Source organism: Tachypleus tridentatus, chromosome 1, assembly GCF_004210375.1.
Source record: "Tachypleus tridentatus isolate NWPU-2018 chromosome 1, ASM421037v1, whole genome shotgun sequence".
In the NCBI taxonomy this organism is placed as follows: Eukaryota; Metazoa; Arthropoda; class Merostomata; order Xiphosura; family Limulidae; genus Tachypleus; species Tachypleus tridentatus.
The window spans coordinates 43,412,044-43,556,222 of NC_134825.1; the positions used below are offsets into that span (position 1 = coordinate 43,412,044).

General features: G+C 32.4%; 1 protein-coding gene across 4 annotated transcripts; it reads left to right on the plus strand.

The window, feature by feature from the left end:
- Positions 1-359: 359 nt before the first annotated feature.
- On the plus strand, positions 360-106,781 carry LOC143247150 (phospholipid-transporting ATPase IF-like). 4 transcript variants are annotated; one of them, XM_076494791.1, is made up of 30 exons: positions 360-666; positions 9,965-10,078; positions 13,013-13,102; positions 20,866-21,054; positions 26,970-27,098; positions 28,477-28,628; positions 30,837-30,901; positions 31,256-31,337; positions 34,295-34,433; positions 34,749-34,830; positions 35,353-35,468; positions 42,278-42,439; positions 46,727-46,887; positions 49,744-49,886; positions 50,419-50,522; positions 54,529-54,570; positions 55,072-55,185; positions 57,710-57,832; positions 64,206-64,354; positions 64,625-64,778; positions 73,363-73,465; positions 73,906-74,051; positions 76,986-77,045; positions 80,847-80,974; positions 87,112-87,250; positions 92,155-92,220; positions 92,696-92,799; positions 94,899-95,067; positions 95,472-95,591; positions 97,532-106,781. In XM_076494791.1, exons 1-30 carry the CDS (start codon positions 616-618, stop codon positions 97,733-97,735), a joined length of 3,600 nt encoding a protein of 1,199 aa, XP_076350906.1. In that variant the 5' UTR covers positions 360-615; the 3' UTR covers positions 97,736-106,781. The 4 variants fall into 4 exon arrangements, with proteins under 4 accessions (XP_076350906.1, XP_076350897.1, XP_076350915.1 ...); XM_076494782.1 differs by having other exon boundaries at positions 360-661; XM_076494800.1 differs by lacking the exon at positions 54,529-54,570 and having other exon boundaries at positions 360-661.
- The last annotated feature ends 37,398 nt before the right edge of the window (positions 106,782-144,179 follow it).

The window sequence follows — 144,179 nt, forward strand, 5'->3', positions numbered from 1 at the left end:
TTCCAAGCAAAATGTAAACATTAGGTTTGATATGTGTATTTCTGTAGCAATAATTGTGGTCGCAAGGAAGATAAAACGCGCAAAATTCTGATTTTTTATACTTACTTACTGGATAATACATCGCATATAACATGTGCAACTTTTCATACACATTGGAGCCTTCAATCATCTTTTTCATTCAAAAGTTCCTATCATTGTTAGCGCTGAAAAGAAAACGTCTTAAATCAGTTAAGTTAATATACACGTATATGGTTTCTATTACACCATGTAGATATACGTATAAAAATAATTGTAATATTTTATATCTCGTTAAATCTCGCTTTGAACGAAATATTTCGTACATTACACGATGGTTTCTAGGCTACCAACTGTAACATTAAATAAATATAGGCCTATTTTTATTTGTATTAATGTAATAAGTGCAGCGTGAACTATAACTAGTATCAATATTGTTTAACTTGTAGTAATTAATTATAACTGTTGTATTCTATATTTTTAATTAGCCTCATTAGATTCTTGGAAAATGTGGTCCGAAGTTTGAGTAGAGGGAAATATATGCTTATAAATTTTTCTTAAGCAGTTAACGTCTTCGTATTGTCCTGACAATAACATGGGATGTTTAAATGCCGGTTTTTTCAGAACTTTCGATCGTTTTGCCAGGGTGAGGTACTAGAAACATAACTTTTAATTTAAGGATTAAATTGACATATACGGTATTTGAAAATCAGTGTTCGAACGTGGGATACATATACAAATGATAAAACTAAGGAAGAATTATAATTTTATTACAAACTTACGTTGAATATAAAAAATATGAGCAATTAGAATTTTGGTGCCTAACGTTCGATGCAGAAACTTAAAAAATAAACTTAAGCTTATTTGTTTTTGTATCGACATTATAATTTATTTGAAGTATTCATTTGAGAGCTATATAGTTATGGAATGCTTTGCAAAATAATTTCTAAAAGATTATATTTTGTGTCAATAATGCTGTAGATCATTCAGTTGTCAGACTTCATTTTTGTATTTTAAGGATAGTAAAGTTAATTTTTCTTTCTATCCTTGTAAGTCACTAACTTATTGCAAGTAGTCATTTGGGGAATCATCTTTGGATGATTTGAATTTTACATTCATCTTTCTTTAAACAGAGATTTCACATAAAACTTGCATCTTCTTGCTCTATTGTCTTCATACTTCAGAAAAATGATCTGAATAATGTTCTAAGCTTCAATAACTTCACTTCTCACTTTTTTTTGTTTTAAGAGAAAAATAAAGTCTTAGCTTACCCCATAAGTTTACCATTCTCTAAGAATCATTCTGTTAGCCCTTTCTAAACCCTTTCCAATAAGTTAATATTCTTTTTTAGTTAAAGACACTCTTGAGTAATAATCAGTATGTCTATTGATACATCTTAAAATTGTATACACTTTAATAATGGCAACAGATTATTACTTTAATTGCTTGAGTAACTTATTTACTGTTATATCAAGATCCTTTTCTCAAGTCAAGTTATTGAGGAGTTTCCTTTCTATATTAATTGTTTAATTCAAAATGTGATAATTCAGATATATTACCTTCCAACAAGGTACTTTACATTTGCTCACATACATAGCTATTCTTGTTCAGTTCCCTGAAGTTGAGTTTTTGATTTAGAACAGAACTAATTGACATGATATATTCATGTATGTAGTGTACCAGCTTAAATTCAGTTCATCTTTGACTGCAATCCTTCATTCTGCTCCCTGTATGGATTCCAATAGTTGAAGTTTGGATTTAGAGTTGAACCTGTCAAGATACGTCCTCACATGTGATCAGGACGTCCCTGGTCTCTCACTCACCTTGCCTTAGGTGCACTACCCAGTTTTGTAGGTTATGGTGGATGCACTTGTTTGTTGCTCTGCTTCTTTTTCTTGCACTTTCCATTAATGTCTTTATGCCAAGGATGTTAACTGCATTTAGGGGGGTTCCAGTCTATTTGATTTGAGTGGTATATATGTGTATTTAATTTTGCTTATGTGTGTCCTGTTCACAGATCGGTGGTTGAATTTCTCCCTCTGGTCAAATGAAGTTGAGGTGAGGACAATACTATTCTTTTTTCTACCTTTCTATAGATATCAGTTCCTGGCAGTTGAGTTTTGGATTATATTTGACTTACTGATGATATGATCTTGATCCCACTCTTACATGGTATTGGTTTCTGGTGACTGAGTTTTCAATGCAGTTGACTTGCTGTGAATGATTCATTGTTCTTAGTCACTCTACATCTTGGGGCACTTCCCACATTTTACCCGTATTCTTTTCGTTGGAGAGATTGAAATTCAAATATACTGTGATTAGATTCACTGTCAAACTTTTTCTTTCCCACTAGGATATGCTCCTTACAATTTTCTGTCTGGATCTGTCACACCTTTTCCACATATGGGTGAAAAGTGTATCTTGTACAGAAGTGGTGCATCTCACACATATAATTCTCTTATTAGAGGGTTCCATCATTAGTGTCTTTCATATGTTTTTGAAGGATGCTTTTACTTTCTCCCTCTCTACCCATTCATTTGAGATTCTAGCTATTTATGTCAGCAGAAATAATATACCTTGTTAGAATTTATAATTTTCCAACACTGAAAATGTATTTCTTACCAACTTACTTCCACATACACTTTACAGAGGGAGCTCAGAGGGAGCCACTAAGTTTCAAAGGGGTGTAGCATTATTATTGATGGAGGTTTGTTGTATGATAACTCGCATATGAAAATTAGTTAAACCATATGAACTGAGGGGTGTATGGGAGTAAAATGCTTGAGACATAGGAACAATGTTTTTACAAATGGAAGACAGCACTGAATGAAAACAGTTATGTATGTGAGTAGAAATAAGTACCTGTTAGAAATACAGTTTCTGTGTAAGAAAATTATAACTTGCACTTACTATAATTAAAGGTAATTTACCAACTTGCCTAGCCTGGCATGGCCAGGTGGGTAAGGCACTTGACTTGTAATCCGAGGGTCACAGGTTCGGATTCCCATCACACCAAACATGCTCCCCCTTTCAGCTGTGGGGGCATTATAATGTGATGGTTAATCCCACTAGTCATTGGTAAAAGGGTAGCCCAAGAGTTGGTGGTGGGTGGTGATGACTAGCTGCTTTCCCTCTAGTCTTACACTGCTAAATTAGGAATGGCTAGCATAGATAGCCCTCTTGTAGCTTTGCGCAAAATTCAAAACAAAACAAGCCAACTTGCCAATTGATTATTTACCAATTTCATTCTGCAGTCTCAACATCCCAAATTTATTATCATCAGCACACTTTACTAGTTGACTAAGTATTCTCTTATTAATGTCATTAATGTAAATAAGAAACGGCAAAGATCCAAGCACTGTCTCCCGAGGCACATTACTAATAACAAATGTTCATCATACCTGAAACCTGGTAATTACTTTTTTTTTCACCATTCAACTAGTCTTTCTACTATTCCCAGCTATTCTATGTGTCGTCTTCTTAAAAATATAACAGTAAAAGCATCAAGTTAACAAGGAACAGGGATGGGGTGCATATAATAAAAGTCAAGAATTCCAAATTCATTACATACAGATGACAAGGATTTCTTACACAGTGCTTTTGCCTTTTCTGTTGAAAAGCAAGGCCTTAATCTGGGCATCTTATAGGGTAAAATCATCAGGTTTCACTCTGACTGTTCCTTGGTGATGTCTGTATTTCTCATCAAGAAGGTATATGTGGTCTAGGACTTCTGTTCTTGTGGCTAGTCTTATTTTATCATCCTTCTAATTTGCCTTGTTCCACAGGTGATGCTTATGGTAGTAGGTCCATTGTTTTCATCTGAACAGATTCTCCTGAAGAATAGATATTGCATCGCATGGTTCTGTTGGCTTAACTCCCATTTTCCAACTCTAATTGATTGGTTGGCATCTCACTGATTCACCTAACTACTGGCAATTTAGCCTTTAGAACCTCACCTTTGGGACTTTGACAACAGCTGATTTCAATTCGGACAGGACAGATAACCACTCTAAAACCTTCTCACCATTTCATATGTTATCTTGGGTAAGAAAAATGATTTGTTCCAACCCATTGACATATCCTGTTGATAACACCAGATTTGCTGCTACACCATGGTTTCTGCTTGTGCACTCTCTTCTAGTGTATACAACTCTTCCACTTCATTTTAGGCTCTCGCTGTGGAGGCAGGCATGATATGATACAGTACACCTGGTTATCCAGAATATCAAGATTCTGGAATAGAGGTTATGTTGTCTTTCATACATCATTGGGGTTTAATTTTTAAGGTTGGTATGTAACTGATTCAATTTCTGCTTAGTCGAAAAGACACTTTTATCAATGGCAATGTGGTCGTGAGAGGAGGTTGAACCTTTTCAATCATTGGTGTCAACTATATCTTGTTGACTGACTTGGCTCTGTAACAGAGGTTTTTGCATTTTTCATAATTGCATTTCCTTTGGAAGATTTATTGGCTACTGTTTGATTATTGCAACTACATATTTTGTGAATCTCCAGTATTTTACAAATTCATCCTGTTATTTTAGGTAATTGGTCCCAAATGACCTTTCCAGCTTGTGTATTCTCTCTCTACAACTGCTTTTGACCTGACTTTTATATGCCGTATATCCCCTTTGCATGCTGGTTTACTTTTTGGTTCTGTAGCAGCTTATTTACAGACATGGCCTATCAGAGTGATTTGCACTGTTTGTCCAGAGATAATTTTCTCCTTCTCTCTACATTCTTGACTCAGTTCTTTTTGCCCAGCACTCTGTCAGATGGAAAAGGGGTTTAGTCTCTTTTTCTCCAGTTCATCTAATTACTCTCTCTTTCATCCCATCACATTTTATCGTCTGCACTTATACTTTAAGGGACACTAGACAAATCTTTTTGTTCTGGGTTCTCTTTGAAGGTTAGGTATCTTCTTTGAGTCACACCTAAGCATATTTCTCTTGTATGCTCTTAGCAGGCCAATTGAATTGCCTGCTGGAGGTCATTGTATATACTGGTATGTAGACTTCCTCTAATACATTTATTTCATATTATTTGTTTGATCTGGCAGTTTCTTGATCTGAAATAATTTTTTTTGCCTATTCCTCTGTATATCTCTTAACCATTTTTTGTAAAGTATTCAGAGGGTTGAACATTTTTATTTCCAGCTTTCAGGGTCCTTTACCTTGTTTTCATACAGTCCTACTCTGTGGTGAATGTTGCCAAGACAGGCGTGCTTGTATAAAACTAACTACACACTAGCAACCATTATTTCACTATAATCTACCAATTTCTGGCAGGCTCTGTAGAAATGAAGTGTTCCAAACAGTCACCTAGGAGTACACTAGAAGATATTCTTGTACTGCTCTGGACCACCAATTATGGACTATCACAGGTAAAGCTATAGATAATCCTGCCCATTCCTGATTGAATAAATTGAGGCCTATTTGCTTTTAAAAATTTGGGGAACTTAGGTCACCTAATGTACTGTTTTCAGAGTACAGTTTCTCAAGACTTTCCACTGGGTATTACCCCCCCATATTCTACTAGTGGATCTAGGGAGTTCTTACCACACATGGTTTCCAGTCACTGGGATAGTGGACAGAGGCTTTTCTTTCCAAGTGAATTCCTCCTCTAAATTTTTTAGATGTTGATAGGAGCAGCACCTACCTAGGCAGAAGAAGCCTACTTATAATACTGATTCACATTTGACAATTGGCTATCTGGTTGGGATGTGCCTGGCCCTTCTTTTTTGATTGATATTGGATCAGCGTACAGTTATGACAGAAAGTGTTAGTACCCCTGCATCGTGAGTAGTTTTTTCCTCATAACTTAAAAAGTATCAAGATTAGGATAATGAAAGTATAGTATATTAAAAATATTATACGAAACACATATATAAACTTTTCTCTAAATTGAACAACAAATAAACTGTTTATAAACAAATAACCAAACATAGGAGGGGCAGAAAGTGTTCATGTGTCTACTTTAATGTTCAGTTGTGTAGCCTTTTAGGTGAATTACTTGGTGCAATCTCTCCTCATAGCCCTTTATGATCGTTTGACAGTACTCGACTGGTATTTTCTTCCATTCTTCTTTACAGAAGGCCTCCAACTTTTGCAAGTTTTTCGGATGACGCTGATAAACCCTGGTCCTCAACTCATGCCAAACGTTTTCAATTGAGTTGAGATCGGGTGACTGTGATGGCCACTCCAGAAGGCTTATATGGTTCTTTGCAACCAGGATTACACATATTTCAATGTGTGCTTAGGGTCATTGCTGTGCTGGAACATCCAACAACGCCCAAGCAGCAAGTTCCGAGCATCATTCTTGATATAAGTGCTTAATATATCAACGTACTTTTTTTTCATGATTCTGTTGACGAGGTGAAGCCTGCCTACACCAGAAGAGCTGAAGGAACCCAGTAGCATGATCGAGCCACCTCTGTGTTTAACTGTATGGACGGTGTTCTTTGGAAGATTTCATTCCCTCTTCTTACAGAAAATATTGTGAACATCATTGTGGCCAAAAAGCTTGACTTTAGTCTTGTCTGACCAAAGAATACTCTTCCAATAGGCAAAGGGTTTATCTACATGCTTTCTTGCATTCCTCAATCGTGCTTCTAAATGAACAGGCTTTAAATATGGAGTTCTACGAGGACAGCATGCTTTGAACCCAGAAGAGTGTAACATGTTTGTAACTGTAGAGGTGGTTACTTCAACCCCAGTTTCTGTATGTCATTACGTGTTAAACAAGGGTTCCTACTAAATTCTCTGAGAATCTTCCTCTTGGTTCTCTTTGGAATTTTGGTGGGGCGTCCAGAACGAGGGAGGTTAGCAGTTGATCCTGTAAGCTTCAACTTGGGAATTATGCTTTGAACAGTAGATTTTGGCACATTGAGTTGTGTAGCAATACTGGAAAGAGACACACGAGACTTGTGTTTTACAATAATTCAGTTTTTTAAATCACTGGACAGTGGTTTCCTGTTCGCCATGATGACCAAGCAGATAATAATGGAAATGGCGCTAAATTGCCAGAAGTGCATTTTTTGCTGGCTAAATTCCAATAATTATGAACCCAGGGTCTAGTTCTGGAATGGTATAATATAGTTTATTTGCCAAACTAAACAAAATTTGTTCGGGAATATGAGTTTTTTCACACATTCTGAAATGTACGAACACTTTCTGCTCCTCCTATTTTTGGTTATTTGTTTATAAACAGTTTATTTGTCGTTTAATTTACATAAAATTTTATGTTAGTATAATATTTATAATATATTATACGTCTATTAGCCTAATCATGATATTTTTTAAGTTATGAGCAAAAAACTACTCAGGATGCAGGGGTAGGAACACTTTCTGTCATATTTATATGCAAAAACGGCTCGTTTGGGCTGAGAAAACACTTTTACATAGAAGAGCGAACAATGTTTCGACCTTCTTCGGTCATCAAGGTCGAAACGTTGTTCGCTCTTCTATGTAAAAATGTTTTCTCAGCCCAAACGAGCCGTTTTTGCATATAAATTTCTCAACAAGTGGGTTTCTCGTCATCACTTTCTGTCATAACTGTAGCTGTTACATGTCCTCCCCGTCATTCTGGAAACAAGTGGAATGCTTCTTGGCAAATTTTTTTTTTTTTTTGAGTAAGCATGTACATTCATTATTTTAGATTTGATGAGTTCTGTTATTTTGATTGAGTATTATGGCACACAGGATCCTGGAGTGTTGCTTTTGAACTTCTTCAGGTGGAGATGTTGCTTCAGTGTTGCTTACTTACTTGTTGTTCTGGTGATTCAGAATGCATCATTTTATGGCTAGAGGTTGTAATTCAATCAATTATCATAGCCACAATGTGGGATTTAAGGACCAAGATGTTTTTACTCCAGTCCTTTTTTATGAAACCTTGGCTGTTCAGCTGGGGCTGGCCTATAGTGATGATCACTCACGAATTAAAATATTTCATAGTTGATAAAGGAACTAAGTTCAAGGTGAAGAGCATACCTGTTCTAGATGTAGTGCAGTTCCTCCACTTAAGTACCAATTTATTATAGTACACCCATTGTCTGTGGAGATGTTTTCTGGATGAGTAATGCCCTCTTTGTCTCTTCCACCTTTTCATTGTGGGATTTTAGCTACAAGTGGCAGTGGAAATATGTTTTGGAAGTTTACATTTTCCTGAATTGAAAATGTGCTTCCCAGTAAGCATAACTATACTTACATCTGCTGACATTCTTCTGCTATTCCTTCCCCCCTAAGAGCCAGTGTTAGGCACTAGGATGGTGTCAGTTTGAAAAATGTAATAAAATTATCTGAATGAGGGGCTTATATATAGAATCAGATTAGAGGGTGCACAGGTGGAAAATATCACAAGATATTGTCAAGAGCAATTGAGTATGGTATAAAAGACAGGAGTAAGAGAGCAAAATCAGACCAATGCTCAGATGGGCAAAAATGAAATCCTAGCATTTGAGTAATAGCTATAACTTTCATATGAAGTAAGTATTATTGGAAATACATTTTAAATTTAGGAAAAGTTGAACAGTTATCAGCTAGTGATGCTTTGTTTTGTTGCTGAAGGAAGTCTTGGGAATCAAACAGGGAAGTTGGAAAGCTGAAACATTTATATTGGAAACATTCTCCTTGTCTTCATAAGTCATACAAGTATTAGTTACTACCACTAAGTGCTGGAAAAGCACCTGAGAATCAATAGATAAGGTGGTCCCATTGACTTTCACTGTCTTTTTTTGCCCCAAATGTCATAATATGGCCTTATATATTTTCCTAGGTTAATTGTGTGCTGACACTCTAGAGTTCTGACTGAAAAGACTTTGGGACCACTGTGAACATCAAGATTCACTTCAGTTCCACAAAAGATACAGCATCTTTCAAAATCAAAGCATTGATTTTAAGAACACAAATTCTAGCTAATTCTCACTGCAAATTTTTTTTTTTCTTGCTTTTTTGGGGGGAGTGATATTTACTGTATGTTGCACGAGTTTGTAATGTGCAATGACACTCTCCATGTACTACGTGATCCTCTGACACAAAGATTTTATCACAACACTTTTTACTTGATATATTGATGATGTTTTTTCTTCTTCTTGGCATGATTGCCTTCCTACTCAAGAAAAGTGTATTTCCATAACTACATTTTGCTTGCCCTTTAAAATTATCAACCAGTTACCTCTCATAAATCATAAGCCTTTTTCGGTTTTTCATTTTCCTTTTAACCAAATCCCTAGCTCTATAGTGTTGTGAATATTTCATTTTATCTATCAGTTTAGGTATTTTTTGTGATTTCCTCCTTTATGTTTTTATTAAACCATTTGGGTTTAATTTTCTTTATCTTTTTTCTTTTTAAAGGAAATACCTACATCTTGAATTCAAAGGAATTTTTGTAAATTTTCCAAATCTTTCCAATATCATCTTTTCACTTATATTCTCATGAATGAAATAGCTTTAGTAACTATTTATTTGGTTGGAAAGACTTCCTTGAAAAGAGGTGTGATTCAAAACACAAAAACATCTTAGTTAAATTACTTCTATTAAAACTATTGAGTAAAATTAAATGTAACTTTGAATTAGAGTAATTTTTTGGGTATTATGTAAAGAATAGGAAGTTAAATGTGAGAACAATTAAAGTTTTCATAAAGACATTTGACAGAAAACACATAATTTTTATAGTTATGTCCTGGTTGTTTGGTAACCAATGTTGTTGATTATGAGAGGTGACCTTAATGGGAACAACTACATTTTGCAACCTTGCTTTCTCTTATGTTTTTTAGAGAGAAGCTGAAATGAAGTATTATTTACCATGTTATTACAATATGAAATCAAGAAAGAAAATGTAAAACAAATCACATAATATGTAATTTTTAAACCCTCTTTGTATTGTTTGATTGAATAATTGTTTTCTTTATAATTTTGTCATATATCTAAAGGTGCTTCCTTTATTATTGCAGAAATCTCCAAGTCAAACATTTTTATCACAGTCCAGAATAATTTCTATTGGACACAAATACCCACCAGATAAATTTGAGGAGAGATTTCCTGACAATACTGTAGTTTCCTCAAAGGTGATATTCAATGGCTGTTTAAAAAACTAATCTGGGTATATAAAAATTATATACTGATAGTCCTTTGTTTTTTTATTTGTCAATACTTCAATATTTTTACTTTTAAATCCTTTTTAATTTATTGCTCGAAAAACTATGTTATATTTGAACAGATTATATTGAATTGTTGATATGCTGTAAAAGTAAGTGAATCTCTGAAAGGAAAACTGTACATGTTGTAGAACTTCAAAACACTATGACATGCACTATTGGTAAGTGAAGCAAAACTGTTGTGTAATATAGCAGGATTTTACTGAATATACTTGGCATTGGCAAATATTTTATTGAGAGGTGGAAAAGAATAAAATTATGTTATTTATGTGCAGGAGTGAAGGACACATTTGGAGGAAGCAAATGAAATAGTAAAGGGTGCTAACAGTGATGTAATGTTTATTGTGTACATTGAAACTAATGATGTAGAGAAGAGTGGTTCAGAGGAACTAAATGATGAGTACAGGAGATTAATAAATGTATTTAAAGAAAAGGTCAGAATTTAGTTCCGTTAGGGATAATGACACAATTTAACTCTACTTATGAGATTCTAAGATTGTTATTATAAAAGCTGAATGCTATGTTTAGGTTAATATTAAGTATGAAAAAAATTTGCTGTTTGAAAGGATTTGATAGTAAAAGAAAGGTTTTTTCAAATGGATGGTTTATACTTAAATAGGTCAGATGTTGCCTTTTTTGCAAAGGCTAATGATTCAATTATAAGAACAACTTTAACTTTGGCTAGACAGTAATAAGAGTCAAGACAAACTTGATAAAAATTACATGGAAAAGTATAATGTAGGAATGAAGTGCAGAAATAATTGTAAGTGTAAGCCAAATTGTCACTATTGTAATGCTTAAAATATTAGAAATAAGAAAGATGACTTTAGAGCACTTGTTATTGAAGGATTTTAATATTATGTGAAAAATTGAGATGTGGTTATTTTAAACAATTTTGATTATAGAATGTTTTCTAAATACAGGGTTGTTAAGTAGGGATTGAGTATTAAAAAGAAGTGAGGATTGGCTTAATATGTAAAATGTGAGTTACAACCTATTGAAATACATGATATAGAAGAGAATAGCAAGGAGGTTTAGCCTGTTTGGGTTTTTTTTAGTGGATAGAGGGGTGGAAGGCTTGTAGTTGGAATTTGTTACAGACCATTAGATATGATTGATGAAATTAATAAGAAACTTTGCAGTGGGAGTTAGCCCACAACTGTAAATGAGGTTATAATTATGGGAGATTTTAATTTCAGGCATATAGAGTAGTAGATTTTAGAGCTGAACTGAGAGGGAATAAAGTTTTTTGGATACTGTTAAGAATATTTTGTTTCTTCAATTAATCAATGAACCTTTTAGGAATGATGGTATTTTAGATTTATTGTTGAGATTGGAAAACAGTTAGGTGCAAGTGATCATTGCTTAGCTAAGATTGATGTTTTACTGTTCATGGAATTAAGGAATAGTAAGATTCTGGTGACAGATTTCAAGGAAACAAAATTTGGGTGGATGCAATAAGAATTGATTATTGTGATTTGGGCAACTAAATTGAACAGAAATTAGGTGTAGGAAATTGTGTTAGACACTTGTTTAATATAGATGATGTTTCTTATAGGAAAAAAAGTGACTGCAAAATCAGATTAGTTTATTAAGACTATAAGGGATAAACTTAAAAGCAGTATAAATTTTAAAGTGTTTATGGAAACTTAGAGGACTGTAAAACATCAATAATGTTTGTTAAAACAAGACAAGAGGCAATCAGAAAGAAAAATTGAAATCAAGTTTAACTTAAAGCTGACCATAAATATTTATTTTAATATGTTAAGGGTAAACAGAATGTTGTGATGGAGAAGAGCCTTTGAAGGATGATAAAAGATAGTTTATTTCTGAAGAATATAGGGTGGCCATATTACTAAATTATGCTTTTTCTTCAGTTTTTACTAATAAATATTTGAGCACTGTTCCTCATCTTGAACAGTTTCTGGAGATAAACATGATTGATGAACAAGATAACCAAATTAATTCTAAACTTATTAACCTAACATAAATTTTTAGAACAACCAGTAACCTCTTGGTCCATCTAGGCCATCCACTTCACTAAACTTCAAAAACAAATTAAAGTCAGCCTTATCATTGAAATATTCATCAAGCTTTTCCTCAAAATCCCTAAAGTTTACTGCATTCATCGCATCTAAAAGCAATCCATTGTGAAGGCCAGCCACTTTGTTAGAGAAATAATGTTTTTTTTTTATTTTGTTTGAAGTTGATACCTACTTTACTAAAATTTAAATTTTTGTCCCCTTGTCCTGCTATTATTGCTATTAAATATGAAAATATATGGTGGATTAACACTCATTTCATTTATCCCAGGTATCATCCAAGTAGCCCTCCTCTCAACTCTTTCCAACAGCCCTTTATGGCCTAGTATGGCTATAGTTAGCGAGTCCAACTTGCAATATGAGGGTCACAGATTCAAATCCTCATTATTGGACATTCTTGCCCTTTCAGTCATGGGATGTTAGGTGCTATAATACAACAGTTAGTCCCACTATTTGCTGGTAAAAGAGTACCCAAGACCAAAAGAGTCAGTGGGTGGTTTTGAGTAGTTGTCTTCCCTCTAGCTTACCAATGCTAAATTAGGGAGTGTTAGTGCAGTTAACTTTTGTGTAAAATTCATGACAATCCAAACCAATGTGTAAGGATTCCAAGACTGAACATAATATTCCAAATGTTGCTTAACCACTTTATACAGTGAAATCAAAATCTATTTTCTTTATGTTTTAGGAATCCTGGTATTAATGTTTCTGTTATTTTTAATGTAAGATAAAGGATTCATTACAGAATTCTTTCAAAATTGACTTGCTCCTTTATTCATGTTTGTGTATTTTTATTTCTTTTAAGTATACCATCTGGAACTTTATCCCAAAGAATTTGTATGAACAGTTTCAAAGAATTGCGAACTTTTACTTCCTGTGTGTTGCAATTATTCAGGTTAGTCATTTAAAACCCTTTATTGTAAATTTATAGCATCTGCATCATGTGTGAAGTAGATGAAACTTTTATATATGCTTGCAGTATAATTGCACATGTAAGTAATTGCATTTGATGTCTTGAACAACCTACTTAAATAACTATGATGTTTAATGTGCTAAAAAAGTATAACTATTGATTTGATTGTCCCAGAGCAGATAGTCTTCAATTTATATAAGCTTTAAAACATCTGTTGAAATGAAACTGTTTATTCAGAGATGATACCTCACCTCTACACACAAAACAGCTATACTTTTAGTATATCTGCCACTAGCCATGACCTAATTTCAACCTAAATTCATATGTTTCATGTGAATTGTGCTGATCCATGATGATGTCATTATGCAATAATAGCTCTCCACCAAGATATGGGTGACAGAACCTCTATGTATAGTAACTAGTAACTCCCCCTAAACACTTGCATTCACAATAACTTCATTTTTCTTTTCTATATTACATTATATGTTTATTTTCTCTTTATGGTATCCAAGAAGCCTGGAGACTGGCATCTATTAACTGACCTGTCATTTCTCAACTGATTTCTGCTTGTCTCAGGGTTTTGAATGAAAAATTTCTTTTCCCTTAAGGTTATCCTGTGGCTGACCAAGATCAAATTATCAGATGCCTTTTTTACACATCTTGACTGTCCTGTTCTTAAGATATTTTCTGTTTCATCCATTGTAATTGACTGTTCCAGTTGTGTGTTCTTCCTTTCAGAGTATTGTCATTCCCCTATGTATTCAGTCAATTCCCAAGATTCCATTTCTGTGTGAATGATTGGCTTCTATTGGCCCATTCTCAGAAGATATCCTCCTCACACATTTCCCTTCTTCTTCTTCAGGACACTGCTTGGTTGGGATGGCTTATCAAATTTTCAAAGTCTTTTCTCGTGTCCATGTAATATTTGGTTCTCCTGGGTATTTTTTCAATTTTTGTTTCATTCAGATTTAGTTGGTGGGCTATGGAATGTCTTGTTCTCATTTTCATTTTATGTAAGAGCTTATTTTGCTTTTTTGGAACTCTGACTTCCCTGTAACCACTTATTCTTTTGGGAGGTACACACATGTATCTCCTGCAGTTGGTCTTATGAGACTGGTAGAATCTTGCTCAGGACCCATTGTTTTTGATTATCATCCTCTCCTTTTCTCAAGAACTTGCCATTGTGGTTAGAGTGTTCCAATATTAAATTTGTCATTCCTTTACCACTGTCCCAGCTAACACTCAATTTTCATCTCTTCACTGTTCCTTTCTTCTTGAATTGTGGCAAACCTCTTACTGTTTGTTTGGATTGTTGCTATTTCCTAATTGTTCTGGTTGCCCATTTGGTCATGATTCACTTTGACAATCCCATAGATAGTCATTTCTCACATGAACCATCAAGAGAGGACTTGTCCCAGGTCTCTTTACTTTTGGACTTATCATTTGTTATGTGCTGGGAACGATGAACTTTGTGGGAGACCACCTTTCTTGTCCTGACTGCATTCAGCACGTGGAGTGGTCTCTCAACTCTACGAGTTTTCTTTTGGCCAGCCCAACCTTGTTTTTTTGGTTTTTCAGTTAAAGTCCAGACCACCTTCCCAGTGTCCCCTTCTATATTGCTTCAACCTCACAGATTCTTATCTGCTACATTTCCTCATCTTCTCTGTTCTTTTTATTCTATTCCAATCCTTTCTTCTTCCCCATCTACTTCGTTAATTTACTATACCTGACTGGGATCTCAATGTAGTATTGCATACACTCATACATTTCCTGTTCTCGATGTTGACTTTTTGTTTTTGTACAACTTTTCTCTCAACCCTATTTCTACAGATCTCTCTATAGTCACAGATCAGAGGTCTTGTGATAGTGTTTGTAGACTAATATGCAAAATTTTATTGAACTAATATTTTATGAATATTTGTGTGAATGAGTTTGGTATAAAATTGTAGTTTATAATATCTTGAAAAAAAAATTGTAAATATCTATTTTTGTGTGTTAATAGGTATGTTGAATGCAGCATTTGTTCAAATTAAGTGTTCATGATGTCCAAATACAAAGTCTATAGTTTTTTATGAATTAGATATTCAGATTACTAATATTGACAAGCTATAATATAAAATAAGAACCTATTATCTTTTCTATTTGCTGAGCTACTGCTTATTTACTGAATCAAATACAGTGGCCCTGCCCACCTCTTCCAATTTTTGGAAAGACTTGTGTATGTACACTTACTTCTGTCTAAGATATGTGAGTAACAAATCAAAAACTCGGAATGTTTTCTTAGTGGTTTTCTCAGCCTCATTGAAATACTTGGGCAAGAAACTCATTCTTTTGATGATAGATTTCAAAGGGTAATTTAACATTTTAGTGAGCTGAAACTTTCATTTCTATGTTTTGACTCAGCTGCAGCTTAGTTGCAAAGGATGATAAATCATAGTAGAATTCTGTGGTATTGATATAGTAATTTCTGGTTTTTAGTTATTTTAAAATGTATATACAGAACCTAAAAATTTTTTTGTATCTCCCATATGTGAATTTTGATAAGGCTTAGCAACCTACAGCAAGCACTTAATCTATTTTTGAGATATGAAGGTTAGTTGTTTTCTATAATTATTTATTTACTCTTCTATGTTTTAAGAAAAATAACTGAAATTTAAGAACTTATTTGTAAATAGTAATAATATATATATACATATATGTATATACACATATGTAACATATCATAACTGAAGTGTAACTGAATTTTACAAAATTCTGGTGCAGTAAAATACACCCAAAGCAAGTCACTTTGTAAAGGCCAGTTTGATATTCTTGGATACAGTAACATAAGTGCATGTGTGGCACATCACTGGAATTTCAATAATGTTAGCTAGGCATGGCTGAAAGGTCAATATGATATACATAATAAATATATGTATAAATGTATAAGGTTATGAAGTTTAAGTTATTTAGACAAAAATCTTTTTTTTTTATAGTTTGTAGTCATTCTAGAATGAAAAAGTATAATTTATACAGTAAAACCTGTCTAACCCAGAAACTGCATACAGTGGAAATCTATACAAGGTGGAAATACCAAAATTTTGCAGCATTATCTTAAGATTTCTCTTATAAAAGGCCCTCTATATAGCAGAACCTGCATAACGTGGATAGAAAACTATTTTTCACCTACATCATCGATCAACAATTAGGATTAGAACCTGAGTAAGGCAGAAAAAATTTGATTAAATATTAATTTGTTTAAATATTAATAAATTCTCGGACATTTTGTTACAGAAAGTATTGGTTAAATATATTCTGTTCTTTTTCTGCTGTCATTATTCTGGAGAAAAAAATTAATTTATTCTTCATTTAAATACCTGACATTTTTGGATTAAAACCTTGTAATTTGTACCAATAACCTGCAAAATATTGTAAAGGTATGCATACATTATCAAAAATCATAGTATAATTACTGTTAGAGATATTTTTGTGGTTACAGGCTGGGTGGGATGTCACAGAGCCCATAATGGTAGGGTTAAGATTTATTTCCTTTATTTGGATATCTATGCTTCTTGCACTCCCTTTTTTACTCCTTTACTTTGACTTATTATTTCTTCTTAAAGCTTCAGCCTCTTGGGAAAATTATTATATTTTCTCTCCTCTCCCCATTCCTCTTATCTCTCACCTCTTTGATCATTCATACCCAGATCAGCTTCTGGGTGAGTCTATCAACTTCTCTGGCTGGCATATTCTTCACTGTCAGTTCACATCTCATCACACTAGATTCATAATGTATCTCACTTTCTTGTTCTCATTTTTATGGCCCTTATATGAGATCCTTTAATTGGGTATGTAGACAATGAATGCTTGGATGGCTCATTAATTTCGTCATCTGGCTGTTTTTTCTCTTGCAGGAGTTTGACTTTTTTTTTTTCCAAGTCAACATTTTTCAAGTTACCTCTCATATTTTAGCTGGGTAAGTATGATTTCTTTCATTCTTTCCCTTTTCATCTAACAGGATCCTGGCCAATGTTATCTTCCAAGGCATGCTTATTTTATAAGTCTGCATTGGGCAAGGGATAACAGAAAGTGCTCAAACCATCCACCTTATCTCTATCAGTGTTCACTGTTGAGATAGGGTGTTTTGCAAGACCATTAGAGATATTTTTGTGATATACAGTACAATTACTCAATTGCCCAATCGAGAATGTAGCATTCCTTGGACTATAGTGGAAAAAAACAGACACCAGGGAAGTAACTGCTCACTTTTTGGGTTCAAGTTTGTTGGTGTTTGAATATAGTGTTTCATAGTCATCAATTGCATTGTCTTCTTGCAAGAGGAATAAATTGTATTTTGTCACTTCTTTATAGCTTCCCAATACAAATTCTCTCACCTACTCTTCAGGTTGAGCACAAGAGGCCCTTATCAGTCCTAGCTGCTGGACTGGTGGGCTTTGGAGAATTCTGCTATGATTGGGTTTAGCACAATATAGTGGGAGGTATGGAAATGGTGACACTGTCTGTTTGATACAGGTCCTCCATCTAACAGCTTATATTCCTTCATCTTACAGCCTGAGTACACACTGTATAGTCTGATCATGCCATTACCACACTACACATATTGGCTTGCCAACTATTTGTGTGCAGGTGCTTGATTGGTCATGTTTGAATTCTGTCCCTCTCTTTGACATTCCACCTTAACCTCCAAGGTGAAGGTTATACCCTGGTTAAGATGAGATGATATCTTTCACTTGTGTGCCCCTCATTAGTTTTCATACTCCATAGGCTTACCTTTTGGTTACCTTCTGAAGAGAGCTTGCTTAGGATGAAATTTTAAATCAGTTCTTCCACCAATTCAACGTGAGATTCCAGCTGTTCTGTGTGAGAAGGTGAGGTGTCACCCCATATGTTAACATTTTCCTCATCTGAATATGTATTTTGCATAGATACTTACCTGTCAGATGTTTTTATTACATCTTCCAATTTGTGCTACACATTTTTTTCTTGTTTTTTCTAAGAATGAAGCAGTCACAGTGTCTCAAACTCATGCCACAAGTGAAATTTAGGTTTGAAACATAATTATCTATGACCCATAAGTGTTTCACACAGTCAGAAACTAAAAGTTAGCTGTGACTCACTGGTGGGGCATGTGACAGTGAATATGTTAATATTATAAACAAACTTAAAGGTTTTGTTGAAAGATTGGTAAAGCTGTAACTTTTTATCAGTTGATGATGTATCTTTGTCACTTAATGTAACAAGTATTCATTTTTAAAAGATTCCTCCATATCTATAATTGGATGATAGTCATTTATTAACTTCTACTTTGGTCATTTGATTCCTGGTGGAACTGCTGTAAGTTCATGGACTTGCACTGCTAGAATCTTGGGTTCCAATCCCCATGGTGGACAAAACAAACGGTCCAGGGTAACTTTGGTATAAAAGAAAAACAAACACATATCAGGGCCAATATATATGAAATATATTGAAGGTTATCAGTATCTGCTCTTTTTTGATCTCTCATTGGATTTGCTGCTGGGATCCTTTGGAGAGAGATATCTTGCTTGAAAAGGTTTGACTTTTTTTTTCAGCCATTAGAAATCTCTATGAATTTTCTTTTTTTCAGAGATTCTATTTTTGCAGGCATTTCAGTTTCAGTGGAGTCTAAAATTAATGTGGCTTGTCTTTTCTCTTTTGGCATTTTTCCCTGCATTTTCCATTTGTTTGTAGTACCACAGGTGATTGGTGACCTATCATTGACCTTTCTTATTTCAATTGTTTTTTCTAGCTTCCTCGGTTCATGGTGGTGTCATTTCTTTCTCTTTGATGGCACTTTGCACTTGTCTGTCGATGACAAGGTTCAATATTTCCAATGCTTATTTTCATATTCTAGTTTTGGAATCTTCTTTTTATTATCTCCAATTTATACACAAGTGGCAGGTTTTCCAGTTATGTACTCATTTCAGATCTTTTTGTTTACAGACATTGGATCTTCTACTTTGGGCTCACAGTCATCAGATTGTTCTCCTTGCTTGCTTGTCATGTTTTGAGTGTAATGGATTTTGTGGCCTATCAGTTATCTCTTCCCAACAGAGTGTTTTCCACAGAATGGATGCTTCATCTAAGAGTTTGCTTAGAATATTCTCTTATCTGAGGATGCCTCAGAACTATGCTTGCCACACACCATTTTGCATAGCTTCCATCTTTCTGGTAACCTGTACTTCACCCCCGTGGCTTTGGGCATAGATACTATCAACTAGGTTTGGATGGGTCTTCATCTTTATTCTATTCCTTTAATTCATCTGTTATCGAAGTTTCTTGCACTGGTTTGCTTCTTCTGGTGGCATCATATTGACTGGGTCAACCTTTCTTTCCAGTTTTGTAGTATCTTCAGGAGTGCCACCCTTTTTCACTTTCTCTGTGGCCATGTCTTTTATGTAAGCTGCAGTCAGACATTTTTCATCCAGCAATCACCATTCTACAACTTCAAGCCTAGCTTTTGTGTGGTCCACTGCATGACTTCAAGGAATTAGATTTCATGTTGTTTAGGCAAAGAACATACCTGTTCCAGAAGTAGTGTGGACCCCACTAGTGTGCTATTTCTATATCCCCTTTTGCATGGCTGTGTTTTACTCATATACTTTCTGTGTTGATCTTGTCCTCACTAGCCTCTCCATTTTATTAATTTAGAATTCTATCTATAATGTGATATATGATAAATGAGTGTCTGTAGTTAATATTTTCCTATAACAAAAATGTACTTCCAGTAACACTTGTCTCCTCTCAGACCCTCCTTCTCTCCTTCCCATGAAATGGCTGGTTTTAGGTCTGCTAATTGGACTGTCTTGAAAATTGAGTAGAATGTAATAATGGGGAGCTAATGTATGGATTTGGGATAAGGGGCATTGATTCAGATGGAGGGGATCAGAAGATATTACTTGTTTTGGGCAATATAGAGGGGTATAAAAGTTGGAGCAAGTGAAATAAGATTTATACCAATGCTTAGTTGTGCAGAAAGGATAAACTTTTGTTAAGATAAAGCTATAGTGTTAGAAGGTAAGTATTATTGGAAATACATTTTTTGTACAGGAAAATGTTAACTTTCAGTTGTTAGGTATAGGTAAGTATTTTTATTTTAATTCATTTTTCATATCAAAATACATTTTGTAACATTACAACAATGCCCAACATTTTTACTTAAGCAGTGTATGAGGTCATGTGAGGGTACATCTTTGGCACGTTACTTATGTTACAGAAAAGTTTAAACTGTTGTTGTTGTTTTATGTTTATTTTAACCATACTTAACCTGATAGTTATTTTTATTTGCAAATAACTTTCTGATAGCACTTCTTCAAAACACTGTGCTACCTAAAATATCTTTCTTCCTTATTTTCTAAACTAACCAGGTATTTACAAATTCTAGTTGAGAGTATTATCCAAATACAAGAGTAAAACTAAACATGTTTCCTCACTGAAATCATTGGCAAGCCTACATAAAAATACATTAAATGTATTTCCACATTTTTGTCTGGATTCATGCCTTGAATATTTAATTTTAATATATTTTATGTAAAATTTCACTGTTTAGTTTGTAGTTTTATGTGTATAAGGTTGAAAAGAATGTATTGATTGGAATTGTCTTTTGACACTTTGCCTGTAAGCCAGTAAACTTTTCTAACCTAGTTCTAGTCAGCATGCCTGTAGTTGCTATTTCTTAATTCATAATTCCTTTGGTGACATTTATTTTCTTTTTGTTATACATACAGCTAAGTATAAACAGTCCTGTCAGCCCACTGACCAGTTTAACTCCACTAACATTTGTGGTAACTATAACTGCTATCAAACAAGGCTATGAAGATTGGCAGAGGCACAAAACTGATCGCTCAGTGAATCACACACATGTTTCTGTTATTAGAAGTGGAAAAGAAGTCAGAATTAGGTCTCAAGATATCAGGGTGGGTAAAACAATGTAATATACATTTTATGAAATATTTTTAATATATTTATTTTCCATGTTATTGATTAGTTATTAGTATTATTTTTTTCTCTTGTGCTTTTCTTAAGAGCTATAGTGATAGAGAAATGCATTCATTGAACTCTTCAAAGTTAAGTTAAAATCATTATTTGCAAGTATTTTCAGAGAAGTCATTACTAAAATGATGAAAATACATCACATCTTAAACCCTGTATGTAAGTTTGTCTACCTAGTTTATCACTCAATGTTAATAAAAATAAATACCAAAATAAGTTTTATACCGTACTTGTATAATAAAGTTACAATTAAATTTAGCATTTAGTGTGAATTTTAAATGTTATACTGTAAAAAAAGCATTGAGTGGTAATGTAGTTGCTTTTAGTAGACTTTCCTAACCAGAGTTCATATGATAATTTGCAACTGTTTGAGTACCTTTTTTGAGCAACATTTGTTTATTTCTGAAGAATGCACATTTTTTCTGCAAGATGTAGTTATTTAAGCACATGCATTATACTAGCATATTTTTAGTGAACATAGGTTGTTGTTTTCATGTGTAATTAACTACTTTCAGTCAGTTTAATAATTTTTTTTCTTCATTAATTTATAAATTACTTAATAGTGCTGACCTTTATGTCTTTCCTATTTTCTTCTTCATTAATTAAATACTAAAACTTTTTTCTTATTGAATTGCTTTCATGACATTAACAGTCATATTGCTTCAAATTCTGAATGTCAAATTACTCAGAATTTTCCACTGTCTCACCTTACACTTGTGTCAGAAGAACTTTAAACAGCCCTGCTTTCCTGCCATAAACTAAATTTTATTGTTGACACTTGTGCTGTTACCTTTGTACACTATGGCTTCTGAAGAGATTTAACTACTGTTTCTAATTTTTTTACTAATACTAGAAATTTTAACAACTTATCTGGATGCTTTACTCATAGTTTTTTGTTTTTCTTTAGTATAAAGAGAGATCCCATGGCTATATTATTGGTTCTTATTGATCATCAACTCATTCAGGTCATTATTTCAGTTTTGTCAGCTGGTCTTCCTGGTTGGTTTCATGTTCATGTGGTTGCTTAATTCTGGAACATCTACTCATTTTTCATGATGATGATGTCAAAAAGAGGAAGAAACAATTATTTTATTGCTTATTTTAGATAATATTCTGATTTCTATAAGTTTAATTCTTTACATACTTTGTTTGTTGTGAAAACCTTACACTTTTACCCAGTTTGCTACTTTCTATCTAAATTTCAACTTCAAGAGAAGGTAACAATTGTACTTCATCTGTTGTGTTAGCTACCATGTCTGACCTTGATTTTCATTTTGAAGAACAATTCTCATATGTAATCAGGGTATTCATTGTTGTTTCACATGTACTGAATCTTTCATGAAAGCTGAATACCATAAATAGATCATGCTTCTCTGATTTTTCTATAGCTACATTGAGAAATTAGTTTGTGCAGATGATCCATATTTTTTCATGATTTTTTTTCTGGACTCATTAAAAGTAATTTTGTGTTACATTTTACCAGATTCACTGCTTGTCAATCTATTTGGAATTTCTGTTTCAATACCTTGAGTAGATATCTTGCACACCAGCAAGTGAGTAAATCTGTATATGTTCTTGAAATTGTATTTGTATCATATTGCTTTCTTAGATTCAGGATCCCATTTGTCTCCACTTGTAACCATTCAAGCCAGATAAAATTCCTAATGGGTGTGCTATTCTCTGTTACCTGCTTAATCAACTCTTGGGATCACACCCAAACCACAGTTCTAGGGTTGTTTGTGAGGTTGAGAAGTTATTTGATTATAAAACAACAACAACAACAAATCATAGTCTATTCTTAAATTATGTGATTTCATCATGGATCAATTTAGTCAGATCTCTTGATTTTACATTTACCTTTGTGTCCATACCAGGCAAAAAAACTCCATTCTCTATGCTGGAGATTATGAGAGTGTGAAAGTGCACAGATTATGTCATCTTGTGGCTGATGTTGCCTTGGTAGGTATCTTTCCTACCTTCAAGTGCACACTCTTGCATAGCATTTGAAACACCATAAGCAAGATGCCCATTGTCCATATGAAGTTTCATAGTTATAGTTAGGATGGGGATTGCCTTACATTTTTATTTTTTGTCTTAACCTTAATTAATGTTTCCATTTCGTTGTCATATTGTTGTTGAGTCCATTCTTGGATCCAATTCTATTCTTTCAATTTCCCCTAGGTGCTTGATGCTTACTGATTAAGTGAGCTCATGATTTGTCCATTCTTTTCAGAGTTGGACAAAGGCTGCACATTTTTTAGTTATTACTAACCAACTCTGTAAGGATCTTCTTCTACAAGTACAGGAGAATATCTTGCACATTGACCTCACTTATCTGTTGCACTACTACCTGTTACACACCTGAGAATGTGTTTTGTTACTACCTAACCCCATTTATTTGTATGTCTTATTAACCCTCTTGCCACAGGTATCCTTTACTGCAAAGACCGTGACACAATGTTTTAGTGTTTTACATTGAAACTTTTATTAAACTACTTTTTATTTATGTTATATTAAGTAGTATAGCATAAAACCTTTGCTAATATTTCATATTTTAATAGTATACAAATTTTAAACTCTTAATTCTACAAGGTAATATTTTAAAAAATCTTAAATTTTCCCTAGCATGACACACAACACATTTTCTTTAGGCATCTTCTCTATTTTATCATACACCCATCCAAAAAGCATGCAGTTAAGCATAAATTTCTCACTATAAAATCATTATCACTCAGACAAATTAGAATTTTTGTAGTTGTTAATTTTGTTTGGTTATAGAGCTATCAAATTGAAATTAAGACCCCTCCTACCATACCCATCTGTCAAATCCTCTCTTTCAGGATTTTTTAATAGTTCTCTTTTATGTTTAATTATATATTACCTATAACCAATAATAAGTAAAGATTTTCACTTATCAGATAAAGTATTCAGTAATGTTGTGTTCTGAACAGATAATCATCAATTTTCACTCACTGTAAAAGCTTTATTCACATGGAAAAGTTAATGACTAGCTTGGATGAATTTTTAACAACTCTTATTGCATTGTTAGAATGCAAGAACATTTTTGAGAGTTAGGGAAAATTATTTACCTTTTGCATGCTGTTATCTGTGTTATTTGGTTCATTATTTAATTAAGCAAAAAGTATTTAGTGCATTACTCTCAATAATATTAAAAAGTAGGGTTAAGTGTCATTGACAACTGGCAGCAAAAAAATAAAATTGGGTAAGTAGTTTATTTCTTGTCTTCTATGTTTATTTTTTATTTATTATTATAAAAATAACTAAAATGTAAAAATGGGGATATTTTTTGGTTAGTTAAGATTAGATTAGGTAAAATAACTAATAGTAATATAATAAAAATGTTTTATGAGGCATACCCCTGAGCTGCTTCTTATACCTCGTGGGTAATGTAATTTGATAGCTTAATGTGAGCTGCACATTCTCTCAGTGATTTACAGTTTATAATGGCATGGACAGTAGTTAGACATGATCCAAAGGACAATAGAAAAATAAAATTTAATTATAAAGGGACATTTATTGTTACAAGCTTAATGCTACTTAGGATAAACAGATGTTGTTTCATGTTACAATTTGAAGTAATTCTAGAAAGAAAAAGGATTAATTTAGATTTTTTATGGTTATGAGATTGGACAAATTGATCAATCCTTTATAGATATAAGGTAGAGAAAATAACAGATAAAATTTAAAGTTATACTTTAAAAAAATTTGAAATATATTTAGGAGGTTTTAATGAGATTTTTGAGATGGGAAGAGTATTTGTTAATCTTAACATAAAAATTACTTTGCACATGGGTTATTTAAAACAAATAATCAATATATTCATGGACAAATCTTTAGTGTAGTTCATTAAAAATACTTCACTAAAAATATGAATTTTGTATGTGAAAGACTGCTAAATTTTGTTACAATATACACACCATATTGAAAATTAGAAGTATTAAAAACCTGTAAAGATGTTAAATGAGTACAAAGAGGTCATATGGTTGGTCAGATTGACTAAACCAACATTGAGAGAATTAATAGGTGAGGAAGTACTCTACTGACAGTATTTCCTGTATGAGTATCCTCATGTCGGTCCAATCAGTTGGTCTTTCTTCTGGTTATGAATTCTACACAAACTTTGTTTGGTTGCATTGTTGTCTAGATTTCTGTCTTCTTGCTTAAGAGCCTTACTTTTGTGGAAATAGTGTTCCTTGCGACACTCTTGGGTTTCCTTTTTCTTTTCAGAGTAGATGGTCTAGCTTTTAGTAATTTGGAGATAAGTCTACTTGATTTGAATTTTATGTGTTTAGAATTAAGTTATTTCAAACATGCACTTACCTCTGAAACATATTCCCACCCACTTACTCACAATTGGGAAGAATATATTGTGTCATCACAACTGCAAAAAGAAACCTGGCTTAAGACATTGCATCAAGAGCATTTAATCAGGAAAAAGCTTTTAGTATTTCAGAAATAAGTACATGTTTGAAATTTGTTGTAATTCTGAAAAAGTGAAATTTAGTACCAAGTTTTTAAAAGCAGAGTTTTTATAGATTCCTCACTAGATAAATAAAATTTATTCACAATTTAAAAATACCAGGTCTAAACTTTAATAAGCAACATAACTGAGCTGCAAACTTTTAACTCATCAAAATAATCTAGACACAAGAAGCTAGAGAGAAGGACCAGAAAGAAGAAAACCTAACTTCATGAATCATTATAAAATCTGATAGAAAACTTACAAAATTTCTCATTAATCGTAGCTAATAATAATTATGAAAACTGTTTAATAATATAACATTTCTCAACTTTTGGATTGATCATAACTCACACATTTAAAAGCTATAATTGAGTTTGAAATATTATTCAATCTAAAATTCCATGTTCTTCAGCACATGGCTTATGAAGTTTTTACTTGTTTTCTTTCTTTTACTTGTGGGATTAAAGTTCTGTGCAGGGTGACAACTGGTTCTTGATAAAATATCTGAATAGCTTATATACATTTAACAAACAACTTGTATACATTACTATAGGAACTATGACAGCACTATTAGAGTCAGTCATTTTGGCTCACTGGAGAGTAGTGTTAGTTAAGGATGATGCAATGTGAGTTGGAATCATGTAGAAATAAGCTTAAGGGACAGATGAACTAAATGACAGAAAAATAGATGTGTAAATTATGAACCTAATAATAATTAACAAAAAATGGGAAAATAATACCTCACCTTCCTTCTCTTTATCCAGTTTTCCTTATGTATCACCCAAACTAACACTAGACACAACATTTATAATGTTGTCATGATATCTTTAATAATTATGTTCAATTTACCCAAAGAACTGGCCCTAATTTAACTTACAAAGGTTATTTACTATCCTTTTTGTTGTAGCTCTAATTCAGTTTACCAAAACAATATTGAATTAAAATGTTAATTACACACTTCTTTTCTTGGCAGGAGGCAAATAAGACATCTCTAGCCTATGTTACAGTTTGGTCATAGTATTCTTTGATTTATGTTTGCTTGAATCTTGAAATCAACTGTTGTATCATTTGTGGTTCTCCCACCAGCATGCTGCAGCTCATGAGGAAAACATTTTTCCACATTTAATACATAATATTTACCAATTGTGCAGTCTTTTAGCTCATATCCTAGAGGTGACATAAAACGTATAATGTTATATGATTTAAACAAAAGTGATTTACAGTAGAAAATACGGAATACAGTATTAACAAAACCATGTTACTTACTTGAAATGTTTTCTTTTATGGTTAATTCTATCATTTTTATTTATAAATAGCAGTTTGTGTTTCACTGTGAATGCTGTTTCTTTCAATCAGGTAGGAGATATTGTCAAGGTAAAATCTGATGAGGAGTTCCCATGTGATCTTGTGATGCTGTCTTCAAGTGATGCAGGTGGAGTCTGTTATATCACAACAGCTAATCTTGATGGAGAGACGAATCTTAAGGTAAGTCAAAATGTGGATTGATTTATTTAACATATATTTCAAGGCTTCCTCACACCAGTTTGAGGAATATCTACATGCTCTTGCACTTTGTACCTCTTTTTTCCAATCTTCCTTCCTTGTATTTCTCACATTATACTCATTCAGGCCCAGATCATCATTTGTGATGGTTAGGATTTTCATTATTGTTTGACATATTTGTCTCATTTTTAGTGTTTTTACCATTGTTTGTTTTATGTTGGAATTCATCTTCATTCAAAGACCTCATGTATACTACCTTTACTGGATGGATCTGCCAATGCTTCATTTGGTGTAGAATGTTGTTGTTGATAGGTTTTCCCACATTTCAACACACTGAATACATTACATGTCTCATCTTCTGGCATCTCACTTTTGCCAATAATTTGGCAAGATCCTTCATGCTGGTATTTGGATAATTCCCCAAATGTCTTTTCACATTGTCATTTGGAAAAGTATGTTTCTTTTCTGGTACCCATTTGAGGAATTTCTTTAAACAGTTAAGAACTAATGTTAAAATTTGGTCTGTTAACTATGTTTTGATGCCAAGTTTCTTCATATACAATGATAATAAAGCAGTTTAATTAAATTTTGAACATACTTTTTTAAAATATTGTCACATGCATATATTTTCACTTACCTCTTCCAAAAGAATTAATGTTTGCACTGGTCCATCATTTTGGCATGAGATTCTAGCTGTTCTCTGTGAGAGGTGAGATATCATGTCAGAAGATAACATTTTTCTTACCTGAAAATATATATACAATAGATACTTCTGTCTGAACACCTATCAGCCACATAACTTTTAGGTAGGAATTAGCTCAAGGCTTGTGGTATCCAAATGTCATGTGAGGGATCATGTGAAGGTGAGTATCTATTGGAAATACATCTTCAGTTAAGTAAAATGTTAATGTTAATTGTAGCCCTAACAGCATTATAATAACATCAGATGACATAATATTGAATTATCTTCATAGTTCTATAAGTTTATGAGTGTATATTTTGTTGCTGCTTTATTATACACAGAAATGACTTAGAACATCATTGTTTAAAGGTGTAACATGATTTGATACTGTATAGAGATATGTAAGTCAAGGTAATGGCATCGTGATACTCTTTTTTAATGAGACAGGTTTTGTAAAGGAAAGTTATTAGTAATGAAATATTTTCTTCCAATAGGTAACACTTAAAGGATAATAATTTGGCAGTCTAGCAGGTGTTAAATATTGCACATTTTTTTGTATAAAGATTATTCAACAGGTCTTTGTGTGTTAGAAATATCTTATTAATATTTAACAAGGAAGAAGTGAATTTTTTTGTTCAGTAAGTCTCTGTGTGTGAAAGTAATTATTTGTTTTTGCAGATTCATAATTGCCTTCCACAAACTCAAGAATATCAGACACCAGAATCTTTCAACAACTTACATGCTACTATTGAATGTGATAAACCAACAGCAAACCTTTACAAGTTTAGAGGAAACATGACATATTATCAAAGAACTCAAAGTAGTATTTGGTAAGTTGCTGTTCACAGTATTGATAAGTCTTTCAAGTGTGTTTCATCTTATATAATTGTAAAATATATGCTGTACGTATCTATAATTTCTAGTGAACTTTTATTTCTTTTAACTTTTAATGTGGTTTATGCTGATACAAAAATGCATTTTAGACACTAGGGGTTAATTGTTTTAACCATTTCACAGTAAGCTTGGTATAATATACACCAGTTTGTATATGCATTTCCACATTTTAAGTATTTATACTATAACATTTGTTGCAGTACATGTATTTTCACAGAATTTGGTAGACTTTTAGTAAAGATTACAAGTTTTTTGTTTAAAAAAGTCAGATTTTTTAATGAAGTATTTTTACTAAAGATTTGTTTGTGAAAATATTGAGTCTGGTCTGTTTTATCACTAGTCTGAGTGCAAAGTAATTTCATATTGTGATTAAAAAATTATTCTTTATCACAAAAATCTCAACTTTTATTTATGTAGTCTCTAAAACCTAAATACATTTCAAATGTTTCTTTATATTTTGTCTGTTATTTTCCCTACTCTAACTATGTGGGATCTGCCAATTTGACTAACCTCATAACCATCATGAATAAATTAGCAAATAAATGTAAATTATGTTCTTTCCATACTAAAATGACTACAAATTATAACACGAAAATACAAATGTTTAATCTAAGTAGCTTAATTCTCATAAAATTATATATTTATATATATTTATTATTTTTTATTATATTAGCCTTCCACTTGTGCCTGGCTGACACTATGTAACTTCTATTGATGTGGTACATGTGCAGTCATGATACTATATCTAGTAATATAAAACTGACCTTTAATCTTTGTGTTAATGGATTAGTATTTTGTAATAATTAGTCACATTTCTATTATTATACATAATATATGTTATTACTGTTTAGAAATAAGTTATTAAACTTATTTTTACTTAATGTATAGAACAATAATTAAAGAAGTAAAGCAAACAGTTACCTCTTCTAGGTACAGCCTTTTGAACTCAGTTGTTGCTGGATGTAGGTTTCTAAGACGTTTAAAATTTGTCACATGAAAGATATTAAACAAAATATTTTCTTTGTTTTATATATATACAGTTGAATAACCAAGAAATCATAAATTACTATGCTGATACCATAGAATATCACTATAAATTATCAAGCTTAGCAACTAAGATATATTTAGGTTTAAAAAATATGAAACTTGGAGTAGATAAAGACACAACTTACCTCTTTGAAATCTTGGTTTCAAAGGATGTGGTAGCCTTTTAACAGATGAAAATACCTGAGAAAACTATAAGGGGAAAATTCTAAGCTGTCGATTTGTTATATATTGAAGTGTATGTAAGGGACCACTTCCAAAAATAAAAAGAAATACACAGGGTCACTGTGTTTGATTCAGTACAAAAGTTATATCTCAGCAAAAAAGATATAAGAAGATATGAGGTTTTATTTTGTATTCTAGCTTATCAATATTTGTAACTTGAGTACCTAATTCATACAAAACTATAGACTTAGTATTTTCACATCACAAACATTTATTTCTAACCAGTGCTACATTCAACATACCACATGACTCCTAAAAATCGATATTTAAGTGTGTTCTTTTAATATTTACTTTCAGATAAGGAAACTAACTCATATATAATACTAAAATTTGAATTATAATCTACAAATTGATACCAAACTTACTGACATAAATTTATTAAATAGTAGTTCAATAAAATTTTGAATGCAAGTCAACAAATGAGATGACATGGTCTTTGACCCTTGATCCATCATGAAAGGGTTAAAGCATAGACTGTTTTGGATACTTTTTCTTTAACACTGGTAGATTAAATAGTAGTGAACATATTTTGAGTCCATTTACAACTGATTTCCAGTGTTGAAGTGTTTTATAACCACCTAATTTAATTTATTATGAAAATTTCATAAAGAAGTAAAATATATTATTACTATATGCATCAGCCAGGTCTACTTGTCCACTTATTTTTTCACATAATGTTAGGATTCTATTCTAATAAAATTTATGGCATATTTTGGGATTTGTTAAACTAATCTAGTGATTCAGAATTTAGTTAAATTAAATGCTTTTTTTTCATTTCAATAGGGTTAGAGAGGTGGTTTTGGTTTAATGTAAGATTTTAAAGAGTTTGTACCATATAATGAATTTTTATTCATTCCACATGTATGATTTTTCAGGCCTTTGGGATCATTGAATTTGTTACTGAAAGGAGCCAGGCTTAAGAATACAGCTTTTATTTATGGTAAATGGTAGATATAAGTTTTGTTTATACTTATCTGCATTTCTTGTATCATGGTTTTTTGTATTTTCTGTTTCTAGAAATTCTGTGAAAAAATTACTTATTTTGTTTAATTATTTATTATACATTGTGTGAAAAAGTGACTGAAAGAAAATTTGATGAAATCACAAAATATATACAAAATAAAACAATTTTTTTATTTTCATACTCTATGTTGAAATATATCCAGTTTTTATTACCTTTTGACACAATTTGTTTAGAATAAGAAAGCTATGATGTTTTACACACTCTGATTATTGTACAATACTTTTAATAGACTGTTATTAATACATTATTTATATTATTATTATATTTCAGGTTGTTGTGTATATACTGGTCCTGAAACAAAATTGTCCTTAAACCTTAAACTGACATACAACAAGTTTTCCACAGTTGAAAGGTGTGTAGCATGTATTTGTAAAATTGTGTTTTAGATACTTTAAGCTCATTAAATAAAAAAATAATAATTTTTGATATTAGTATGTTAAAGATCACTGGCTTTCACACCATTATTTCTTTCACTGCCAAGAGGTCAATACAAACTCATTATTAATTTGTTTTCTACAAGCAAATTAACAAAATGTAAAACATAAAAAAACATTTGTATTTAAAGCACTTCAACTCATTAATAAGACATTTTTTTTCCATTTTTAGTTATGTCATAGTGGTTTACAGATGGTTTTGAGGTTTTTTATTATTTAAGTACAAACTTTTAGCTCATAGCTTTTTCATCTCCTAACTAATTTAAGATCTAATTACAGTTTTGGACTCAGTATGTCAAATTCTTTCAATTGACATATTTGACCACATTTAAGGTTTCGTTGATTAATTTATCCTAATCCTGCCTAAAAGAATTTCAATTCGAGAATAGGCTGATAGAGATCTTGATAAGTAATAAAGTTAAATCATGTATACGTGTGTCCCATGCTTAATATTGCTGGCACACAGACATATAGCGAATAAAAAGAAAAAGAAGGTCCCATAAATTAATTTTCTTTAATCCTGCCTAAACAAAATGTGTAATTCTGCAGCTTGTTTGTTTTTTTTAATGTCATGCAAAGCTACACAAGGACTATCTGTGCTAGCCATCCCTAATTTAGCAGTGTAAGACTAGGGAAGGCAGTTAGTCATCACCACCCACCGCCAACTTTTGGGCTACTCTTTTACCAACAAATAGTGGGATTGATCTTCACTTTATAATGCCCCCACAACTGAAAGGGTAGCATGTTTGATGCAATGAGGATTCGAACCCAGGGCCCTTGGATTACGAGTCGAACACCTTAACCCACTTGGTCATGCTGGAGCTTTTTCTGCAGCTATTGAGGATTCTATTTTGTTTTAACTCATTTTTATTCTCTCCCCCAAAATAAAATAATAGAAGTCATGTTTTAGGTATACTAAATAAAAACAAACTTAGTTATCTAAGTTTATGTGTTTGTAACTGTTGTTTATAATTTTCATTTTTAATTAGCTTTGAATGGGGACTGAACCTGCTCCACAACTGTAGAAACTTACAGAACTTTTTTTTTATTAAATCTTGTTTCATACTTGGTAAATTAAGTAAAGAAAAAAGTATACCAAAATGAATAAGAAAATATAGAAAATGTTTATCCATTTACCATTTTTTACTGTTTTAACAATTTATTAGTACTCTAGAAGTATCAAGGTAGGTTTTCTTTAAACTAATTTTTGATAGGTAGGAAATAAAAGTTTTAGTTTTCAACTATACAAGAATTTCTAAAACTTTGACTTACTGGTAAAATAGTGCATCATATCACTTATAGTATATATATTTTTAAATATTTATGCTTAAAACACAGTTGATATAACCGTGAGATATATAAAAAGACCCTGATATGTTAATGAAAATCAAATTTGGTTTAATCCTCTTGCCACGGGCAGGTCAAATTTCACAAATTGCCAATAGTTTTCTCTGACATAGTACTATATTATTTATAACCTATAGAAAGCTAAAGTAAATGACATATTATATATACTATATTATATTATATTTTCTTCTATAATTAAAAATTAGGTAAGATAAAGAAAAACAAAACCTTTCATTAGGTACACAGGTGAGCATTACATAATTTGATAGGGTAACATGAGCTATTTCTTTGCTGAGGTATTTACAACTTTTGTGGTGGGGTTATTAGTTAGAAATAGTTAAAAGGGCAACAAAACAATACAATTTAAGTAGTTCATGATAACGAGAAACCCACTTTAAGTAAAAATGTATCTTAGGATGGCTGGTAAGGATATTAATACTTTAACTAATAAAGCATAGAACAATGTTTCAAACTTCTTAGACCATCTTCATGTTAACAAAGAGTCAGTTTGCAACTGACTGTTACCAGGCACATGTCATAGGTCAGTAGCAAACTCTCTCTTTGTTAACCTAAGATGATCTAAGAAGGTCGAAACATTGTTCTCTGCTTTATTATGTTAATACCCATACCAGCCATCTTGAGATACAAGATTTAAGTAGAAACAGATTTACACTGTTATGAGCATTAAGCTATTTAGTATAAACAGACATACTTTCCTGTTACAATTTGGAGTCATTCTGGAAAGAAAGAAAAGAGTAATTCAAATTGATTTCATATTCTTTTATGGTGGTTACAAAAATCAGTCAAACTGAATGACCCTCTGTAGAGTTAGTGTGGAGAGAATAACATGAAATGTAATAAGTTACTGAGAAAGTGTAAAATTTATTTAGAAGGTTTTAGAGATCACATAAATGAAATTTGATAACTTTTAATTGAAGAAAGTGTTTTAAATATTAGCATGAGAATAACTTTACACTTGGTGCAGTCAACACTTTGACACTATTTATTCACAGAGAAATTTTAAATAAAAATACTTCAATAAAAATTCTAATTTTTTTGTCTACAAATGACATATAATGCTTGCAAGATTTTCTGATGGTATAGTATGGAAAATGTAAAGATCACTTATGGGTCACAAACTTGGACAAATTGATTGAGCCAGTGGTAAGAGAGTGAATGTATTAATGTATTTGACAAGCTTAAAACTAATCTAATAAAGCATGATATGTAATAAGAAGCATCATCTGGTTGTTAAGCCATCATATAGTGCAGTAACTGATGATGAATCGCAGAACAATTATTTATTCTGCAAATTAAATAATTAGATCAGATGACATGTAATCAAAGATGTATCCAGAAAAGTTAGTTTTGTAATTGAATCATATATTATGTTTAAATTATTTATAAATTTGAACTTTTTAGAAGTCTCATGAATGCATGTTAATTAAGTAAAGAAATTCTATAAAAGTGGTATCTTCACTTAAAAATCTTTCTTAAAAATGCATTATTTTCTGTTTTATTCTTTCAGGTCCATGAATAGGTTTTTGATAATTTTCTTGGTGTTGTTAGCATTAGAAGCGTCTTTTGCAACAGGAATAAAGTATTTATATCAAAATGATCCTGTGATGGGGACTGCATGGTACCTTCCTTTGAGAGAAGGCTTAAGTGTAAGTTTATCAAGTTGGTTTTTAGCATTTTTTTAAAATGCCACTAAAGTGAGAATTCAAGATTATACTCTTAACTTGTAATAGTGGATTATTTGTGGTATTATTTAAATAAAGAAGTTCATATTAAAAGGATGTTTATACTTGTAAGAGTAGAATTTCAGTTTATTTTCTTATCTATACATTGTGATATAATATCTATAGCTATCACATTCATGTATTAAAGCTATTGTTCTTCAAATGTTTTCTTAATCAAATTAAATAAATATATGATGTTTTTATGTGATGAATATACTTACACAGTTTATGTCATTTCAGGCTAAACAAGTGTTTTCTGATCTTCTTGTTTTTGTTGTTCTTTTCAACTATGTAATTCCAATCTCATTATATGTAACAATTGGTAGGTATAACTTAATTTTTCATTTTTACACAGTTTTATATTTGAGTACATTTTATATACTTCTTAACTAGATTACTATGTCAGAAATTAGTTTTTTATTTTAGATGTTTATTTCAAATAATACAAAAAATTCATAAAAAAAGAAATTTATTTATAAATCATAAAGTAAATATAGTAAATTTCTTGATTATGTTTTGCTTTCAATTACTAATGGCAACTACTGGTTATTTTATATCTGTTGGAATAAATACTAAGTTGTGTATTACATTGTTTACTGTGGCATTAGAAGTTGTAAAAGTTATTTATAAAATGATATTGCTATATACTATAAAAATATATAGTAGTTTAAAACTTTTAAGAGATGTGAAGAGTAAACAAGTGTAAGAATAATTAGAGAATATAAAGAATTTCATAAAAAACATTTTAGTGTGGGCATAAGTGATTGACTTAAATTCCTGACCAATTGCAGTAATTAGAATATATATATATGCATATACACATACATAAACATTTATTTTTCAGAGATGGTTAAGTTTATGGGTTCTATGTTTCTGACATGGGATGCTGAATTGTATGACAAAAATTCAAATGAATTTGCAATGTGTAATAGCTCTGATTTGAATGAAGAGTTAGGCCAGGTGAGAGCTTATGATGGTTAGAATAATTAATATTGAATCATGTAAGAAGGTAGAGTATCCATATCTATGCTTGTATTGAACATGTTAATAAAATTACAAGCAGTAAATATTTTATCAACTGAAAACTAATGGTTTTTGGTGATTATTCATTGAACGTTATCATTATTTCATATTATACTAAAAATATACAAAGAAAAGCATATGTTTTCTTGTTCATTTTAACTTTACAAAAGATTAAAATTGTGATATATACAATTTTTGAGAAACAACTTTTTTACTTTGGTGTGGATGTTTTAACTGTGTTACTTATTTTTTTAGTTTTTAAAGTTAGAACTAAGTTTTTAGTTTTGTTTGATACTTGTTAAAAAATCAGAAGTTTGCCCAAAGTACTAACGTATTTGTTCCTGTAGATTGCTAGGTGATAGTTTGCTTCTCATCTTAATTAATAAGACAGTGTTGAGGAAAAGCTTAAAGATATTTCTTTATTAACTAGTGATTATTAACTAAATTTTCAAAATGTGGTAATTTTATTCTCTATATTTGATTTTCACATGAATTTTCTGTTTTCAGAACTTGTATATGATTGATATGTTAGGTTTATTCATAACCCCTGGTTATCAGTTATAAAAATTAATAACTAATGATTAGTAGTGGTGTACTTTTGATGAATATTACTGCACATTTTCTTTATTAGCATTTTTATAAAACTGGTATGCTAGTATATGACGTGCCCCATGTTCTACATTTTGATAAGATATTATCAGCAAATGCATTTAACATATGATGATAATGCTAGTATATCCCTTGTTCTACTTTTAGCTATGGCATAGCAACTCATATAATGGTTCTGAATTTTTTTTATATTTATATATATATAGTTTTGGACTCAGGATGTGCTATTCAAGATTTTCTCTTGTCTAATTTTGTATTGTTTTGTATTACATCTGACATTTGTTTCATACTATTATCATCGACTGTGAAACATGAAATATGTAACAGCTGTATATATGTGTACAAACTAATATATTGTTTATTTTCTTATAAATAAAATTTATTTAATTAAATTTCTTATTATTTATATTGAATATATGCTAAGTACCAGATTGGTCTGATGTTAGACATATACATCAATTCCAATACTACCTTCAAATTGTAATAAAAAAAAAAAGTGTTACTTTTGTATCAGAAGAGTATTTGTAAATGCATTTCTTATATCGTTTATAGCTTTTGAAGCATATTTAAAAAAAAAAAAATCATTTTGTTAAAATAGATAATGTGCATTTGAACTTTGTGGTTTGGAAAAAACAAACTTAAACATTAGTTTTTATGTTCAATCTTTCTGAAAGACAATTTTACATCAATGAATTTAATAGTTTTATAAACTTCTTTATTCAAGCAATATGTCTGTAAAGTGACTTTACTGTTTATAACTAACTTACTAAATTTTAAAAGTTACTTTTGTTTAGTAAGAAAGTTAAAGTCTTTTATACAACAACCTGGATCTCACAATTTCAATTCTTTATTGATCTGTTAAAGCTTCTAAGTCTGTTTAGAGCATCTGAATATCTTTGGACTAGCTGTTAATGTTTTGGTTTGTGGTAGTATGCATTTTTCATATATACATGTATATTTGTAATGAAAACTATGGTAATGAGGAAACCTTGAAACTAGTTAAAAGATGTTGTATTACATGAAGATTCAACATAAATTCAAACATTCACAAATACCTTGAAACTCATTTTTTTTAATAATCAGTTATCATTTAAGTAGATGAAGATAAGTGATAAATATTTTCTGAGGCACCATAAATGTCATCATTAAAAGCCAGGATGTTGCACTAACAATTACTAAAACTGCTTTTATCTCTGAAAGTTAAAACCAGTCACTCAGAGTATATATTTTTTAAGCTATCTCACATTTTCTTTGATATTTCTACTGTAAAACAAAAGAGAGAAAATGATTAATGTGACTTATCTGGCTTGATAATTTTTAGCAAAGTTCTGCAATTTCCATTTTGTAGTCAGTGCACTATTACATGTTTAGATATTTATATTTTAGTTATAAATTGCTTATGTGTGTAACCAATTTACTATGATAACCCAGGAATTTGAACTTATATGTAATACATTTTCTCTGACACATGCTGCTGGCATGAAATATTGAACTCTGACCTTATTTTTGTTACTATTGTCTCCTGGTTTTTTTATTTCATTTTGTAGATGTTACAGTAACATATGTTAGTTAGTCCTTGCATATGAAGTTAACTAATTGCATGACATTTTAACTTTGTGTTATTCCAAGGATAATCTATCACACATAGTTACCAGGTCTCTGTAATAACTAGAGATTCATGGAACTAGTACACAGAAGGAGAGGTGTAGAAGAAGTTTGTAGTAGATATGATGCAGGAACAAATACTCACCTCCATGAATGGAAAGCTATTTCTTGTTGAGTTACACACTCTGCCTGAGAGATTTGTAGTCCACTAGCCTTGTGAAAACTCCAACCTAATTTCATATGTATCCACGTGAACTTTCACTGCCACATGATAATGTATCATGCAGTAAGTCCTCCCTCTAACAGAAGTGTGACACACCTCCAAGCACAAATTCTCCCTTTAAATTTTTTATGTGAAAATCTGTATTCTTTTCTCTGACACAGTTGATTCAGACATGCTTTAAGTTTGCTGAGACTTGTGATTTTTTTTCTTTATTTCCAAATACTGATCTGATTGATATTAACATACACAGTATAATCCCACAGAACAGTGTGAACTCTATCTCTGCTAACATGGGTACTAAGATTTTTTACACAGAAAAATACATTGCCATTTCTGTTGAAGTTATCTGTGTAAGACATAACTACCATATGTCATCATATGATGGAGTTCTTATGCAACCTGATCCTCTATTGTTATCCATTTCACTCATTTATTTTGCCATTTTATTTTTAGGTCTAACATTGAAGAGGATGAGTTTGAGTACTTTTTTCATCAAAATTGTTAAGAATACTTCTCTACCTAATGAATATCTCCTGACATTTTCTGTTCACCTTGTATAAACCTATTCTTGGTTTCCTTTATTTTCTCAAACCAGTTAATTTGACATACAGTATTTCTTCCTGGTTCAGCTTTGCTCTCACTGTTTTATACCTTGTCCTCCCTATCTTCCAGTTAGCACATAGATGTGACTGTTTAGATGTATTATATTTCTCCTTAGTATGTTTGCTCCCACACGACCCACTGGTGGATCATGATTGTCTTCAAGTAAGACCAACACAACCTACAGGTGAGTTGTGCTCTATTTTCTTTTTCAAGGGCCACTTATTGGCTGGGACACAACAGCTACATATACACTCTTTCTAAAAAAGTAGTTGTAAAATGACTAATGGGACCCTGAAAATTATCAGCAAAATAGGCTTAGGAACTAATGTGTTAAGATGTAGCCTCCAATGGCTTGGCATTATATCTTCAAATTTACAGTGCTAAAAACCAAGGTTTGATACTCATAGTTGTCACAGCACAGACAGCTCATTGTTTAGCATTTTGCTTCACTACGAACAAATAAACTTAAGATATAATTCATAGCATTTAATGTATAGACATAATTTATTACTCCATATCATGTCTACAAACAATATAATGTTTAGATCTAGTTCAGTATTCTTTAACACCTACAACGTAAATTACCATGTTTAGTTATAATTCATCACTCCTTCACATGCATATAGAAGTTGTGGTTTGGTTATATTGAATTATTCCTTATCAAGTAAACATGGTTGTGAATGTTTAATTACACTTTAACATGCAACATCTGGATAACAATATTCTATTTAGGTTGGTTACTCCTTAACATGTTCACAGAGGAGGTAATGTTTAATATTAGTTCATTACTTCTTCACATATACAAGTGGATGATCATATTGAAATTCATTTTATTATTCTTTATCATATACACATAGTTGTTGATGTTTAGTTGAGTTTCTTATTTTTTTAACATTTCCACATAGAAGATAATGTTTAGATGTAGTTTATTCTTCTTAACACATAACCTGTTGAAGATAATGTTTTGGCATCATTAACTACTTTTTTACATGTATGCATAGAAAATTATGTTGAACATAGCTAACTGCTTCTTATCATGTACTACTTAGAAAAAATGTTTGGTCATGGTTCTTCACTTTTATCAAGATACACAACTGTTGATGTTTACTCTTTAATATGTATTTATAAATTATAATGCTTAGATCTAGTTCATTACTACTTAATGTTTATTTACTCCTTATATTCACATATAGGGTAATGTTTCATCATAATTCATTAATGTGCACACACAGCAGTTAATGCTTCAGTCTAGTTCTTTCCTCTTTAACTTGTACACTTAAGATGACATTATTTCAATATCATTTATCCTTCCTTAACATGTAACACATTGATGATAATGCATGCATTTAATTAATTACTCTGTAACATGCACATATAAAAATTAATCTTTCATCATAGTTTTTAACTCCTTAGTATGTTCATGTGGAAGATAATGTCCAGTTCTGTTTATTTAGCTCCTTAATATGTACACATGGAAGATAATGTTTAGATCTCATTCACTGATCTTTGATGTGTAACACATTGATGATAATGTTTTATCATACTTGATATAGAATATAATGATTAGATCTAGTTCATTACTACTTGACTAACAATTGGAAGATAAGGTTTAATTGTGGTTTCTTACTCCTTAACATGTACATGTAGAAGAGAATGTTCAGATATAATTTGGGTCTATTCCATTCATTTATTATGCCTATACTTGTCTCCACCTCCTCTCTCATGTCCTTGCTCTATGTCAGGACACCCCTTGCTTGGTTCTTTTGTTGGCCTCTTCTTGGCCATCCTTACCATAGTTTGTATTACTCAATCTCCTCTTATCTCAGTCTTGATTTCCCTTTCCCAATATTCCATCCCTTTTGATCCACCCCCATGTATCACTCTACACATGCCTACTTTGAGATGGGTTGTTTCACAAGACTGTAGTATTTCTAAGTGTAACTATACTGCATTTCTTGTTCAGTTCAGATTGCACCCATCCCATGGACTATCATAGAAAAAGCCATCACCAGAGTTGTGTATCTACCCACTTTTCTGGCCCTAGCTTGCTAGCTTTTTAAAAAAATAATGTTTCATGGTCATCCGTTCCATAATCTCCAGTGAAAACCTTTCCAGACAGAGAGAATGATGAGGATCCAGGTACATCCTCCAGTCCTTCCATATATGAACTTTCTCCCATTGCTCAGTTGAGTATAGGAAACCCTTGCCACTTATTAGCTCTTAGCTGCTGAGATGGTAGGCCATAAAGAATTATCACTAATTGAGATATAATCACTGGGACAAGAACAATATGTCCATCTGTAGTGGGAAGGGGGACTGGGGTGTTTTTGTAGTGTAGTGTGGTTTACCCCATATAGGTATGCATTAGATAGATCACAGTCTCTGAGAAGATTGTGGGTACATGTAATTGTGTATTTCTCATTTATATATATATATACCTTTCAATCACAATTCTTGTTTCTGCAACTGGCATGAGTCCCCTGAGTCTCTTGGTTTAGTAGATTAACTAGTCACTATACAACTGCAATGTATCATTCACATGTCCTGTTCCCAAAGCGGGCAAGGTGCCTGTAGTGACTGGTGGTTGAGAAGATGAGCATGGATACATATCACAAAGATCTTTCTTCCACAGCTGGTTTTCACCCAACTTCACAATATGTATTTTGTCTTTCCATTGGCTTGTCTTTAAGTATCAGACACAACAGTTATGGCTTTTAAATCTCTTCTGATATACAGACAAAAAGTGAATTCTAGATGAGATGAAATGTGGTCTTCCATAGGTATACTCTGTCATTGAGTGTTACACCCCTTGGGCTTCCTTTGGATGCTTTCTGAAGGGGCTCATGTAGCTAATATTTGCATTGGTCTCTCCACCATCTTAATGTAAGATTCTAACTATCTGTATATGGAGGTAAATATTCCTTTCAGATGGTAACATTTTGTTTACTTGAAAATGTACTTCCAGTAGATACCTCCACACACATTCCAACCCATCTTCCTCACTATGATGATGCAACTCTCTGTACTGCTTCATCAAAAATTCTCACATGTAAATGTAGAAGGAGGATTTGCTCAAGCAGGTGTGTCACATTTCTATTGGTGGAGAGTTTTTCTGTATGATACATTATTATGTAGCATTGTAAGCTCACATGAAAACATGTAAAATTAGGTGAGAGTTCTTACACAAGCAGATCTCTCAGGCAGAATGAGTGAACTCAATAGTGAATATCTGTCTGTGTATTGAAAATACATTTTGGTGAAGAAAATTTTAATATTCTTAACATAATTTGGAAAATCTAGCAACTTAATAAATTGAAACATTTTATATAATTAACTAATTTAATTAAGGATGGTTGGCCAGAAATTTAGAAATTATGGTCTCTGTATTTTTTATAAACTTAAGTGACAAAATTAATTATAAATTTATTGTACATGTCTAATAAACTTTCTGTAATTTGAATTATGATGGAGTAAACATTTGGTATAGATTGAAGAATGGCTTAGATGTTTATAGTGATGAGATAGTGGTGTATATTTGTAATATTTGAGATGCTTGTATGTTAATATAAAATTTTATTCATAAAAGTATGTTAATTTTGGCACCTATCTAAATGTACAGGAAATTATACATCATATCCTTTTTTTATTATTATTATTATTACATAAATATCATATAGATTATTTTGTGTACTTTGTGTATTAACAGGTACAATACTTATTCACTGATAAAACTGGAACTCTGACAGAGAATGATATGATTTTCAAACATTGTTCAATTGATGGTATCAAGTACACAGAACATGATGGCATGCTTTGTAAAGTATCAAATTTCCTGCAAGGGAATCCAGAACCTGTTTTTCAATATGTGGTGAGGACTAAGTAGAAATCAACAACTGATATTTTTGATATTTACTCTTAATACAATTTGTAACCTATGCTATTTTTTGAAGCCATGAGCTGCTTATTTGTGTGGGGATATTAAAAATAACTAAAAAAATCACAAATTCTAATAATGAAAGAGCATTTTAATGATATGGAAACTGTCTAAATTTAAATGATCGTACAATGAAAAGAAATCCAGTATTAAAGTTTATCATTATTGTGGCAGAACAATAAGATTAAATTTCTAATATCATAATTGAGTTGCTTATACTTGTGTTATGTGATAGATGTTTTGTTGAGGTGTAACACACTGCTTATGTAATTTTCAATGGAATGATATATATTTTCTGTTTGTGAATATACAAACAGTTGAATTATGTGTTTTCCATTTTAATTAAGCCTTAGTTTTGTAACTTCATTGTTTCTGGAAAAGAAATCAGCATACATACAGTTTTTTCATGTTTTTTTTTTTCTGTATTTACAGCTGTGTGACCTATTTCAATCACATATAACTAAGCAATCTGAGGAAGTATTTGATCATTTTCTTAGATCACGACAGTCAAATCAAATTTTGGCCCAGCATGGCCAGGTGGGTTAAGGCACTTGACTCGTAATTTGAGAGTTTTGGGTTCAAATCCCCATCACACCAAACACACTCACCCTTTCTACCATGGGAGTGTTATAATGTGATGGTTAATCCCACTATTCATTGGTAAAATAGTAGCCCAAGAGTTGGTAGTTGGTGGTGATGACTAGCTGCCTTCCCTCTAGTCTTACACTGTAAAATTAGGGATGGCTAGTGCAGATAGCCCTCATGTAAATTTAGTGAAACCAAAACAAACAAGCAAATTAAATTTTATAAAATGATTCCACACAACGTTTTTTTTTTTTTTGACTGCTTCATCTTTATCCTATAGTTGTTATTGAAAAATAGTTGCAAAGATATTTCATGAAACGTAGTTTGAAAAACTAATGCAATTAATTTTACCTTTGCAACTGTATTTCTTTTTCTCAAAAAATGAGCCATGCTTTGGAAAAGAAGCAATTAAACCTTAATCATTTCTTTTGAAGACCCTGATTACCACCAATCTATGCATTGTTAACCATGGCATAGCAGCTCTTAGGTTTTTCAAGTATACCTCCATTATCTCTTGACAGATTTAAGATATAATTTTAGTTTTGGACTCTGGAGGTCAAACCCTTCCAGTTGATGTATTTGACTGCACCCATGGTTTCATGGATTACGTTACTCCAATCCTGTTTAAAACAATTTCAGTTTGATGGTAGACTAGTACAGATCCTGATGAGTAATGAAATTGAATTAGGTATACAGACACCCCATACTTGGTACTGCTTGTGCACAAAAATATAGCCAATAAAAAATTTTTAAAAAATCTTAGATTAATTTACTCTAATCTTGCCTAAAAACTTTCAAGTGCCATGGCTGGTGAGGATTTCCTCTTGTTAAGTTAGGTAAAATAGTCTAAAGCTATCACTAATTTTGATCTATGAAACTAATCATGAGAGACTTATGCTGTCATATATCAATTATTCAAACAATTTGTATTATATACACTGCTGGCCACAATCTTAAGGCCAATGAGCATAAAGAGAAAATATGCATTTTGCATTGTTAGACTTAACCACTTATTTAAGTAGAGCTTTGAAAGATTAAAATAAGAAAAGGGAAAATAAAAATAAAATACTTTTTCAGCATTTAGTAGGGAAAATGTGATCACTATGAAATTAGCCTAAATACTAGCAGGTCAAAAGTTTAAGACCATACCAAAAAGAAGTCCTAAACAGGGTAGGAAATGCCCAACAAGAGGTCTCAATAGTGATCACAACCATCTTTGCAAATAACTGCAAAGATTTGCTTTGGCATGGTTGATATAAGCATTTGCAGAAGACTGGCTAGAATGTTCTTCCACGTGGTGAAGAAGGCTTCACAAAGATCATGCACTGTTTGGAATTGACGTCCATTTCTATAGACCTCCATTGCCATCCACCCCCAAACATTTTCAATGGGGTACAGTTCAGGCGAACACGCTGGATGGTCCAAGAGGATCATGTTATTTGCCATGAAAAAGTCCTTTGTCCTGTGGGCATTGTGGATTGCAGCATTGTTCTGCTGAAAGATCTAGTCATTTCTACACAAGTGAGGGCCTTCAGTCAATAAGGATGCTCTCTCCAACATGCCAATGTAGCCAGCTGTTGTTTGATGCCCTGTATAACCTGAAGCTCCATTGTTCCATGGAAGGAGAAAGCACCCCAGATCATGATGGAACCTCCTCCACTGAGTCGTTTAAAAAATGTCTCTGGTGGGATATCCTTACATGTCAGTAATGTTGGAAGCTGTCTGGACCATTCAGGTTAAAGTTTTTCTCATCAGAGAACAAAACCTTCTTCCACTTTTCTACGTCCCATGTTTGGTGCTTCTGAGGAAAATATAATCGAGCTGTTTTGTGGTGTGGAAGGAGCCATGGCCTTTGAAGATGTTTACGGATTTTAAAGATTTTCTCTCGTAGATGTTGTCTTATTGTTCTTGAGCTGCATCTGCATCCAGTCAGGGCCTTAATCTGGTTTGACGATCAGCTGGTGTCTTGTCAGACACCTGACAAGTCCTCCTGCTAAACGCCGACGTAATTTTCTTGGGCCGACCACTTGAAATTCTCGTTCTGTATTCCTCACAGTCTTTTAAGAAATTTGCAACAGCAGTTTTACTACGCCCAATCTCACCAGCGATGGCACGTTGAGAGAGACCTTACTTTTGCAGCTCGACAATTCTGCCACATTCAAACTCTGTCACCTTTTTAGCCTTTGCCATGATTTTATTTAGTGTAACACAGGAGATGTCAGTGGAAGATGTTGACAATGCTAATGCTTGTACACAAATGACCAAATTTTTTTATGTGTTTACTGATTAATGCTTCATTTCAATATGGTCTTAAACTTTTGACCAGCTAGTATTTAGGCTAATTTCATAGTGTTCACATTTTCCCTATTAAAAGCTAAGAAAGTTTTTTATTTTTATTTTCCCTTTTCTTATTTTCATCTTTCAAAGCTCTACTCAAATAATTGGTTGAGTTTAACAATGCAAAATGCATATTTTTTCTTTATGTTTATTGGCCTTAAGATTTTGGCCAGCAGTGTATTAACTTCAATTCATTAACATTAAATATAAATAAATTTACTGTTTAACTTTCTTACCCTTTACTTATCTACTTAATATAAAATCACTTTACAACATTTTAAGGTTTAAAATATAACTTTTGAAACCCAAAATTACTACTACAGAATTTTTTCAAGGACATAAAATGGTTTGGCAACTAATCTTTTATGGACTGTTAAAAGTCTCAGAACAGAGACTTAAACATAGAAAGAAGGTTGTACCAAGTTGAATGTGAAATAGAAAAAAATATACTTGATGTATTTTCAAAAACAGTTTAGACCTTTATAAACTTCAAAACATAGTTATAATATCAGACTACTTTGTTACTTCCAACATTTGATCTTGTCTGTTCAGCCACTTAGTTTAAAATGGTCAATGAACATGTAAGGAGAAGTAAAAATCATGATATACTGTTTACTTGATATATACTTGAAATAAACTTTCATTTTTATTTATAATTAGCAAACATTTTTCTCTTCATATATATATAGTATTTATAATACAGTAGTTAAAAGTTGCTTGTGACCTTTTATTCAGACTTTATCATTTGAGGTTGGTACATGGCAGAGTACATAGACTCCTACAAAAGAACAAAGTTTTCTTCTAATATCACAGGAAGAGTACAAAGTATAATGCTAAATTAGGATTAAAGGTGCAGGGACACATAGCTATAAAAATGTGTGTGATTGTGTTTGTAAAATGTCTGGAATTTTTATGTTAAACATACTGTTGTTTTAATAGTTTCATGATGTTAGAAAAACATGTAGGTTTGTGAAATCTTAATAGAAATAAATAAAAACCCTATAACCTGAGTGTTTTTGAAAGGTTGTTTTAGTAGTTTCATTCTGAGTTTATTTACTGATTATAATTTATAATAAAATGTGTTGTTTTTACTTCTGTTAACTTTTCTTGTTTTTTTTTGACCTCATGGGCTATAAAACTTAATACTTAAATAGTAAAAAGAAAGAATATTCATAAGTTTAATTTTCTTATTAATGAAATTATTTTTATATTTGCCATCTACAATATACAAGGGCCATGAATTGTATTGATTCCTCTATAACACAGTTTTAACAAATGCTGTTTATTTCTTTTATTTAGGGTGCAGTTGAAAATTTCCTTCTAGTTTTAGCTCTTTGCAACACAGTCCAAACCTTTAAGAATGGTACACTCTCCGATGTTGAGAACTGCCATGATCATTATGACTTGGAATATTATGCATTGTCACCAGATGAAAAGGCTTTGGTGGAGGCTTGTCGAAGGCAGGAATTTTACTAATATTTAGAATTGTTTCAACTTTTTGCATCACATTTTGTTATCATCATGATTTGACTCAAAAAAGTTATGCCCAATAATTTGCAAATAAAGATCTGTTTCATCACTGTATAGTGTCCTGATAGCAAAATAGTTATAGAAAATAAGTTTTAAGTCATCTTTCCTCACATAAAAACAAAACAAAAAAACCTTCAGAGATGAAACCTATTATCTGAAAAATATTATTTATTTCATATTTTGTATAAAATATATTTTGAAATGGTATTACCTCCTCTTGCTCAAAGGTATTTCAACCTTAATTTGCCTTGGAAGCATTGCACCAGTCTATTATACTCCTTCATTTTTGCACAATTGTAGCAAAATGTGTGCTGATCATGTAAATACCCTCCATAAAAGATACTGTGCCTTCTACACTGATGCAGGTAGCTTTCTTTACCATTGCTCTACAACAGGCAAGGCTTCTTGAGGGGTAAGTCGTTGGACATCACACTATTAATCTGTTGTGGTTTATGTGGTCTGAGGCTCATTATTTTCAAATTTTGGACCTCGTTTCTCAGCACTAATCTTATCTTATCACCACTCTAACTTGCCATGTTCCATAGGTGATGCCTATGGTTAGATCCATAGCCTCACAACAGATTCTTCTGGCCAAATATATGTTGCATCACAAGATTCAGTTGGATTGCCTCTCATTTTTCACCTTTAATTGATGGGTTGTCCTCTCATTGGATCACCCAGCTACTGGCTCTTTGGTATCCCATACTTCATCTTTGTTCACCTATTGCACTGTTTCCCGAGCACTGTTCCTCAAGACTTTTTACTGTGCATTAACCCCCACTACCACCACCTCCACCAGATTCTACTAGTGGAACTAGGGAGTCCTTACCACACATGGTTTCCAGCCACTAAAATGGTGTATATATGCTTTTTCTCCAGAGTGTTTCAGTGAATTCCTGTACTCTTAGAGAAGAGGACGAAGCTGGGGTCTCTCCTCCCCAGTTCCTTGGAAGTTTGTTTCCAGATGTTGGTAGGAGTAGCACTAGCCTATATGGGAGCCTAATTGTATAACTGGTTGGTTCAAATTTAATTCTCAGTTATCTGGTTGGGTGTGCATGGCTCTTCTTTTTGATCAATATCGGTTCAGTATGTTATTTATGGAAGGAGGGCCACTATTTCCTCATAATTCCAAATGCAAAGTGGTCCCATCCTAGGTCCTTGGTTCAGCACAGTTGTTCCACATCCCCTCCATGATTCCAAGAGCAAGCTGAATGATCCTTGCCAACTCAAATGAATGTTCATAACATCACACTGAATGAGCTATATTCCTTTGGTTGAGTAAAGCATACATGGCCCTGTCAATCCGAGCCTTTGGTGTTGCCTTTTGGACTTCTTCAGGTGGAGGAGGCTTGTTTACGTAGGTAAGCAACACCTTTTCATGATTCCAGTAACTTGAAATGCATCATTGTATGGCTACAGGTTTGGATTCAGTCAAAATTATATTTATATATATATTATTGTGGTCCAATTGATCTAGCCACCAAGATCTTAACTGCAATCCCAAGTAGTGGAACCTTGGCTTTCTGATTAGAGCTGACCTATAGTGATGACTACTCATGTACAATTTCACCATTGATACAGGAACTAAGTTCAGAGTGAAGATCATACCTGTTTTGGATGAATTGTGATTCTCTCACTTCTGTTGTAGTTGAGACTCTTTTTGTGTGGCTAATGTCCTCACCAGCCCCTCCACTTTCTTAATGTGGAATTCTAGCTGTAAGTGGCAACAGAGATAAGTATTTACCTCCTTTGACACTATCCCATCCTTCCTTCCCACTAAAAGTCAATGTTTGAAACTGGAATGGTACCAATCTCAAAAAAGTGATAAATTATTTTTTAATGAGTTGCTGATATACAGTACCAAGTTAGAGAGCACATTGATGTAGATGGAGAGTATCTCAAGACAAGAGAAGTTGAGTAGGATATAAAAGACTGGAGCAAACAAAAAATAATTGACAAATGCTCAGATGGCCAAAGAAGCTCTAGTGGTCAAGTAATAGTGTCAGTGGAGGTAAGTATTATTGGAAATAAGTTTTCATTGTAGGAAGATGTTAATGTATATGTATTTTTGTAAATTTTACATATTTATAGCTATTATAATGCTTGAATGGTGGATATATACTAAACCAATAACAACACACAGTTCTTTTTTTTGTCTACATTTACCTTCTTCAAATGAAGGAGTTTTAAAAGGTTTGACTTTTAAGTTCATCTTCTTAGAGTATGAATCGTTAGTTGTTGTTTTTTGCATTGTTTTGTGCTCTCCCACATTGTTTCAGAGTAGAAACCACAACAATGAAAATTAATCTCAATCATTTTTAATTTGTTGTTACTTTGGCTTTAATAATAAATGTATATTTCAACTTTCTTTATTTCTAAATAACATATTGCAGTTTGTTTTGTTTTTTGCTTTGAATTTGACCATACTGACATGGTTATAAATCTATAATGTGTTACGTGAATTGTCCATTTGCAATTAAGATATAATATATCCGTAGTCTTTATATAGTGTGAAATTGAGTAATAAGTGGTTTGCTAAATGAACAAGAGAAATGCTAACTTTAATACTTTCTATTTTGGAATGCTGATTCAAGTTATTGCAGAAGCCATAATATGAATAACATGTATACATCTATCGTGTTGGTTTGTGAGTGCTGCTATTCATCTACAGTTTAAATTCTTTACCGTTTTTACTGTGTATAACACATCTGTTTTATGTAATACTCAGTGATTTATTCAATTACATATTTATGTTAATCTCCAATGGAGAACATATTATTTTGCAGGTTTGGAGTTGTTTTGCTTGGTGTGTTTAAGGATACCTACCATGTGTCTTTTAAAGGGAAACACAGAAGATTTGAGCAACTTCACACTTTGGAATTTGATTTCACTAGAAAATGCATGTCTACAATAATTAGAAATGAACAAGGTACATGTCATAAATAGTATTCATGTTTGCACTGTTTAACAATAAGTTGATTTTAAATACCAAATTGAAATGGCTTCAAACCTTTCTTAATAAAAATTGCCTGTTTTGAGTTTATAACTTGGTAACAATTACCATTTTTTCTATGCTCTTCCTTAATCACATGCAATATATTTGTGATTATGTTGAAAAACAGTTTCAGTTCTACTCAAGCTGTTAATCCATTGCTAGGCATAAAACTAAATGTGTTGTGTATTGTCAAATAACAATTTGGAAAGCCACTACTAAATAAAAAGAAATAAAAAAGTTAGAGAATAATTCTATATTTCAATTATTTTTACTAAGTTTTGTAATAATATTCATATCAAAATGATGTGGATTTTCCCAAGTGATTTTATATTCATTATTGATAGTCTTTAATATATAAGTGCAGTGGAGTATGTTATTACTTTTGTTAATAAAATAGTTACAGCATCTTCAATGTAATTTTTATGAACTAATTTTTATTAATCTGTCAGTCACTGTTAAATTGTAGGTAGAATATATTTGCTGTGTAAAGGAGCAGAATCTACTGTGTTGAGCAAGTGTGTTTGTGGGCTTAAAGAAACAACACTTCTTCATGTGAATGATTATGCTATGGTAAGTTTGCTTATCTTTATGATTCCTTTTCATTATAAGATATACATATATGAATTGTTGAGCATATTATTCTGTGTTTGACTAGTTTTTAATAACATTTATTTCAGGAAACATATTTGGTGAGAAGATTCTATAGGAATCTATTTTATTTCAGTTGCTCATCAGAAAACTAGCATACATTACCTAAAACTTTATTTACAATAATTGCAGAAAAAGCAGTTACTTTTATTTATTTGAGCTAATGTTTTAAGAGTAAAGATATAATTTTACATTTTAGAAAGACTCGACTTATTATGTAAAAAAAAATATTACCTCCCAAATCCTGTAGGAATTGATTAGGGAGGTAATGGTTATATCTGACATAAATAAATATGTATGTACGAAGTAATTGTATTAGTGCAAAAATATCAGACCCAACATGCAATATAATAACATACAATTAACAGAGCTCCTATATAACCAGTTGACACTGTTTTTTTTTCATTTATTGTATACAGGTATTGGTTAATTTACACTAAATGTATGGTTATCTTCATGTATGACACTATCTGCCATTTGATTGTCATAGTACATGATTTGGCCAGAGGAAAAATGTGGGTAATGAATATCCATGATGTAAATATTCATGAAGGCTATGCTATATATGGAGGCCCAACTGTCAAGAATGTGCTCTGACAAATGAAGTAAAGATTAACAGTATATTACATAATAAAATAAAACATAATTCAATTTAAAATTTGTTGAAAGTTTCCACAGTTTCCTTCATTTATGTAAATCAAGAAGAGCAATGGTGCTAAGACTGAGCTCTTAGATAAACTGCTTGCAACATTAATCCAGTTTGACTGAATTTCATTCATAACAATTCTCTGCTTTCTTCCATCAAGCCATTCTTCTATCCAATTAGTTAACTTATCCCCCCACACCTATAGAGATAAGTTTCTTTACAAACCTTTTGTGTGGCACTTTGTCAAATGCTTTCTAAAATCCAGATAAACCAAATCTACTCCCTTACCATCATATAAATTTGCAGCAACATTTTCAAAGCATATCAAAAGATTTGTAGGGCAAGATTTTTCTTAATGAAACCATGTTGACTATCCATTAAAATTTTAAACTTTGTTAAATGTCTTTGCAAAGTATCTTTTATTAGACACATTTCAAAATGTTTCCCACAACTGATGTTAAAACTAGTAGGTCTGTAATTACTGGAACAACTTCTGTTACCTCCCTTGAAGATAGGAGTTACATTAGCTAATTTTCGATCTGTGGTACTTATCCGCTATTCATGGACTTACAAAAAATTGTAGCAAGTGGCTCACAAATTCAATCCTTGATCTCCTTTAAAACCCTAGGGAAAGTATTATCTGGTCCAGAAACCTTATCATTATTTACACTTTCCAATTTTATTTTTGTAAGCTCAGAACTTATGCAGTTGTCTTGTTAAGCTTTGTTTTTAGCTATCAGTTACTCAAGATGAGGAATATTGCTTAAGTCTTGATTAGTAAAAACTGAAGAAAAAGCACAATTATTAACATAGCCATTTAATAATAATCATATATAAGCCTTCCTTTATCATCTCTCAATGGTCCTATCAGCATTCTAACATTTTGTTTATTCCTAATGTACTTTAAAAAATCCTTCCTGTTAATTTTTATGTTTTTAGCTAAATTTTGTTCATACATCCTTTTGGTTGTCTTGATATCCTATTTTATTAACTTTCTTGATTTTCTGTAACCTTCTATAATACCATGATGCTCTTCTTTACTTTCATCTCTTACACACTTTGTGATAAAATCTGGTTTCATACTTGCAACTATCTTTTTCTTTTAGTAAGGAATATATTTGTTGTGAATATTGACAAATGTTTTTATAAATATTTTCTACATTTGCTGAGTGTCTCCAGATAATTGTTGTTGCATTGCTTCAAAATTTGCTTTTTTTGAAATTTAGAAACAAAATATCATTATTCCTAATTTCCATATGCAGCAAAACTTCAAACCTAATACAGCAATGATAACTTATACCTAGGTGTTCCCCAATTTCCAAGTTCCCCTCTCAACTATTTCTATATTAGAAGTTAAAAATAAATTGAAAATAGCATTATTTCTAGTAGCTTACTTGACTAACTGGTGAAGAAATCCATCTAGAACAATATCCAGAAACCTGTTTCATGGTTTAACTCTAGCATTTTCCAGTCTGTATGTATGAAATTAAAATCACTTGAAATTGACTTCATTAACAGCTAGAATCTTAATCTTACTGTTAAGTTTCTCACTAATTTCATCAGTTTTATCTGGTGGTTTGTAACAAATTCCTACTAAGAGCTTTTGCTCTTGATATTTACTAACAGAAACCCAAATGGATTCAATATCCTAACTATCATCCTTAATATTCTCAACTTCAACTAAATGTAACTCACACTTTAAATGTAGAGCCATTCTTCCCTCTTTTATTACTATTCTGTCCCTATTAAATAACCTATAGCCATGTATTTCAAAGAAATTTCTGTCATCAAAATATTCTATTCCTGCCAGTGATTCATCATGTAATTTATTTCTTATAATTCCAGCATTACAAAAGTAACAATTACTTCTATTCTTATAGCTACTCATACACTGAGTTCATATGCTAAACCTCAAAATTTTAATCTAGTCCTGGTTTAACACTTCCCTTACAGCTGAGTTAATAGCCCTTGCAAATATGCCAGATCCTTTCCTACGTAAGTATAAACAATTCATTCAATAAAGTTCGCTCCTCTTACTGATCTGATCCCATAAGTCCAATCAGCTGGCTTGCTCATCCTTACATATTAATTTTAACCTGACATTTAGCCCTAGTCACCTTCTCAAAATTTTATCTTCACAAGTAATTTTTAGCATTATCTATTACATAATTAATTTATGGCCTTTATCTTTAAATGCTTTTATCAATCTCTTCTATTTATTAATTTGCTTCTCTAACTTACTGTTCCCTATATCATTAGCTCTAATGTGCACAACAGAAACTGCATCATTGCCAGTCTCCTTCATTATATATCTTGCTTTGTCAGTTATGTCTTCTACCCATGCCCAAAGGTAGCATAATCTAACTTTTTTTTTCCTCCCTATTTACCCCATAGTCTGTTCTATCCATGTAACATGTCAAGGAACCACCTATAACAATAACCTCTTAAAGTTTGTAATCCATGTTCTTCTCTATTCCTTTTGCTTTCCCTTCCTCCAATAGTTCCTCATCTATATAATCCAAGAGTTGAAATATGTTGCATAGTAGAATAGGTTCTTTACAGTTAAGTTGACTACTTTTAATGCTAATACTACCCTTTATAACTTCCTTAATGCCACTTTTAATCTTAACTGATGCTTCATTTGTATGCAAAAGCTTAGGCTTATCATGAAGTCCTACTGTCATTTCTCACAGTTTATACTTTTCTTTATCTATTTCATCAACTTTAGTTAAGATAGCCTCCAACCTGCAAACTTTTACATATAAATTGAACATTCTCACTACTATTTTTTTTTTAAAGTGCATAGTAGTCCAGAATACCCAAATAAAACCAATTTATTGTACTTATCACATTTACTAAAGTAGGAACACTTAACCCCTGAACTGGTCTTAACCATTGTATTATTTGTAGAATTAAAATAAACACTCAGTACTATGAGTAAATACCAGTAGCCTGTTCTTAACATTGTTAAGCCTAAGTTTGATAATTAATGAGTTTTAAATTATATTTATTAAATAAAACAATGTATTTAATTTGTCTTGCAATATCACTTGATGCTGAATTATAACCAAACCTAAAGAACTGTTACAAGTAATAAACCTAATCTAACATTATGTTACACATTACACTACTAAAATCTAAATTAAAAGCTTATACCTACTATTTCAGTCCCAAATCTCACTAAATCTAGTTATTTCTTGTTATTCAACTTCAGTTTCTAAAAATAAAAATAAAAGCATGAAATAACATTAAGAAATTCACAATGTTTCTCTTTTTAAATAGCACCTTCTGGAATCTCCTGGCAGAATTACCATAATCCCAATAGTATGTGTGCTGTTATTGATATTTGGTTTGCAGGTGTAGATCCATATTTTTTTACATATGAAAATCCAGTTGTTATACAAATATATTTTATTTAATTACAAACAATCTTTGGTTGCTTCAGATCCATATAAAGTGTCACCTTCCTAAAAATGTTAAATAGATGGGATGTGATTGGTCCATAATGTAGTCTGTATAATCTTTACCAAATCTCTTAAATTAAAAAAAAAAAAAAGATTGGCATACTCCATGTAAATGGGCACCCACATTCTGTTTGATTTTTCATATTCTTAAGTATTGTTAAGAGAAATGAGGGCATCAGCAGATTATGTCCAACTTTTTTTCTAGTTGATTAAATTCTACCATACCTTTAAAATACTTTTAATGGAATACTTTAATTATACAAAATATGTTCTGTTGGTATTCAGCAAAGTTTAAATGAAGGGTAAGGGTATTGGAACTGACATGTCATTTTTACTTTGATTGTGTTTCTTGTGATTATAGGAGGGATTGCGAACATTGGTAGTTGCTTACAGGGAACTGTCAAAAGAAGAATTTCAAAGTTTCGACAAGAAATATAAAATGGCAAGAACTGAAATAGTGGCAAGAGAGGAAGAGGTAAGGTTTTTAAAGTATATATGTTTTCTTGAGTTTTCATTATTATATCTCTGCAGAGAGACATACTGTTTATCTATTATTTCATCTTCTTTCACTTTTTCTTTTTTCTTCTTCCAGACACTTTCCAATCAACTGCCATTTCTTTATTTCTTGGTGGATTGAAATGAAACTTGGTAGGATTATACATTGGTTCAATATGCTCAGCTACCATTTTAATTTTTATTAATTTAGGCCTTTCTATGGATCTTGTGTGGCCAAAAGTGAAACAACCCTATTGTATATATTTTGAACTTCTGTGCAACAATACTTATAGAAACAAAGAAGAAAGTTGGTACAAATATCAATTTTCATGCACTCAGCACATTGAAAAACAAAGAAGTTGTTTTTGGTCAGTTACTCAAACATATTTTCACCAATATGCAAGGGACTTGGTATAAAGAAACATTTCTACAGGTCATTGACAAACAGAATTGGTTGAATTTTTAGTAATTATAGAGAGTTCAAGATTGCACAAGAAGCATAATTTTTGGATTTTTTTGACAGTTACTCTGCTATATTTTGGCCAACTTACATGGGATTTGGTATGATGATAATTTTTTACAGGTCTTTTATATGGGAAATTCTCATTTTGATCATTTCTGGAGGTTAAGTTGTAAGGAGTTTTGGTCAATTACATAGCTGTATCTTGACTCATTTATGTGGGATTTAGTACAAAGATACTCTTTGCATGTCACAAACAGAGATTTAGAAAATGTTTGTCTTTTGCTCAATTTTTCAGTGACAAGAACAATGACAATGAGGTTTTCATGAACTTTTTTGTTTGTCTATATCAGTAGCAGTTCTGTGTATAGGTGGGTAGTATGTTCTAATGCTAACATTTTCCCCATCTGAAAATCTGTTTAGGGTATGTATTTTTGTATTAGTTAAGAATGAGCTTACAGTATGCGCTAGGTGCTCAATAGTAGATTGTGCCAGGAAATTGTATCATTTTCCATTTGTGGAGGGTCAATCTAATTCTGATTACATCATAGATTGGTGAAGTGCATATTATTACTTGAGAACTTGAAGTTTTATTCAAAGGTTGGTACATATGCAAAAATATGTCAGGAGTGTCAATGTTTTAGCTGTATGTTTTGTTGAGAGTTATCTATCTGAAGTACATTTTAAGATAAGAAATATGTTAACTTCTGGTGGAACTTCAACTTATGGAATCACACTGTATCCTGGATTATAAGTCTTTATTAAACAAGTTTTAAACTGTTTTCAGTTATTTGATAGGAAAATAACACTCTTTGTTTACCATAGCAACCATGTTTAGTTCAGTTAGTAAAAGTTTCTAAAGCTGTTTATTGAGAACTGATAAAACAGTGCATTCTAGCCTTTATAAATAATAACGTAAGGAAGAATGTTACTTAATTTGCTGTAGTCATTACCAATATTAGGTTGAATTTTTGTTTTGCTTCAAGTAGATGGCTTTCTCAGATTGGAAGTCAATGTTAATTTCTATATAGTACTTATAATTTTAACTCTTAAATTTGATTTATTCTTATTCTAGCTTGTTTCTTTATAAAACTTCCTATGTAATAAACCAAAGTGGATGTAGTGAGCCATTTAATAATAAAACATGTAATTAAACTAGTTTGTTAATATAATGTCTTTGAAATGCTAGAAGGCATTAACAATAAAAGCTTTGTTTTATGTTGATTATTTCAGGAAAAAATATTATGCTAGTTTGACATAAGAATTAATTTGTTAAATGCATATATTTTTATTTAAATGACTGGAAGAGTACTTCATATACTGATGTTTTTGATCATTCTCATTCCAGAGGTAACTTTTTATGGCGTGAAAAATTTGGAGTGTGATTTTACAACAAACATAAATTATTATTTTATGTTTATAATTTTCATATTAATTTTACAAAAATTTTCACTTGTAATTATTTTAAATGTGTGAAAAAAATGTCATTAATTTGGTCCATAGATTTTACCTGGGATAGGAAGAGTTCTGTTTTGGTTTTGTAGTAAAAACACAAGATCACTTAATATTTGATCTTGAATTCTAAAACATTGTAGTTACACTGAAGGGATTTATCTTTAAAGTATTCAGTAACTGTGTATCCCTGTTGTCTTGAATGAGTGAAACTATAAAATCATCAGCCTTTTTTTGTAATGTTACCAAGATATCCTATATATCATACCATTTTACTTCCACTTTTTTACATGTTTCTGAAATAAGTACTTGTTCTTCAGCCACTTTGATACTTTCTTAATAGAAACAAGAAAACAAATCTGAAACAAACAATCTTAAAACCAAAACTTTTCCCAATAAAACTTTCAATGTTTTAAAGCATTATGAAGCTTACATCTAAGTAAGCTCTAGGTTTTCTAGTGTTGGATTTGTTTTATATAATAGCTTAGATTTTACCTTTTTATGTAGTTTTTAGCTATGTGAGTTTTGAAATAGAGTAGATTTTTTTTTGTCATTGATTGAAGTACAAGTCTGTTTAATATTTTATTTACAGGTTTCAAGAGTTATTGATGAAATAGAACAAAACATGACATTACTAGGAGCTACAGCTGTGGATGACAAGCTTCAGGATGGTGTCTGTGAAACCTTAGTTGCTCTTAAAGAAGCAGGAATTAAAGTAGGCTAGCAAAACTGCTGAATACTTTTTTTTGAAAGGATACTTAGGTTTGGGTTTGGGTAATGTAAGTGCATTATTATTAGATTAAGTAGGTCTCATGGTAGCCCTTACATCTTAACCACATACTTGAAAAAAGTGGAATTTTAATTTTACTGATTGGCACTGATATAACATGGAGTTTCTTACTTCTTTTTTTTCCTGTATTCATTAAAAGTACAATTAACATCCATGTTTTAATTAAACCACTGTCATGAAATTCAGTTATTTATGCCAGTATACGTGCAGTACATAATAATAATAAAGTAAATTTGTATAATATTAATTCTCCTCTAAATATGTATATAAAAACAAGCCCAAACAAAAAATCAAATCAAAGATGCTGCACAGATCAAAAGGACCTTCAGGTTATAGGCTGTAATAAGGGATATAAAATGGATGAATCCTAGGTTTTGGAGGTGACTGCAGAAGTAGGAGCTGCAGTGTGGTAGGGATACACCATATATCAGTCTTAACCTCCTTCCACCAGTCTCACATGAAGAAATTCATAAACATAATCAAAAGAAATAGAAATTAGGAGAGTGAGATGAGGGTGCTCAAACCTACAACATCCCATGTTTATATCACTCTTCATTCTTTATTTACAGTATTTTAATATAGATGCTTCAGAAATTTGATGTAGTTGAATTTCATCTTCTGTTCTTTTCATTTTTCACAACTGAAAACATAGTAGTAGCATTCATTTTTTTTTTCTAGTTAAGATTTGGTTTTGTTGGCTGAATGGAAAATAGACTCCAATAATCTATGATGAAATTCATCCTGGTAATGGAAGAAGACTTGGAAAAAAACTGGAGAAAGTACCTTATCATGTTTGTTTTGACAGTGGTTGGTGTTGTAGGTTTTAGCATCACAGTGTTCTTTCTTCAACTGCAAAGCCTTCGACTGATTGATCCAATTTGTCCATGGTAGCACATTGGGCACATGAACTAATTTCACTAGTGAGTTATTCAGTGGATTTTGTTTGTCTTTAAAGTTGAAAAAAAAAGTACATTTGACCTAGACAGCCTTAAAGACACTTTTTAACAAACTGAATTTGTGGATTTAACTGTTTGATAAAGTTTTCAATCATGCATGAAATAGTTCTTCAGTAATGTATAATTTAAAATAATAGTTTTCATTAGAACAGTTGATGCAGCAACAGTTGAGGTATTACGTTTTTAACTATGGATGTGGAGTTTTTTGTTTAAGAATGACAATGGAAAATTTCAGACATTTTATTTTACTTAAGATTTCTGCTAAGCTGAGAAGTTTTGTAATTTATTACATTTTAGTTACATTTGTTTAAAAATATGTAACAGCAGATAAAAAAAACTTACATAAACAATCATATATAATAAATAAAGATCCTGGGATGAGGCCCCCTTCAGTAGCTCAGTGGTAAGTCTGAGGGTTCACACCACTAAAAAGTGGTTTTGATACATTTGTTGAACACAGCAAAGATTGTCCATTTTGTTGCTTTGTGCTTAACAACAAACAAATAAACATAAAAAACAAAGATTTCTAGGAGTCTCCTTTTTGCACTTGACAGCCTTTTTCTGAATTTGGGTGTTCAAAAAATAATTCATGTAGTTTTTAAATATAGAGTAAACTAAGTATTGGGTAAAATATTCTATTAGCAATTTGGAGCAAAAGTACAATGGCCACAAACAAAGAAATTCATATCACTGTATTATCTCTTCACAAAATTGAAAAAAATGATGTAAGGTTCATGTAGAGGAGAATCTGCACTTTCTGTAAGCATGCTTATCAGCTGTGTGATGGTGATTAGCGAATGATCTTGAAAATTAACAGAAGAGCCTTTCTTTAAATGTAGCATTATATTCAATCTTCTCAATAGAGCATGTAACATCTGTTTTAACTACCTCTGTCTCCATACCAAAATCACCACCTTACAGAACATTCTAATAAACAACTGCTATTCCTTTCATTTTCTCATAAATTTGAATTCCCAAAGAAATTATACACTGTTGACAAATACCCATTAAAATTGATTGTTCCTTTTATATGTAAGTAAAGTTCATAGCAAAATCACAAATTTTAAGAATAATTAAAATGCTTTATCTAAAAGTTCAATTATAAATGATATTTAAATCACCTTTCAAAATATAAAATCTTTTCAGGTCTAAGGACCTATTACCATCCTGTATGTGCTTTAGGATTGTATATAAGTACACATGTGATGGCTGTAATTTCATATGGGAATATCAAACAAATCTGGTAAAAAAACTTTCAAATCCACCAGACTCCATAATTGAGAATGGGCAGACAAAAAACATAAACACTAGTATGGCAGTGAGGAGAAAGGGTGGGTGAGAGGAGATAAGTACCTATCAGAAATACATTTTCAAAGTAAGAAAACTTCTGAAATGGTGGTACCTCCTCTCATCCAAAGCTAGAATCTCACATTGCTAAAGAGGAGGGGATGGTGAAGATGAAGCAATCTCAAGTTGGGCAGAAAGAGACTGCACTGAAAAAACAAGTGTGCTAGAATATGTGAAGCACAATACTACTACTGTTACAGGTATGCTCTTTGTCCAGCAGTCAGTATAGTAACACAGTTGCTGTGGAACTGAAATGACAGGCACTATTGAAGTCAATAAAGAGAGGTACAGTACTGAATCATTGTCGGAAGTGCTGGGTAACTATGATATGAATCAGTATGGTGATGACTAACATGGAAAAGCTTGTGTCTATGTAATCACTTTTCCTTATATGTGTGTGCCAAGGGAAGTGCTTTGGTTACATCAGATTATGTCAAGTGTGGTCCACGTGGAAAAAAAACATCCAATGGAAATGCTTTGTATAAGATATGGTGATCAACAAGTGTGGTCTGTTGAGTCAAAAATATCTAGGGTAAGCATCTTGGATATGTAGGATCATGAAAAATAGAGATTATTGTTATGAGTATGATCTTGAGGGTCATTGTAACTAACTCTCTGTCCACTTCTGCATCATAATAAACCATTGTAAAAAACAAGATGTAATACCAGACATACTGATATTGGGTACTAATGTTGTGCCAGTAAATGAATTAGAGAGAAAATCCAAATAAGAATACATTGCTAGGGCTTAAGACCTGTGAAAGGAATTTGAATAGGCCAAGTGTGGTCCATCCAGACACAAATAATCAATGGAAGTGGCTTGTATAAGAAATATCTGATCAACAAGTGCTGTCTGCCTGGGTAAAAACATCTGGGGGAAGTACCTTGATACTGTAATGATTATAACTATAGCTGTCTTCTCTCCATGCAGATACACAGGGGCTAGAAACTTTTATTTTGTTTTTCAATCTCACCTAAGGGAAAAACTCCATGGTCCACCAGTCCAGTGACTGGGAATCAGAAATGGTAAAGGCTTCCTGTTCCACTAGAACAGAAAGAGGGAAATATGAACTGAAGAGTTCAAAAGAATTACACAGCAGAGAAAATTGTCTGTGATTCCCTATTTTGAAAATCAGGTAGACCTCCATGTAGGAATCATAGGTCAGTAGGGAAAGGCAGACATCCCCCACTGATTTACTCATGAGGTCAAGGAATGATAGCCCTTTATAAATGAAATTAGTAACTTTTATTAAAAGAAAAATTTAAATACATGTACTACTGGGTAAGCTGTCATCATTCTTACAGCAACATCCCATTTAAACAGCAAGCATTATAGAATTTTTCATGTCTAGTGCAAATATAATATGAAGTGTACCTGACCAGGAGACAACTACCACCAGGTGTGATCCTGAAATATGGTATGTATCAACTAAAAATATATAAAAAAGTAATATGTTGACTTACTCCAGTCAAATGCAAACAGTCATGTGTGGAATCATCACAAAAGGAAGACTATACCTTCCTAAGGAATACACAGCCAGGTTGAGCAGATAATGTGTGACAAATGTATTGGGAATTGTGCTTATTTCAACCTGAATGATTTTCTCCAAAGGCCTGTGAAGATAAGCAGCTGAAGACATACTTTGATGATGAATTGGGTGTGAAGAAACATTGTGTACACAACATCCTTCCATGGACAATTTATAATATGCCAGTTGATAAACCCAAATGGTGAGTGCAACAGGGGACAAAACACAAGATGTAAAGGAAATCCTTGAAACAAATAGACAGGAATGAAAACATGAAAGGAGGCAGTACAAACCATATAACATCTCAGGAAATGAGCTGGACAAAGAAATGTAAGGTAAAGAAACAGAAAAGAATGTCAGACCACCTACTTAGGCAGCAGATGTGTAGGGATGAAAAGCCTGATCAGGGTAGACTATAACATGAATTGAATTGGAGAGGGTGCAGAAAACTTTCATAGCATACATATTAAAACAACAGTGACTGCAAATGAGGAGAAAGAAGATCACTTAATGGAAAGATGGTACAAAAATATGTTTAAATGAAAAACTGGTTATGGAGAACAAAACTGAGATCCAATATTCAAAACAAAGGGATGTGGAAGACAAACAAGATGAAAGGAATGAAAAGGGGATAACAGAGGAGGAGAAAACTTTCTGGGAGAATTGGAAGGTCTTCAACAAATCCTGATCAAACAACAAGGTGAAGAATTGAAAAAGAAAAAAAGGTACTGAAGAGTGGGAAGGGTAGAAGACATGGTGAATGGACCAACATCTGCAGATAGATCACTGCTTCTGATAACCAGAAAAGGAGGAAGGCCAAATGGAATGTGAAGGATGAGTCCCTGAGCTGAGGCAAGGGATCTGACAAAAGACATGTGTGAAGATGGGAGTTTAGTGATGTTGGAATGAACACTGTTTCTTTGTTGTTGTTGGAAGAGAGACTGGGACAGAGGTGAGGTTAGGAGACTTTGCTCCAGTAAGGATCAGAGCAGAGGGAACTATGTCTGATCAGGCTAATATGGAGTAGTGGAATAAGATATTGAGTGGGGTTCCAACTGGGTTTGAAAACCTTATCTGATTAACTTCCTAAAGAAGTAAGCAGGTGTGATTGGTTGACAGGGAATAGGAGGAAGTAAGCTTGAGCTGTAATCTGTGAAAATGAGAGACCAAAGACCCAGTTAGTGAAAATAATTGGTAAAAGAGTGTACTTATATGATAAAACATATGGAGCTGAAAAAGGACTCTTGAAAATGGAAGACATGACCATTGTGGATGAACTGAAAAAAATGATAAAACACTGGATCAGTTGGAATATTGGACAGGCATCCATTACAAAGATTTTTGTCCTGTAGATAAAGCTTCTCAAAGTAAGAAGTAAGACTACATGATGAAGCGACATAGCTCCAGATAAGAGTTTAACTGTGATAGGTTTAAGATTGGTCTCCAATCTCCTGTTTTTCTAAGAACAATAATTAGATAGAAGTAAAACCCTGATTGAGTGGGGACCACTCATTTGAAAGCTCCTTTGTGTAGTAGGTCTTGAACAGATTAGGCAAAATGATTGTAAGAGGTATGATCCCAAAGAGGGAAAGAGATCTGGAAAGTGTAAGGGAGTGGAGCAGAACTGAAGGCAGAAACCTTCAGACTGAACCCACAGAACTGTCGTTAAATGTAGCCAAATAGACACATAAACTATATATACTTAAAGAAAGTACTCATTACTAATGAACTAATAAAATCTGGAAATTTGTAGAATCTACATATTACATAAAAATAACAAACTTGTAAAATTGTGCAACTCAGTTTAAAACAATAAGCAACACCAATAGTACAAAACCAGTAAATAAACTGAGAAGATAAAACTTACGTATATATTGAACTTATAAGTGTACTTTAAACCAATAAGACAAAGATATAAAGGAAAACTTACCCAGAAGAACATAAGAATGAAAAGGCACCCAGTTAACTTGAACTTAAAACATTCATTAATTTGTGATCAAGCACAATCAAAATTTTGTCATCTCATGGAAAGTGAGTTAAAACACATAAGTACACACAAGAATGCTGTTTGAGAAAGTGAGAAATTTTCTAGAATAGGAGAAGGAGCTAGAAACACCAGTATAGATGTTGCAGAACAATTTATATAGAGTATTCACATGATCAGCACATTCTGAAAGGGTGCAAAACTAATGGGGTGTGAAGACTGATGTGCTGTTATAAATATATATATTTTTTTTTTATATATATAGCAATGCTTAGAGGGCAGGCCAGGATTGAGAGAGTTTTGAGTTAGAAGAGGTAGTACTGTTTTGGAAACTTAATTATTGTATTAAGTGCATAAATTTATGACCATATTGCAAAAAGCTAGTATTTTCTCAGTTCTATAAAAAACCTCTATTATTTAACTACCACTGTAGATAAAACTGGTATCAAAGTATGTTTTGTTTGTTTTCTCACAATTTTAAGATTTGGGTGCTAACTGGAGATAAAGAAGAAACAGCAGTTAACATCTGTTACTCCTCAGGCCACTTTCAGAGAGACATGGAAGTCATAAAGTTGGCACAGGAGGAAACCAGTGCTCAATATTACAAAAAACTGGTAGAGATTAAAATGATGTAAGTAATTTTATTAATAAATTTTATAACTTTTTCTAAAGTCTTGTTTCTTTGTAAATCTTTTATATTTTTGTTAAAATGTATAATCATAAAACAAACTGAAAATTTTAAAAGGGTTTTATATAAGAAAAACTCAATTATACAAAGAATTAAGTTCGTTTCCAAACATCATAAGTTACACTTTACTAGAATACAATTTAATTAAGTTTTTTTTTTTGACAATTTACATAAATTTCTTTGTTTGAAATATTTGTCACTATTCACTTTCAGGATAGAAGAAGAGACTTTGAAAACTTTTGCTCTAGTTGTAGATGGTCACATACTAGCACATATTCTCCATGAGTATTGTGACAGTTTTTATGAAGTGTGTCGTAACTGTACTGCTGTATTGTGTTGTCGCATGTCTCCTATGCAGAAAGCAGAGGTATTTCAGTATTTATCCTTTATTTTAATAGTGTTTAGAATCAAAGATATGTGTTGACATTAAAAAATGGTATTTATTGAGCAAATTCTTTTACATTTACAGACAACTAAATTTATTGAAACTTTTGAGGAATTCAGTATACATTTTGTTTGTATCATATTTATATCTTTGTGAGAGTTATAGGGTAACATACAACTAATGGATGTGAAGGTTTTTTTCCAGTTAACCTAAAATACAAATAATTTCAGTTGTTTTTCAGAAAATATTAAAAATATTACTTAGCACTAAGAGCAATTACCTTGTACACAACTGCCATGGAACTCTCTATGCATACCACAATGTATTGCACCAGTGTATGCAACAGTGGGATTCAAAAATTTTAACAACCAGTTCTATCTTGCTTTACACACCCACATTTTCTGCAAGGAAAAATAATAACAAAAGTATCTTACTGAAATAATTTATTTATCATGCTTTAAACATTTTCAAATCACCACTTGATTATCATCAAAATTTTTATTTCTTCCACATTTGACCCTGTTGTCATCAGCTGTGTGTTTCTTTCCTAGCCACATTTGAACTGAACAGGTATGATCCTATGAATCCAATGGGAGGCCAATCAAATTAATTGTCAACAGGTTTGCTTCATATTCAACTGTAAGGCAGCTTCTTTTATCTGAATATGTGATATTCATTATTGAAAACACTCTTTCTGTCTCTGTGGAACTAAGAGCAACAGTATTGATGATATTTTTAGCCTTATGTACAGTTCTTGGAACCTCATGGTTATGGCGATTTCATAGGACATTTTCCACATAGTCATGGAAATCATTAATGCTGATTTCATGATGAAAGAGCTCACTGAATTCATAAAATTTTTCTTCAGTGGCTTTCCAGGGACAACAACTTCATCAGTATTCCATAAATCTGACTCAAGTATGTTTACCAGTTCATGAATTTTATTGTCATTTTCTTATGTATTATTATTTTTTTATTTTAAGTGATCACAATCCATCAATCTGGCTTTCATATTTTTTATTACTGCTTCCAGTAGTTTTTGACAAGGAAGGCCTACATATCTTTGGTTTTCAACAAACTCAATATTCCTAAAGGCATCAGAAGCAATGGTTTCATCAATTTTCTTTTCAAAGGTTCCCCTACTTTTTTTGAGTATTTCAAATGCCTTAAAGGCCCTTTTAATTAGTTTGTCAGCTCTTGCTAATTTTAAATATCTGGCTTGAAGGGAATTAGAAAGTAAAGAAATTTCTTGTAGTATATCTAACATTATTACTAAATCCTCCAGGAAGAATTTCTTGAAAAGATGGCTAGCCATTCCTGAATATTTTTTCTCAGTAGAAAAATATTTGTATAATGCTGGATAAGCACACCATACAGCAAGAGTTGATTTTAGGCTTCAAGCAGCTCATCTTGGCCCCAAAACTCTACAAATCTTCAGAATTTCTAGTCCAATTTCTTCCAAAATGTTGAAAAGTTCCATTTGGTTTTTGATTAGTAAAAGATTGTGTAGATTTTATTTATGAACACTTTGAAATGATTCACTTGTTTTATATCAGTGATAGAATAATCTAAAACCAGGTGGAAGCAGTGATTTAAGCAGTGCCAGATTACGATGTCAGGAAAATCATAAGTTTAGTGCTCACCCCTGACTTGCAGCCAAGCATTACACTTGCACCATCTGAGCAGAATACAACTAAATTATTTTTCAAATATCCACTATCAAATCCTGCATTATGCAAACTTTTTAATAGAGATGTGTATATAGTTTCAGCATCCTGTCCTTTCAACTCAACCAAATCAAGAAAAATTATTGGCAACAAATCACAATCTTCAACCTTTACAAAAATTATGATCATTGGTTTACTAGATATGATTGAAGCTTCATCAGTGATGACACAAAGTTTTAAATTTTGTTCAATTGTTTCAGCAACTATTTCACTCCCATGATCAACCCATTTTTTATATGTAGCTCAATCTCATTTTCAACATCAGGAAATGGTCTGCTTCCTTTTGCTACATTGTATGTTATATTTAAAACTGTACATGTAGAGCAGATATATTTTGGGTTTATTTTATCTAGGCATTTGGTAATTGTATCATCTGCACTATCTTTCAATTGCATTGCATATATATTGTGTGTCTTTGATGAAATATGTTCATTCATTTTATTTTCTGAGAGATGCTTGCAAGACAATTTTATTTCTTCCTGATGCTTCAACACTGTAGCTTCTCTATTCCATCGATATGTGAATTATCTTCATGTTTAGAGAAGTAGAAGTGAAAGTTTCATTGCTTCTTGAAGTTGCTGGTGTTAAATGTTCAATTGGATTTTGCTTTGAAGTTTCAGTTATTGTTTTTTTTTTACAAACTCCAATATATCATGTTGCTTCATTTTAGGGCTGAAGCCTGAAATGCCAAAATTCCTTTATTCAAAAATAAATGTATTAATATAACTTCTTATTAAACTTCCAACACAAAGGCTAAAAATATAAAATTATTTTCTAATTATTTTTATAAATTTTTATACAAAAACTATTTTTATAATCATCTTTTAATTGTTTTTTGACGGCATATAAACAAAAAATATTAAGCTAACGTTTAACTGTTTTTGCAAATACTGTTTTCAGTGACTCTGTTCCCCTTACATAAGGAATTTTGTATGATAAGTATATATCAAAAAGCATAAATATAGGGAAATATAGTTTTACCAAGCCATACAATTTTGACACAAATGTAATACTATGGTGTTATGGTTCATGCTTATATCTATTATTTGAATAGTTTTTCTATGTGAGTACTAGCCTACTAAACTTAGTATCCTAATTTCGTATCCTGTCAATATGAAAATACAAGCAAAGAGAGATTCAGTATCCTTCTTTCAACAAGGTATGTCAAGTAAATTATTAAAGAAAAAAAACCCTTTTCAGACATTTGATCCAGCCAACCCAATAATGAATACAGGTTGTTATCCCTTTTTTTCACTTAATAAAGCATACTCATGCATTATTGGTCTCATATTTCATTTTGTGATAAGGTTCGTTTAACGTCAGTGACAATTTCAACAAATTTACTGAACTGATGAACAATGGTGTACCAAGTTAACTGTTAATATTACTGTTTTTGTGTATCAGATGCTATTTTTTCTCCAGTTTATTGTAGTTCTTTTGTTTCTTTGCCTTCTGTGGAGCTTGCCTCTCTTTGGATGATTTTGGCCAGTTTTTCTATCTATGGTCTTTCTTTCTGGCCTTTCACTCATTGTTGATGAATAGATACAGTCAAAAATTAGATGTCAGACTTTCAAAGAACAATTAAAGGTAAATTAAAGGTGAAGCATCAAAATGTTATTTATCTTCATATTAAGTTCAACAGAAACACAATGGAAGTTTTGAGTTCAGCAAACAGTTAATATTTTGTATATTGCCCTTTTGCTTTAATAACTGCAGACAGTTTTACAGGTATTATTGCAACATACCTCTGCCATTCTTTCTCAGGTGTGTTGTGTTATCATTTTTCTGTTATTTCCCCCACCCACATGACTAGTAATTATAGTTCTATGCAATGCCTCTTCTTTGGAACTGATCATGGACTCTTGTCTTGTCAGTGCACATCTCAACTTCTCCAACAAATCTGAGGCTCTGCACATTTTCTCTTATTGTTTCTCTTTCATATTTCCTATTCCATTTCTTTTCTCTCTTTGTCCTCTTTCCTATTCTTTTGGAAGTGAGAGCTATAGAATTCATTTCTCATCTTGTTCAGGGCTTTTATTGTCAAATATTTTTACTTCTCCATAAAGTTAGAGGTTTGGCATGCTTTCATTGACTTGTCATCTCTGAATCACTTTCTCGTTATTTTTCAATTGTGGATGATTTTTTAAAATCAGCATTGGGTCTTTGCTCATGGCCTGTGTTTAATGAAGCTAGATGTTTCAAGTGCTTTCATTCGTATTCTCATTTGTAATATGTCTTGTGCATCCTCTAGTTTATCTTTAATAGTTGTGTGTTTTAGTTCCATGCTTATCCTTTTAACTTAGCTACAGCCCTTTATATTCTTCATCCTACCATTGTTTGTTTTTTACCATTTCAGAACCCCAAAGATCAGTACTTTTGTGACTTTTTTTTCTTCAGCTAACTTCAGTCATACATTTTTCACAACAGGGTGTTACACTTTGACACTTCAATACTGTTTTAGGTTGGGTCATTTTATTCTTTCACATCTTATTTCTTATTTACCTGGATTTTCAACACAAGTCCTTTTTGTCTCCATCCCTGCATGTTACTGGACAGCAATGTCTTTGACCATCCACTGCTACCAAAGCAATAATTTCCTCCTTTCACTTTAAGGCTTTCTTTATCCATCCATTACTTCTCTTGTCAGGTTTCTTTTCCTGTATGGGACCTTTGTGTAGTTCTTCAAGTTCTAACGTGTTCCCATTTTGAGCATTTGGCTTCCCACCTTTTGTATTATTTTGGCTCTTGAAACATATTTTCTTCTTCTTTCTTGTTTGTGGTCATCATCATTTGGATATTTATGCCTTTGACATTGCTGCTACCCTCCATCACACGAAGTGGTGAGTGGTTTTTACAAAACATTCTTTTTTTTTCTGAAGATCTTTATTTCCTGGAAAGGTAAACTGATGTTTTCTGTTATCTTTTTCCATTCTCTTTCCTCATTGTATAATCATTGCAACCTTTATTATTGTTTGTGTCAGTTATGGATAGTTCATTGTTGCTATCTTGCTCACTATGCCATTTGTAATGGAAATCATCATTGCCAATTTTTTATTGTGTCAGATCTCCTCTTGAAATTGATTCCTTGCAATTTAACTGGTTATATTTGCCAGCTCCTCAGTTTTGCATTTTTTTTAGGGGGGTGAATCTGGCCTTTCATTCATTTGTATTATGTTCAACCATGTTTGGCATATAAAAGCTTCTTTTATGGGTATGTCCAAACCCACTAAATTGCCAGTGTTGTCTCACAAGAATTATTTACCCAAAATCTACACAGAGCAGGGGAAAACAGAAAGTTATGGATATGAAATTTTCAGCAAGTGTTTTGGTAACACATCTATACAATTGGCATGGTCATTGCTGTTCCTTTACAAAAAAAACAATAACAATATCTATTATTAGTAGTAACTAACTGCACTGTTTCTCATGAGGGGTTAGTTCCAGATGGTTGTGTCTTATGACAGTTGTCCATCCACACACATCAGTATTATCTTCACTCTACATTCCTCTCCCTTTGTTCTTTTAGTGGAGCATGGGAGAACTATTATCTACCAAGTTCTAATCTTCTGGTAAGATTACTATCAAGAATTTTCTTGCTTAGAGGTTTTTCCTCTCAGTTAGAGATTGGTTGAGCCTTTCTCATTTGAGATATAGTATTGTATTCCCTGGAGGTGTTGTACAGGACATCTCATTACTTTTCTCTTCCATGCAGCTCCTTGTGGATGTATCCAGCTGGATTTACTCCTGTACATAGGTGAGAGCTCATTGATGTCGAGAATACCCACTTGTAGAGAAATTTATATGCAAAAACAGCTTGTTTGGGTTGAGAAAATATTTTACATAGAAGAGCGAACAACGTTTCGACCTTCTTCGGTCATCGTCAGGTTCACAAAAAAAGAGGTAACTGACCAGAAGCTGACCACATGTTTGGAAGGGGTTGTGTAACTGAGTGTCGTAATGTAGAGGGCAGTGTTAGATGTTTGAATATATAATTTTATTTATTTTTTTAATATAGGTATAAAGGCGTTCCTTTATATTGGTTTATTTTGGGTTTAAGTTGTTGTATAAGTGAGGCTTCTTTAATTTTGCATTTCTTTATGTTTGTTTCTTTATTTAGTATTTGAGTGTTTTTTATGGTTATGTTGTGTTTATTTGACTTGCAGTGTTCGAAAACGTGTGAAGGTGACATTTTATGTTCTTTGAATCTGGTTTCCATTTTTCTACTTGTTTCTCCAATATAGAAGTCGTGGCAGTTATCACATTGTATTTTGTAAATAATGTTGGTGTGGTGTTTGTCAGTGTAGTTTTTACATAGTATAGACCTCAGTTTTATGCCTGGTTTTTGAATAAATTTGGTATTAACTGGAATGTCATATTTTGTTACCAATTTTTGCCAACTGTTGGTTATTTGTTTGCTGATGTCAGGAATATATGGTATACAGCAGTATATGGTTTCGTGATTTTTTGATTCGTGAGATATATTTACTTTAGTTGGTTGATTTTGCTTTCTGTCTAGGTGTGTGCGTATAATGTTTTCTACGGTTTGTGGAGGAAACTTATTGATGTTGATGAAGTATTGTTTTATTTTGTGTAATTCATCGTTAATTTTATCTGGTGAGCATAGTTTTATGGCTGTGTTTATTTGGTTTCTTAGTATGTTGAGTTTTTTGTTTTGTTTCATGTGCTGGGTCCCAAGGAATGTATAGTCCAGTATGGGTGATTTTTCGGTGGATTTCTGTTTTGAATTGTGTGTTGGTTCTTGAAATTTTGAGGTTAAGAAATGATATTTGATTGCTTTAATAAATGATTACGAAGATAGAATAGCCTAGAGCTGTAACAGTACTATACCTCCTAATGTTTTGCATCATGCTACCACTGAAGGTAGATTTACTTGATGTTCATTACTATAAATCTCTCCATAATACATTTAAAATATATCAGTAAATAAATAACAGAATATTGGGAAATGAGTGATCTTCCACTGAGTACTTCTCACTAGAGATCCCTTTGTTTTTGGAAGTTATTTTCTCTTTCTATCACATTTAAAAAGGAGCTCATCTTTGTAATTGGCCTGCATCAGCCCCTCCACCATTTTTAATGTGGGTGTATAGCTCTTAGAGAAGTAAGCAGCATTCCTGAAGATATTTTTTTTTCTTGAAAATATATTTTAGATACATTTTTACCTATCTGCACCACTCTCCACTTTTGGTGTATTTTCTTTGTTTTATCAAATATGAGCCTATAATCATGTGGTATTGCTCACAGGGATATAAAAGTTCTCAAAATTTATATTTGAAAAAGTTATCAAGTTTTTTTTTAATTGCTTAGTGTGGATTATTAATTTTTTATATATATAATTTTTTCTCATATGTAACTATTTATACTATATTCTAATATTACTTTACATGTGCTTGATGTTTGGTATAAACCATTTAGTTACATCCTTTTAAATATATGTTTTTGCTGAAATGTTAAAGAAACATTTAAGGTTATATACTCTTCAAAAAAAGAAACAAAAAAAAAAGCAAAATTTGAAACATATTGTTAACAAGTTTATTCCAGGTAGTTCTGTATGACATGTGTAAAACTTTACACATTCACTGCTGAACATCCAAAGTCTGCAAAGGCGAAGTCCACGCTCACTAGTTGCAGTTTAACGTCACTCAACGTCAATAACGAGTATGCCACCCGTGAGCATCAATAACTGCTTGGCATCTCCTGCCCATGGAAGCGATGAGATGACGAATCACATCCTGTGGAATGGCTGTCCACTCAGCCTGCAAAGCTGCTGCAAGCTGAGGTAGAGTCTGCGGTTGAGGTTGTCGCCGTCGCAGACGTCGGTCCAACTCGTCCCAAAGATGTTCGATGGGGTTTAAATCTGGTGATCTGGAGGGCCAGGGAAGAACGTTGATTGTGTGGTGTCTCAAGAAGACAGTGGTGAGTCGGGCTGTGTGAGGACGGGCATTGTCATGTTGAAAAATGTTGTTGACGTTCACCATGATGGGTTGCACATGGGGCCTAAGAATTTTGTCGACGGTTGCGTACAGTCTGATCAGAAATCCTACGCAGCCCTGGTATTGTTGAGGCAGTAGACGTCACACTGGTGGTCCTATCCCGAAGGTGACGTAACCGGATGTAGTGATCTTGTGCGGGCGTGGTCACATGAGGTCTGCCAGATCGTAGATGGTCACGAGTTGATCCATGTTGTTGGTGACGATTCCATAGCCTTGTTATGGTGCTTGGGTGGACATTCACAGCTCTGGCAACATCTGATCGAGATTCGCCTGCTTCCAAGCGACCAATAACGTTGTTGCGTTGTGCTTCAGTCAATCCTGGCGTAACTGTATTGCGTGTCGGTGGCTTAACACTGAGCTATGGAAACCGAGAACCCGTCACTTTTATAGGGATTTTGCACATGTTGCACTTGCAGAACATGCAGATCTCTCAAACAAATTTATTGGACACGAATGCATTTTGGCGAAAAATCCGATGTTTTCCTCCGTTTTCAAAGTGCACAACTTTTATTGTCATTTTGGTCTGACAATCAGTGCCTTAACACATGTAACATCATATACTCTGAGCTTGTAACATTATTACATATATTTCTCTTTAAAATAACAAAAATATCCCTTTTGCATTTCTTTTTTTGAAGAATATATATCCTGAATTATTTCTGTGAAATTTCAACTAATGTTGTAATTAGATATAAATGCAAAATAGCTATCCCAGTTGTATTCAGATATATGTTGTTTTGTCAAATTTGGAATGAATGTTAACAGATTCATTAATGCATGTTCTCTGAACAGTTATAATAAATAAATCAACAAGTGTTTTTCCAGATTGTAAAGTTTATCAAGCATGGATCAGAAAAGGTGGTCACTGCTGCCATTGGAGATGGAGCAAATGATGTGAGCATGATTCAAGAAGCTCATGTTGGCTTGGGTAAATTTTTCTCCAATAACAGATGATATTTCGAATTTCATGTGATTCTTTTGTCCCCATCTTTAGAAGTAATGTAAATAACATATAATGCTCTAAAAATAATATAAAAGTAGTAAATATAAAGTGGAAAACAAAACAGGGGAGACTATAACCACTATTTTGTTAACTTTTAGCTTTAAAGTTTTTATTGTTTAAACACAGGAATTATTTGTAAATTGTAATATTCTGTTTTTGTGACATTTTATAGACAAAATTATGAACTTGTAAACGTGAATAAATTAATAGAGAAAAGTTCCTGATGTTATACTGTAAAGCAAAATGTACATTAAACTGTTATGCTAATAATAGTTAAGATAAAGTTGGACTGAGTACTGATAAAAAAAAACAACAAAAATACTGAATTTATATTTTGCACTTCATTTTGTTTTATTCTGTTGCAGGTATTATAGGTAAAGAAGGTCGTCAGGCAGTACGATGCAGTGATTTTGCTTTTGCTCGTTTCCAATTTTTGCAGCGTATTTTACTTGTTCATGGCCATTATTACTATATTCGTATTTCTACCTTGGTGCAGTACTTTTTTTATAAAGTAATGTTGTTTGTCATTTTCTTTGTAATGGAAAAGAAGTTTCAGTAATTTACATATGTTTATGCTTGAAATGCTTGCAATTTTTGATATACAAAATTTCAGTACATTTGTTTTGAAAAATCGTTTTCTCTCTAAATATCTCCATACATTTTTGTTAGATTTGCCATTATATGGTTATAGTATGATTCTAGTTTCAGGCTATCAACCTTTCCTGGAATATGAATGTAAGTCATTATCCATTACAAGCTGAGAATTACCATTTGCACTTAAGTTCATGATGGTTAAAAGTTTGTAGGATAAAAAAAGTTATAAAATCCTTGCTCTCTTGACAGATGGATTATTATCATGTGAAGTTTAAATCTCAGTGTGGGAAATTGAAAATTTTATCTTTAATTAGGGTTTGTTTGAGCATTTTTCTTGTGGCAAATAATATCAGGCTGTTGCATATGACATATCAGATTTCGATATGCAAATTCTAAACATGATTTTTAGTGGCTGAAAGAGAAACATTATTATAAATTTGTCAGAATAATATAGTATATTGTCTGGTACATTTCAAGCTCTCTTTATTTTCTTATTTCAGAAACTATTTATATTAATTTTTGTCACCATGGATAAAATTGATATTTGTGTAATTCTTTGTACAAGTTCAAGCTTAGGCACAGTGCAGTAACAGCAGCTCATAACATTAATCATGCATTTGGTGATGGCACAGCTAATGAATGTACAGCACTGTGTTAGTTTATGAGATTTCTCTCTGATGACTCAATCCCTGAAAATGAGCCTTGGTGTTGTCCTCATACAATCACTAATGAGGAGTATCTGAAAGTTTTAGTTGAATCAGATACCCTCCAAACTGTAAGAGAACCTGCCAACAAACTTAATGTTCATCATTCAACAGTTTCCTGACATCTTGAAGCAATTGGTAAGGTGTAAAAGCTAGAGACCTCACAAATTGACTGAAAACCATCAAAATAAACAAGGTGAAATTTGTTTCTCACTCTTTACTCGCAAAATAAAAGTTTCATTTCAACATAAAATTGTCAGCCATGATAAAAAATGGATTCTTTATGACAATCAACAATGATCCACACAGTGGCTTGACTGTGAAAAATCACCAAAACATTTCCCAAAACCAGCTCTTCACTCTAAGAAGCTTATGGTCAGTGTTTGGTGGTTGTAGGCAGGTGCAATCCAGTATTCATTCTTAAACCAAGGAGAAACAATCACAGCAGAGAAGTATTGTGGAAACTTGAAATTATGCATCAAAAGTTGTCACAAAAACAATGCTCAACTTCATGTCTCATGCATTACTGTACAAAACCTAAATGAACTTCAGTATGAAATTTTACCAGATTACCATATTCACCAAATCTTTCCCTACAGATTATCACATTTTTAAACATTTTGACTTATTTTTAAATAAAAAAAATTTGCAAATTAAAGGTGAATTCAAAGTGCCTTTGAGACTTCATTGCATCAGAGGATATCTAGTTCTTTACAGATGGCATTTATAAACTTACAACTCATTGACAGAGTCAATGTATTGAGTCTAAAGAAGCTTATTTTGATTAAATAAATTAAACAACAAAGATATTTGTTTCACATTTTCCTCTAAAATTTCAACCTTTCCTATGCAACAGCCTGATAGTTGTATATTCACACTGTAGGCTTTGATTATTATGTACAATGGCTTAACATGTTATTCATTTATTTATTAGATCCCTTTACTAAGTATATGGATCAACACTCCAATGAGGAGTTAATGAAATTTTGTTTATTTGGCAAATGTTTTTTTATTGATTGAGTAAAAGATTCTGGTTAAAATTGTTAAAATAAATTTGTTTCAGATCCACTTACAGTGGGAAAGGTTTTTGCTTGTAACATTTGTTCTTTGGCACTAGATGATCTGGCCTTCCAACATGTTTTAATCTCCCTGGTTTTTGACATTTTAACATAAACAAAATGTATTGCTAGTAGGATTGAATAGTGCAATATTAATTAAACTAAGTTAATGGTATGGGTGATTTGTAGTATATGTGTGTTGTAACTGGAAATCAGTCTCTCTTACAAATATAAGAAAGCTGTTTTTATGTGCTGTGTAATTAAACTATACTCTACTATTTATTTAATGTTACTTTTATTGTCAATATAAATTAGCTAAAATCATTACTAATTTAATTTTTATTTCTGATCCATGTGGGTAGCCAGCCTGCTTTAATGAGAGATTAATTTTTTTTAACATTAAATTTCTAAACAACAAATACTGATGGTAAGGTTCTGTTTTGTGACATTTTTATTACATTAAAATCAATAGTATGTAAAAAAACAAATAATAATTGAACTTTGAACACCAAAAGAAGTATAAGCATATAAGTATGTATTATTTGCATTTTAATGAAAAATAATTATAACATATAACATTTATATGTTAAAACATTTGGTTTTAATTTTGTATGTATTTTTATAATTTTTAGTGTGAAATTAATTATCAGTTTTGCCTTGCAGTTAGCCTTGCTTTAGCTAACTTTATTACTACTAGATGAACTCATGTTCCTAAAAAATAAACATAAAGGACTTAACTACCATGAAATATTATGTTTTGTAAAACATACAGTAACCATTGCTATTATTCATTAATAATGTTGACAAAAAAAGTAAAAGTTGGTTTTATTTCAAATACTTTCTTGTATGCAATTTAAGCTGAAAATTTAAAAAAAATATTATACATACGCACCTAAAATATTGAAATGATTCCTGAGTTGTATTAACATGTTACAGTATTTCTTTAACATCTAACCCAAAATGTTACAAATAATATAACATATAATTCACAGCATACACAAGTTTGGTGTCATTAATTTATATTTAACTGCTGTATGACCAACTACTGTACACTTTTTTCATCATAATTATTTTCTTATTATTTTTCAGAATATAGCTTTCATCACCCCTCAAGTGTATTATACAATTTTCAGTGCTTTTTCTGGTCAGGTAATTATGTTTTATTCTATGTTAATATGTCTTCAGGTTATTTATTTTCCAACAAACTCTTGTCGAGCTTATATTATGGTTCATATGTAACATCTGATGCACACTTTGGTTTTTTTCACACAGATTTTTTTTATCTTTATGTAATTACTGATTTTTATATTATAAAACTTATAATTTCTGTTATGTTATAATGCTTTGTAGCTCCTTAGCCATCATCAGTTATATATATTTATCTGTGGATTTTTTTTTATGTATGATGGCTGCTATTCCAGAAAATCATATTTATATTTACTTACACAGGACAAGGCTGTGGAGAGTAATAGTTTAAGTAATCTCAGATACTTTGCCCTTGTTTCTGTAAGTGACCATATTCTTACCATGTGTTAGGGTATTTTTAATGTAAGCTCTTGACTGTAATAGTAGTATTTCAGAAAATATGTTCCTCATTGGTTGAGGTTATATTTTACATGTAAAGTATAAAATAGTTATTGAAATGCACATATAAAACTATTGTTGTTATAATTTATTAAAGATTAAAAATTAGCAATGCAAAAGTTATTGTTTTATGCTGAATAAAAAGATTTTTTAATTTTTAAATTGTGAAGAAAATAAATACATATAATTAAGTAATTAAAACTATTTATATTTAAGAAGTAGTTTAGGTTAAACCACTAATATATTTTATCAAATAAGTAGGAAAATGTAATACAGTAAAACCTGTCTAAACTGGAAACTGCATAAGGCAGAAATCTGTACAAGCTGGAAATATCAAAAATTTTCAGCATTATCTTAAGATTTCTCTTATAAAGGCTCTCTTTATGGCAAAATTTGTGTAACATGAATGGAAAACTATCTTTCACCTGCCTAATTTATCAACAGGTAGGATTAAAACCTAAGTAAGGTGGAAAAAATGTTTTTGATTAAATATTAATTTCTTATTTAATTAATAATTTCTTTAAATATTAATAAATACTTACTGTAACAAAATGTGTGAGAATTTACTCTGTAAATAATTCTTATGAAAAAATAAATTCCTATTTTCCCTAATTTTAAATTTAGGGAAAATTTACCATGGGTAATAGGTAAAAGTGAAGATCCACACTGTTTCAAAAATTTAAGGAAGAATCAACTTCCTGTGGAATGGAAAGTGAATAATAAAGCATGGATGACAAATGCTATATTTGAGGAATTTAAATTAAACAAAAGAATTGAACAAGAAAATAGGAATATTATACTTTTCCTAGATAATGCAAGTTGTCACCCGAAAGTTCAACTTTCAAATATTTTGTTTAGTCTTTCTACCTTCATGTACAACATCAGTTCTAAAGCCACTAGATAATGGAATTATATAGTGTATAAAAATTGAAATACAGAAAATTGATGTTTTAGCATATTATTGCAAACATGGATGACTGTAATAGAGCATCTGAAATGACCATGAAAATTGATGTGTTAGATGCAATTGTATTTTTAAGTCATTCAATCAAATGCATAATAAAGTACTTTTGAAACCGAAACTCTGGACTTATTCTTGATAATGGCAGAGATTATGGACAAGTTGTTTGTTATGACGTTTCTAGTGAAATCCAAAGCCTGAGAAGATTGATGCAGATGATTCTGTGAACATGAAAAGTTTTGTAAACATTGACAAGAATATTTTAAGAGAAACTGATGAAATTGATTTAAAATCTATAATAGAATCGCAAGATGATAACAGTGTAAGAGATTCAGAATATGAACAAAATCGAAAAGAGAGTGAGGAAATAGAAATTCCTACTTCATTGCAAGTGTTAAGTTATATTAATGCTATCAAATTACATGCAAAAATGAAGGGGGAAAATGAACTTCATGAAACGGATGTAGAATTGGTGTTCTCTTTAACTGCATGAGAAAGCTCATTAAAAAAATGAAACAGTTGAAATTAGACACTTTCTTGAAATAAATTTGATTAAGGTTTTGTGTACTTATGTATATTTTGAATGTCTGTTTTTGTTCTTATTCTAATAAATATAGCATAAACAGTCAGTCAAGCAAGTATAACGTTCTGCTCAAAAATTATATATAATTAAGGAAATGTATGTTCACTATATCGAAACAGGATATAGTCAGTCAGATAAACTCAGTCCTGTGCGATTCCACCTCAGACAGGTTTTACTGTATTTGGTTTAAAGTATCTTTATAATTACATAATATTATTATTTTGTATCTATGAATGGTGTATTTATGTTTTAAAAGTTACATATGTATATCAAACTGCTATAAGTACAAGTGTCAGTTTTGTAACACATGTTTTAAGCTTTTAGCATAAAATATTAATTTGTTCATAGAAGAATTAATCAAGTTCTTTATGAACCATTACATTGCAAGTTTTGCATATTTGGTAGAATTTTGGTATATTTATCATTTGAATGAATATTAAATTACTGATGAGAAGTCTGTGATGGTAAAACACTGAGCAGTGGATGTCAGGAGTGGAAAACTACTTAACAAGACCTTTGAATTCAATAGATTTTGTTGGATAGGTTAACTCAAACAGTTGCAGTTTGCTCTAATAACTAAAAAAATTATATATAACATTATATTATAGCTAAAACACTACACTAAAAATTATTATAGTGAAAATACACTTTAAATCTATGGATGTGAGTAAAATGATGTCTGACTGAATGATACCATGATTCAAATGAGAAAAGACAATTTACATAAAGAAAAGAAGGGGTGTGTTAGAATATAACTCAGAGGCAGCTGTGTCATTGCAAAATCCAAGCCAGAGATTTTACTCTCATCTCCCATAACTTTATTAATTTTGCAAATTTGAAAGAAGCCCAAAATAAATGTAAATGTTTGGACTCGTGAAATGAATTGTTATCTGTAATATCATTAATTCTAGATCCTATGTTGCTAAAAAATCAAAATTACATTCTAACTTGAAAAAAACAAAAAGTTATGTTTGTCAAGATGCGAGATTTATATGGTTGGCTATGTGCAGCAAAGAAAATCCCTTTTAAAGTGTATAAATTCAAATAACTGAATATGTAACTTTCAATTATTATTATTAATTAATACATTAATCTTATTGAAAACTGAGTGTGTTATGGCTGTTGGTATTGCTATATACACAATTTTATTTTTGGAAAATTCCTTAGTAAAGAAATACAACTTCTGTTTGTTTGCTAATCAACCTATTTTCAAGTAGTGTATGAACCACAAAGCACATACCTAATGGGAATAGCCCATTTGATTTTATTAATAAAAAAAATAATTCACAGATTTAAAAAAAACTTTATTAAATAGATTCTTTTTACTTGCGTCTTAATATTTGCAACTCCAGTAGAAGGAAAAAACTTAATGCACTGAAAGAAAGAGGAAATGTAATCTGTATTAAAAATTTTAATTCCATTTATTCTTCAAACAATATTTTATTTTTTTATTAGGAAGTTAACACGTAGGATCAAATACAAAGAAAAAAGTTGTAACAGTTTTATAAAACCATTAGTTATTTTTTTGTGGTTAAAAATTTGCTAACTACAACTTAGTTTTTCTGTACTTAATTAATGTCACTTTGATGTAATTTATAATTGCACTATTTTTAGTGCTAATGCTAAGCATTTTTTATGTGCTGAAATCATACTTTATCACTGTTGTTTTTTTCTTACTAGGTTCAAACAAACCTTTAAATAACACATAATTTGCCACTTCTTCGTTAAATTTTGAAGTACTTATTTTTAAAAACTATATGTGCTCAGTTATTTACTCAGACAATATTCATAGCACTTATTAGTGATTATTGTTTTCCTGTAGCCTCTATATCACAGTTTTTACCTTATGTTCTACAATATCTTCTTCACATCTTTTCCTATTCTCATCTATGGCTTGACAGAACAGCATCTTAGTCAAAAAACCTTGCTCAACAAGCCTCATTTGTACAGGTTGGTTTAACAATATCAAACTAATTATTGCTTTTTCAAAATCATGATAATTTTTAAAGACTTATTTATTTATAACAAATCAGTTATCATTTTTATAGCAAATAACTTTTATTTCATTGTTGTTTAAAAATTATCCAATGAATGATTGCATGCTCAGTTTCATAATTGGATGTTTCAGCTGGAAAATGTAATATGCTACGTGTATTGCTACATAGAAAGATAAATGTTAGCGATAAGCTGTTAAACTTTTTTTCAGCTTAACATACTTAATATACTAAAAATTTAAATGATATAGATAAGCAAAGCTGTCATAACTGTCAGCTACTAATTTTTTTAAAACAATTTTTACATGTTTTTGTAAATTTAATCCTTTAGCAACTAATGGTAACTTTGGCCAGTCTGAGTGCTACCTAATTGTGAGTTATAAATTTTAATACTGTATTTAACTATAAAGATTCATGAAACTTTATATTAAAACAAATAATGAAATATTTGGGAAATCTTTCTCATGTATATTTAAAGTGTAAGTAATGAATCTTAAAGAAATGATGGAAAAATCAACAACCTGAACTTTTGTATCTTATTAAGATAGCTTGTCAGGGTTTATTTTCCAAATTTTGTTCAAATTTTTTACATTGGATCTCTGCATTGAAAAGCTTTTGAATGGTTTTCATTAGGGTCTCTACATTTTTCAAAGAGAATTATTCTTGTTTTCTGAAATTTGAGCATATAAATAAATGAAGTGCATAATTTATATTCTTTGAGACTGCTAAGTCTTCTTTTTACTAAAAAGTAACCAGAATCTATTTAGTTTTTATATCACATTAGTTTAAATCTAGGTCTTGAGTTTTTGTTTTTTTCTTAATGAAACAAAGATACAGGAGGCTCATTGAAAGAATTTCTGTGCTCTTGAGTTAAATTATTAAAATTTAATTTAAACTGAGATATTCTCAGGTAAAACTGATTACCCATAAGAGTGAAAAAGTAGGTCTGCAGAATGATGGTAATTTGATTCTTCAAAATATTTACTGCAAAATAATTTTAATACAATATCCTACCTCCACAAACAAAATACATTTTCTAAATTAGTACTGCCCCTTATTGCACAAAGTTTCACCACTTGCCATTAGCTTTACACTTCCTACTTTCTGCTATCTGGATACCACTCTGCAGTGAGCAGTACCTGACCAAGTATACTTTTTTGGAAAATTTGTACTGTCCATCTTGTAGCTATGCTTATTGTCAATTACAGTTTAACTCTTCCTACCTTTCACTTAATGTACAATCACAGATACCACCAGGTGTTGGTTGTGTGTGTTTGTTCAATTGTTATCTATGTTGAAACAATTATGTTGTAGGATTAGGTTGTGCATATTGTAGAAGAGATGTTCTGTAGGACTGCTAGAAGTTCTCTCTAGTGGTCTCTTGTTTCATAAAAATGATTGTCTCAGACTATATACTCATGGACACACCCATATGATTAAAGCAGACAAGGATTGTTGCCCATCTCTGATGCTCTGTAACATTGAGACTTTCTTACCACAGACCTGATATACAATTTGAAATGCCATTGGATGTTGGTTAATTGACTTCGTTGACATAGTAGTTCTGCTTTTCAGTGTTGGATACTGCAGTCACGTATTGCATTATCTCTGTTAATGTGGTTCTCTGGACTCTCTAATGTGTTTTTCCCTCCTTTATTCTATAGGAGTTTGGTAATCCTTTCTACTTACCAGTTCTTAGCTGCTGGGGTGATGGACCATGGAGTCTTGTCCTCCTAATCATCTTAAGTGATACATGATACCATTTATGTATCTCAAGATGGTTGGTATGGGTATTAAAACCTTTATTAAAATAAAGTACAGAACAGTGTTTCGACCTACGGTTAGCCTGAAGATGATCTAAGAAGGTCAAAACTTTGCTCTTTACTTTATTTTAATAAAAGTTTTAATACCCATACTAGCCGTCTTGAGATACATTTTTGCTTCAAGTGGTTTTCTTGTCATCATGATGATACTGTTCAGTTCATAGAAGGACATTGGCATTCTGTTGGTGTCAATGATGTATAGTACTTCTTACTGTGGACATAATGTACAATTCCAGATACTGCCAAATTTTGGTTGTAGCACTGTGGCATATTAATGTATATATTAATCTGGCAGATTGCTTTTCTTATCATGGCATTTTACCTTCCTACCATCCTATGTATATCTGTTTCTAGTTGGCTGTGTGTTGGTTGTAAATGGCCTGCTCATGATTAGAACCCCACTGCAGATCTGATATACAGTTCAGATACTTCTAGTTTGTCACATCCTAGTCATTTGATACCCATGGATTCTATGAATTTATAATGAGTATGATGGGATTACTTCATGTTTTGTCATCTTTTATCTTAGTGAAACTGCCCTAAAAGAGCAAAAAGTATATGTTGAGCAGATGTGATGCAGTTTCCTTATTGGTGGAGAGCTGCTGCATGATCATTTATATGTAGATGTGCAAAATTTGGAGGTAGAAAGCTTGTGGCAAACATAGAAAAATTGAAAATTTACACTGACTAAAGGCAGTACTCCTGAAGAAAAGCTAATTGAGAGGATGTAAGTATCTGTTGGAAATATATCTTCAGTTTAGGAAAATGTTAACTTCTATATTCTCTGACTATCTGAGTTCATGAGTATTAACTAATTTTACTCACTACAGGTGAATATTTCCCACAGAAAACAAAAGATACTATTCCAGGTAAATGACACAGCACAATAGTTTATATAGAGCAAAAGGAAATTAACAAGATTTTTGATCAACATGTTATGCATAAACTACATAAATAAGGAGGTTAAAAACATAGTATATTTGTACACCAAAATTGTAAATGACTGACATTTATCAAAACTCCTTAATTCTCTTTAGGTACAGTTTGAAATAGTTGGTAATACATAGGTAGCTTTACTAGTTTTTGTTCTTGTTGGAGATTTCAGGGCTTCATCACTGACTGGTAGAGTAGTAGGAAAACTCTAGTGTTTTTTACACATCAAATAATAGAAAGGAATTTTTAAATTTTTTATTACTTATTCCATTTTAGTCAATCATGAAAAACTGTAAGTGTTAAATAATAGAATACTAATAAAAAAATTGTAGTTTCTGGTTATCTTATTGTTTTCTTACAGCTGACAGGATCCTTACTTGATTATTCTTGAGATAGAAATTGATTTTGAAATATGATTAATTACATGGCCTAACATGTGTTTGATGTTCTTAACTTTTTATGTTTTGGGTGTGGATGAGATTTTACCAGTGATAAGTACCCTATAATTTTCCAAATAGAATACTACTTTTTTTTCAATGAAAATTTGTATAACAGTTAGGGTGCATATAGTATATGGAAAAGAAATTTAATGGGTTTTCTACAGTCAGTCCAGACTATCTTTTCTGATGCATGTGAAGGATAATGCATACGTACCAGAAATGCTGTGTTTTTCTTAATGGTGTATCTTATTAATGCTCTGTTTCTAAGGCATAAGTGAGAATTATCTCATGTTTTCTTTCATTTTCAATATCTTGAAATATGATTTTTGAAATAACAGTGATGAAGAAGCTAAGTCTTATGATTTTTAAGATTTATTCATATGTGAGCTTAGAAATGTTTGGAAATACAAAATTAATTATTGCTACATTATATCTGATATTCAAGTTTTTTTTCTGTGAAACCATCAGATTCTGAATCTGAGTTATTGTACTCAAATAGATGGCATAACATCCTACACAGCAAGTGCTTAAGAAAACTTGTTTTGAGATATTCTAACATTTATTAAAATGTTTATTTGCTATCTGTGATTGCAAAGATAGCAAGCACTACATGGAATGTACAGTTAGAAATTATACAGACCTTCTGGCATTCTTGTTGTCAAAATGTTTCTTTGACCACAGTGCTGCAGAAGTCTAGTTGTGTATTATTTGTGATAAAGCAAACATGACTTTTTGTTCCTGAATATTAGAGTGTGTATTATATTTTGGAGCAGATTATGTATGAAAAATTATGGTTATTATTTGAACTTTCAAGAGAGCTAGTTACAACTTGCGATCAACGAGTTACATATATATAAAATGGTATCAGTACTTGTTTTGTATTATTAGAGTGTAAAAAAATAATATGATAATTTTATAATTTTTATATAGTGCATTATTGTATTATATATACATATATAAACTTAGTTGTTTCTTAGAAATTTACAGAAAAATAAGTTAATGTCATGTACAAATCTACTAACTGTATACTTCTGATTAGCAGTTAACAATACAGTTATTAGTTGAGATATATGTAACAGTTCAGTAGTGATCTGTTATAATGTGCAAAGTAAAATATTTTATGTCATAACAGGTTACAATTATTATGATATAACTTGAACAATCAAGTATTCAATAAAAAATATTATAGAAACAACAACTAATAGAGTGCAAACTCTTTTAAATATGTGTGCAAGAATGTTTGGTCCTGTCATTTCTTCCATTAAAGTATGAAAATATTATTGATTTTGTATTAATGAGTTTGTACAAACAGATGAGAGCTGAAAACAAAATAGTCAATATTTTAATTCAATTGGTTTACTATTTTTAGGTTTAGATATTAATATTTTTTGTATTCAGGAAATGCTGCATTTTTATAGTATTTCTGTGATCAGGGATATGAAATTTTCTACCATTCTAAGTGTTATGTTTTATGTAAGTGTGAGCATTATTCTTTACAGTAGGTTTCTGTGACTTGTTGGCAGTAAATTTCAACAAAAATGGGACAGATACTATCCACTTGTTTAAAAATAATGTATCAAAAATAAGTCAGATGCTTATACAAATGTTTATTACACAGTTAATCACTACAGTTATATTTAGAACTTTAAATAACTGTCTCTTTTCATCAGTTTCTCAAAGGCTGTTTTAGCTATGCTAGAACCCAATTGACAAGATGAGTTGTTCTTCTCTACTCTGTTATTGCAATACAATCTGTGGCTGTTGCACATTAAGTGTTACTACTATTCACTTTTTATGGCTAAATGTACAAACACAGTCTAAATTTATTTAACTATATTTTTCAGCAGTGTTGTCTTACATTCACTAACTTACTCATTTGCACTAACTTAGTTTTCTATGTAAAGAAAATAGCTTCAAAACTATTTTGTATTAATTGAACTAGTTGCAAAGAGGCAATTAAAATCTGCAATATAAAACAATAATGAATTTAATATATAATATAAGTTCAATAAATAAATACATATTGCTCAACTGAGGTCTTGAACTTTTTAGAAACAATGAGAAACTTGAGTAACATGATGTCACTTCACAACTGATGAATTTTGCAACACACGATTCATAAACAGTTGCCTTATCTATTGCTTTAAAAAATCATTTATTTTAATGCTCACACAGTATAAAATAACTAATTATCTTGCATTAAATGTGAAATGAACAGTCATGTATATCTAACATTGTGGTTTACAACAAGTATTTAAGTAAAAGCATATTAGACTGCCAAACTCTCAATAATTATAGTGTAGCTTTAGCAGAGGAATCATTAGCCACTGGTTGAAGGAGCCAATGCCCTGAATTCCCAGTTGCTATCTTGAAAAATCAGAATAGAAAACCATGATTGATAACATATGAATTGGCAAAAATTTCTGTGCCTGTGGGACTGATCCATAAATCTTGTACATACCTCACAGTACCTATGGGTCTAGCTATTTTCTTGTTAGAATCTTGTGCAATTTTTGAGTTAACATGACAGGATCTTTTGTTTAAAATGTCCATTCAATCATAGTGTACAATTATAGTTTTATAAAGATTACAAGACTTTTGATTTTATAAACCTCTAAAACATCAAAAAAAATTTTAGAAAAATAATTAAAGATTTACATTTACATTTTAAATTCAAAATTATTAAATTATGGATAATTTATCTTTTACTTTCTACTATAGATAAACATTATGTCTGTAGATTGCATGTTGGGCTCATTAACTGTATGTGATTCTTTCATCACTGTAACTATAAAGAGTTATGTATTAGTGTAATGTGCATGAATTTACATAACTGTTTAATAAAATGCTTTCTTTCATGAAAATCTTTTATTGATGAAATGTAATGTTTATTAAAGAAATATCAGAGGAAATGCCAAAATGACTAAGTTACAGTTTGTCAAGTGGATTGTACAAGGAGCTTGGCATTCAGTTGTTCTTTATTTTGGAATACATCTCTTTTGGAGAAATGGTACTTCTTGTTTTTTGGATGGTCAGGTACGTTTTTGTGCTGTAGTATACTATTGCTTCAAAATCATATATTTCTTTGATTAACTAGCTAATTGGATTCTTATAATCACTTTTTAAATATTTTTCTAAACTGTGTATGTGCACCAGATTGCTTGTTTATCTGTGAGTGGTTTTATCGCCTCTGATAACATGTGAGCTATACATAAAAACATCAACAGAAATACTTTCAATGAAGCAATAAATCCACTAATTGCTGCTGGTGTCTTCTGTATATCTTACACAGAAAGTAAGTAATTTTGATAAGGCCTCCCAGTGGAAAAGTGGTATGTCTGTGGAATTACAATGTTAGAAGCTGGATTTCGATACCTGTGGTGAGCAGAGCACAGATAACCAAACTTTGTGCTTGGCTTCAAAATAAATCTAAACAATTCTGATAGCGTACCTTAATTTCTTTCACATATATAGCTATTCTCATTCAGTGCTGCCCTCTGTATGAAAAAGTGTTTTCACTTGCCTTACACTCACATGTACCCTAAGATCATCATAGTTTAGCTGCATCTCACACACAAATCATCATGTGACAACCTCCATCAATAGGAGTGTGATGCACCCTCTTGACACTTGTGGCTCTCTCTATTCAGTTCTACTGACCTTATACTCCTGATTAGACAATTCAGACATTTTTTATTGTGCTTTCTTCTAGCATTTCTTTTCTTTAATATTTCAACTGAAGTAGAAATAGTTTATTTGTGTTGTTTTATGTGATAATTCATCTTGTTGTTCTTTTTGTGTTTTAATTCTTCATCATTACATGATGAATTCTAAGGTGAGGTTCTGCCACCTATTTCCAACACAATTACACAAGCTTTATGTCAGAGGAACATGACTGTGGAGTTTTTTACCGTCATTCAGTGGGAAGTTGATCATTATATGAGTCAATCTTTCTCTCCCATTATTGCTAGATTTCCTCTTGAATCTGTTGACCTTGCTCATAATGACAAGAATTTATCAGGTTCTTGGTGAGGAAATCCAGTTTGTCTTGGTTGGTTGCTTACTTTTAAGCATGTTCCATTTACCCTTTCTCAATGGCAGTCTGTCAACATAAATTGAACGTTTTCCACCATTGATTTTTGAGTCAGAGTTTTTACTCTTCTTGGCCTACTGTTCCTGTTATTACAAGTTTCCTGTTCAATCATATTACTTCAGTCTTGTCCATTGCTGTATATTTAGCAGCCTCATCCCACACCTTCCATTTTCTTATAATGCCTTTTGGTGTTTACCTCCCATTCTCTGTCTTTTATGCTCCTTCTGGATTCTTAGCCTCCTTTTTGGGCAGTCCTAGATTGGTCAGTGTGGTTCTTAACTTCCTTAATCTACCCCTGTTTGAACCTTTGTCCTCCTGTTCTTTGTTTCATTTTTACTTACAACTTCTTTCCTACTTCTATTAACCTGTGGGCATTGTTGTTCGTAAAACAAAGTTGAACAAGACAATGGCATAAATTCTGAACTTGTTAATTAAAATTGGAAAGTTTAAAAATAACAAATCTTCTGGGTCATATAATATTCTTCTTAGGGTTAAAAGAGGTCAAAGATTGGATATGTGAGCCACTTGCTACAGTTTTTTGTAAGTCTTTGAATAGTGGACAAGTACCAGGAGATTGGATATTAGCTAATATCATTCCTATATTAACGGGTAATAGAAGTTGTTCTTATCATTATAGGCCTATTAATCTTCCATCAGGTGTGAGAAAAGTTTTGGAAAATTTGATAAAAGACACTTTGCAAAGTCATTTAACAAAGTTTAAAAGTTTATTGGATTTTCAACATGGTTTACCTAAGGGAAAATCTTGCCTTATGAATCTTTTGACATGCTTTGAAAATGTTACTGCATGTATAGATGAGGGTAAGGGTGTAGATTTTGTGTATCTGGATTTTCAGAAAACATTTGACAAAGTGCCACAATAAAGGTTTGTAAAGAAAATTATCTCTATAAGTGTGGGGGACGACTAACTGAGTAGAAGAGTGGTTTGGTGGAAGAAAGTAGAAGGTTGTCGTAAATGGAGTTCAATCAAACTGGGTTAATGATGCAAGTAGTGTACTTAGGACCATTGCTATTTTTGATTTACATTAATGACATAGATGAAGGAATGATTCATAAATTATATACATTTCCTGATGAAATCTAGGGCTTGGGAGTTGCTGGCTGTGAAGAGAATGCTGCTGCTTTTCAAAAGGATTTAGGTCATTTAGTGAGTTATGCAAGTAAATTGAAGATAGATTTTGATTATGATAAAAGTAAGATACTGCATGCAAATTATCATAATTTGAATTATAAGTATAATTTTAATGAGAATAACCTTAACAGTGTTATGAAAGAAAAAGATCTTGGTGTAATGGTTGATCATTCTCTTAAGCTAAATAAGCAAGTAAGATTTTAGGTTGTATCTACAGAAATATTGAATGCAGGTATAAAGAGGTTATCACATTATTGTATAGGTCACTAGTTAGGTCACATTTGAAGTGTTGTGTTCAGTCTTGGGTTTCTTACCTTAAGAAAGACATTGAATTGTTGGAAAGTATCCAGATGAGGGTTACCAAAATGGTACTGTGGATGAATGGGTTGACATATGAGGAGAGAATAAGATCCTTAAATTGTTTTCTCTTGTAAAACAGAGTTAGAAGATATCTGATTGAGGTGTTTAAGATTGTAGAAGGAATTGATAATGTTCATGCCTCAACATTTTTCATACTTAACAGCAAGAATTGCAGAACTAAGAGACACAAATATAGATTTATATATATGTAAAAATGGCTGGTATGGGTTGAGAAAATTGTTTTATCTAGAGGAGTGATGACCGAAGAAGGTCGAAACGTTGTTCATTCCTCTACATAAAAACTTTTCTCAACCCATATCAACCGTTTTTACGTATATATTTTTTTCTACAAGTGGGTTTTCTCGTCATCATGGACAAATATAGACTTAGACAGGGTAGAAACTTTCTTTAGCTAAGAAAATTTATTTTTCAAATAGAATTGTTAGCCTATAGAATGGGTTACCTTCAGATGTTGTGTAGACAGTAAATTTGAGTGAGTTTGAAAGAAAGTTTGGTAGATATATGATGGATAAGGGCTGGCTTTAAATTTTAATAGTTTTAGTTTGGCTTAGAGGATGTGACTGCTGAGATGGACCAACAGGTCCCTTGTTGTCCTAAATATTATGTTATGTTATATATTTGATATCGACATTTCATGCACTCAAACCATTCTGCCTACATTTCCAATACTGATTGGTTTTGGACTGGATATGGCCTGCTGCATATATTCTGCTGCAACCTAGTAACCTTACACCTTGTAGTACATCCATTTCATACTTCCCTTACAATACTGTCTGTAGATGTTTCTTCTACTGTCTTTCTTTAATGTGGTTCAGATTATGATATACTGTGCTTTGAATCGAACTATTTTTCTCTCTCTTTTGGGTGTGCTCATCCATTTTTCCACACTGGGTGCAAAGTGTACCTGGTACAGAAGTGTTGTAGTCTCCCACATATGATCCTATGCTATGAGGTTAACAGTTATGGGGTGTTCTTTGGATGCTCTTTATACACAGGTCCTTCCACCTATTCATTATGGGATTCTAGTTATGTATGTAATCAAAGGTAATGTACCCTATCAGAAGATATCATTTTCCTGTATTTAAAATGTATTTCCAATAGATACTTACTGCCTCTCACTTACCTTCTCTTCTTTCCTTTTCAATGAAAATTAGTTCTTCTTTCTCTGCCTAAAATTGAAGTGATTGTTCAGTGGAATCAAACAGAGGGAGTCATGTGAGTCAGGAGAGTTTGTCATATTTCTACTGGCTGTCGTGTGATGATTTACATGCAAGACACAGTTGAACCTCAGTGATCATGGGGTATGTGAGAGTACAAGGCATGTGGCATGTGAAAACATTCTTTGCATATAGAGGGTAGCACTGAACAAGAATAGCTGAATGTGTGAGAGTTGGAAATTACCTATCCAAAATATTTATTTAGTTTAGGAAAATAATAGCTTTCACTAAACTTCTGTTCATCAATTTATCAAACTGGGTATAAAAACAGGTAAAAAAATATAAAAGTTACTTAATATATTTCAATGTATGGACCCTATCAATAGTGAATGGTATAAAAACAAATCAGTAATTTGAGGGTTAATAATGTAAATCAGGACTTTAGTTAAATACTGAGTTTTCTATAAAATATGTATTAAAATATCACTATACATGAAATAACCTTCCCATTTAATATGTGTAAATTGTATAGTTAAATTTTTATATATGAAACAACCTTCCTATTTAATGTATAAATTGTATAATTAAATTTTTCAAATTTTAGTGCTTTATGATTGTTGCAAATTTGTCATTTTTAAAATTGTTTTTAAAATAATTCATTAATATTAATTTTCAAGAGCTATGAATGTATAATCTATTCATTTTGTTTTTTAATTATAATTTCTTAAATAAAAGTATTATTCATAACATATACACTAAAAATACTTGTAGAGTAAAAATGAAAGTGCTATGGCTGTTATATTGTCTCCTCATGATTAACAGTTAAGAATTAGGAGCAGCACCATGCTATCTTGAGTTTGCACCAATACATTTTTTGATACAACAAGATTCTACAGTTGGTTGAAGGAGGACCTGTACATTGCCTAATGTTAAATTCTTGTATCATGTAAATAAATAAATAAAATTCAAATACACATAATGTGCAATTGTAAATATAATGTCTATTTCTTCTTGGTATTATGACTGTGTACACAATTTTTACTTTAGTACAATGTAAAATTGTAAATATTTTCTGTTGTGGCAAATTTGAAAAGTTACGTTACTAAAACTTATAAATATCAATGAGATTTTATTATTACTCCTGTCTTTATATCTGTAGAGCCTAGGAGTTTGGAGTTTTGGCACAACTGTGTTTCACACACTTATTTTCATTGTTAACTTGAAGGTAAAATATGTTTTAAGTGAAACTTAAATTCTTTTATTACTTGTTACTACTTTTTAATATTTTAGTTTTATACTAACCAATACCAAGGTTTAGTAAGAATATTTTGATTTTATTTCATGATATCCCTTTTATTTTTTGCACCAGTTATTCAAAGTAATATGCTGTTCTACTGTGGTTGAAGTAACTTTAAAGCAAGTCAGTTTTTATTTTGAACATTTATAAATATATATTTTTGATTATTTCAATATATATATGTATATTTGTATTATTGTTCTTAGATTGTATAAATTTATAACAAAAAATATGATATTTAACACTGGCATTCCTAATTTTATTTATGTAAACACATAAATGTGTGAGTAATGTTTTCTAAAAATATCTTCATATTGCAAACTTTCAAATTATGAAGAACATTTAGACTCTACTGAAATGTTTTATACTGAGGACTTTCATATGTGATTATGTTTCTTAACAGTTGGGCCTACATACAAGATATTGGACAAAAATGTTTGTGTTTTCCTTGCTGGCCACTATCTTCAGTTTCATTGGGTTCAGTTTCCTTTATGGCAGAGTGACTTTGTAAGTTAATCTTTAAAGATTTCAAGTTAGTTAATTTACACATCTTCAGTTTTGTTTGTGGTTTAAAGTCATTTAACTAAGTTCATGTCTGCAAGAAGTTTCTTACCATATTATAATTATATCTTTTAACACTTCTAACTTTATTGTGTTTTGAGTTTATCAATATGACTAAATTATGAAAATAAAATAAGGTATTACATTATATGGGTTAGTTATTCATTATATGTTTTATGAGCCATTGAATTGATATTTTTTATTTTGTTTTATATTTTAATATTTTTCTGTTCAAAATAAATCTTAAGGTACATGAACATTAAGGTTTGATATTAATATAAGATAAGTCAATTATTTGTGTACACTTATTTTGTTATATGTACAAAACAGAAATTCATAGTTTTTTTTTAAATACATAATTTTAATTATTAGATTTTTTTAGTTTATGAAACAAACATTGTATGATTTAGGCATAGATAATAGTCAGATCTGATAGACTTATAAAACATAATATGATTGTTAGTATCTAAACATTCCACTACATTGCAACCATTTTATTGTATATTTAAAAATATCACAACCTTATTGTATTTACAGAGTTGACTTTCAAGTCTAAAAAGGAAGAATGATTATGGATACATGTAACCACAAAATCTTTGTAATTGAACAGTTTTGTGAATTAAATGAATGTACATGTGTTATTAGCTTTTCAAGCCATCTAGAGCTATATCATAACATAAAATCTGGTATATTTGAAGCAAACCATAGCTCAGTATATAAAGTTTTTATCATTAATGCCATGGTAGTTTTAGACTAGACCTCAGTATATAGCCAAAACTTTGTAAAGTAATATAAAATGCAAGTTATGCTCATAAAGTAGAAAGTTTTGTGGTAGTTATGTATTTCATGACATTTTTTATTTTTATGTCTGGTAGCCTTTATTTCTTACCACACATACGTTTTGCTATTGCCAACTTTTACAGCAAATTTCTCATATGTTAGTCTCCTATCAGCTGTATTGTCAGTTTCAGCATCTGTTTACTATTTTTGTGATTAACATCATATTTCACATTTCTGTTAATAAATAAATAAATACTAGTAATTGTTTCCTGCATGCTTTCTCAGAAAATAAAATGCTTTTGTTCGATGAAAAATGTTTTGATTTTGAAGATGGAAATAGCATAAACATTTCTGTACTTCAGAAGGGTAGCACATCTCTGAAATAAGACCTAAAGATTGTATATGTTTGTGAAAGGGCTAGCACGAATTTTGAAAAAGTAGTTTGTCAGTGATTGCTAGTAGGTTAATCCTGTGCTTAGTTGGCACAGTACTTGCTTGGTATTTGAGAGGTTATGGATGATGAAAAAAAAAGGTTTTAAAAACATTATTCAAAGGGTTACTATCCACATATGTATTTTTATATGTATTACATATTATGTGTGTATTTCTTTTTTAAAAATACAACTATCACCTTAAGGTAAATAAAACTGTAGTGATAAATTTAAATGCAAAGCCTCAACATCGAGACAAAAATGGTGTTCATTGTTAAGAGTATACTGTAAGTGGATGCAGTCAATGAAAATTTCCAATCCAAGCTTTCTGAAAACAATGTCAAATTTTTCTTTATCTTTAGTTGTGTAATTAGGTTTAATGTTATTAAAATATTACCAGTAGCCCCATTCAAAGTACTGTATTTTTAAACTGTACTGAAGTATTTAAAGACAATATAATTTATTTTTTATATCATGGTTTTTTTTTGCTATTGGTCATTTGAAATAATGCTGTATCTTACACATCTTAGCTAATTCCTATTAACAATTTCCTACTCTACTGGATTAATTTAAGAAAAATGATTTTCATATGACTGGTATATTACCATAGATTCTGTTTTAACAGAAATTATAAGTCATAATTACTGATTTATACTACAATTATTGTTTTAAGTTTCTCTTTAAGCATTTTAAGTTAGGAACACCTTACTGAATTATTTGATATCTTAATAACATTTGGTTATAAATTATCTATTTAAGTCTTATTTAGTGTACAACTGTATTTTTAGAGTTAATACATTTCAATATTGTTTTCAAAAATTACTATTTCACCAGGCAGTTACATCACAATGTCTTGTTTGGGGTTTACATAAAAATCCTATCATCACCATCTGTTTGGTTTCTGAGCATTATCCTGGTTGTGATTGCATTACTTCCTGATCTTTTGTTTCAACTTCTCGAAAATTACAGTTTCAGTCTTAAAAAAATATTTGGAATATGCAATGTAAGTTAATGCTTACATATTGAATTTCACTTTTCCTTGTTTTTTTCTTGATGTTATAACTTAGAAAACATTTTTGTATCTTAAATATTCATGACTATTGAGTTGTTGTTTTTTCTGTATATCAGTAACACTTGCTTCAACTGAATGTTTTTTCTTTTACAGTAATTTTAAATATTATGATATCTGTTTTGAATTTAAAAGTTTTAAACTTTGAAAAAAGAAATAGGCGAAAACTTTCTGTAAAATGAATGTTAAATGCATTTGAGATGATTGTATACAACAGTACCTTACAGTGAGAAAAGATTTACTTTTAATTCTGTTTTCCAGAATTGTGATATAAGTACAAATGTTGAATATTTCAGATATACAATATCAAATTTGTTCATTGTCTTTTTATAATGTAGAGGTATTATTCAGTGAATTCCATCAACACAGAAACTGGCCTCTTAGGTGACAGATGCCCTTCAGCAAGTTACAGAAACAATTACTATGATGAAAATCGTGAAATGGAGATTACACAAAGAGTAAGGAATAGATAAAATATGGGAAAGTGTAGTTAAAGATATCTCTAAGAATGCAATTTATGTATTTATAGTTTATATGATTATAGAATTTTGGCTTTTAGTCATTTGGTGTTCCTTATGTACTTACAGTATAAAATTTACTCTTACCAAGAATAGTAATATGTTCATACACGTACATGTGTTTGTGACAGGTATTTTCCATTCTTCAGCTTACTTTTTGATAACAGTGGTAGCTTGTAATACATAAAAGAAAATTTCTTTTTGCCACTTGCTTTCCTTTGCTGCTGACTGGAGGGAAAAACAATTTGTGTTATGTCATAACTCTTTTTATCACAGAATTAATGATTTTTAATAATTACTGTATTACTTGAAGGCAGTTTGTACTCATCCAACTATTTGATCAGAAGAACAGGTGATTGACTTTCTGTTAAATTTCTTAATGTAAATAAAAATGACAGTAGTAGTAAAATATTATTTAACACTTTATGCTCGATAGAGCAGGTTGTATTACCTATGCTTTTTGACTTGTGTCCAAGACCATGTTATTAATTGTTTAGATATTTCTTGCATTACTCTTTGAGCCGATAGCTCCTAAGTCTAATTACTATGCATTTTCAATTACATTCATTCTTTCTACAACATAGACTCTGTTGCTTATATGACTAAGATGTGATGAGACTACCACTTGAACTCTGTAGGTATTAACTAATGTTTAAACAACGATGTCATGACTTTAACTCTTGCTATTAGTTGTTTTCTATAATTCTATAGATAGAGAACTTTCTCTTTTTTTTTGCTATAGTAAAACAGTTGTTCTAATTATACATACTTTTTTTGTAGTTTATATGATTATGCCATAAAACTAACTTTGATTATTATTAGATTTTTGCTACTTCAGTGCAACACTCTGGTCATACACATTTTCTGTAGCTTATATGATTACATCACAGAATGCATTTTGATTACTATTATATTTTTATTACTACAGTACAACATTCATTGTGACTACTATTCATCCATTATCTCTGTGAGACATCTGTCTGTTGTATGATTTGTTTTATTGATTTACAATAAGCACTATTTAGTGAAATATTTTGAAACTAATTTTCTTTAGATTATGTATTTTCTGCAAATGAAATATCTAGCTTTTGTGCAATATTTGAATGCATTAGCATTTTTGAAATTCTAAAATATTTCATTGGAATATATTTTTTAACAAATAATTTAAAATGCTTACATTTATTGTAGGTTTTATTTACAGGATTTTCTACATTATTTTAAAATTCCTACACAGTTTTATTTTGTATAACTGTCAATGTGATCTTTGTTTTGATTCAAAAACAATGCATGTATTTTAACTGTGGTTTTGATCACTGGTGTACAATGAAAACAAAACTTCACAAAGTTGAGAGCAAAATAATTTAACTAAGCTTATTTCATCTTGTTTTACAAAACAAATTATTTTCCTGTCATACTTCAAAATAATAATTAAAATAAAGTACAAAATTATAAAGCAAGCTTTACAAAATCCAGGTTTGTTAACAAATATCTTTTTGTTTTTCTGACAACATCTCACTAAGCACAACTTTTTTATCACTTTGTTCTGAAGAGCTGTCATGACATACTAAGCTGTTTTAACTTTTTACTGAACTCAACTTTTCCATTGAGTTTCTGTTGTACTAAATATGAAAATTGATAAAATTTTGATGTTTCCCATGTGAGTTACATTCCATTGTTCTCTGAAAGTAACCCAAAATCTAATCTTTTACTTTGTTCTAACACTTTTCCACAGTACTGTGTATTGAGAAACATTCAGTTGGGTTTATATATAAATTGATTTACTGTGCTTCGTATAACTTTAGGTTGATTAATGTTTAGTTACTTTAAATATTTTGTCTAAGCTTTTTATATTAACTGAATCTTTTTCTTTATAATTGTAGGGACAATATTCAGGGAGTATTGACATTACAGAAGCTATTCTGTTAGACCATCAAAAGTCATACTTTCTTAAGGAGGGAAGTGATCATCGAGATAATGAACATCAAGCAGGAACTACAAAGTTAGTGATGAACACTCATAGGTGGTCTTCAGGAAGTACATCTACAGAACAAGAAGAAAAACCAATGTTAGAAACATCACTCTAATAACAGTTGTTGCATGAAGTTGATATTTAAAAAAAAAGAAGTCTCATTGGTTTTGTAATCAAGAGATAAAAATCCATATTCAGTTGTACAAATAGATAAGTAATTTTAGAAAACCATGTATGTAGACTGTTAATTACAGTTTCTAAGCGACTAAATTATTAGAATGTGTATATAGTCTCATGACAAAATTATTTCATGATTTTTTCTTTAAGTCACGAAATTAAATGAGAAGGAATATTGTAATTAACTTTTCAAATTCTTACCAGTTACATTATATCAGTTGCAACCATTGTTCATCAAACAATTTAAATTTGCTTTTCTGGAAATTTCTATAATATGCATGTGTAGGTTTAGATTATCAATAAGTTGACACCCAGTCCAACTAGAATTCTATTTTATTAAATAAACAAACATGAAACAGAGGGTGCATGATTATCTTTAGTATGCAATTGATCTGTCTTTATAATGTTTAAGGCAGAAATATGGTTACACACTGTGTTAACAAGGTCTGAAATTTGAGACTGTGGAATGGCCATCCTTCTCATGATAAAGAATGTAGATGATTAATTTACATAATGCCAGCAAAGATGAACTACACCTGATTGCAAGGTTCATAGCTAACAATAGGCCTAGTGATAGGAGAGTATAATGCCCTGACCTTCTAACCATCATTTTGTAACTCATGTTCAATAAACAGAAACCTGATCTAGCATGGCAAGCATGCCATTGGCATAGGCAGCTAGAAGACTTTTACTAAAGAATCTTAGTTTTTCAAAAATTATTGATTGTCCCTTCATATAACATTAGCTGTGGTTGTTCAATTATTTAGCTGCCCAAATAAATCTCATATTGCACCAGAAATACCACTCCATTTTATCCTGACTTGCAGATGTTTCAGTGAAAGTTACATCCACTATCTGAAAATTGTACAAATCTAGAATCATCAGGCTAAATTACAGTATCTGAAAAGGCTAAAGGGTGTGATAGCATCTTTTATGCTCACTTCTGTTATAATATAGCCTGGACTAACTTCCATCTAGTTACTCAGTCATTTTAGCTTATGCTACAAAAATACCTCATGAAGTTATCCTTATTCTGCAATAATAGTGATTTGTAGATGCTTCTCATAACATAATGAATCTATTTTGTTAGTTTTGGGTACTTAGGGCTGTGCAAAAATGTTTTCCAGCATGAATGGAATTAAACTGTCTTCCTGTTTACTGTGGACAGTGGTACTACAAGTGACTTGGCAATTTAGTGATGATTTTAAGCTCTTTTTTCCCATCATCCAATACTTTGACCTTGTAAAAATACTGTTAATTGCTGAAATACCTGTTATCTTTACCAAGCTGTACCTATATTTATATATCAGAGTTTTTTACCTATGTCATCAACATTGTAGCCAAACTGTATTTTTGGGAGTCTTTATGTAATAACTATAGGTTATATACACATGTATTAATCAGTTAAGGTTTAACATTTCATGGCTCTCCAGAAACAAAAGGAACAGGTTGATCTGGAAAGTTAGGAAACTTAGTATCTGAAATCCTGAATGTTGTAATGACAAGGAAGGTACTTGTACTGATATACTGGAATTATATGCTACCATTGTTAATATTGAAACAAAGACTTTTTCTGAATCTAACAAAGTAAATATACATTTAATTAGTGTTCAATGCATGAAACTATTAAATTATAATAAACACAAGATTTTGGTAAACTCATATCCAAACAGAAATATCTACTAATGTTCTTATTTAAGCCATATCTTGTCTACTGTTATTTAGACAGATTCTGATGTGACCTAATTAAATCTCTCCCTCTATTTCTTTTCTAAAGATTATGTCCTGTCCTGGAGTTTTAAAAATGGACTCATATATATATATATATAAACAAATTTTAGAAATACAGTTTTTATTTTTAAATAGCATTAGTCAATCATGTGATCTCCATTAACAAATAAACAGGCATGAATAACACTAGATTTTAAATCTTATTTTAGATTGAAGAATTCTTGTAAGAAAATAATGAAACTGAATGTGCTGTTAAAACTTTACAGCTGAGATTCACAATTATAAATTAAAAATCAGTTTTCAGGTTGAAAATATGGTAGAAAAACTGCAACATGCAATTTTTAGAATCCAGGATTCCAATTATTTATTGTATTAAACATAGCTTATGTCCAGTTTAAACCCATTATTTAGTTTTAATTGCCTTTGACTAACACCTTTTTGCAAATTTTTATTTCACCCTCTGAAAAGTACAACTTTTTGCTTTGATACATATAAACATCTTTTTTATATTTGTATTTGGTACAATATAAGTAACAAGTAGAAATTAGTATTCTTATGTTCTTGGGGTCAGTTTTAATGTTTTGAGTTGCTGAGCAGAAGTGGCTCATATATATTTGTAAAGATTAATATCTTATGGATAATTGTCATTAGACAAAATTCTTTATCCTGACATTCTATGAAAAATGGAACCTGGAAATAGATAGATAATAGCTATAATCCTGATTAATTTTAGTTTGAAACATTTGTATAAAGTTACTTGTTGCATACATTGATAATATCAAACTTAATTGGCTAATATTGCCATGCTTGTTGTTTTGACTGAATATTTTATAGTAAGAAAATGTTACAGAAATTTCCTTTGCTCTACAAAATTGGCAAAATACAAAAATAAGAAAAATGTTATATTGCCATTATGAGGAAAACAATGAACACTTCTTTAAAAAGTTAAAGTTGAAAAGTACGAAACTGTGGAAATGTGAAAATTACTTGTGACAGAAGACAGAGATTCGCTTATACCAGTCTCATATCATTCCAACATTAACTGAAAAAAATTTCTTCATATAATCAACTTTTTTATCCTTGTCTACTTGTTCAGTCTGAAACTTATTCTTTCATTGAAAAGAAATTTTCTTGCTTGACACTTTTCCTGTTAATACCCTCCAAGCTTGAGGTGCTTATTTAGTATGCACAGAACATGCGACAACCCTTTACCAGTAGGAGCACAACACACTGTCCTAGAGCAGTTGGCTTCTGTATTACTTTATGTGAACCTCACTTTCTCAAATGGGAAAATATGAGTCAGATGTGTTTTTTGAATGATTTGAGTTTCCATTATTATTTTTACACAATTTATTGCAAATTATGATTACCATCACACCTTCTGAAGTTATTGGTAACACATAAAATTGTGTTACCCAAGCCTTGGGATTCAAATTCTCTGCTGAGGAAGTGCACGTCTTGGTTGTCAGGAGTTGGCTTTTCACTTGGTGCTTGGGCCTTCATCTCCACAACAGTTCGTTCCTCTGCAGGCTCATGAATTTGTTCAGGACAAGAATGATTTAAACAGCCTTTCTCTGCTCCTTTTTTTTCCATGTAGCCATGTCTTGCAACTTTGAGGAAAGTTTATCTTTCTTCTCATTTGCTGTAATTAATTACACAGGTTTGTCACATTTTGAATGCTTCTCTTATTTCACGTATGTCTCTCCTTCCCTTTTATGTAAGATCCCTAACTCCACTTTTTTGATACTTCACCTTTCACCTGACATTGATGTTTGTATTTAACAGTTTTTATCAACTGGTTGTCCTTCCTTCCTCCCTTTAGGCTGATATTGTACAGAGACAATGCTATGGCTGGTATTCTGTTTCCACCTCCTCATCTGGACATGCATCTTTTCACTAATGTTTCTCTTGTGAGTTGGAGTGTATATCTCGATTTCCAGGATACCAAATCCAGGTTGTTTTGCTTTTGGACTCTGGATCTCCTATTTTGAGCCCATGAGCACCAGATTTAGCTCTTAGCTTGCCATGTTCTAGGTGCTTTGAATGTTGTTAAATATTGGTTATTGCTTTCTCATATGGTTGTTTCAGTGGAGTGGTCTGTATACCCTCACGTTTTCTGGTGATTATGCTTTATTTTGGAAACCCCACATACAGATACATTTACCACTCATCTGAACAACAAACTGCTGTCATCTGGTCACCAGTTCTTTATCCTCAGATTTTGGAAGTAGATGCTTTCAATCAAGAATGAGTTCCTTTACATTTACATCTTCCCAATGTACTTTTTTTCAGCTATTCCACTTAGTGTCAAATTTTGTTGGTGGATCTATTTTGGCTGGCTCAGCCTTGGTTTCCTCTCCTTAGGCATCTATAATTGTTATCACCTCTGCTTCTTCCTCTCTTTCCTACTTTCCTTTGTCAACCTCATTTTGACATTTTTCATTCTGCCATTCCCACACTCCAATTTTATGTATGGTTTTTGTTAGGCCCTTTCCTGAAGACAGGGTCTGACATTTTGTGTAGCTTCTCTACTTTCCAACTCAGTTTGACCTCCCACATTGTTGATTTACCAAAGACATTGGATTACTTTTATTCACTGCTCTCTCCAACATTGTTTCCACCTCTCCTGCCTTTCTGTTCCTCACCTTTCTTGTTTCTTGACCTGGCTGTCTAATCAGGATCTTTCTGTTTCAACAGTTTCTGGATATAGAGCACACTTTTTGAACACCTTTCATTTTACAAGATTCTGCTGGTGCCTTCTCTCCCTTCCTTTCTCTTCTGTTCCAGTCCTTTCATGTTCTTTGTCCTCATCATGCTATTCCTGTGCCCAATTGGGATCTCAATGTTATCTTTTTTGCCCTTTTCCAACCTCCCTTTGAACTTTTAGCTTCATGTTCCCTGTATACTCTTTCTCTCAAGACATATTTTCTTCTCCTAATAGCTTACAGTCATCACTGATCTGATCTTTATATGATAGAAGTTTCCCATACTCTTTGTCATAGTGCATATATTATGCTACACCCAGACAATTCCTTCCTTCCCAAGATCTCAGCTGCTCATGAGGGCAATTATGCCTTTGCACCTATCTTCATTAGTTCAGTTTCCTATATTTTTGCAGTTCAGGTCTGGATTATGTCCCATGGTGCTGTGTGACTGGTATGGTTTACCTTTATGCTTCCCATTTATTTATTCTCTGGAATTCTCTTGTGTTAAGTGACCTCTCTCATCTCCTTCCACTAGGTTGGATTCATCAGTTTAGTAGGTTGGAATACTCTTTCCTGTCCTCAAAATGGAATCATTTTTATCATGTCTCCTCTCTTTAAATTCAACATGTCACCATGTCTCTAGCATTTCATTTTCATCATCCGCTGGAGTAGATCATCCAGTTTAGAATGTAGACTACTTCCCAGTTCTTTGTCACTCATTATCTTCACCATCGACTTGTATGTTTCCCTGGTGGATATTATCTACCTCCTGTAGCAGTTCTACAAGTGCCTATTTGACTGTAATTTAGGTGTCTTTTTGTATTGTGATATTAGTTTCAGGAACTTCCTTTTGCTTCAATAAACATGTTGATCCCACTCAGTGGTAAGTGTTGCCTGATTAGGTATTCTTTCCTATAAACTTGTACTGAATTGAATACCTTTACAGTTTTAATGCACACTGTTGAAATGCAAGAAATGCACACAGCTGAGAACCCTCTTTTCTCCTACTCCTGAAGGTTTAATCTTAGGTGTGCTGATGTTTGTGGGAGCTGAATCAACTAATTCTGAATCCTCCTTATAATACTCGGTTCAGGTAGATAGCACCCTTCTCCTATTGTTGAGACTGGTAGGTGCCCCCTTTCTCAGTGATTTTGGTTGCAGGATGTTTTATTTCTTTGTTTCTACAGTTGTGTTCAAGGGCATTGTTTACCTTGTAATACCATTTGTGAGACATAAGATTCCCTGTTTCTACAGTTATCACAGTATTCCACATTTTGTTCAGAATAGATTAGAAAAGGTTGACTACCTGTTCTTATGATTAAGTTGAGGCTTACACACATCCCTGTAAGTCCAGATTTGGAATGTTTTCATACTTCCTCATCATCATTCCAGTTGCTTGCAGTATAACACTCTTTACTTATGGATGAGGTTGGGATATATTTTACTTGCAATCTGCTTGCCTTAGCCACTATAGCCTACATGTATATCATGATTTTGATCTTTTGTGAGATCCTCTACCTTGTAATTTCTATTGTTGGAGTTGAGCAGATACTTAGCAATATCTAGACGAATGTTTACATCTTTATAATTCTGAGAATTAACCTTTTGCTTTCCTGTTTTTCCATGTGAGTTTGGAGTTATCTCTCACTGTCAATTTTGTTTTCTTTATGACTCTTATTGTCCTGGAGTTGGTACGTTTTCAACCATGTTTGTATAATTGAGTATGGAAAGGTGCTCACATTGATTATTTAGAAATGATGCACTGTTTCTTTAGGTCTTTCTTTCACTGGTTTCGGGCCTTGATGTGGCCTGTTCCATTACAGTGCACACCTTATTGATTTCTATGGATACCTTCCACAGGATGTCTATTGTTTTATCTTACATTGGCCCCTCCACCTACTTAATGTGAGATTTTGGCTATTCTGTGAAAGGAGGAATGTATCATAAAATAATTGTCATTTTCTGGCACTGAAAATAGATTTCTAATAGATACATATCTCTTCTCACCCTTCATCCCAAATTCCAGTGTTCTTCTGTTTTTTTGTAATCCTCATCTCAAAAGTGAAGTTCACATAAAGTAGTACAGAGAAAGCCAGCTGCTTTAGAAGATTTTGCCATGCTTCTATTGGTAAAAGGTTGTAACATGTTCTGTGGATGCTAAACCTTGTGGGCCATAAAGGCTAGAGCATAAAACAAGAAAATTTATCTTCACTTTGTTAAAGGGTAGTAGAAGATTGAAAAAAACAACATTGTATGAGGCAATTGAAGTATGTATTGGAAATCTAATTTAGTTGTAAGTAAGTGATAACTTAAATTTGTAAAGTAAGATATCATTTCATAAAACTAGCTATTTATGTCTAATTTTTCATTCCGTCGAATTTTTGCATGTTTACCAGTTGGTTTTTCTGCTTTATAGTTGTTGTCTGTGAATTGTTCCAGTTTAGGTATGTACATAGATTATACACAAATTTAATCATTTCTCATTTCATTCACACATATGAAAGTCTCAATGTTGTACATTTTGAGGCAATATTTTGTTATTTTAAACTAGAAGAGAACAGTAGTTTATTTTTCTGGTATTCAGATTGTGCTGGGTTTTTAATGGATATCAAACAGTAGGTAAATCCAAAAGATGCATTTAATTAAATTATGTAGTTCTGTACATAGAATAATGGAAAATTATATACTTTATTAAGAAAAGCACAAAGATTGCAACTGTAGTTTCTTTCCTGTTTGGCTAGTTTTTCAAGATAAGTGACTTGTATATTTGCAAAACAAAATTATCTCTGTGGTTATTTCTACCTACAAAGGACAAAAATGTATAACTGTGAGCATAAATATTTATTGCATTGGACAGTTGGTTTTTCTTATTCATGTATACTATTCTATAATGTTTATTGCAACTTAATGGGTTGACTTGACAATAAAGAAAAGTTTAAATGTTGTGAGTTAAGCCCTTTCCTTTGAGATGCCAAATGTATTTAATTATAATTCTAACTAACTTTTACATTGTTTTAGTTTTCAAGTTTTGATATTAAAACAAAATGTATATATTTAAGCTTGCTATATTTACAGTATAGAGTGTACATTAAAAATTAAGCAGTGCCAAAGGTGTTTTTTGGTACATTTGTTAACAGGTTACAGTGTAGTTAAAAACACATTTATTTCATATCTGTGGGGGTTAAAAACATAAATTTTGTGTATAAGGATAAGTCAAATAATAAATGTACATCTAATGTTTTATTAGTTTATTTTCTGAAAATAATGTGTTTTTTATTTAGTTACTTGATTAAACTTAAAGGTGTATTTTAGTATTGTGGTTATGAGATGCTCTCATTGTTGCATGCTATATATTTAATAAATGTTTAATTAGGGTTTATCAATAAATTAAAATTTCAGTTGTAAAAAATATTCTTAGTTTTTTCTGATTAACAATGAAATTTTGAGGCAGAGCATCTTTCTAAACACATTCTACTAGGTAGCTACTTACTGTTTGCAGATATGAAGCCCATTATATGGTAGTGAAAAAGCTGTGAATTATCAAAAATACCATTATCATTGTTGCCCAGTAAATTAAAATTTTGTTTACTAGGTAAAAATGTTCTTGACTGGGGGCATTTTTGTCAGTCAGTCACTATGTTAAAAATACCCTGCACTGGAGAAGAGATATTTGAAAATCATTTTTTTGGCAGAAAGCACTGAATCTCACATTTGCATACTTATGTTTCTATACTATAAGCTGTTTATCAACAGTAGGATATACTTTATTGAGTATATAGAAAGTCCTGTAATAAAACTGTAAGCAGTACATTAACTATGATGCTATGTATATTGTACAAATTAAACTGAGTTATTAAAATTAATTTCAAAGAAGTGTGAAAGTGGTTACAAATTGTTTAATATCTCACCAAGTAATTTCTATGTTATGACTTCCAGATGTTTATGTATTTCTAATGCTATATCTAAAACTGAGTAACAAGTTTCTATTTAAAAAAAGATTTGTAAGAAGTATAGTATTTTACTTGGTCAAAGCTCAGTTTTATAGAATATATTAATAAATGAGCTGTTAATGTTTTTGTGTATAACTAACAAATAATATTTCTATAGTTCATGTTGGTTGTGACCATTGATGTTTAATGTTTAGGGCTACATCCATGTCTACTGGTCTTGTTAACAAAAACTGATCCCATTTCGAAATGTAATTGCCAAAATATTTCCATTCTCAAATTCATAAATGGAATATGAATGATTTTAAAAGTCTGGATCCAATATCGTATTTTGAAAGATTGCTTCTTTGATAGTTGTGTAAGTGTTACAGAATGATTTGTTAAATTATATGATCTGTTCTTTTATTTTTACCTTTGTTTAAACTTGTGTTAAGTATATATATGGATACAGTGGACTATAATTAGTTTTGTTTGGTTGTTTTGATGTATGAAAAGATTACTTAATGGGCCAGATAACTTTCTGCCACCAAATTTGTTCTTGTTATTTCTCTCTACATTGCTGAGGGGCAAAACTTAATAAATATAAGCTGTATAGAAGAAACACAGTATTATGTCTCTCCATACTTTTAAAAATGTTATTTTTCTACACTTAGTAAATACTTGGATTAAGATACACACACACGTGGACACACATACAACTCTAGTTTTATCCATTGTATTTTAACAGTAATTCCCAGTTGTGATAGTAAACTGTATAGAATGATTTTCAAAAAAAAAAAAAAATTACATAATTAATGGCATTCATGGATTACAAACTGTAAGTGTTAAAATGTTCTTGAGTGCTGGAAAGAAAAGTTAGAGCTTAATGTAAGAGATAAAATAAAGGTCAGCATGACTGAGTTTTAATAGTGTTTAACACTTGCAGGTCAGTATAGTGATATAGATTTAATAAAACATTATTTCTGTGCCCTTAACCATACATGATTATCTTTAGGAATGGGATTCCTGAAAGACATACTTTTGAATCACAAGATTGACGCATGGTTGAAGACATCATTGTCATGAGAAAGCCATTTCAGCAGACATAAGTGAGAAATTAATTTCTAAGCATTCAAACAGTGTAAAATTCATAAATCTAATAACTTTCTTTAGGATAATAAACCTTAAAAGTTAGTTTAATAAAATACAGAACATTTCAAATTCATAAAAACAAATGTGCCCACCTGTGTTTCAGTAAAATGCAGTTATTAACTGCAAATTAAATAACAGCAAGGGAAAACGATAATAAGGTGCTATACAAGTAGCACAAATTAAAAGTACACTGAACATTGTGTATACTATAAACATCACATGAAATTAAAACAGTGGAATAGCATATAGATGTAACCTCCTTATAAATTAAAGCTTGGTAATAAGGAACCTATTGTAAAGAAAATAAAAGTTTTGAGATGGCTTGACTGGGTAATGAAAAAACTTATAAATCTATGATCTTTAGACAAAATTTTATCATCTTCAGGTACAAGTAGTTTATAGAAAAACATGAGTATATATGCAGTATAGAACAAAGAGATTGCATAACTGGATATTTCTTCACCTTCTAATGTAGGTTTCTTAGTACTCCAAGATGTTAATTTGTGATGGGGCTGTTTTCTTCAATTAAAAAAGCTTCTTTTATTTTGAGTTTATTGATGTTAAGTTCTTTGTTTAAAATTACAGTGTGTTTTTTATGAATATACTATGGTTTTTTTTAGTTTCAATAATGGCTAACATGAGAGTTTGTTTTTCTGTTATGTTCACTGAGTCTGGTTTCCAATTTTCTACATGTTTTTATGGTGTAAAGTTCTGTACAGTTATTGCATGTTATTTTATGAATGACATTGGAATTGTGAAATTATTATTTTTATTTAATAATTATTTTAGTTTATTTCCAGGTTTTTGGGGGGGATTTGATGACAAAAGGAATTTTATGTTTGATAGTAAGTTTTGTCAAAGCTATGATTATTTTTGAGCGGATGTCAGGAATAAAGGGTAAATTGCAATGTAAAGTTGTGTTGTAGTTTGGTGCATTAGTATCAGTTTTATTTATGAGTTGAGTTTTAAGGTTTTGTTCTGGTGGTTGTATAGAAATGTTTTGGTGTGAATGAAAGAATGCTTTATAGAGTTGATTTCTTCAACTGCGTACTCAGTTGAACAAAGTCTTGAGCTACATGTATAATAATTTTTAGGATATTAATTTTTTGTTTGGATTCATTGGTGGAACTCCAGGGAATGTGAGTGACTTTTCAGTGAACTTGGTATTGAAATAAGTATCGGATCAGATAATGTCAAGGTTAAGAAATGACAACTGTTTGTTATTTTCATATTCAATGTTAGGGTTAATGGAGTTTATGTGTTCAAAAAAAAGTGTTTATGTCTTCCATAGAAGTGAAACCAGCAAAGGTATTGTTGACATATCTGTACCAGTATATGGGAGGATAAAGTGTAGACAGCATGGTTTGTGTTTTGATCTGTATCATAAATATGTTGACAAAAACAGGTGAAACAAGGTTGTTCTTGCTTAAACCATCTATTTAAAGAAAGTCTTGGTTGTTGTGAATTCTTAAGAGAAAATGAATTAAGGGACTGGTGTCATTACTGTAGAGACCAAGTACAGGTTTCTTTGATGGGAACTTCAGTGAAAAGTGATACAACATTAAAGCTAATTATTAAGCATTTGGGGTTTAATTTGTTTAACATATTCCTGAGGTTAAATACATCTTTAAAAAAGGAACCTGCAGAAGTTATGTAAGGTGTAATGGTCCAGGCTATGTATTTACCAAGATTACAGTTAAATGAGCCATAAGTGAATAGTATAGGTTATATGGTGCAGTCTTGTTTTTGTGGTTTGAGAATGTCATAAAGCTGTGGTGTGTACGAGTCAGTTGTCCATAGATTAAAAAAAGGCTTTTCAGTAATCAAGTTGTCTTTTTTCATTTGAAACGAGCATTTTCATGTGTATTTGTTTGGTTGTTTGGCATAGGTATAAATTTCCTGTTGTCTAAAAAGATGTTCATTTTGTTGATGTGTTTTGTGTTGGTCATGATCACAGTAGGGTGATAAGACAGAGTGTGCTTCTTTACTACACTTAAAACATTACACAACTAAGATAACAGCTAGCCCTACTAACTAGTTCCCCATCCCATGTTAATATCCATCAGTGCTCTCCACCAATTCACAAGTAACAGACTTTTTTGACACGTTCATCAATGGATAAGCCTTACCCCACTTTGTGAAGTGGTTGAAAGTTATAAATATATACAGATAACTTCATTCGTCTATGAAAGTGGATCAGCAATATCCAGGGCTATTTTCTACAGGGAAATAATCAACAAAAGTATGACCATTAAAATCATAAAACATTATTATCACAGTTTTAGCAAATATATTGGTGCTCGCTTTGTTTCTTTGGTATGCTAGACCTAGAGAGTACCATAACTCAAGATTTTAGGAATTACTAGTTCTAACATGGGTTGAAATCTTCAGCTAAGAAGTTGGTAACAATAAACACAAAAAGGTATACTGAACCAATTGTTACATGCATCCATGTTACATTTTTCAATCCTAACTGGTTAGGCTTTCCATTGCTGCACGGCAAGAAACACTAATACAATATCTGGCTCCTTGAGTCGCTCTTCTTGGTGTTCCTGAAGTGTTAATTGTGGCATCTGTTAATTACTTCACATTCCTCACTCTATCTGAAATATGACATGACTTTAGTGAGAGACAATAATGATGTGGTGATTTTCAATAAGTTGAAAAACGTTCTCACAAATCACCACATCTTCAAAGCATTGATCTACTTTCTTCTTCCAGTACTACTTATATCTAGTTCTAAGGTGTTAAACCATTTGTCTCCTTTAAATGTGTTAATAAGTGAATAAGTTCATCTGTTTGAAACTAATATAGAAACTATATCTACCTTCCTTTCTGATAATCAGTAATGAAAATAACCAAGCGCTCTCTGAAAGCTGTATGATCCCATCCTATAACATCTGCTGTATCTTAATTCTAGGCACATTACGGGTGCTCCAAGAAAGATTGTGGGATTTTTAAATGTGAAAGAAAGAGTTGTGGTTTTTACATTCCAAGTTATATTAAAACTATAAAAAAATATTATATATATATATTTTTTGTTTTTCTCTAACAATTTGCTTAATTGCAATTCTATAAATGTGAAGTATCTCCTAGAATGTGTAATGAATTGTATGCCACTCGTTCGTTTTAGCAAACCCACATTGAGCTATCTGCTCTGTTTACAGCAGGAAATCGGACACCAGATTTTAACATTGTAAATATGTAGACTTATCGCTGACCCACCAGGGCAGGGGATCACGTGGGTGAAATAGATGATTTAAGGATAAAGATGAATTTACATAAATTGAATGTTAGATTTTTCGCAAAAAGCTCAATATATGTCAGTAAACATTTTAATAAATGGATTTGGAAAAATTCTGAAAAAAATTTTTAAATTTTTTCATATATAAAACATGAAAGATTAATTTTCCAAAAATGGTCTATAAATTTATTGGCTCCGCTTTAATTAAATAGAGGTAAGAGGTCAGAAGTAATTTTGTTTTTTAATTTTGCACAAAGCTACACAACGGTTATCTGCGCTAGCCGTTCCTAACTTAGCAGTGTAAGACTATCAGAAAGGCAGCTAGTCATTACCACCCACCACCAACTCTTGGGCTACTCTTTTATCAACGAATAGTGGGATTGATCGTAACGCCCCCACGGCTGAAAGGGCGAGCCTGTTTGGTGTAACGGGGTTTCGAACCCGCGACCCTCGGATTGCGAGTCGAGTGCCTTAACTACATGGCCATGCAGGGCCTGTCAAAAGTAATAGTAGTTGAGTAAAGTTAGTTGGAACTGTGCGATGGTTATAAACTCTTAAGAGAAATGACAAACAGGACAAGAAAGTAAGATTTGTATGTTTACTTGTTAAAGATATGGAACTAATTTGCTTTTCTATAATGATCTATTCCTAAGTTGTCAGCAGAACACCTCCCCGGTTTTGGAGAATATCTCACTAATGGAAAATTTTGTGAACAAAATTAATGACACTAGAGTTTTTAAAAGAAATTTGCCAGAATAAATATTCACTTAAGTGAGTTCTGTGAAAACAAATGCGTTATAAATAATCCCTTCAGGTTTTAATAATTTAACAACCAGTTATAAAATACTAGATAATACAATTTTGTATAAAATACAATTTTCGTAAGCTTTATAAACCTATTAAACTGCTAACAGTCATGGTAATTGTGAACACCAGATATGAAATGCCAATGCAAAATATCATTTAAAATATTTTTAAATCTTTGTCTTTGGAGTCTCAAATCGGAACTTACAAATGTTTATTTGTTCTCGAATTTAATGGCTTCATTATTCGTGTAATTTCTTCGTTATTAAACGTCATCACTAATCGCCAATACGACTGATTAATCAAAATGTTCCAAACAGTTGGGCTTGGCGTGGCCTAAACGTTAGGGCGCTCATATTGTGAACTTGAGGATTCCAATTCCGCATGCCGTTGCTGAAAAATCTCAGAAATGAACTTTGAGGTGGTGGGTAAATTACAGAAGTGATGCTTAACTTTCTCTAACTGATAAGACAAGGGTAATCAAAGAGTTGGCAGTGGGTGCTGTTAACTGACCGTCTTCTCTATAATCTATCATTTCAAAATTAGAGAGGCCAGGTATGACCAAATGGTTAAGGCACTCGACTTATGATCTGAGAGTTGCGGGTTCAAATCCTCATCATACCAAACACGCCTTTTCAGCCTTGGGGCATTATAATGTGGCAGTTCATCTCACTATTCGTTGGTAAAAGAGTTGGCGGTGGGTGATGACGACTACCTGACTTCCCTCTAATCTTACACTAGTAAATTTAGGACGGCTAGCACAGATAGCCCTTGTGTAGCTTTGAGCGAAATTCAGAAACAAACATTTCAACAAAAGTGCTTTTTTGCCAATTTGCTAAGTAAATCATGCTAATGAACAGTTCCCATGCCTACACATTCATTGTGTTTGTAACTTTCAAACACGTTCTATGTACGAGGTGTGATAAAAAAGTTCTAAGACTTCACTTTTATTCCGAAGAATAATGTACCTACATCAGTATTACATACCATCTCCTTCAAAGTAATCTCCCCCAGCTGATACACACTTGTTTAAACGTTCCTGTCATTTTCAGAAGCAATGCTGGAAGTCTTCAATTATTATGCGACTAAGTTCTGCTTTCCCATTATTATGGATGGTTGAAATGTCATCAAATCTGTTTCCTTTCAACTGGTGAAACAGCCTTGGAATAAATTTTGCAGATACTCAACGCATGCAGAGTTTTTCACTTAAAATTGCCTGACATGATCCAACGTAAATGTCCAGTTCATCAGTGATTTTGCGGATAGTTAATCGTCGATCACTCTGAATTTTTTCTTTCATTTTAGCGACTGTTTCTGCGGTCGTCCAGAACGTAGGTCATCTTTGACCAATTCTCGGCCATCCATTGATAAACGACAGCCTTACTTAAGCAATCATCACCAAACGCAGTTCTTAACATTTCGAGGATTTCTGTTTCTTCTTTACCATTTTTCACATAAAAGTTGATGCAGACACGTTGTTCTTCTTTTCTGTCCATTTTTATTACGACAGAGGCAAGAGATACATCTGTGTTTGAACACGTTTTTCGCAACACAGGTATAAGGTCTGGAGAAATGATTTGTTCGTGGGGTAGATCGCTATTTGTACTTTGTACATATCTCGGTAAAGCTCACTGCCTCTGTACTGGCACTTGTAACAGAAGAAGTCTTAGAACTATTTGACCAGACCTCGTATTATAGAATTTCTGCAACAAAATAACATCACTTAGATTAATTTGATTGCTGTCAAATAATACAGCGATAAATTTATGAAACAAATCCCATGTTATTACTTGTCTGTGTATTTCGTAAACACTTGACAAGTGGGCAAAAGTAATTTAAGCTTAAATAATTACAGTACCGTTTCACTTATACAATAAATCAAAAATTAAAATTTTCCAAATTTCTCGTACATCGAGTTTTTTCAGTTTATGTTATGTTTCATAAATCAGTAGCTCACAAACTATGTTGACGTCAAACACATTTAATAAAGACAAAAATCGTTTTAGCCCAATATTAGGGTTAAGTATTGAATGACGAAGCTAGAATTTGGATTTTAATTTCGAAGTGAGAAGTTTTTAATTATACTCTAAATAAATTGTCGAGCAAAGAACTGAGTGTATAAAAGGATAATATTACTACCTTGTGTGATTTTGATAGATAAGAATTAACTATTTCAAGGCTCTCCAACCTTAACTTCTCTTTGATGTAAAAACGTCTGGAAAAAGTGAGTCTACGTTATGCAGTAGAATTAGCGCTATACACACATTCTTCACATAATACTGTTCAATGAATTTAGAATTTAATTTTTGTTAAGTGTAGTATTCTAATTAAGACATAACGTACTTTATTTCCGTGTTTCTTAATTGTTGTTTTTGCTTTTAATTTTAGATTTCTAAAACAGAAATTCTAATATAATAAAGTTGTCCAGCTGTGGAAAATGATTAGTTTCAGATATATGTTGTAGACGAATAGACGACTACTTCCTGATGGTTTCACCTTATAGTCGTCAATTATTCGAACAGACTTCTATATTAATTTCGAATGTTTGTGTGTTTTCTTATAGCAAAGCCATATCGAGCTATCTGCTGAGCCCACCGAAGATAATCGAACCGCTAATTTTAGCGTTGTAAATCCGTAGACTTACCACTACCAGCGTGGGGCAATTTCTAACGTATGAACATATTAAAATATTATACACTGAAAATACTTTAATAGCAAGATGTTAGTGCGTTCTGGAAAAACAAAATTGAAGATAATATATTGAAAAAAGTTTGATAAGTCCTTTGGCAACTCATACTTGTTCGTATAATTCTTTCTTAATTCCAGGAAATACTTGTATAGAGAAGAAACATTCGTATGGTACTGTTTACACAGCTTTTAGGTTGTTTTGAGACAGTTGTATCTACATGTCATTGCTAGTCAATGAAACATGACAAATATTTTCTTCTTCAGAAGTTCGAACTGCCAAATTGAAGTATTGTAACAGAGTGCAAAATACAGGGTATCCAGTAATATTTAGATGTAAATTATCTGACTTTTATGGAAGCATTAACTGAAGAGTGAACGGTAAATAACGGTCTTCTTGTGGTTAGTATCGTTTCGTTATTTATATTGATTGCTAGATTTCATTATTTCTTAAAATTTAGTGTTAGGTGTCTTCTTTTCCTTATATTACAATGTTTTCTTTCAATAATCTTTATAAACTACGTATAAATAGCTTGTTAACGCGTAATCAAAATAGTGAATAAAATATTCTGCGAAGCAAATTTGAAAGGCTCGTCGTTAGTTTGAATTGATTTCATAGTGAAACGTGAGAAGGATGGTTTTCACAAGCACGTAACATTCATTGCTTGAGATGGTTTTAGTTAATTACTTGGTGTTTAATGACCTCTCTCGGTATGTATGCCCTATGATTTATCACACGTGAATTGTTGTAACAATAGAAGGCGTAACAATCTGGGATAAACCTACTAATGACTTAGTTTAATTAATTATAGTCAAAGAGACTATTAGGTACATTGGTAGATCCACATAAAACACTATAATTTAGGCGATAAATTTAAGAGATTGAAATACGTGGAAATAAATTAGCAATTATAAATGTATCTAAACATTACTGTCATGTAGAAAAGTGACTTTGATTGCGGTAGTCACCAAATATGCACCTTCTATACCTATACCTTATATAAGGTTATATAAGACTAAATATCGAAACCGCTAGGTGAGATTCCTTCTTTTAACTATAGCGATGACGAATTTCCACGTTTTAGCTGATAGGCTCACAACAGATCCCTATCCACGATTATTTTAGGCTCATCTGTGATCTAGTTCTTTAACAGATCTAGTTTTGTCTATTCAGAGTTTATCTTTTAGGCACAACAATGCCATTTAGACTCAACGATGTTATCTGTCCAATATTTGTTGTTTAAAAAGAACATTCGATGTCTCTACTGGAGTTCTCCTGGGTAGGTCAGCGGTAAATTTACGGACTTATAATGTTAACACTTGAAGGTTCAATTCCCCACAGTGGACAGATTATAGATAGTAAATTGTGTTGTTTTGCGCTAAAAACAAAGAAGCTACGGTAACATGGTGAGAGCGTGTAGTACCTGTGTTACAATTACAGGGTGGCCCGTAAGTCCCTACCCATCCATATGCTATTATATTATATTCAATAATACTAATGATGAGTTGAAGGCAGCTGTTACCGCGGCATTTGGAACCATAACCCCTGCTATGCTGAGGAAAATGTCTCACAGAACATGGCGTCGCATAATATTATGCAGCGAGAATGAGGGACAGCACTCAGATACACTGGATACATAAGATATATGGATGGGTAGGAATTTACGGGCCACCCTGTACAAAACTTTTCTCACAGAGTCGTTATCTAAGAAAACAGTTTTCAGACCTGCTATAATTATCTTTTAAATGGCAAAACTTTCAGACCAGCTAGTTTTCTGTCTTATGACAACTGTTCAGACCCTTCATTCTCCTAGGGTAGTAATGTAGATATAGCTGTTTGCGAATGCAAGCAAATCTAGTCACAAAAACAACTATTATACAACCTTTGAATCCTTATAGCTTGTTACCACTCTGTTAACTTCGATGTTATCAAAAACATTTCTTTAATAAAAGTCAAAATTAATAGAAATTTCGGCATCATACATCTTCAGTTCTTTACTACAGTTATGGTACAGCACCCGAAGATAATTAGAATTCGCCATTTCTGAGAGTCCCGTTCACTGTATTGCTGGTAAGTTTTGGGTTTGGAAACAGCACACAAAGACTTCACATTCACCTCAACCAGTTATAACTGGTTTTCATTTAGAGCAACGATGATAAAAGAAACAAAAAACAGTCTGTGACTGGAAATATGTCTAAGTTCCTACGACACGTTTATTTTTGATACTTCTTTTATTCATTGATTTTTTAAACAAATATATAAAAACATTCAAGGATATGTGCTGTCTTGATGAACATGCAACAAATGGTTTTCTTTCTAAGAGTAGTTATAACGATAGTGATTTTTAATACGTTAGTTTTTTTGTTGTTTTTTTTACGAAATACCTTTCATACTTTCAAATGCTGTACTTTGGGTGTGGTTCAAAGAAAATTAATACAATTAAAAGTGTCTTACCTGCTACATTAGCTTTTATATTGGGCCCGGCATGGCCAAGTGAGTTAAGGCGTGCGACTCGTAATCCGAGGGTCGCGGTGGGTGGTGATGACTAGCTGCCTTCCCTCTAGTCTTACACTGCAAAATTAGGGACGGCTAGCACAGAGAGCCCCCGAGTAGCTTTGTGCGAAATTCAAAACAAACAAACAAAGCTTTCATATTCTCGTGTATCTGAGCTAGCGGTGAAGGAAGATTAGCATGTACGTTCGCTTCCACCAATAGATGGCGATTTATGTATACATCTAGCGTTTCGTTAGTAGCTCATACATCTCACCAAGACTGCGATGTTTCAAAATGGAACATAAAACTATCCAACCACGTTTCAGAAAACAGGAAATGTTTGATGCTTGTTTTAAAGCATAGCCACATTGAACTATCTGCTATCTTCACCCCAGATAATTGAACCCCATATTTTAACGTTGTAAGTCCGAAAACTTTCCACTGGACATCCAGATGTGGATATATAGTTAACATTGCAAGACTTTATTACGTCATACATTACTAGTCCCGAGTAAAATAAGTTTATAGCTAACTTACAAACAAAAAGAACTTTCGCTAATAAAACATATTTGCGTTTCACACCTAATAAATGTGTAAAAAAAAGATAGATAAACAAAGCACATTCTTATTATTTCAAAATGTTTACAGCCCAGTCCCTTTGAAATGTAACTTTTAGTAAAGTAATACCGGTAGCAAAAAAAATAACGAAATCGGTATTTACAGTGAGTATACGAACTACCAACGTAACTGTAACATAACTGACTGAAGATAGGAACATATTTAACTAAATACTAATTATGGCTACACAGTTTAAAACACAATATTTCTAACTTACTAGAGAAAAAAAGACACAAAGGTTTCAAGAGTATAAAATTCCGTTAGTCAATTTTATGTTAAAACACCAAACTTTCTATTCGTGTAGAAAAAGTCGTCTTTAAAAAATCAGCATTTTTAGAGTTAGAGCTACCCCTTAACAAACTACAAACTCAGTTACTCTGGATGTTGTTATTGTTGTTTATACTAATCTATATAGTAATCGGTCCGAGTTACTGTGGGTGTCTTTATGCAGTATATACTAATCTATATAGTAATCGGTCCAAATTACTGTGGATGTTTTTATGCAGTATATACTAATCTATATAGTAATCGGTCCAAATTACTGTGGATGTTCTTATGCAGTATATACTAATCTATATAGTAATCGGTCCAAATTACTGTGGATGTTTTTATGCAGTATACGAGGTCTGTTCAAAAAATACGCGGACTGTTTGAATTACGCGGCTCCAGTTGGTTCCAGGGGGATCCACTTGGTGTCGCTAGGTTTGCACAGATCAGCTGATTACGACGCCATTTTCCGATTGCAGATATCTTCATTTGTGTATTAGCTACGCGGTTTTAAGTGAAGTGCGATTTTTTCGTTTGGCGGATTTCAGAATGAATGACCTGAAGGAGCAACGACTTGCTGTGAAATTTTGTGTTAAACTTGGAAAATCTGCGACTGAAACTTTTGCTATGCTTAACACGGCTTACGGTAATGTTGCTATAAAGCGTACGGCATGTTTCAAGTGGCATGAACGTTTTAAGGATGGTCGACAGTCCATTGAAGATGATGAGCGTCCTGGACGTCCTTCCACGTCAACTGACGACCCACACGTCGACAAAATCAACACCTTGGTGCGGGCAAATCGACGTCTGACTGTCAGGGAGCTTGCTGAAGACTGTGGGATATCAGTTGGATCTTGTTACGAGATTTTGACCGAAAAATTAAAGATGCACCGCGTTGCTGCGAAATTTGTACCTCAGAACTCGTGAGTTTTTGGCCAAACACTCGATCACTGTTCTTCCCCACCCCTCCTACTCACCTGACCTTGCTCATTGCGATTTTTTCTTGTTCCCCAAACTCAAAAGACCCTTGAAAGGAAGAAGATTTGAGACGATTCCCGAGATTAAGGCAAATGCGACGAAGGAGCTGGAGGACATTACAAAAGAAGCGTACCAGGACTGTTTCAACAAGTGGAAACACCGTTGGGATAAGTGTGTGCGTTGGGGAGGAGAGTACTTTGAAGGGGTCCCAGACCTGTAACTTCTAAATAAAGTACATTTTGTTTTATGACGTCAGTCCGCGTATTTTTGAACAGCCCTCGTATACTAATCTATATAGTAATCGGTCCAAGTTACTCTGGATGTTTTTATGCAGTACATACTAATCTATATAGTAATCGGGCCAAGTTACTGTGGATGTTTTTATGCAGTACATACTAATCTATATAGTAATCGGGCCAAGTTACTGTGGATGTTTTTATGCAGTACATACTAATCTATATAGTAATCGGGCCAAGTTACTGTGGATGTTTTTAATGCTGTCTATACTAATCTAGTATTTGGTGTGATCAGTGGGAAGTCTTATACTGCTTTTACTGTGTTTTGTAGTATCAAATAAGTTAGGCTCTTAGAATTCCTGAAAGGTCGAGAACATCGCTTAATGATAAACGTTTCTATTTTTAATATGCGACTACACAGTATTTTGTTATATTTACTTGTTGAACATTTTTAGAACTTGGTGGAAAAAATGTCATACTTAAGCTTCAAACGTTTAGGTAAAGTATCATTACAATGAAAAATCGCGGCAGATTACAAGACGCAAATATTATAAAAACTAATACACGTAGGACAGTTTAAATGAATAAAGGCATATTTGTCAAAATTATTGAGAATATTTTAGCACCTACTCTAAATCCAATCACGTTATCTAAAAGAAAGTCAGGCTGTAGCGTCATGACCAAAACTAACAAGAGAGAAACATTAATCGACAGCAATTACTAAGGGCAGAGATGCTAGAGCATTGTAAACGCTTTTCTTAATACTCGTAACATTGTAAGCCACGCAGTTCCGGATCTGTTATAACATACAAACCTGAACTTTGGTTTCTGTTATCGACGTGAACTTCAGAAAGTAGGGTTAGAAACACATACTATCTGTGCAAGGTATGTGTTTCTATTATTGACGTGAACTTCGGAAAGTAGGGTAACAAACGCGGACTGTCTGTGCAAGGTATGGGGTTTGCCTAAATAATTATATGTTATAATTATTTTTAAACGTTTTTTTTCTTCATAAGAAAAACCGGGCCACCAGGTGGATTTCTTAGCAGGAAAAAGTCGTCTATAGTTAAAGAGAAATTCGCGACATAAAGTACTCTAGTTTGTTTCAAGTTTTGCCATTTTTATTTCGAATTTTATTCTGACGATTATGATCGCCTAGAGAGCTTCCTATAGTACTAGTAATACCTATTAAGTTATTTTAGAGATTTCATGGTTTCCACTTGTCTTCAATAAATTCTTTCTTGAGAACTTTGTAAATAGAGTATTGAAGAATACTTCTTTCAATTTTCAGGAAACAAAACTGTAGCTGTTCTCGAAAAGTAACATATTTTCTTTTTATCTCCTCAGCCCAACAAATATTTAAAGTCGCTGCTTAACATACTGTACATAAGAATCTAGGCGCTCTTTCTTTACATTTGATATGCTTCATGTTGATAGTGATTACCTCAACACGTATAACAAGCTTTGTCCACCTATTTTTGTTGTTGTAGTTTACTTGTGTGTTGAAGATCTACCAACATATCTTCTTTAGAATCTTCCATCACAGTCTCTTTGAGTTGGACCGACATGGCCAGGTCGTTAGGGCGCTCAACTTGCATTCTGAGGGTTGCGGGTTCGAATCCCCGTTACATCAAATATGCTCGCCCTTTCAGCCGTGGTGGCATTATAATGATACGGTCAAACCCACTATTCGTTGGTAAAAGAGTAGCCCAAGAGTTGGCGGTGGGTGGTGATGACTAGCTGCCTTCCCTCTAGTCTTACACTGCTAAATTAAGGACGGCTAGCGCAGATAGCCCTCGTGTAGCCTCATCTGAAATTCAGAACAAACCAAACAAACTCTTCGAGTTATCATAAATATTTGTGATGGTTCATTTGGCAGTTAAATCATTCGATTAAGCAGAAATTCTAGCTTTCATTCAAACTAGAGATTACTAAGTTTACAGTTCTAAAAGATTTATTCATTTTAATGATTCTAAATGTCATGATAGTGTTAACGAATGCAACGTTATTAGTTATTATTCGGAACTAGATAATAAATCTTCAGCATGAAATAGTCTAAGCTAAAACATTGAGACTGTGGAAGATTTGTAGTTGTACAATTTTCTTCAAAGCTAGAATGTGGGTCTAAACTGGTTGAGTCAAGAGAAACGTTTATGTTCAATTGTATTTCACGCGATTTCCGCATCTTACCCCTGTTTCCAGTAGTTACTTAGACGGTTAAAAGTAGGTCTCTCATGTTTTGAAAAGCTTTAGTTCCCTGTTGGATTAAAATAATTAATATCAACTGATCCAACCCGGAAGAGTTAAAACTTGCATTTGTCGGGAAAGATGGATACTATGGTTCGTATTCCATACAAATAGAACGTCTTGTTACAGCTGTACATGTATATTCATAAAGATCCAGATGGATGTTAAAACTGTTACTTATAATTTATCTTGGACGACTCTCCGATTTATTATGTTATGTACGTTATGTATTACAATTTCAAATAACTGGAAATTTTAATTTTAATTTAGAAATTAATTAAATACTAATATGTATCACATTTGTGGTATTTGCTAACAAGATAGATGCACGCAATTTCTCTTTTTAACACAAATATATTTTAATATGCAAACAACGATACAATTTATAATAACGGCTATTACAAATAGTTATTACAAACAATAATTTATATACAAAAATTTTACAAACTTACAAATAGTACTGAGTATTCTATCTGGTCTGAAACTGAATATTTTATCGACGGTTTACGACGAACGAATAATTCAATATAATATCTCATCAGTTCTCTTAACGAGTAAGCTGTTTCTCGCTGCTCGCACGTGAGTTTAATTTTGTAGTTTTCCGATTAATAAGCGTTTATCACTATTATAGCTTTTGAGTTTTATGGTATACTGACTGTAACAAACCAACAGTGTTAAACTGTGCCCCAGTTTTCCGTTGGTTACCTTTCATAAGCTTGAGAGGAGATTTTCTAGAAATTTCAGATAAGACAACGATATTAGTATTTTATACACACACACATCGTTCATTGTTGACTTTTACGCTCAAGAATCTTCTACAAATTTGGAGAACAGGCGGGACTTTTGCAATACATTTAACAGTATAATTTATATGCATTTCTAAAGACATTAACTTGAAACAAACATAAATATTTCAATAAATTCATAATATAAAATCCATTACTAAACTTATAAACAACTTTTCGACGAACTTAATTGTTTACTGCCATTGTTAACAAAACAAACATTGTGAAAATAATAAATAAGGCATAATACTAAAACCTAAGATGTGATAAAGTCAAATTCCATGTGTTGCATTTATCAAAAGGTAGTTATATGCGTTTAGAAACTTTCTTTTATTTTCCATCTGTTTGATTTTGTTTTGGGGGATAAAGTTGTGCATTTTATATTATCAGTGCCTATTTGTTTGTTTTTTTATATTGAAACATACGTGATATTTTTGTATTTTTTTCTTTTCCCAAACGTTCATTTTTAATAGATGCAATGTTGAATTCAGAACTTCTCACCGGATGGGGGTTGGGGGTATGAGAGAGGGTAGACCACATTCATAAAACTTTTACGAATAATTCTAGCACAGTTTCTAGTGCACGTTTGTAAGTGTTTTTTTTTACGAACTCATAGAATTGTGTTGGAAGAGCTAGTCATTTAGCATTGAGCTGAGTGACCAAATTTTGTCTCATTTTTTACCCTACAACAACACAGAACTCACAACATTTGCGTTTGTTTTTTGAATTTCGCTCAAAGTTACACGAGGGATGTCTGTGCCAGACGTCCCTAAATTAGCAGTGTAAAGCTAGAGGGAAAGCAGCTAGTCATCATCTACCGCCAACTCTTAGGCTACTCTTTTAACAATGAATGGTGGGATTGACCGTATTATTAATAACTCCCCTACGGCTAAAAGGGCGAACATGTTTGGTGTAATGGAGATTCGAACCTGTGACCCTCAGATTACGAGTCAAGTTCCCTAACCATGCTAGGCCACAGTGTCTGTGATTTGGTTTATTTAACTTTGTAGTTAATCAAGTGGTACTGAGTGATCTTTTTAAAGCCTAGCTTTATTTTCTAGTTTTTCTTCACTACAAGAGAGATTTTCACCCGTAAAAATAATATTATTAAAAATACACAGTTTTGGATCTGAAAGGTGTTTGAAGTTTAAAGATTGTAGATGTCATAAAAGTGTTTGTGGTAAACAGAAGTAATAACTTTAAAATCGGTTCATCGAACTAACACTTAAAAAAAGTAAAGTATAGTACTTTTTCAAATGCTATAGTAAACTGTATTGTGAAATCTATTTGAATTACACATAAATAATTTTATGTTAAGTGTCTTTTCAAATTCTGCAAACTATATAAGCAAAACGCTGAAACAAAACGAAAAAGTTTGAAGAACAGCATTTATAATAATTCTTACAATAACACTATGTAACAAAATTTTCTTGTTCCTGGGAAGAAAGTGTTATTTCCCAATTGCTAATACCTGAAGTAAATGGAAAAGACGTATTTTCTCTTCAAACTTTGCTTTTGTGACCTGGGTAATGACATTTTCAAATTTACCCATTTTCCAGAACATTCCAGGTAGTTTCAGTGGTGACCAGTCGATAGAGAATTTTCTCGAACTTACAAAAATTTTCAAGAACTTTCTAGAATGTTGTAGAAGAGAAGGTAGACGTTCAAGATCCAGATTACAATTTCAGAGGTGCAGCTTGTGAAAGAAACCCATACTATACTAACCAAAGAGACCTCAATGACTTGATTAGAGATCTTGGTCTAACAAAATCGAATGCCGTGCTTTTGACATCTAGGCTCAAGGAGTAGGATTTGTTAGATGAAAGTGTGCAAGTCGCAAGTCAGAGGAATCGTCACGGACATTTTTTAAGCTTCTTCACTCGTCAAGATGGGCTCTGCTTCTGCCACAATGCATCCGGTCTGTGCGAGGTAATTGGAATTGCCTGTAACCAGAACGAATGGCACGTCTTCATTCATAGCTCATCCGTCCCTTCCCCTGGCTCATTATGTGCACCTCAAAGATGAATACAACAGCGTCAAGACCTTATTAGAAACCTTGAAGTATGATGAGTATGGCTGGGAGGGTATCGGAGACTTCAAAATGGTGGCATTCTTGAGGGGTCTCCAAGAAGGCTTTACTAAGTTTTCTTGTTATATTCGCCTTTGGGACAGCAGGGGCACCGCAACGCACTACAACAGGAAGCACTGGCCACAACGGATCAGGTTATCTGTGGGGAGGCACAATGTCAAGTGTGAGCCACCTCCAAAAGGTGTTGTTCCCACCATTGCACATAAAATTGGGTCTTATGGAACAATTTGTCACAGCTCTTGATAAGGAGTCTGCAGCCTTCAAGTACCTTCGAGATTTCTCTGAGCTGTCTGAGGCAAAGGTCAAAGCTGGTGTTTTTGTTCGACCACAAATAAAGAAGATCCTGGAATGGACAAACTTCCCCAAGAAGCTCAATAGAAAGGAAGGAAAAGCTTAGGGCAGCTTTGTCGCAGTGGTTCTGGACTTCTGTGGCAATCACAAGGACAAAAATTATGTGAAACTAATTGTGGCTCTGGTGAAGAATTATGGCAAAATGGGCTGCAGGATTTCCCTGAATGTCCATATCCTTGATGCTTATCTTGATAAATTCAAGGAGAACATGGGAGCATACTCAGAGGAGCAAGGCGAGCGCTTCCACTAATATATACTGGATTTTGAACGCCGCTACCAAGGAGCGTACAACAAAAACATGATGGGAGACTATATTTGGGGGCTGATACGTGAAAGTGATTGACGTTACAGTCGCAAATTTCGAAAAACTACCCACTTCGAAACATTTTTGTTTAACTTTAATATAAATACATGTACATCTTGATTCATATGTTGTTTTATTCAGAACTTATGTAAATGAAAACGTGCAAATTTGCCAGTTTTTACATAGAAAATAGGTTAATTTTTAAATTTCATTATCCAAGTCACAAAAGCAAAGTTTGAAGTGGATAATGGCCAATTTCTGTACTTTTATAACAGAAGCAATTAAGAAATAACACATACTATCCAGGAACAAAATTTGTGTTACATAATGTAGTAACATTAAGTACGTTACAAAAGCTGAACTGCTGAACTCGTGGTAATGCCATCAATTCGATCAAAAAGTTTTGACGATGGTTGAGGTAAAAATATTCACTGAGAGGGAAGGCAGTAACTGGAGGATTCACTGTGAAACAAGGGTTGTCGTTTTGCTATATTTGTTGCAATCCTTTACGAACCAGGATTAAATCTTGATTTTAATATTAAAACTAGGCAGATGAGATGGAGAATCTTTCGATAAAATGAAAAGGATGCGACGAAATATAACTATAAGTTAATAAATTTTAAGTTATATGAGATACCTAACTTATGTATAAAACTGTAGATTGTAACAGAAGATCTTCTTGGAGAATGTTCAAAACTTAAAACTTTTAAAAGATTTTAAATCGCCAATTTCAATTTTTGCTTTAAAACGTTATGTAGATCTATGGTTTTGTTTGTTACTGGTTTACTAATAACCTATAACTCACATACACATGAGAAATTAAGCAAAAATACCATGAATATTGCAATCAATCCCACAAATGAACTAAGCATATTAGTAATTTTGAGTGTTAAAACAGTATGCAGTATGCAGACGTTTGATTTTCTTTTGAAATAATAAAAAACATACTTTTTTATTACAGAGTTACAAAAATGTGATTTTCTCTTGCAATACTTTGCTCTTTTCATCAACATTTCTGTAATTGAGGCGCTTGAATCGCAACACGCTGGTCGCGGGATTGAATCCCATGACCGAACATGCTTACTTTCCTAGCCGGGCCCGGCATGGCCAGGTGGTTAAGGCACTCGACTCGTAATCCGATGGTCGCGGGTTTGAATCTCCGTCACACCAAACATGCTCGCCCTTTCAGCCGTGGGGGCGCTATTATGTTTCGGTCAATCCCACTATTCATTGGTAAAAGAGTAGCCCAAGAGTTAGCGGTGGGTGGTGATGACTAGCTGCCTTCCCTGTAGTCTTGCACTACTAAATTAGGGACGGCTAGCGCAAATAGCTTTCGTATAACTTTGCGCGAAATTCAAAACAAACTCTCCTAACCGTGGGGGCGTTGTAATTTCCGATCAAGTTCACATTTCAATTATGGTAGCACAAGAGTTATTTTGCGACTTCCAAATTAGAGATAGTTAGCGCAGACAGTTTCAAGTAAGTTTACGAAAAATTGAACGAAGCCAACAATTACCAATATTTTCAAATTGTGATTCTTTTGAAGCTGCTCATTCGTCCACAATGAAACCTGAAGAGAGCCTTCGATATTCTGGATAGAAAGGATTCAGACAAGACCATCAGACCAATAAGCTTCCAAGGTTTTCTGGCTTTTCTAGAATTGATCCTTGGCCATTATACCAACCAGAGATGTCTAAGATTGTCCATTTAGATGTCAAACGCGAAAAAAAACCTTATGAAAGTGGCCGTTGAATTTAATCAACATTTTTATGGAATTACCTTCAGAAATGGTCACTATAACATTGGTAACTGTGTTCTTCTGCAGGATCAGGTCGAAAGAGTGTCTATTTCGACATATCTATTAACAGCTGAGGTACCAAAGGAAATACAATGAATGACCTTCATGGTTATGGGGTTCAAGAGGTGTGGGACCAAGACCGGAAATTACGTTACACCTGGCACGACCAATATGAAAAGGCTGTCTCTTTGTAGTTAAGGTCATCACATTCACAGCGTTCACAAGCACTTTGAAATATGGGTTTAAATTTTGTTTCCCTTATTTTGGTTATAGGCTTTATATGTTCTAATAGTACATATATAAAATTACAAAATATTTGACCTCTTCTTTAACAAATTCATATTATTTGCCAGTACACACTATTATCTTCATTCACTAGTTTTTGTTTTTTTTATTTTATGCACTTCATAAAGAAATGTCAATAAATTAGTTTTAGTTAAACTTCATAATATTAGGAATGGTAACTGAACCTAAATACCGCATGGACAAAGTTATACGAACACCTGTAATAAGATGGAACAGAGAGTCACGTGACAACCCAATAGTTCTGGTTTGTGAATTGAGTATAAGAACACAGACAACTTGGCCCGGTATGGCCAGGTGTTTATGGCTTTTGAATCGTAATCTGAGGGTCGCGGGTTCGAATCCCCGTATCCTTGAACACGCTCGCCATTTCAGCCGTGGGAGCGTTATAATGTGATGATGAATTTCACTATTCTTTAGTAAAAGAGTAGCTCAAGAGTTGGCGGTGAGTGGTAATGAGTAGCTGTTTTCCTTCTAGTCTTACACTGCTAAATTAGGGACGGCTAGCGCAGATAACTCTCGTGTAGCTTTGCGCGAAGTTCAAAAACAAAGAAACAGAGAACTATTTTATGTATTCAACAATAGTTGTTAGTTTATTGCTGTTTGAAATTCGGTAAAGTATTTGCTTACACTTAGCCTGCTTTCCATTATAGAATTGCGGCTTGGTCCTTTTGCTTTTAAACAAAATCATTTTTTCGACAAAGTGTTAGGAAGTCAAGATAAAAATATATCAAAGAATAATGCCCAGATGGTGTATATACATTTAAATGTATGAACTAGTGTGATAAGAATTTAGATGGTATCAGTTGTTAAGAGTGTGTTGCATTTATTGCCGAATATATATATATATATATATATTTAGGGTTAAATAACGCTAACTAGTTATGTGTTATATTTTGACTTTCTATTATGTTGAGTTGTTTGGATGTTTTATTAAAATACGGAACTTACTTTTGGTATTTTGTTTCTACTAAACCTCTCCTAACATGTGTGATGTACGAGGTCTGTTCAAAAAATACGCGGACTGACGTCATAAAACAAAATGTACTTTATTTAGAAGTTACAGGTCTGGGACCCCTTCAAAGTACTCTCCTCCCCAAAGCACACACTTAAAAACACCCAACGGTGTTTCCACTTGTTGACAGTCTTGGTACGCTTCTTTTGTAATGTCCTCCAGCTCCTTCGTCGCATTTGCATTAATCTCGGGAATCGTCTCAAATCTTCTTCCTTTCAAGGGTCTTTTGAGTTTGGGGAACAAGAAAAAATCGCAAGGAGCAAAGTCAGGTGAGTAGGGGGGTGGGGAAGAACAGTGATCGAGTGTTTGGCCAAAAACTCACGAGTTCTGAGGGCTGAATTTCGCAGCAACGCGGTGCATCTTTAATTTTTCGGTCAAAATCTCGTAACAAGATCCAACTGATATCCCACAGTCTTCAGCAAGCTCCCTGACAGTCAGACGTCGATTTGCTTGCACCAGGGTGTTGATTTTGTCGACGTGTGGGTCGTCAGTTGACGTGGAAGGACGTCCAGGACGCTCATCATCTTCAATGGACTGTCGACCATCCTTAAAACGTTCATGCCACTTGAAACATGCCTTACGCTTCATAGCAACATCACCGTAAGCCGTGTTAAGCATAGCAAAAGTTTCAGTCGCAGATTTTCCAAGTTTAACACAAAATTTCACATCAAGCCTTTGCTCCTTCAGGTCATTCATTCTGAAATCCGCCAAACGAAAAAATCGCACTTCACTTAAAACCGCGTAGCTAATACACAAATGAAGATATCTGCAATCAGGAAATGGCGTCGTAATCAGCTGATCTGTGCGAACCTAGCGACACCAAGCGGATTCACCTGGAACCAACTGGAGCCGCGCAATTCAAACAGTCCGCGTATTTTTTGAACAGCCCTCGTATATACATACATATATAAAACACTACAATCCATAATTTGTGTATGTTTTTATTTCTTGTTATTATTTATTTTTTCTGTTGGTTTCGTCATTTCATTAATCACTCTTCAGGATGTTATTTTTCAGAAAATCTCTATTCAAACAAATATTTTCCATTAACATTTCTAAAATAAATTAAAATACATATTTTTTTTCAAAATGCTAAAGCATAGTATATATGATTCTTATATAAATTAAATATATCAAAATACACTCCAAATAAATGGAAATAAAGTAAATAGATTTAAATGTATCAACTATACTTTCTCTTTTCTAGTATGCCTTTATAGTTTTCCTTTCATTAAAACTATTTTAACAAAATTTTATTCTGCTATTGTAGAAAAGTAACTTATTTCTATAATATTTAATATTTTCAAACAAAACACGCCTTTTATTTAGTTTATTATCTTTTTTGTAATACTTTAACATTACATAATTCCAGCTTATCTTGTTCAGCTACTAATACTTTTACATATGTCTACTTAAAGTGTCAGAAAAAAATTCGAAAATTAATATTTTACCTTTTATACTATATATTAAAAAAGAGAACATATGAGAATATGGTTCTTTTAGAGCAGGGGTTCCCAACGGGTGGGTCGCGAAGCCTTGGCAGGGGAGTCGCTTAGCCTTGTTAGAAGTAGCTTGGGATAACATTAATTTTTTTTCATCAATTACATTTTCATGCTCTTACATTTTTTTTGTTTCGGTGCAAAGCAAAACGTGTGCTACGTTAGTTCAGTGTCATTAGGTGATATTATGGGTGTATGTATGCGTGCCTGTGAGTGAATGTGTATGTGTCTGCAACTGTATGTATGTGTGTACTAGTGAGTAGCGAGTATGTGAGTGCACGCGCATGTATGTATGCTTGTGTGTCTGTTTAGCTGTGATTAAGTGTGTGTGTGCTCGCTGTCGACACGTAAGTCACATGTCCGTTGCTGATTGGTGGATGATGAATCGCGCGACTGGCCACGCTCCCTTCCCTCCCAATACTTACCCCATCATTACTCTACCTGCATCCCCCACAAGTAGTCAGTGTAAGATCTACAGTTGCCAAAGCGTTCATTATTCAACATTTTTATTTTATTTTAACAAGGAGATAAGTAAGCAGTAGAGGTGATTTGTGTCCATGGCTAAACGGCGCAGATACTCAGAATGCTACCTCAACATTGGCTTCACCACTGTGCTCGCCAACGACGGCATCGAGAAACCACAGTGTGTTTTGTGCCATGCTGTCCTGAGTGCAGAGTCAATGAAACCATCAAAACTCAAGCGTCATCTCGAGACGAAACATTCAGAACACGCAAAGAAGGGTTTGGATTTCTTCAAACGGCATGAACGGTGTCTTAAAACCCAAAGAATCGATAGAAGTGGGTCGTTTCAAAAGCAGAGTGCAGCCGTAGTGGAAGCTTCATATGAGATTGCATTCGAAATTGCTAAACAAAAAAGCCTCACACGATTGGAGAAACACTTCTTAAACCCTGCATGATGAAAGCAGTAAATCTTATTCTTGGAGAAGCCAGTGCAAAGAAGATGCAGCAAGTATCCCTGTCAAATAATACTATACAGAGGCGCATTTCTAAAATGTTTATGGATGTGAAGGAACAGGTTTTGACTGAAATCAAGGGTTCCCTTTTGTTCTCCTTTCAGCTCGACGAGTCAACAGATGTAAGTTCATGTTCTCAGTTGCTTGTCTTCGTGAGATACATTAATTCAGGTGACATCAAAGACGAATTCTTATTCTGCAGTGCACTTCAAACCACAACAAAAGCTGATGATATCATGGAAAAAGTTTCAACTTTTTTTCAAGACGAAGATCTTCAATGGGAAAACGTGTGTGGGGTTTGTACGGATGGGGCACCGGCTATGCTGGGATCGAAATCAGGATTCCAGTCGAGAGTGAAGAAGCTAGCACCTCAAGCAAAGGGCATTCACTGCATGATTCACCGATATGCTCTCGCCAGTAAGACTCTCCCTGCCTCTCTGCAGGAAGTGCTTGAATCTGTAATCAAAATTGTAAATTATGTGAAGACTCAAGCACTCAACACTCGCCTATTCAAAGAACTATGCAAAGACATGAATGCTGACCACGAAGTCCTTCTCTTCTACACAGCAGTACGTTGGTTGTCGAAAGGAAACGTTATTAATCGTGTCTTTGAAATGAAAGATGAAATAAAGCTATTTTGGAGACTCAAGAAAGGAAAGATCTTGTAGCTCACTTCGAAGATGAAGCATGGAATAAAAGGGTTGCGTACCTCGCCGACATTTTTGACCAGCTGAACAAGCTCAATTTGAAGCTTCAAGGAAGGGAAACACATGTTCTCCTTTTTCAAGATAGTCTTCGGGCCTTTGTTTGCAAACTGCAGAACTGGCGTCGGAAAACCAATCTTGGAAACATCGCTATGTTTGAAAAACTTTGTGGAGTGACGGATGAGTCTCAGATCCAACTGGATCAGTTCCTCAAGGATGAGATTACCGAACATCTTCAGTCTCTAGAAAAGGAAGTCGAGCGTTACTTCCCTGAGCTATCACAGGAACAGGAGGCCCTGGTAAGGAACCCATTTTGTACTGAACTTGATGTATCAAGCATCCCAGATGATATCCAAGATGAATTTCTGGATCTAAGGAACGACTCTTCAGCTCGTGATCTCTTCAAGGTGAAATCCGTGACTCAGTTCTGGTGCGCTATGTATCAGTCATACTCCAAAGTCAGCATGATAGCTTTACGTGTCCTTGTTCCATTTGCTTCTACCTACTTGTGTGAGGCAGGATTTTCCACTCTTGTCAATATAAAAACAAAGAATAGGAACAGATTGGATGTTGGAGATGACATGAGACTGGCTATAACAAACGCTCGGCCACGAATTTCAAAGCTTGCTGCTGAAATGCAACATCAGGCATCTCACTAGCTGAGTTGGATAGCCGTTCAAACCTATGTTAATATTATTTTAAGAAATGTATGTTCTTTTTTGTGAATTCAGGTTGGACCAATGTCCAATGTGATTTAATTTTCTAATAAATAATTACAGAATTTTTAAATATTGTTTTTTTTAGATGTTTCTTTCCCTCTCCTTCAATAAAAGAAAAATTAAGCTGCTGATAGTAAGCCCTAAGTAGGGGGTCACATGGGTTTCAAACTTTTAGGTAAGGGGTCGCGAGTGCCAAAAGGTTGGGAACCCCTGTTTTAGAGTTTTAAATTTGTTCAAAATACATTGATTAAAACGTTTATTGCAATATATTGTTTTTTAGGGAAATATAATGTAGAATGAATGTGAATTCATCCTTTATCCTTTGAAGAGAATATACTTCATGAATTTATACATTCTAAGAGAAAAATTTCTAGAATTAAAATTAAGAAATTATTAATGAAAATTGAAATATCTTTGTTATTTACTTTTACTGTTTTAATAGTTTTAATATAACCTAGATTAAATAAACCACAATTCTTTCTTTCACATTTCAAAAAAGTTTTGTTCAGAAAAATCTGTTTTTTGAGAGTTATTCAGTAACCTGTATGAATATATAGGTTGTCTTCTTGATAATCTAATTTTATTATATTTTAAAATCATTCAATTATTTTATGTACTATTTGTTTTAACTGAGCATTCACAAATGAACTATAAATATGTATATTTAGGCAATTAGGCATAACATTCTTTTTAGGTTTACTAATTTCTTATTCTGCATGTTTTTTATTTAAAAAGTATTTTTAGCAACTTTCAAACCTCGTGGTATAATAAACTCCGGCTAGTGACACAATTACAAACCGTGCTTCTAATGGATTTGCCAACCAGTGGCACAGCGGTGTGCCTACGGAGTTACTCCAATAAAATTTGGATTTCGATACCCGTGGTGGGCAGAGCAGAGACAACCCATTGTGTTGCTTTGTGTTTAATTATAAATAAACAAATAAATTCATTTGATTTGTTTTCAAACTGATTTTCTTCATGATACCAATTGTACTGAGGCTTCTATCCTATAGATGGCAGGGCCATAGTGGATAATGTTATTTTGTGTGTGTGTGTTTTCTTACAGCAAAGCCAAATTGGGCTATCTTCTGAGTCCACCGAAGGAAATCGAACCCGTGATTTTAGCGTTGTTAATCCGTAGGCTTACCTCTGTACCTGCGGGGGAAAATATTATTGTGAAAGTTGTTCAATAGTAACTTTTTTTCTGTTGTCGAGAGCTCTGTCATCAATACTCCTGTATCTCTTTAGATTTAGGGCCTCGAAGTCATTGGGATCTAATGGTATTTCAACCAAATAAATTTGTTTACTTATTTTGCTTCTGGTGAAACATATGGTTTATTCAATTTAAAATATTAATATCATTAGAGTGTTGAATTTATTGCTTTAATTCAGTATAATAAAAATACAATATTCAATTTATTTTATAGAAAGAAGAACATTTATACCAAATTATTTACTTTCGTGTATAAGATATTCAATAATTATTTTGTTTTGTTTAACGTATTTTGCCTAAGTGACCGTCACAAAGTTCAACCAGCATAATATACATGTAAGTCTTATTGTAGTTGTTGGTCAATTGCGTCATAAATCGAGCAAACGGTAACGCATCCCAGAGCTATCTAGAAGGAATATGTGCAAATGATTAGTGACGGTGGAATTATTATGAAAAAAACGCGTGCACGGAGCAACAGAGATAACTAGGATATTCCTAATACCTTATGACAAGTATACTTGTAATCGTTCTGTGTGGGGCTATAATAGTTGTGTACTCATTATACCATTTACCATTGGACTCTCACTGGTAACAATCAAGGGATATAACCATAAAACATGCAAATAATTTAGAGAGCATAAAAGAAAAACAGTTGTAGAATATGCCTATATAAGATGGGTAAATGTATCGAAAACACACAACAACAAAGTACAGCAAATACAAAACTACATTTTAACAAAAGCTGTTGTTGTTTTGAATTAAGCACAAAGCTACACAATGGACCATCTGTGCTCTGCCCACCACGGGTATCGAAACCCGGTTTTTAGCGTTGTAAGTCCGCAGACGTACCGCTGAGCCACTGGGGGGCTTTAACAAAAGTATATATAGCATATCAACAAACTCAGTATTCCTACACAACTATTCAAACATGCCAACCTTACTAGAGAGACTTCTGAGTAACGCGGCCTGGCATGACCAGGTGGTTAAGACACTCGACTCATAATCTGTGGATCGCTTATTCGAATCTCCGTCACACCAAACATGCTCGCCCTTTCAGCCGTGAGGGCGTTAAAATGTGACGGTCAAGCCCACTATTCGTTGGTAAAATAGTAGCCCAAGAGTTGGCGGTGGGTGGTGATAACTAGCTGCCTTCCCTCTAGTTTTACACTGCTAAATTAGGGACGGCTAGCGCAGATAGCTCTCGTGTAACTTTGCGCGAAATTAAAAAAAACAAACAAACAGTACTACGCAAACTGAATCTTAGATACAAACAAAAAGGGTTTTATATATAAAAACAAGTTAAGTGTTTATTTTTATTTATGTGGCTGTTAAACGGAATTGCATTGTGAACACAGACTAATAATGTGATAATGTACATGCGAAGCTAGTGAAAATATACGGGTTAGTACTACTCCATAAATTTGACTTGTTAAAATATAGTACTGTGAGTAATGTAACAATAGTTATTACCTAAGATTCAGTAGAGGAACTACTTAGATGGCGGAAGAGGTCTACGTTGAACTTGATCCTTCCAGGCTCAAAATTTTGACCGAATCCCTAATCCCTATTCAGCAGTTGATGTCACATAAAGCTACTTGAGGGCTATCTGCGCTAGCTATTTCTAATTTTAAAATTATAGACTTGAGTGAAGGAAGCTAGTTAATACCAGTAAATAGTTGGATAACATGTCCACGGTTGAAAGTACAAGCATTTTTCGGTGAAGGGTTTCGGCCCCATAATATAAGCTTACAAATATGTTTGTTTTTTGAATTTCTCGCAAAGCTACACGAGGGCTATCTGCGCTAGCCGTCCCTAATTTAGCAGTGTAAGACTAGAGGGAAGGCAACTAGTCATCACCATCCACTGCCAACTCATGGGCTACTCTTTTACCAACAAATTATGTGATTGATCATAAATATTATAACGCCCCCACGGCTGAAAGGACAAGCATGTTTGGTGGTGATGGGGATTCGAATCCGCGACCCACAGATTAGGAGTCGAGCGCCTTAACCACCTGGCCATGCCGGGCCGCTTGCAAATCTATCGTTCTAACAGTCAGGTTATGCGAAACCAAAAGCTGGTAAGTGATGTAGAAAACGTGAGGGAAACAAAGTAATTCAAGAAGAGAATTAGTTAAGAGAATGTGTTATACGAAAAAAATAACTTAGTGAGAAGAAATAAGATAGATATTTAATTATTAGTAATTAAAATTAAATCATTAAATTAATACTTTAAAAAATTAAAATACTGAGAAAAAGACTAATATGACAAATAGAAAAGAGAAAACAATCAAAGGAAACCGGAGAGTGACAAAATAGTGCAGTTGATAAATTTTGGATTCCTAGAACACTGGAAGAAGCAACAATGGATTTTGTTTGTTTTCACTGAGCCCAAAGTTGTACATTGGGCTATCTGAGCTTACTCTGCCCACCGTGGCATTAAAACTCGATTTTAAGCGTTGTGAGGCTTAAGAGGTACCACTGACCAGACGTATGGTAGAGTTGGTTGCTGTATGTTTACATATATGTTGCTTGTTTTCTTATTTTTTGTGGTTTATATCGTGGTTTACATTACAATCTTAACACTTCACTTTTTCTCTGTATTTTCAAACTTTGTTTTTCAATACCATTAAGACTTTGCCTTCTCTTTACTGATATTTCAATATACCAATTTTCAGACTTTGTTGGTTGTGTAATAAATATATTCCGAAAAATCTACTGAATCGTTTAAATAAACTGATTTTCTATTTTTTACTGTGTTTGTGTCAATTGTTTAGTTATCTCATAAATGCATAAAATAGCTTTGAAAAATGTTTCCTTTTCAAGAAGGTTCCTCTCTTTTTTTATATAACTTATTTCTTCAGCAAAATAATCCAAGTTTCATTCTTTTTGGTATGTAAAAACAACAATAATATCAGTAGAAGAATTTAAATCTCTTTAACTCTACATATACATATATATATATACCACAAAAAACTACATGTATATCTGTTTATCCCTTATCTAACTACTCCTAAGTAGCAAAACTTATCTGAACTAAACTTTGTGAGGTGGTAGTTTGGAACAGGTGGCATGCTACTGGGGGATTCGCAAGCTTTCTACTTCCATTATTGCTGTTATTGATCATCTATTATCTTTGATGTTTGTTAACGTTAACTAAATTCATAGATGACGCTACGTCCTTATTAAATTTTCTCTAACAACGTATACACATTGTAGGGAAGGGCATATAAATGTCTTATATATCTTAGAGCGATTTTAAGGAGCAGGATCAGAATTTTCTGTCGACAGCAACGTTTCATCGAAGTTGACGTCGAGACAACGAGGTGTGTTTATTGCTATTATGAAAAAAAAAACAAAGAATGGGAAATGACAATACATTCAACAAAGGCGAAATATCGGTTTAGAGATTTTGTTGTTTTGAATTAAGCACAAAGCTACACAATGGGCTATCTGTGCTCTGCCCACCACGGGTATTGAGATCCGGTTTTTAGTATTGAGAGTATTGAGATCCGCAGACATACCGCTGAGCCACTGGGGGGCCGATTTAGAGAGGGCCAATTTAAAGGGTAGCACTGTGAAAATAGTGTTTTAATTGCTACTGTGTTTATTGTATCCCAACCGCCTGATGACTTCTGGATTGAGCAAATTGTATCATCTGCAACTGATGTGGCGAACATGTTGTGGTTAAAAAACTATTATTACACAGTTTTCTAATTCTTGAATATCCATAAGGGAGTAAACAAAGAATGTAATAGTAAAAGAATAAAACACCTGATACTGATGTTTTATGACAAAAACGTAAATGTTTGTTTAGCGAAAATCTGCACAATAAGACATCTGCGGGCTGTCCACCGTAAGAAACCAAACTCTGTTTTAACTCTGTGATCTTACAGCTGACCCACAGGGGGTTAATGTCAAATGAAAGAGAAAACAGTCAATCTGAAACCAAACAAATACAAGCCCTTTATTAAATGAAACAGAATGAATCTAGAAGTGAAAGACGATCTTGTTAAGTTATAAGTGTTGAAAAATACGAGAATTCAGCAAGTGAAACTAAAGTCTTTATTTACTAAAGCAAAGCGGAACCGCAAGCGAAAGACAACCGTGGTGAGTGATGGGAGTTGAAAAATAAGATAATTCAGCAAGTGAAACTAAAGTACTTTATTTACTAAAGCAAGGGAAACTAATTCAAACAATAAAATCTAAGAGTATTCGCAGTTTTATGGATGTATAAAATATATTGTGTAAAATGTGACAACTAAACAGTTTATTGACTTGGCTTTAATTAACGTGTAAAGTACAATGAATGTGTTTTCATACCAAACTTAGCTCCCAGCTGCTCAGCGGTAAGTTTGCAGACTTATAACGCTAAAATCGTGTTCAGATTTAGCTCTGGTTGACACTTAATCTGGATTAATAGCAGTTATTAGGTAAACATTATAATGTCGTTTCATGTTTATTTTGTTTACTGAGGCGTTATTTTCAAGAAAAGTTTTCAATTTTCAGGAACAATCGTCTGAGTCTGACGTACCGTCTGGTGAAAATTAAAATGGCTGATCACATTGTAGAGCACGAAGTGTGTGAACATGTAACTGTGTTTTTTTTTCTTTTAGCAAAGCCACACCCAGCTATCTGCTGAGCCCACGGAGGGGAATCGAACCCCTGATTTTAGTGTTGAAAATCCATAGACATACCGCTGTACTAGCGAGGGGCGAACGTGTAACTTCTTAAGTGTTATGTGTAAACTAACGCAATAGGCTTTAGCACGTGACCATTAACGACTTTCTTTTTCTTAGTTTTGTACTAAACTTCAGAACTTTCATTGTATTATATACAATGATTTAAGACATAAGGTTTTGAAATCAGCTGTTGTTTTTGACATTCAGCCAAATCACTGCAGGATATTAAAATATTGCATTTATCCTTTCAAGAATTCTAAGCAGTACTTATATTTTCTTGTTTCATTTTAAGACAATAATTGTGTGCATGGTTTTAAGTGTTATCAATGTGTTAACTTTTAAGTGTTAACATATTAAAGTATGAATAAACATATCTATACAGTTTGGTATGAAAGACACTTGATTTTTTAAAGTTACTTTGTACTGCATAACACTTTGTCTGAAAGATGGTTTACAAAAGTATTTTATTCTATTAAAGTGTTTTAACTTAATTTATAGATAAGTTCTACGCCCATTATATAAAATTATTCTATTTAAAGGAAATGTTCATTAAGTTTTGACGTAGGTCTCTTTTAAATACTAGAAAAAAAATCTACATAAATATTTTTTCCATTATCGTAGAACGTACCTTAACTGTTGTTTTTGGCATTAAATTTATTTTCTTTTGTTTGTATTTTTAATAGTGAAGTTTGATTTTTTTTCTGTGGATAATGGGTTAAGTAAATAGTTTTGTGAATATGATTGAGTTTTGTTCAGATTCTCTGTGTTATTAGCATAGAAAACGTCATTCAAGGAAACGTAAAATAAATGAGTTCAGAAACGAAATTAAAAGGAATGAATAATTTATTTAGAATTGTTTTCATAAGTTGTAATGTGTTTGAATTTCGCGCAAAGATACACGAGGGCTATCTGCGCTAGCCGTCCTTGATTAAGCAGTGTAAGACTAGAGGGAAGGCAACTAGTCATCACCACCAACCGACAACTCTTGGGCTACTACTCTTTTACCAACGAATTGACCGTCACTATATAACGCCCCCACGGCTGAAAGGGCGAGCATGTTTAGCGCGACCGGGATTCTAACCTGGCCACGCCGGGCCTGTTGTAATGTGAACCATTAAATTAAAAATAATAATAGCCTTCCAAGTCAAAAATGAATATTTCAGGAATTAACAAAAATATTTATGTTATGATTTGGATTTACATTAGCTCTTCTTTATATATTGCAGAGTTATTTCTGTGTCTCTCGGTAAAACAAGAGTTTATGAAAGAGTCAGTGTATTTTGGCATATTGGACTTATGTATATGTGTAATATAACTTGAATATTTTGGAAGCTTTTATAAATGTTAGTGTTTGTTTGTTTGTTTTTAATTTCGCGCAAAGCTACACTAAGTATATATGTGCTAGCCGTCCCTAATTTAGCGGTGTAAGACTAGAGGGAAGGCAGCTAGTCATCACCATCCACCGACAACTTTTGGACTACTCTTTTACCAACGAATAGTTGGACTGACCGTCACATTATAACGCCCCCACGGCTGAAAGGGCGAGCATGTTTGGCGCGACGGGGATGAGAACCCGCGATCCTCAGATTATGAGTGGCACGCCTTAAGACGCTTGGCCATGTCGGGCCCAAATGTTAGTGAATTTGAAAATTTCCCACGAAAAGTTTTAATCGTAGACAATTCCACGCGAATAATCTATACTTTAATTATTTCTCATTGTTTTGCGAATTTCAAAGTAATTTCAAATGCTTTTTTTTGTTTTTTTTACGACTGTCACTGAGAATAACTCTCCTGAAGGAGACTTCTTTGTAGATGTCAAAAACAGTATTTCTTTCAACAGGCAGGTGCAGTTTATTAAAGTTGTCCCTCAGTGGCATACCGGTATGTCTGCGGACTTAAACACTAGCAATCAGGTTTTGATACATGTGGCGGACAGAGCACTGATAGACCACCGTGTAGCTTTGTGCTTAACACAAATAAATTCATTAAAATTTATAAACATTCATGCCAGTATAGGTTATGCGGTCTTCCACGATAAAGCCAGCGAAATGAGTACCGCGCTTAGCACGAGCACATTTGAAAGTTTACCTTTAAACTTGAAAACTGAAGACGTTAGAAATAGGAAAGTTTTACTAAATGATGTCATTTATTCCAGCACGATGTGCATGATATATTCTGTCACGAAAAACGTCTATAAAGACACGCATTGAAAACTTAATACTAGGAAAGTAAAAGGAAGTTGTGACTACACAAACAGGATTACGATGACATTTATTTCAATGTCATTAAGTACGAACAACATCTTATCTTTATCCTTTTGAGTTTCTTTCGAGGATCCAAAGGTATATTTGTTCGTTCTAAAACTTTTATACAAACACATCCAAAGGGCTTGCTACGTATAATCGTCTCTAATTTTGAAATGATAAAGTAGGGAAGAGGTAACTGGTTAACAACACCTGCTGCCAAACTGTGGACTACTCTTGTCTGACTGAATGTGAAACTTGATCATTACTATTTTATAGCATACGTTATATGTTGCAACGGAAGTCGAACCATGGATTAGATGCTGACAGTTCGTCAGCAGACGCGTCTGGCGTGGGTGAAAAATCAAATGATGAATCTTAGTGAAAACTTAACCTGAGTAACTTTCGTTGTCGAAAGAAGCGTGGTACACATATCTTTCATAAAATTCACAAAAAAGAAAGCATAAAATAAGGGAAAAAACATTAAAAAATGGAAACGTCTTCATACGACAGCATTCTATACTCTTGAGATCATAATGTGTCTTCTTATATACAACACAAGGAGAACAGAAGAGAATTTAAAGTTATTATTAATGCAATGAATGAAGTTAATTTATCAGTTTTATTGATAACACTTCAAACCTTGAACAGTTAGTTATTCTATTATAATCTGTTTAACATTAAACGAAAAGAAAAATTATTATAAAACGGGTTTTCGCCACTTTCATGTATATCAGGGAAAAACCATTTCTGGGTACAAAAAGATAAAGGAATCTCTCCACGCAGGAAAAACCCAATGTGGCCCTGGAACACAGAGACCAAGGCTTTGAAAAAAGCCCCATTATGAATGCCATCTTTCGTTTAGTTTAATTGTTCAGTACAAAAATTACATAACAGCATAACACAGTAAATTTATGTTACAACGTTAGATTTACATTAGCACGTTACTATGTTATTGTTATTACTGTAGTATACTTCTGTGTATTTACGTTTAAATTACTGTGCTATAATTGTTAGTATTTCTATAATCTATTTATCATGTATTTGCGTTTAAATTCCTATGTTATAGTTAATGGTACTTCTATAATCTATTTGTTATGTATTTGCGTTTAAATTATTACCATATAACTTATGGTTATTAGTATTTCTTTAGTCTATTTATTACATTTTTTATTATACCGTAAATTTACAATTTATTTTTTCCTGATATTTCTCTCAAAGCATTATTTAACACTACTAACTCGTTTATAATGTGTGTATTTTCAACAATTTGGCATGCTAACAGATAACAGTAGACAATTTTTCTGCATGAAGTAATGAATAAATACAGAATGTGCACAGTCAACACAATCCCTTGGATTTAAGCGTACATGTGCTGTAAATGGCTAGAGGGTCATTTACAACCGTCTTTTGTCATTCCGTGTGTTATTTCAACAACGACAATTGCATTGCTTTTGTTTTAAGCAAAAGAGAGTGATTCTAATACATTGTTTGCAACAACAAAAAAGGAGAAAAGTTTGGGTTTGATGCTTGTTTGTTTGCTTTAAATTTTGCGCAAAGCTACACGATGGCTATCTGCACTAGCGTCCATAATTTAGCAGTGTAAGACAAGATGGAAGGCAGCTAGTCGTCACCACCCACCGCAATCTCTTCGGCTACTTTTTTGCGAAAGAATAGTGGGATCGAACGTCGCATTAAAGCGCTCCCACGGCTGAAAGGGCGAGCATGTTTTATGTGACCTTCAGATTACAAGTCGAACGCCCTAAACACTTGGCCCTAGTTTGATGCGGTGGTACAATTAGCACAACATAACGTTGATATTAACCAAGTAACCGCAAAGATAGCTTCCGATGGATACCACTATTCCTTGTCATTCTTACAGAGCGCAAGCAAAGATTGCTATTTGAAAAGACCGCCTTTTTGACAGTTGCCATTTCTATATAAGGATTTTGAAATGGGATATATCTAATTCAATTAAAATCAGTTTATTCGATATAGTACAATAAAATCATGTATGTTATTATACTGTCATAAAGATATAAAAATAAATAAAGTGAAGGATAGCACTAATGTACACTTGAAAATAATAGCTTTTTTTCTTTCTGTGATTAACTGTTCAGAAGGTATACAGAGTTACAGACAGACATTTGGTTATTATATATATATATATATATCGATTAAACTTTATGGTTGAAATACCGAAAGTTAGAAAAGTATTATAAACCGCTAGGCAATTTGTGATAGAACCACATCAATTGTTGGTGGTTTCTTTCTAAGTTCCTCTTATCGTTGAGAACCAGAGGCGAGTAGAAATGCCATTTCACATCTATCTCTTATCTCCCACAATTCCCTGTCTGAAAGGCCTTTCGTACAATAACAAAACTGGTCAGAAGAACTATACGTTGAGAGAAACACAGATTGTACGAAACAGTTTTCTTACAGTTTCTTAAGAGCCGTGTTATGTAGATAGCAATCATTACGTGGTATACACTGTTATTCAAAAGATGTCAGATACTATACTGTCGAGTGTATACAGCGGGTTGAAAGCACTTTTACACGGTATTGAAATAATAACACTGTTGTATTTGTAATCAAACCTATAAGTTGGTGTTATATATAGAAATATACTATGATATTTAGTTGAGTGTACTAATTCTTTAAAAAAAGTGTTACCTCAGTTATGACATCTGTTATAATATGATGTTAATAAACACCTTTTGGAAAAGTTGTCAATGATGATATTAATTAAACAACACCTATTCATCAATCTTATTATTATGTCAGTAGTAAGTTAGTAACCAAGAGCTTTTTATATTATAAATTAAAAACTCTATATAGTGATTCTCGTGACGCTAATGAAGAGTTATATATGTGGGTATTTCTGTTGAATCCAATACTCCCTCAAAGTGGACCCATATTTTGAAAACTATTATCTAATGTTCTAATAACACTGTAAATGAAAACCACCTGTAGTATTTATATTACACTCAACATTTCAAGAATTGCTGTAAATGATAGGTCTATATCTTCAACACCTTGTCAGTCAATAACACTTTCAATTTTTTGCATGACACCATAACAAATCCTTTTTTTTTTCCACCGCTTGCTTGTGTTTAAATACGGTATGGTTATCATCTTCTTAATATGGTAACACCGTTTTTACTGTATAACATACGTCACCTCTTTAATATAATAAAATCTCACATAGCTACATAAAGAAGAGCAGACATCAGCTCCTCAATATGATAATACTTCTTACATATTTATATACAGAATAGTGTACGTCATCATTTTAATAGAATAACATCTCTAACATTGTTATATACAAAACAGTATATATTTTTAATATAACTTTTACGTATTATAATTTATTTTGAACGAGAGTATTCTATTCATTATGTTATGTATTACGATTTCAAATAGCCGGAAATTTTAATTTAGAAGTTAATTGAATGTCGAAATGTTAAAGTTATGATATTTCCAACACAATTGAAACACACACTTATCTTTCTTCACACAAATATATTTTAATATACAAACAAAACTACGATTTATAATAACGATTATTACAAATAATGATTTATATACAAGCTTACAAACATACTCAATTTTCTTTCCGGTCTCGAACTAAATCTTTTATCGACGCTTCACGGAGAGCAAATTAATTTTATGTTGATACATATAGACAATTCACTTGACGGCGAAGCTAGCTAGTTACTTTAAGGGCACACGAAGTTATACAATGTCTTCGCAGAAATACTAACATTTGAAGTTAATTCTTTGGAGTTGATGGTTCGTAATGTTCGAAATCTATAAACGTTCCTGGTCAAATATCTGTAGTTTTGTCCGATTAATAAGCGTTTGTCACAATTATGGCTTCCGAAATTTATCGTATGCTGACTGTAGCAAACCAACAATACTAACTGTCTCCCTACGTGTTGTTATTGCTATCTTATATAATTATTAGGTAAGATTCTCGAAAATTCAGTTGGCAACAACACTACCAATCACTAGTATTTTACATATATCATATATTTTTTAATCTTACGCTGGAGAATCTTCTAGAAATTTAGAGAACAGGCAGGACTTTCGCAATAAACATTTAAAGAAATATAAGTTACATACATTTTTAAATATGTACTTAATAAAAATATACATCAATATTAAAATAAATATATGAGTAAATTCGTTACATAACACATATGGAAGAGTACTTCATCACCTTGTTAATACGGTTGCATCTCTTATATAGTTCTGTACGGATTATATATTATATTTTTAATGTTTAATTTGATTATATGTAAATATGTTTAATTAGATTTTAAAATGTAAATAAAAGTCTCTCAAAATTACAGCAGCTCCTGTAAATTATTAATATGTTTATTGTACGTATATAACTTTATGACCGAGTATTTTCAAACAGTAATGTGTGAGGCTAAAAAATATTCAAGAAATAAAAAATATTCCTTAAAATAATTGTTATCATTTTACTAATATTACTTTTACCTTTTAAATGTTTTTGATAGTTTCATTTGAGTGACGTAAGAATGGCATTAAAATATTAACTAGTTTCGAAAACTACAATATTTAAATAATAATTACCAGAGAACAATGTTT

Bases quoted from the DNA above. Each gene is read 5' to 3' on its own strand.
- LOC143247150 (XM_076494791.1), top strand. From the start codon at position 616: ATGTTTAAATGCCGGTTTTTTCAGAACTTTCGATCGTTTTGCCAGGGT. The intron at 31,338-34,294 runs GTGTGTAGCATG...TTATTCTTTCAG, and splicing joins AAGTTTTCCACAGTTGAAAG to GTCCATGAATAGGTTTTTGA. The intron at 42,440-46,726 runs GTGAGGACTAAG...TCTTTTATTTAG, and splicing joins AACCTGTTTTTCAATATGTG to GGTGCAGTTGAAAATTTCCT.